Source organism: Culex pipiens, chromosome 2 (assembly GCF_016801865.2).
Source record: "Culex pipiens pallens isolate TS chromosome 2, TS_CPP_V2, whole genome shotgun sequence".
In the NCBI taxonomy this organism is placed as follows: domain Eukaryota; kingdom Metazoa; phylum Arthropoda; class Insecta; order Diptera; family Culicidae; genus Culex; species Culex pipiens.
This window is the reverse complement of record NC_068938.1, coordinates 37,290,768-37,413,935: the sequence shown is the minus strand read 5'-3', so window position 1 is coordinate 37,413,935 and position 123,168 is coordinate 37,290,768. Positions and strand designations below refer to the sequence as shown.

The 123,168-nt window shown below is 37.0% G+C and overlaps 8 protein-coding genes and 1 non-coding gene across 11 annotated transcripts; 4 read left to right on the top strand and 5 right to left on the bottom strand.

Moving 5' to 3' along the window:
• Window positions 1-16,528: 16,528 nt before the first annotated feature.
• LOC120412832 (uncharacterized) lies at window positions 16,529-21,444 on the bottom strand. Of its 2 annotated transcripts, XM_039573440.2 has the most exons (6): window positions 21,008-21,444; window positions 17,827-18,159; window positions 17,457-17,772; window positions 17,323-17,387; window positions 17,171-17,244; window positions 16,529-17,105 (listed from the first exon to the last, which is right to left on the bottom strand). In XM_039573440.2, exons 1-6 carry the CDS (start codon window positions 21,176-21,178, stop codon window positions 16,898-16,900), a joined length of 1,167 nt encoding a protein of 388 aa, XP_039429374.1. In that variant the 5' UTR covers window positions 21,179-21,444; the 3' UTR covers window positions 16,529-16,897. The 2 variants fall into 2 exon arrangements, with proteins under 2 accessions (XP_039429374.1, XP_039429373.1); XM_039573439.2 differs by having other exon boundaries at window positions 17,171-17,387; window positions 21,008-21,441.
• Window positions 21,445-31,489: 10,045 nt separating this feature from the next.
• LOC120412831 (zinc finger protein 879-like) lies at window positions 31,490-33,588 on the bottom strand. The gene is made up of 3 exons (XM_039573438.2): window positions 33,367-33,588; window positions 32,970-33,158; window positions 31,490-32,880 (listed from the first exon to the last, which is right to left on the bottom strand). The coding sequence occupies exons 2-3, from the start codon at window positions 33,102-33,104 to the stop codon at window positions 31,642-31,644; spliced, it is 1,374 nt and encodes a 457-aa protein (XP_039429372.1). The 5' UTR covers window positions 33,105-33,158; window positions 33,367-33,588; the 3' UTR covers window positions 31,490-31,641.
• Window positions 33,589-33,964: 376 nt separating this feature from the next.
• Window positions 33,965-34,672, bottom strand: LOC120412840 (uncharacterized). Its single transcript, XM_039573461.2, has 2 exons — window positions 34,491-34,672; window positions 33,965-34,427 (listed from the first exon to the last, which is right to left on the bottom strand). Exons 1-2 carry the CDS (start codon window positions 34,632-34,634, stop codon window positions 34,050-34,052), a joined length of 522 nt encoding a protein of 173 aa, XP_039429395.1. The 5' UTR covers window positions 34,635-34,672; the 3' UTR covers window positions 33,965-34,049.
• Window positions 34,673-38,630: 3,958 nt separating this feature from the next.
• LOC120412849 (uncharacterized) lies at window positions 38,631-44,139 on the top strand. Its single transcript, XM_039573472.2, has 7 exons — window positions 38,631-38,955; window positions 39,024-39,165; window positions 39,233-39,716; window positions 39,775-39,926; window positions 39,995-40,160; window positions 42,838-42,938; window positions 42,999-44,139. Exons 1-7 carry the CDS (start codon window positions 38,930-38,932, stop codon window positions 43,020-43,022), a joined length of 1,095 nt encoding a protein of 364 aa, XP_039429406.1. The 5' UTR covers window positions 38,631-38,929; the 3' UTR covers window positions 43,023-44,139.
• On the bottom strand, window positions 43,807-72,060 carry LOC120412848 (dnaJ homolog subfamily C member 7). 2 transcript variants are annotated; one of them, XM_039573470.2, is made up of 4 exons: window positions 71,696-72,060; window positions 48,517-48,767; window positions 44,598-45,647; window positions 43,807-44,532 (listed from the first exon to the last, which is right to left on the bottom strand). In XM_039573470.2, exons 1-4 carry the CDS (start codon window positions 71,893-71,895, stop codon window positions 44,393-44,395), a joined length of 1,641 nt encoding a protein of 546 aa, XP_039429404.1. In that variant the 5' UTR covers window positions 71,896-72,060; the 3' UTR covers window positions 43,807-44,392. The 2 variants fall into 2 exon arrangements, with proteins under 2 accessions (XP_039429404.1, XP_039429405.1); XM_039573471.2 differs by lacking the exon at window positions 71,696-72,060 and adding an exon at window positions 49,113-49,337.
• LOC120412846 (uncharacterized) lies at window positions 60,532-67,666 on the top strand. The gene is made up of 4 exons (XM_039573469.2): window positions 60,532-60,965; window positions 63,429-64,140; window positions 64,208-65,576; window positions 65,642-67,666. Exons 2-4 carry the CDS (start codon window positions 63,447-63,449, stop codon window positions 67,329-67,331), a joined length of 3,753 nt encoding a protein of 1,250 aa, XP_039429403.1. The 5' UTR covers window positions 60,532-60,965; window positions 63,429-63,446; the 3' UTR covers window positions 67,332-67,666.
• Window positions 72,061-77,471: 5,411 nt separating the features above from the next.
• On the top strand, window positions 77,472-93,919 carry LOC120412790 (serine-rich adhesin for platelets). Its single transcript, XM_039573379.2, has 6 exons — window positions 77,472-78,031; window positions 78,689-78,862; window positions 78,944-79,041; window positions 79,234-79,508; window positions 83,231-84,763; window positions 91,714-93,919. Exons 2-6 carry the CDS (start codon window positions 78,860-78,862, stop codon window positions 93,561-93,563), a joined length of 3,759 nt encoding a protein of 1,252 aa, XP_039429313.1. The 5' UTR covers window positions 77,472-78,031; window positions 78,689-78,859; the 3' UTR covers window positions 93,564-93,919.
• A 13,540-nt stretch (window positions 93,920-107,459) lies between these two features.
• Window positions 107,460-107,667, bottom strand: LOC120412851 (small nucleolar RNA U3). The gene has a single exon (XR_005604869.1). It is a non-coding gene; the product is annotated as a small nucleolar RNA U3 (small nucleolar RNA).
• Window positions 107,668-110,629: 2,962 nt separating this feature from the next.
• LOC120412797 (cysteine sulfinic acid decarboxylase-like) lies at window positions 110,630-113,141 on the top strand. Its single transcript, XM_039573388.2, has 8 exons — window positions 110,630-110,898; window positions 110,957-111,147; window positions 111,216-111,341; window positions 111,403-111,499; window positions 111,842-112,099; window positions 112,217-112,474; window positions 112,545-112,793; window positions 112,862-113,141. Exons 1-8 carry the CDS (start codon window positions 110,773-110,775, stop codon window positions 113,042-113,044), a joined length of 1,488 nt encoding a protein of 495 aa, XP_039429322.1. The 5' UTR covers window positions 110,630-110,772; the 3' UTR covers window positions 113,045-113,141.
• The last annotated feature ends 10,027 nt before the right edge of the window (window positions 113,142-123,168 follow it).

Below are 123,168 nucleotides of genomic sequence, written 5' to 3'. Positions count from 1 at the left end.
AATTCTCAGATTTTATTCTGAGATTCTTACATGCTTTTATTCAAGATATTTAAACAAAAACTTTGGTTATTAAATTTAAAATTTATTTAAACCCTTTATTTTAAATTTCTCAAATTATCAAATCGAATGCAGAGTGTATTTGAATTTTTGAACCCACAGTTTCTAATTTAATTTTTTATACCGTCGTTTTTTTAATTTTATATTTTCAGGATTTGGGAGATTTGAAATTGTAGAATTTCAATTGGCTTTAAATTTTTAAATTTTCTTTTTTCAAGTTTTGAAAAAAAAAATATTTAAATGTATAATTTTCAAATGTTTAAATTGCTAAATTTCAAAATCTAAGATATCTTAACTTTTGAATTCTTCATTTCGTTGATCAAGCTTCCGTGTCCCGTAATCAAATAGCTCCGCACCATTGCAAATGCCTCCTGTAAAAGAAAAAAAAACACAAAATAAACTTAAGAAAGTTACCAAAGCTGACCATTGTTTTTTTGCAAGCAGTTGACTTAGTCAAACTTTTCGACACCCTCAGCAAACGTCAAATCAGTACAAACTGGTGCCGAATCTCTTCCAGAAAAGATCCGGCAATAATTTTTATGGTTTGACGTTTGCGGAAAGAATCTTGAAAATTTAAACAAATCACTTAGTGCATCAGACCATGACAAACATCTGCTGCTGCTGCAGGAGGGGTTCCGCCATCTCCAAATTTCATGAAACGCCTGATATTTACATCCCGGAGCTCTTCCGATTCGTTGACGATTGAGGATCCTGTAAAATAGAAAAAAAGGTATTTCCTAAGAGGGCTATAAAAATGGGGCTGGATACATTTCAAACGACGACGACGGAACGTGTGAGCGGCATAAACAATCGGACGCGACTGGCAACTTCTTTCAAACCGTTTCGGAAGAAATTCCAAAACATAACCACACACAAACACTACAAACGTCGGCGATGACGATGCACAAATCTTGGACGCGATTGCCAACTTCTTTGGAACCGGAAGAAGTTCAAAAACACACGCACCCACACATGACCGACGACGGAATCTGGCACACATCCTGGACGTATCTGGCAACTTTTATCCAAACCGGTCCGGAAGGACGACGACAACAGAATCTGGCACAAATCCCGGACGCATCTGGTAACTTCTTCCAAACCGGTCCGGAAGAAGTACCAAAACACACGTACCTACTTCAAACGACGACGATGGCGACGGAATCTGCCCCAAATTGCGGACGCATTAATGTTCTTCACCGGTCCAAATACTCACCAAAAGTTGCTGACACTAATCCTCTTCTCCCTCCCGGATCAGTCACCCGGCAGATTTGACGCCGGGAGTTTGGTTTTTCACAAGCACACGCGATTTCATTTCGATTAAAACTTTTGAAACTGCGGCCAAACAAAACAGGATCGAACACGCATCGCGAGTGAAAAAATTTGACAGCTTGCTCAACCCGCTCAACCATGGTGCGTTCGTTTGGGAGCGTCGTACGGTTCAGGCGACGACGTCAGGTGTCATGGTGTGTTCGTTTTGGGATCCTTATTATTTTATGCCTTTTCTATTTTTGAGTAAAAATGTTAAAATATTAAAATGTTAAAATGTTAAAATGTTGAAATGTTAAAATGTTAAAATGTTAAAATGTTAAAATGTTAAAATGTTAAAATGTTAAAATGTTGAAATGTTAAAATGTTAAAATGTTAAAATGTTAAAATGTTAAAATGTTAAAATGTTAAAATGTTAAAATGTTAAAATGTTAAAATGTTAAAATGTTAAAATGTTAAAATGTTAAAATGTTAAAATGTTAAAATGTTAAAATGTTAAAATGTTAAAATGTTAAAATGTTAAAATGTTAAAATGTTAAAATGTTAAAATGTTAAAATGTTAAAATGTTAAAATGTTAAAATGTTAAAATGTTAAAATGTTAAAATGTTAGAATGTTAAAATGTTAAAATGTTAAAATGTTAAAATGTTAAAATGTTAAAATGTTAAAATGTTAAAATGTTAAAATGTTAAAATGTTAAAATGTTAAAATGTTAAAATGTTAAAATGTTAAAATGTTAAAATGTTAAAATGTTAAAATGTTAAAATGTTAAAATGTTAAAATGTTAAAATGTTAAAATGTTAAAATGTTAAAATGTTAAAATGTTAAAATGTTAAAATGTTAAAATGTTAAATGTTAAAATGTTAAAATGTTAAAATGTTAAAATGTTAAAATGTTAAAATGTTAAAATGTTAAAATGTTAAAATGTTAAAATGTTAAAATGTTAAAATGTTAAAATGTTAAAATGTTAAAATGTTAAAATGTTAAAATGTTAAAATGTTAAAATGTTAAAATGATAAAATGTTAAAATGTTAAAATGTTAAAATGTTAAAATGTTAAAATGTTAAAATGTTAAAATGTTAAAATGTTAAAATGTTAAAATGTTAAAATGTTAAAATGTTAAAATGTTAAAATGTTAAAATGTTAAAATGTTAAAATGTTAAAATGTTAAAATGTTAAAATGGTAAAATGTTTAAATTTTTAAATGTTTAAATGTTTAAATGTTTAAATGTTTAAATGTTTAAATGTTTAAATGTTTAAATGTTTAAATGTTTAAATGTTTAAATGTTTAAATGTTTAAATGTTTAAATGTTTAAATGTTTAAATGTTGAAATGTTGAAATGTTGAAATGTTTAAATGTTTAAGTGTTTAAGTGTTTAAATGTTTAAATGTTTAAATGTTCAAATGTTCAAATGTTCAAATGTTTAAATGTTTAAATGTTTAAATGTTTAAATGTTTAAATGTTTAAATGTTTAAATGTTTAAATGTTTAAATGTTTAAATGTTTAAATGTTTAAATGTTGAAATGTTGAAATGTTGAAATGTTTAAATGTTTAAATGTTTAAATGTTTAAATGTTTAAATGTTTAAATGTTTAAATGTTTAAATGTTTAAATGTTTAAATGTTTAAATGTTTAAATGTTTAAATGTTTAAATGTTTAAATGTTTAAATGTTTAAATGTTTAAATGTTTAAATGTTTAAATGTTTAAATGTTTAAATGTTTAAATGTTTAAATGTTTAAATGTTTAAATGTTTAAATGTTTAAATGTTTAAATGTTTAAATGTTTAAATGTTTAAATGTTTAAATGTTTAAATGTTTAAATGTTTAAATGTTTAAATGTTTAAATGTTTAAATGTTTAAATGTTTAAATGTTTAAATGTTTAAATGTTTAAATGTTTAAATGTTTAAATGTTTAAATGTTTAAATGTTTAAATGTTTAAATGTTTAAATGTTTAAATGTTTAAATGTTTAAATGTTTAAATGTTTAAATGTTTAAATGTTTAAATGTTTAAATGTTTAAATGTTTAAATGTTTAAATGTATTAATATTTTAATATTTTAATATATTAATAAATTAAATATATTAATATATTAATATATCAATATATTAATAAATTAATATTTTAATAATTCAATATTTTATTATTTTAATATTTTGATATATTAATATATCAATATATTAATAAATTAATATTTTAATATTTTTTTTTGTGAGGGAACAGTTAAATAATTAATGTTTTAATGCTTAAGTTTTTAATATTATTTGATTTGATTTGAGCTTTTCACAAAATCGTTTGTGATGTTTTGTTTTTAAAATATAACTCGTTTTAAATACTTTTATTACATGATTCAAATTAAAAAAATCGTTGAAAAAAGTTCACACTACGCAACTATAACATTACAATGAACGTAATGTAACAAAAAAATTGGAAAAAATGCATTATGAGATTTCCAATACAAAAACCATAAGATTTGCTATATTCATGCATTTTACGATAGTTTTATTGTTTCCATTTATAACATTTCCAATAACAAAACCTTCCAATTAGCTGTAACCATGAATTGTATAGTAGCTTCATCGCCATTCCAGTAAAGTTCGAAAAAGTCAACAATAAACTTACCATAAATATTGTAATATGTATTGTAATTGGATGGTTTTAACAGTGCAAATCATCATACATTTTTATGCGGGGAGGGCCGAGATACCCCAACAGAATCCGGAATATCTCCAATAAAATTTACCATATTTGTTATTGTATAGACAAATCTGGATCTTTTGCAACCGGAAGCATCCAATTTTATCAATTAGCATAGCATAGCATAGCATTGGTGTCTACCCGTAGCTGCTACTTCGTTATTGACCAGGACCCCCAAACATTGCTCCGTGGACCACAGATGAAAAGTAGGAACCAATCATCACCCCTTCACAATTTTCAAAGGTCCCTATCATGCTGATCAATACCGACGCCGGCCACGACCAGAGGTAAGACACGGGGAAGTGGATGGGAATGTTAGTCCGATACTTGAGTGATGGGACCGCCAAATCGACTGCGTCTCCGACAAAGTATCACATGAGTTTTGAGGGGTTAGTAAGATGGGTATGAGGTCAGGATTCACTGTGGTAGGTGATGCGACCATAAGCAATTTGTTTATCGGTTGAAATTTTAAAAATCTTGGGCAGCCAGCTGCGGAAAGATCTAGAGGTTTTAATACAGTATTAATTCGACCGCGATTCTCCAGAAATTCTTCGTCGGCGTGCCTTCCGATCAACGGTGATGTAGGAAGGGCTTCATTAATTAAAATGATTTTATATCATAAGCCTTAAATAATATTCAACGGCGTGCCTTCCAATCATCAATGATATAGAAAGGGCTTAATCCAGCAATACGACTTGCTAGTCTCAAAAAAATAGCTACGTTTTTATAGAAAACTATAAAAAGAGAACAACACAAAAAAAACTCATCGGCCAACGAACGCGAGTGAAAAAAAAAACAATGAAAAAAGAAGAAAGTAAAAAAAAACAGAACTGCGCGTCCCGAAAAGCACCACACTAATGATGCTATTATTGAATTATAATGACCAATCACCCCATGCACTCGAACAGCGACACAAAAGAGACGGAAAATAACACGAAAAAACAGGACTGCGCGTCCACACAGGCACCGCACTACTCCGGAAGCATCCAATTTTATCAATTCTACCAAAAGTAAAAAAAGAAACAAAAATAGGGGCCAGATGACTACCCGAGCGTTTGAGTGCACAGGAAAAAAAAACATGATGGTAATATTTATCAGGGAATGGTGACAGATCATGTGTCAGAAAAAATATGCAATATTATATCAGGAACTGCTGAGTTTTCATCAGTTTCATGCAAATGCTCATCAGGTTCACATTTTTACACATTGTTTATGTAAAATTTATTCAAAAAAGAGGTGATAATCAACCAACCAAATTTTCAATCTTCCAAAATTATTTTTTTTCTGTGTTTGTGTTAGAACATTGCAAAAAACTGATTTTTTTTCGAAAAAAATTACCTCGATATGCATATAACTTGAAAATGGCGCACTGTATCAAAAAAAAAATTCGTTGTAATTTTCAATTGCAAATTTGAACTTGCATATAACAATGATTTTTGTAATTTTGTTTTGACAATATTGTTTATTTCTTCCATAAAAAATATTTTTTTTCAAAAATTAATAAATCTGGTAACAGATTATGCACCATCCTAGACTCTAGCACAAAAGATGCCTTTTTAGTCCTTCAAACACATAAAAAATCAAAAACAAAAAATATGGTTTATTCTCTACCAACTCAGACCCTCTTCGCTTTGCGTGAATTTTTGACCGTAGGGGTCATTTTAGTACCTTATTAGGAATCCCATTGGTCACTATATCGAGATAGAGACCCTTTTAATTTTTGAACACTTGATAAATGATAGACATATTTTTCACGTCGCAAACGAAATATTATGTCAAAGGGACATTTTTGTAACACTGTAAAGCTTATCACGATTTTTCAATAAAAAAATGGTCAAGGATAAAACTTTGCCGACGACACCAAATCGATCAGAAAATTTCTTCTCAAGATACAGATTTTCGAATATTCACATACCCATTTTGCATGTAAAGTAAATTTGTTCCATGACCCATGAAAATTATCGGACCGCATTTACATAGCGGACTTAGTGACTATTTGTAAACTTAATATTAACATGTTTAGGGTAATGTTAATATTCCATAGGTCGGCTTACCTAAGGTGTCATTATAAGGTCCAGCTTGTGATGATGCACTAATGATTACTAATCAATCGAACCCAGAAAGGATAAGATCACCAGTTGTGTTGGTCCAAGCCAGGCTACAAGGCTCGGTCCCATTTTGTATGACCCTATAAATTGAATGGAGCCTTGTATAGAAAATGTCAAGATGCAAAATGGCTTTTTTGTGGTTCTTTCGTGCCATCATAATTACAGTAATATCCAAAACATTTTTAAAACAAGTTCAAACAAGTTGAAATTGTTTTCAGTTAACTGCACTTGTAAAACCATTGGAATTTTGTCGTTTTTTGTAAAACATATTTTCATTTTGAAGAGGAGAGCGCGACATTGACTTTTTAAGCAAATCTAAGACCATCTTGCTGAATTTTGATTTACTAATTACACTGAGAATTTGAGAAAAATTAATTGTTTCAATTCGAGTTTAAAACTAAAAAAAAACATCAGAATTCATCAAAACACCGCGAAGCAACACATCAACCAATCCCAATCTTGACGCGCGTTTCTTATCAACCGGACAGTTATTTGTGCTTATTAGCATTTTAACTGCCTTCATCTCAATTTCGGCCACCAAAAGACCAGATGTCGTGTCTGGCGCGCGGAACTGGTTGATCAATTCATTTGGCGGTCATAAAAGTGTCGTTAAGTTGAACCAACCAAGAGTTATGTGTGACACGCTTTTCATTTTTAACCGCTTCGGTTAATCGGTTTAATTAGCCGATGAAACATATAAATTTCGACTGACTTGTTGCTTTTTGTTGGACGGTAGTCTTCTCAAAATCACCATAAATCATAATTTTAGAGCATAAAGGAGTGAACGAACTTTGTACGCGTGTGTATCTCAAAACGTTTTTTAAACTGCTGACATTTTTGACCTTGCTCTAACCGTTTTTTTTTCTGCTCATAAGGTCGAAAACTTTCCTGACGGTCGTATGCCGCCGTTTGGTAATATGGGAACATGACAAACAAACATCAGCTGATACGAAAATAACGTTCGAATATCACTAAAAATAATAACGCTCGCGTTCGATGGGGTTTTTTCGACAACAACAGGGTTTGTTTTGAGCAAAAATATGGCGAATGGCCCCCCCATGGACGGAATCACGAACTTCCATCTACATATTCAGCAAGAGCCGGTCCTGTCCGGCCACAACAAATGAGGTAAACAGAAATAACAAGACCGCAAAAAACGGCCCACGTGTCACAAGTGGCGCGTATCTTACATTGAACAGACTATGAACAACTCAACTTAATCTTAACACGTCGAAATAATTTGTTTATGTAAATAAGAACTTTCGCAGTAATAAAGAAAAAAATAATTCTAGATATCAACTAATCATTTAAATTTGATTTGACACACACACACACACACACACACACAAATATTATTTTTTCATATTCGTCATTGAGTCATTGATTAATAAAATTGTCAGAAAAAAACTGCTGCTCGAAAGGTCAAATAGATCCGTTCCTTACAATTCCACGAATTATCGGCATTGCAAATCATTCCATTACCAGCCAGGTCATCATGGACGGACTTCGTGAAGACTTGGGGCTATCGAGTTGTGTGTTCAGCATCAGTATATTTAAAGTGCCTCTTCGGGTCGAGTTGCGCACACGCATTGTCATTGGCCGGCTATAAAGGTCCTTCACAGAATAAACCAGGGTAGTCAACATTCCGGTAAAACAGGTTCTCCGACTCTCTGAACTCACAAAAAACCAAGCCCCCGAAGTTGTTTGCCGCAGACGGCTCGAAATTCGATTAATTGTGTTCAACTTATCATAATTTAACGTTTTTTTTTGCAAAACTTGAATCGATCCGGTGGTTTGACTAGCAAAACAACAATAAAAGGAGGTCTGTCTGACTGGGACCGTCTACCCATATGATGACGCGTGTCGTTTTATCTTGAAGGAGTTTGTTTTTGTTTCGATTTGGTCTCGGAGTTTAAGGAAGTAGGTAGGTGTTTCAAGATTTTGAGGTTTGTTTTGTTCAGGTCGTTCATGGTGCGACTCCATCAATCAGGGTATTACGTAAATGACGAGTTGTTTTGGCATCGGCCGTGTTTTGGGAGCGAGTTTATTTCAATCAGTAAATTTGGAATGGATAATGGGAGAGAAAATCATGCATAGTAGTTTGAGCTCGAATTAGAAAATAGAATGATAGATCATAAAAAGTTAAAACCAAGTGCTTTAATCGCTAGTACAATTGTATTACAATCATTAGTTTTCTTTAAATCTAAGCACAAAAATATATTTGCGAAGAAAAAACTTTTTTCGGTACAAAAAAAAACTGCTAAAAAATAAGACAGGACTATGCAAGGTTTTATGGGACTTAGGATAATCAAATCATGAACAAAAAAAATCTATTGTTTTTTTTATATTTTCTCGCTTTTAACATCTAATTTGAGTTCTGCGACCCAATAACAGTCAACTTTGAATGGTTGGTTGCCTATTTGATTACCACAAGCATTTTCTCAATATTTCATCTTTGTTATTTCGGCCACCATTATTCACATCAAGACATTTTATAACATGTCGTAGCTGGTTCACAAGTGTGACGAGTCCGGTGAAAAAAAAAAATGTTTGGTAAAATGTGTTCATTGTTTTTTGTATTGTTGATTAATTTGTGCTAGTCTAATAAAAAGGACATTTCAAAAATTAACATCAGAACAGTGACAAATAAAAAAAAAGTTCAACATATACGAAATAAAACTTGCAGTCATTCTAAATACTAGTTAACAGATTTTATTAAAATTGCTCGACTGAATACATTTATCATTAATCAAGAACGTTTGAACATCCTTTTTTAATAAATGAGACTAGATGTTAGTGTTCCCAATATTTCAGTACTGTGTATGTTACATAAACTCACCTCAGCTGACTACACTTTTTTACTGCAAATTCACGAAAAATGAGGCGAACAAAACGTAAAACGCAAAAATTTTCGCATGATTGACAAGTGAGTATGACTGTCTATTGGACAAGTGCGCAAATAACCACAAAACTTTAAGCAGGCACCGTTCTGAGAAGTCATTTAAGCTTGGTCAACAGAAATAACTTTTTCGTGCCCCCAGATGTTACGAGTACCGTTTTTTTATACCCGTCAAAGTCGCTTTTGGTACAAAAACTGATTATGCAAATTTGACGCGAGGCAAACAAGGATTTGACGTTGTGATATCTTATCGCTCACCGGGACAGCATTGTTCAATCGCTAATGATACTTGTGTCATTTAAGAAATTAATCCTTACGCGAATCATTTGTTGAAAATAAAAGCCCAAAAAATATTACTATCAGTCCATTGTTTGTTAGCCATTATCGTGCCACTTGCCAAGTTTTTTTTAAACTTGACAGCTATTTTGATTTTTTAATCAATTCCACTAAAAGCTGACACTTGTTACCGAGGCGGAAACCATGACTGGCAACATAGCAGTGTACCTCCTGCCAACATTGAACAGATTTGCCTGATGCGGAGTCAAATTTTTGCGCTCGCTGCTGCCTACCTCATCACCCTGCAACGTAATCAATCTTATCAATCAAGTTTCGCTCGCCGATTAGTACCCGTGATGGACATGTTTATAAACAATCGTTTACGTTCGTTTCGGAGCTGCTGCTGCTTCACCATGGCATTCCTTATCTAGACTGTGTCTCTCTGGCCGCACGAACTTTGCTAGCATTTTTTAACTTGTTTCCACGGCTAGATAGTCGCTGAAATGAATGGTATGTTGCGGTACGTGGTGAATACAAAGTTGAACAAACACTTGGAGCTGGGCAAATATTTGTAGAGTACTTTAGCCATTTATTGATTAATACATTAAAACAACACACTCAATTACAAACTTGTAACAAAAACTTAAGAAAATACTCTGAATAGCTATTATGACAAGTACTCTTGAATTAAAACCGAGAACAAAACATTATTTTTTTTCTAAAATAAAAAAAAGACTTCAGTATCCAACAAAAGTAGAATAATTTCATTCATGTATTTTTATCAACATTTTATAAGAAAAAAAAACAGACAGATATCAGCTGTTCCCTTCGTGATAGCAAAACCTGACCTTTTTCTTTTTGCCTTTCGTGCACATTTGGAACAAAGAAAAAATGCGATAATAATTGAAACAAACACAGTGTTTGTTTTCTTTATCAGCAAAACCAATTTAGCTTAGATATGGAGCAAAACAATTAGTGTAAAATGATAGGGAGCTGAGAGGATTTTTCTTAACCGAGCATATTAGAGAAACTCAGGTAACTGTACCGTTCGCAACGAAATGGCGTTGACAAAAACAAACCTTGATTCTTTTTATAGATATTTAATGCATGGTTTCGTTGTTCAGCATTTTTGGGAACGGAAAATTGGTAAATTGAGTCCATATCAACTTGAAAACCCTGTAAAATACTAGCATAAATTTGTTGGAAGTTTTTTTAAAGGATGTAGCTAGAGTTTATTTTTTAAAGGGTTATATAAGTTATGGGTTTCTCTATGTTTAGGACATTTTCAAATAAAACTCTAGATATGCAGATAAAAGAAAGAAAAATAGGAAAATTTAAGTTTTCAAAGTCTCACCAAAAACAGCCCCCCATTTTCTAATGCCAATATCTTAGCAACTTATGATCCAATTTCAAATGTTGATAAAATAAGCGTAAACGTTAATAAAGGAGGAGACTGTCTGAGTGAAATTTTGAAAACTTGTTTCCTGTTTGTTTTTTTTTTAATCCAATGTATTTCAGCAACCAGAGGTCCAATCTTCAATTTTACTGTGACAATTTTTTTTGAACATTTCAAATCTCGGTAAAGTTACGACAATTTTAGCGCAGAGAAAATATTTTAAATTTTTGTGGAATTCCAATGTACAGCACCGCAAAAAGTTTTTTTTTTCGGCGAAAAAAAATCTCTTCAATAATTGGATATCTTGGGAACTAATGATTGCAAAACAACTGGGCTGCTGTATAAATACTTTAAAACACTTTTTTCATTCAAATGTTGAGACCATAGCTTGTTATTTCAATTTATTGTAGGATATTGAAGACACGTTTAATGAACTTGAAGCTGATGTTTTGATGAAATAACAACAAAAAACATCACGGTTTCAGCAATTTATTTAATACTTTTTCATAATGTTAGCTTAAATATATTGTATAAAAACTTCAAAATAAGATAACATAAATTTTTACCGATAGAATAGTTTCCCTGACTTCCCTCAACAAGCTCCAGAAAGAATAACCGAGGTTCATTCAAGTTTTATAAAAAACAGACTTTAGACGAGCCGTGCGTACATACAAACTTTTCAAAACGTTACTTAATCCACCCTTAGGTGGTTGGTGCCTTCCTCATATTCGTTGGAAAGGTCATTTAATTACCTATCCAAAGATAGGTCGCATGATGTATTTGGACAACGTTTTCATCAAAATATCTGAGATCTGGCCTCCAAAAAGTACATAAATAACACTTAAGTGCTAATAACTTTCGATAGGGTTGTCAGATCTTCAATGTATTGGTCGCGTTGGAAAGGTCTTTTAAATACCTTTCTAAAAATGTATAACATGCCAGGTTTTCTTACAAAAACCACCCTTTTTACAATCTTCTGGACTTTTGCTAAAATCGTTTTTTAGCATAACTTTTGAAGTACTTAACTAAACCGCATAATTTTTAATAGCGACTTATGGGACCTCAAGACGGATCGAATGACGCCAAAACGGACAAAATCGGTTCAGCCAATGTTGAGATAATCGAGTGACAATTTTTTGATCAACATCCCACCACACACACAGACATTTGCTCAGAATTTGATTCTGAGTCGATAGGTATACATGAAGGTGGGTCTAGGAGGTCTAATTGAGAAGTTCAGTTTTCGAGTGATTTTCTAGCCTTTCCTCAGTAAGGTGAGGAAGGCAAAAATTGAACCATTGGAAATTTCAGGTTAAAATCAATCTTTAGGAGGCCACATCTCGAAAACGGTGCATTTTATCAAAATTTCTGAAAAGAATTTTTCGATTGCAAATTGAATTTTATATTAAAAACTGTTTCCAAAAAAAAAAAATTGGGTTAGACACAAAATCATTACAAGAAAATTGAAAAATATGGATTTTAAGATATTGATTTTTTGTAAAGAAAAATCAATATAAAAATCTGCCAAAAAATGTTTTCATTGTACATAAATAACTTTGCCGAAGACACCGAATAAATCAGAAAATTTTCAGGATTAAATTCATATGCACTACAATCCTTCAATTTGATATGGATTTGCTCAATTATACCTTGGCCATCACAACAAACCAGTTCACCCGTTTACCCGGTTGTATCCAATACATTTTGCGACTGTTGAACTCCGAACCCGACTGAAGCCAACCAAGGCGAAAAAAGAAATGAGTTCAATCTCGCGAGACTGCCTGCAACGGCACACACCGCAAGGAAAATATTTACTCTTTTCGTTTACTATACAGAGTGTACTATTATTACTTCGATTCAAGTGTGCTTACCGGGTTTACTTACTATTTACACTTGCCCCTGCTGGGAGCGCCTTCTTAATCAACAGCTGCTGATAGGATAGTGGAGGTGACAGAAGGAAGGAAGTGTTCACTTGTTATTTTTTTTTTTCAAGGACAGTTTAAGAATGTATTTGAACTCTACAATATCGAGGCGACAATTCTCAGAAAATCCCAAGAGTACGTACTTGTTCAATTAATCTATATAAAAAATGTGAAACGATAACATATCATCTCATTACTCATTATCAGTCAAAGTCTTCGCAGCAGCAAGTGTCAATGCTCGCTCTCCTATCGCGCTGTACTTTCCAGAAGAGACCTCTGTCATTACCGTAATCACTGGAAGCTTACTTAATACTTTGCAAAAACCGGCCCTAAGTTAACATGCATGATAGTGGCCGACAGTTTGCTTCCTTTAGCACAGTTTATGGGACTCGACTATGGTACCATCCATAAGTAACGTAGCTTATTAAAAAGAAGATTTATAATATTAAGACAAAAGTGTTATAAATTTTAAAGTATCAAGTCACGTAATTTACAAATGCTTCTCGCCACCACCTCAAACAAACCATTCACCAAATCCGACGTCAATGACCATACTCAAGGCACTCGATGCACTTTGGTTTCCGAAGTCCACCCAAATGAAGACAACGTCAACGACAGCTTCAGCTGCATCACGATCGTGTTCGCTGCAATTAATTTATAAAGCCATAAAGACCATCAACATCTGCGAAGTAAACGTAAATTTACGACATTTATTGGAGACACAATCCTTTGTTGGTAGAATTTGGTGTGAATGAATCAATTTTTATGAACCGGAAAAGCTTCAAGTTTGTCTGGCTGAAATGATTGAAATTATAAATGATAAACCAGCAACAAAAATATCTAGCCCTGTTTAAAATACAGTAGCTATGACAACAATGAAATTGATCTGCATCTACAAAACGGACCTCGGCAACAAATACAGTAGATAATCAAGCAGTAAACTACGAAAAAGAACTGCGATTGCAAGTTTTTACGACTGCACCGCCGACAACGGCGCTTATCAAACGAGGAAAACATGCAAATGCAACTGGTGTTGTCTAGAGAAATGCATTTGATGCACATTAGAAGTGTCGAACGACGAAAATAACTAAATTTTTTCTTCACAAAATTTTGAATAAACATTTCTGATAACGTTTTAAAAGTCAGTTTTGACATGCCATGTTTGTGGATCATTAAGCGTAAATAAACTTTATTAGTAAAATTTACTAAAATTATAACAAACACAATCCGCCTCAAACAAGCCCGAAATGTGTATCGCGCCTCAACCGTCATAATTTAAACCCATGTCTCGTCTCCCTAACCTATCTCAACCTTTACTTAAGCCACTACCAACATTCGTATCGCACTGCACCCCAATTCACGTTGTTGCTCTTGTTGTTGAGATACGACGACGAGTCTGAAAATGTTGCACGTCGCACGCCTCAGTGTGTCTTGTTGCTAAAGCATGGAAAGCTCAAACAGTAGGCTATGCCTTCTGTTGGTTGGAATGAAAATTAGCGAGCTTTGGGTTTGCAAAGCTCTGCTGAGATTACATTTTTCTTCGAGAGGTTAAGGTTTTTGCATCTCTTTAATTTCAATATCAATTTTGAAAAATTCAAGCGTAACATTCTTCTAAAACTATTCCATTTTATTTCGTTTGAGTTATAACAATTCTTGATTTTAAAAACAACAGCAAATTTAAAAAGGAAGAGGTAAAATATGTTTTATAAAGATGGGTAATTCTCCGACCCCTCTTCGATTTGCGTAAAACTTTGTAATGGAGGGGTGGTACGACCCCTTCCATTTATATAATTCGAAAAAGGCGTGTTTTTCAATAATTTGCAAATTTGGTGTCAAGTCAAGTAGACTTTTATGTATGTATGAATTTGATGACGTACTCAGAATTCTGAAATAAAAAACTAGTATTCAAAATTCAAAAATAGTTTCATAAATTCTGCATTTTTCGTACTCGACTGTAAGCAATTCTCTGAGATTTCGGTCATTCGATTTTTTTTGTATTTTTTAATCCGGCTGAAACTTTTTTGGTGCCTTCGGTATGCCCAAAGAAGCCATTTTGCATCATTAGTTCGTTCATATAATTTTCCCTACAAATTTGGCAGCTGTCCATACAAAAATGATATGTGAAAATTCAAAAATCTGTATCTTTTGAAGGATTTTTTTGATCGATTTGGTGTCTTCGGCAAAGTTGTAGGTATGGATATGGACTACACTGAAAAAAATGATATACGGTAAATTTTTTTTGGTGATTTTTAATTTTACTTTTTGTCACTAAAACTTGATTTGCAAAAAAGCACTATTTTGATTTTTTTTTTTCTGATATGTTATAGAGGACATCAAATGCCAACTTTTCAGAAATTTCCAGAATGGGCGAAAAATCTTTGACCGAGATATAATTTTTTGAATCAATACAGATTTTTTCAAAAAATCGACATATTGGTCGCAAAATTTTTCAACTTCATTTTTCGATGTAAAATCGAATTTGCAATCAAAAAGTACTTTAATGAAATTTTAATAAAGTGCACCGTTTTCAAGTTACAGCCATTTTTAGGTAACTTTTTTGAAAAAAAGTCTCAGTTATTAATTTTATAAAATTAGTGCCCATGTTGACCCACTATTGAAAAAAATATTTTTGAAGAGCTGAGAAAATTCTCCATATTTTGCTCTTTTGAAATTTGTTGATACGACCCTTAATTGCAGAGATATTGCCATGAAAAGGTTTAAAAACAGGAAAATTGATGTTTAAAAAATGAAACATTCGTGAAATTTTCCGATCTTTTCGAAAACAATATTTTCAAAATTTTTAAATCAATACTAACATTTCAAAAGGGAATATTATTGAATGTTTAGCCCTTTTGAAATGTAAGTCTTGTTTTAATTTTTTTTTTGAAAATATTGTTTTCGAAAAGATCGGAAAATTTCACGAATGTTTCATATTTTAACATTGTAAATCGGACCATTAGTTGCTAAGATATCGACATTAGAAAATGGTGGGTTGTTTGGGTGAGACTTAGAAAACATAAATTTTCCTGTTTTTAAACCTTTGCATGGCAATATCTCAGCAACTAAGGGTCTTACCAACAAAGTTCAAAAAAGCAAAATATGGAGAATTTTCTCAGCTTTTCAAAAATATTTTTTTCAAAGGTGGACAAACATGGGCACTAATTTTAAAAAAAATAATAACTGCAACTATTTTGAAAAAGTTTACCTAAAAATTTAGATAACTTGAAAACGGGGCACTTTATCAAAATTTGACTAAAGTACTTTTTGATTGCAAATTCAATTTTACATCGAAAAATGAAGTTGAAAAAAATTTGCGAACAATATTTCGATTTTTTGAAAAAAATCTGTATTGAATCAAAAAATCATAACTCAGTCAAAGATTTTTCGCCCATTCTGGAAATTTATGAAAAGTTGGCATTTGAAGTCCTCTAAAACATATCAGAAAATAGAAAAAAAATAATAGAAGTTAAAAATCACCAATTTTTTTTTACCGTGTATTTTTTTTTTCAGTGTAGTCCATATCCATACCTACAACTTTGCCGAAATTAAAATTAAAGAAAAACGATCGATTCCGTAGAGAACTGCTCCTGTTATAAATTTTGGGACCTGTAATTTTATGGGAAATTTAATGTACTTTTCGAATCTGCAATAACATAGAAGGGTAATTTTTTTCATTTTGAACTATTTTTTTCATTTTAAAATTTCGTGTTTTTTTCTAACTTTGCAGGATAATTTATTAGAGTGTAGAAATGTTCTGCAAAGTTGTAGAACAGACAATTATATTTTTTTAAATGTAATGCTTGCTTTTATATTGCTTGTGACAATCACGAGTTATCGCGATTTCACGAAAAATATAATGTTGAAGTAACGATTTTTAACGATATCCCAAACAATTAAAATTGTCAACACGCAGTGTCTTTTAATTTCAGGTATATTCTTAGCAAGGCTAGCAACAATTTTGGTTTTGAGCAGTTTTTAAAACCTCTGATAAAACACTAGGCGTGTCACAAGATTGCACACAAGTGACGATATCAAGTATTTTTTTGTTCAAAATCTTATTTATCTTATTGTGCGTAGCAAAAAAAACTAATTAGAGCCTTCATAATAGAAACACATCAGTAAAGTAATGATTTCTCGCCATAGTCATTTCAATTTACCACCAAATTTATTTACCCTACAACAATACAATATCCTTTGGTTATCTTTTTATTTGTACATCTATAACTTGGTACGCATGAATTCCACCGTGGCGTCAACCATCAACACACAAGTGACTAGATTAAACCCATCCCTTTTTCTCGTATATCTGCACCACCAGCGATAACCGCCCGAAATAGTCATCCTCGACGAGATCATCGTTACAAAACAGCTGTGCGTCCAGTTCGCTCTGTTCCGGAATTGACTCCTTCTTTGCAAGGACCACCCTCAGCATGGCCACTATGTGGTAAAACTCCCGCGGTGCAACGTGATTAATTTCATCCAGGAAGCTGGTGTTGGGATGAAGGAGGATGTATTGATGTATTCGTTTTATTTCATGAATACGATAAAGTACCTTTCGAAAGTGAATTGGTCCAAATTCGGGCATCGAAGTTTGGTCAGGTCGTTTAGTAGCGAATTGAAGTAAACCTCAAAGTAATTATCAATGGTGTTCTCTAGCTTTGAATCCGATACGCTAGTTAGAATGAAGAAGAGCACATCGCGTACCAACGAGTCCATCTGGATCAGCTGAAAGTCAACAAACTTCAAACCAGCTGGCTTCCCATTCTCATCTGCAAGATTCAAAAATAGATCACATAATTGGACATTTGCAACAGTGTGTGTGGACGACTATTCCCTACCATACTTTATCATCATGTTATTGACCCACAAATCGTTATGAAGCATTGAGCAGTACTGATTTATGTCGTCCGATATCAGATTCGCCTGTTGGTATCGGCAGTCGTCAATCAGTGCCAACAGCCGTTTGGACAAATCGTCCTGGATTCCAGCTTTGACGAAATCAGCCCGCACCACCTCCATCATGCGTTCTTTGGTTTGCTCGTTGAGGCCAGCGTCGATGTCTATTTTGACTAGGAATTTCAGAATGCTCGTATTGAACACGTCAGGTTTCAGGTAGCGAAGCGCAATAGGAATGGCGTGGAATAATGAAAGTTTCTGAAAAATAATCGCATTGGAAAAAAATGGGAAAAATGAGTCAAAACGCCATACCTTAAGAATAAACTCAGCCAAGTCACGGCTAAACCCAACGCGGCGATCCTCCGTGACATATCCGGCGGGCTTCAGGTTCTCGAACAGCATCACGCCATCAGCGTCCACCTTGCTGTTGTTCGGATCCAGCGATATCCGCGTGCTGTAGCATCGGCAAAATACGTCGATAAGTTCTTCCTCAGGGAAGGCCAACTCCTTCTGTAGACTCAACATGGCAGGAACTATTTGCGAGTAAACGGCAGCTTCCTTGACGAATGTCACGTCGATTTGGAATATCTCCAGAAACTCCTCGCTCGTAGGTCTCATCTTGCCCACCAATTGGAGCTGTTCTGGCTGTATGAAAACGAGGAACATGTTATGAGTGATGAGACAAATTGAATTAAAACTAATTAATTAGACGCAACGTGACACCACCGCCAGTGCTCCACCATTGAGGTAACAGTATCACTGTTCGATAGTTCATATGAAATATGTGCCACACTAAGCAGTGGCTCGCAATCAGCATAAATCATCGTCAAAAGAAAGCTCCATTTACAAAATGGTGCAAGGTTGCTCGAAAAATATGTTCAATAAATGGGGTCTAATTAATATCCGTTTGTATAGTGGGATAGTTCGAACAGGTGCAGCAGCTGTGTTTCAACAGGATACAAACATATAGGAGGACATTTTCTGTTTGGTTTGGATTGATTTCAAAGCAATTTGCTGATACTGTTCCGAATGTCTGAAATTGTCCTGTTGGAAGGCTCAATGTTACACCACAAAGTCAAAATACTTAAATTTTTAAATCAATTTTGTTTAAAAACATATTTTGACTATTTTTTCTCTCTTTTTTTGATTGATATGTTTAAGTAGAAATTATAAGTACAAATTTTGTGTATTGAGGCTAATAGATTTTGAGCGTTGTAATGAGTTTTTTTTTTTAAATAGTGATTTTTCAAGGTCTCAAAAATACACTCAAAATCAATGATAGGTGAAAAAAATGTCTAATCAAAAAGTAATATTATCAACTTATTTTTTTTAATTAAACAAATGTATGTTCTTTGAAAAAGTTCTTGGTAAATTTTCACCATCTTATGGGAAATCGTTTAGCTGCCCTTTAGTTTTCGATCGACGATTTCGTGGATTTTCCGAAAGCTGTGCAGTTTTTGAGCCTTGGTGTCTTGCAAACAGTTACATTGAAAATGGAAAAGGGGCAACCTTTGAACTGGTTGAATGGGTTGAAAATAGGGTGGTTCACGAAAAGCGTGTCTCTCTACTAGAAAGTTGAAAGTTAGCCTCGCCAATCCAAGCATTTTTATACATGCCATTTAAGTTTTATCTCGACTAATTTTGTCAAACGCATCAGGCCGAACCCTGAATGCGCAAAGGCGAAATTTGAATGCGCAAGTCAACTTAAATGTACCCGGTTGCGTGTCAATTTGACCGATGAATCTGAATTTCAGAATCCCTCAGAATTGATCCAAGGTGTCAAAATATCGATTTTTGGTAATATTTTGTATTTTGAGAGAAACATTTGTATGATGTAAATACAAATCAAATTGATAGTTTTTTTTTTATCATTCCACGTTTTTTGCGATTAAAGTAGTTCAATACGAAATATGATGTTCAAAACGATAGCGTTTTAACGGTTTTCGCAAAAACCACAGTTCAAAAAAATCTTTCTCTACTTTATTGAAAGTTTCGAGACCAAATAGCTCCAAGTTGTGAAATTGATCCAAATTGACAGGATTATGAGATATGATCTTTTTGGAGAAAAATTATCGGATTTCGTGGTACAGTCATGCCTCGGTTTTTCACGCCTCGGTTTTGCACTGGCCCGGTTTTGCACCGTTCAGCTGCCTCGGTTAAGCACGGCCCAGTGCTTAACTGAAGCACAGAGCTTATGGGTTTTTGGCTATATGGGAGACATTGGCTTTAATCGTATGAAAAATCATGCAAACATCAAAAAATTATAATGTTTTGGAATCGGGATGATGTCAGTAATCCACTAAAATTATTATTTCATATTTTTTTTTACAATAATACGTATTTTTCCTGTATTTCGAAAATGCATTTTTTTCTCTAAAGAATCCAAAAATATATTGTTATTGCAATATGGGTATAAAATGATCAGGTTTTTTCATACATTTCGGATGTAATAACAACATTTTTAGAAAATACTCCAAATTTTCACAAAACTACGTTTTTTCAAAGAAAAATACTCAAAATTTCAATTTTTACAATATGGGTATCAAACGATCGGGATTTGTTCATACATTTCAAATGTAATAGCAACATTTTTAGAAAATACTCAAAATTTTCACAAAACTATGTATTTTCGAAAAAAATACACAAAATTTCCATTTTTACAATGTGGGTTTCAAACGATCGGGATTTTTTCATACACTTCGAATGTTATAACAATATTTTTTGAAAATACTCAACATTTTCACAAAACTACGTATTTTCGAAAAAAAATACTCAGAATTTCCGTTTTTACAATGTATCAAACAATCGTGATTTTTTCATACATTTCGAATGTAATAACAATATTTTTTAAAGATGGAAATGTGGATAGGACCACCGTAATCGCCAATAAAAAAAATCGGCTCTAATTATTTTGAACAAATTTGTTCGCGGTTCGAATATAACGTGTGAGAAACCAAACAAAAATATCATCGACATTTTTCGCCATAGGTCATAAGATTGAATATGTAATATTCCAGAAAATAATATCCTGTTTCGTAGACACACTATGGTTTCAAGTTGTGTAATGCAAAGTTGCAATTTCTTAATATAAATAGCTCATTGTGCTGCTTCCACGTTTCTTTTGTAATATCAAAAACAGAATACTTGAAAATAATAAGAAAATTACCTCCCGCTATCATTAGCAACAGACGATTTCCGATTGCGAAACCCCCGAGTTTATAAAACAAATTTATAATCCGTCAACGCTAGACTCGCTTTCGCGATATCTTATCACAAAAACACAACAACGGCCTATGTAGCCCAGGTGATTTCCCACACGCGTTTTCTTCTCCAAACAAACTGACCAACAAATCTGCACATAAACATCGTCACGATGTGCTTTTTTTTCTAGATTTTAAGCCGATTACACCCGCACTCGCACATTTTCAAATTTATTTTCGTTTCTCCGGTTTTTTGTTTGTTTTTCCTCGCGGAAAAGCCATCGATGATGTACCTTATTGGTCGTTGCGCTAATCACGTCCACAGTTAGGGCCAGCATCGTACTGCCATAATTATCTCCTGGGGCGGTCAGGAATGTCGTTTGGTGGCCCAGGACCTGCGTACCCGGTTCCAGCGCCGGTTCTAGCAGTTCCTTCAAGTTGTTGATGACGGGAGGCTGCGTCATCTCGGGGATATATCCAACTACCGCGTCCAGGAACACTTAGAATTTTCGTGCTTTCTCCTAGTAGGTACTTCAACTTTTCACCAAGTTCACCAGGAGCAGGTCACTTCCGGCGACGCTGGAAAATGCATCCGAACCGACGGAGAGGAAAACAGCAACTGACACGCGACGTGAACGACCAAGACTGGAATGGACCGCAGCTACAGGGCGCGCGCGAATCCTCTCTGCGATGTTCTTCTAACGCGCGAAATGGGCGCGCGGTAGCAGTGAGGGTGGCTTTGGCGACGATGATACATAGCGCACACGAGACTCCGCGGCAGAGTTTATATGGGGCAAATAGGGCTGCCAGAGTATAATCGAGAGGGGCGCAGGTTAGGTTAGTCATTGGATGTGATTGTGGTCAGATGAAATTGATGGGTTCTCGTAAGTAATTGCTGCATGTTGAGCAGGTCAGGTAGTGTGGAAAACTACGAACGTGGTGACTTTTTTTTGCGTTAATTATGATCTTTCAACAGGTAGGGGAGTTTGGGGTAATATGGACAGTGGGGGTAATTTGGACACCCCTTTAAAAATCACGTTTTCTTTGGATATAAAGTGAAAACAGCAATTTAAGTGATAAGGCTTAGACTAGTAATGGCCTAGAAGTATGGACAAACCAAAAAAGTTGGAATAGGTTAAGTAGTTTTGGTATAATATGTAAAAGTTTCCAAAGGCAGGTTGGCACTGCCTTCAGTTCTAATATTTGAGGGTTAGGAAATAAGGTTTTGCAGGGGTTATATGACAAAAAAGTGGACAATTCTTGTTTAAGGGGGTTGCTTGGACGATGCCTGAGATATGTACGTATAAAAATTGCGCATTTTATCCATTTTTATCATCAAAAATGGCAATTTATGATAGAATATGCTATGGGGGTAATTTGGACATGGCTTGTGGGGTAATTTGGACATACCTGAAAGTCTACCTGTCAGGCAACAAAAAATAACTTTCATGGTTGGATGAGTTTTTAAAGGGATTTAGCTAAATTGTTTTGTGAAAGTTCTCATTGTTCACATTCCTTTTTGATTGTTTTGACATATTAAATCCCTCTATTTAATATGTCAAAACAATCAAAAAGGAATGTGAGCAATGAGAACCTTCACAAAACCCCTATTTTTTAATTTAGATAAATTTAATCCAATATTCGAATTGATGAAAATCTGATAACTGTACATTTGGCGTTCAACAAGACTCTAATGTTGATTGCTTTTAATTAATTTCTTTAATATTTTTAATTTCTCTGCTGGTTTACAATAATATTTAAATTTGAAGGGCTACAGAATGTAAAATTTAAAAAAATGATATTTCTAGGCTAATAAATTCTATAAAAAGATTGATTTATATAAACAAAAAAGATACCTTAATCACTAAAAACTATACTTGTGCCTAATCCAAAATCAATGTTTAAATCAGTTCAGTATTAAGATTAAATTATGTATACTACACTGAACTATTTGTTATCTTCCTATTGAATTATAGTTCTATCACAAAATCATTATTTAAACCTTTGATGAAATATTGTGAGCAAAACAATACTTCAAAATATAAAGCAATTACAAAACCAGGTTCCCGAGCATGGGTAAATAACAAGGGAAATGCGTAATAATACCTTTCTCTGGTATCAATACCAAATTTTGGTATTCCTGGACCCTTTAAAATTTGTCTAAAGGATTATGCAAGAGCAAAATGTGCTATCATACCAATTTATGGTATTGTTTTGATATTGCAAAATTGCAGAATTTGTCAATGGTCGAACACCACATTTTGGTATTCTTTTGGTATTACAGTATTTTATCAAATTCCTCTGAAACTATGGGAACATTTTGACCAATTTTGAAAAAATAATTATTTTTGCGCTAAAATGATTTCTCAAAGCGAATGCCTTCATTGAAAACCGGAAATTTCAAACTTGATTTTAAACATTTTTGATATACCCCCTAAGGAAATGACTTGAAATTGTGGAAAATTTTCTAAGTCAGGATGGCACATTTTGGTATTATTTTGGTATTAAAGTGTTTTATCAAATTCCTCTGAAACTATGGGAAAATTTTGACCAATTTTGACAAAATAATTAATTTTGCGCTAAAATGATGTCTCAAAGTGTATGCTTTCATTGAAAACCGGAAATTTCAAACTTGATTTCTGTTTACACACAAGACGATGATTCTAGTCAGAAACTTCTGTACTGTACTGTTTTCGTGTAGTTTTTGCCACAGTTTATGTTGTCTAGTTTTCCCACTCTACGTTACATGTAAACACACACATATTTGTAAATAACAGAACACAAACAGGACGAAGAGGTCAGTGAACTTGTCCTGACCGTACATTTTCTTGTAGGAAAACCACCTCAGAACAGTCCCATTCCCTGACAGACCTTAGAACAGGTCAAACACAGTTCGGTTCAGTTCAGACAGCTAAATACAGTTTAACAGCAAATAAACAGCTTTTGCAATAAATAGTTTTGTTTTGTACCGCGAGAACTTTTGTTTGTAATTACCGGGAAAGAAAGTGCGACAGGATCAAACAGACGCTCTTATGTGCGCAATCAATTTCAAACATTTTTGATATATGTACCCCCTAAAGAAATGACTTGAAATTGTGGAAAAATTTCTAAGTCAGGATGGTATTTGGTTTTGGTATTATTTTGGTATTGAAAGGTTTCATCAAATTCCTCTGAAACTATGGGAATATTTTTATAAAATTTGATGAGATAATCAATTTTGCGCTAAAAAGACTTGAAACCCAAAAATGTTAAAGCTGATTTTTAATTTTTTTTATATACCCACTAAGATTTTTTTTAAAAAACGTTGAAATTACTCTAAGTTGGGATAACCAAATACTTTGAAAAACGAGTTAATCGACATATTATTGAATTTTGGTGAATTTCAATCCAGTTTCATTTTAAAAACACTTATTTTTCAATCTTGTTATTTTTCAGAATCTTCAAGAACTTCAAGCACAGGCCGTTCAGCAACGACAAATGCATTCGATGTGGTGAAGAATATCACTAAGAACAACATGGAATCATAAGGTGAGTAGATTTGGCTGTTGCATATGGATCATTTCCGTTTTTTTCACTAACTGCAACTGTTGCACTAAAAATGGTATGAAAATACCAAATTTAGGTATTTCTTGTGCAAATACCAGCGACCAAAATGTGCTCTTGGTTGCCCAGTAATAGATGGTAAAATACCATGAAATCATACCAAAATCATGTATGTGAAAGACCACAGGAATACCAAAATCTGATTTTCCAAGGGCGCGGGAATACCTAAAAATTAAACCATAGCAATACCAAGTTTTGGTATTCAAGCAATGTTCAAAAATCCAGAAGACCTCAACTTGGTATTGAAATGGTTTTATTTTGAGGTATTAATTTACACTTGGAATAACATGGTTTGGTATTGTTGTGCCCTTCCACATACAAGACTATGGTATGATTTCATGGTATTTTACCATCTATTACTGGGCAACCAAGGGCACATTTTGGTCCCTGTTATTTGCCCAAGTAATACCAAAATTTGGTATTCCCGTGTTATTTACCCCTGCTCGGGTTGAAGGATAAAAAACATGCTCAAAAAATCAAATGTTAAACTTATTCCTCAACATGTGTCCAAATTACCCCACAAAAGGTGTTCATATTACCCCACAAGGTATGTCCATATTACCCCACAAGGCATGTCCAAATTACCCCATAGGGGTGTTCATATTACCCCCACACAAAAATGTGGGGGTAATTTGGACACTTTTTAATTTTTGCGATAAAAATGGGGTTTTCATCAAAATTTATCGAAATAAATGACATTTTTCCATCAAATATGGTCTCTTTTATCCTCTGGTGTCATCCACATTCGTTTAAAATATCCATACAGCCCGTGACAGAGCAATTTCCTTAGGGTGTCCAAATTACCCCACACTCCCCTAATCAATGGGAACTCGCGCAGTTTTTCGAGGGGATTCATAGATGGTTAAATGGGATGGCGCTTCTTTGTATTGTTCTCACATAGGGAACTTTTGGTTAGTTTCCCAGCGGGTAATTAGCATCAATGCGTATGGTTTAATAAACTCACCGAATGTGTCAGCAAAATAATTATAACTTAAATAGCTTTCATTTCATGCAGCAAATAGCTGCATGGCATGGTGATTGTAAGTTTAATATATTTCTAAGAAAAGCAAATCTTAAAAATCAATACCATGAAAATGTAACTAACACATCTTAAAATTATTTTACGAATTTTAAAGTTTTCGATCAATTATTACTGATGAGTTTAACCAAATCAACCTGAACCCGACTCCGTTCAGGCGACCATGTACCATAAATGAGCAATTCTCTAAAAAAAATTGTCGATTTCATTAAAAAAAAAGTTTGTTTGGCTGGAACTTTTTTGAGGGCTTTCCAATCTGGTCATTGGAAAGCATTGGTTCAATCATACAAATTTTGGATGTATCGAAAATCTTACCTCAGGAAGAGATTTTCTGATCGATCTTATGTCTTCAGCGAAGTTGTAGAATGTTTTTATATATACCAAAAAACTCAATTTATGAGCCACAGAGTAACATAGACAAAATATGTTGCGCAGAGATGTTAATGTTTGACAAAATTCATATTTTTTCTAAATAAAATGAACTCTGAAAGTTTTTCAAAAAAATGTTTTAAAACTAAAATCAACGACGCAATCAAAAAGTGAAGTCACCTTCAATAAAATTTAGCATTTTCAATTAATTTTGTTTAAATAAGTGTCAATTAGGGTGCCCAGAAAAAATGACCCCCTGCTCCACAAGCGAAAAACGGTTTTTCGGGTTGTTTTAAGCACCTGTGCAAATTTTGAGCGAAATTGGTTGAGATTAACCCATTGATACCCGAGCCTAGAGTTGGTGACAAAAAATGTTTTTCATACAAAAATTACTTTTTGAAATCGCTAATAACTTTTCAGGAAAGCTTTGTTATGTTCTACAAAGTTGTAGAACATAAAATTTCCAATGAGAATCTCACTTTTGGGAATATTTTGATGGAAGAAGCGCACCGTGCAGGCTAAACCGTAAGAAAATTGGGATTTCAATACATTTTTTCAATTTTTTCCATACAAACTTCACCTTCGAGTACCAATGGGTAAATGTTGACCGATTTTGCTCATATTTGGTCCAGAGTCCTAAAATAGCTCAAGAAACAATATTCAGCTTGTGGAGCGAGGTTTTGAAAAAAAAAGTCCCGTATTTTGGGCACCCTAGTGTCCATGCATATTTTTTAAATTTTCCTACAATTTTGAAGAAATTGAGAAAATTATTTCTGCAATTGAAGATATCTCGGATATATTTCTGATTTGAATCATAAAAAAAATATTATTTTCAAAATTTACGTAAAACTTAGTCGAGCTTGAAACCCTATTTTAAAGGAGAAAGATCTCCGAGGAATATCATCGACGTCTCAACTTTTTCCCGCATTGATACAGCCCTCTACTCCTGTTCATCCTCCATCTAAACCAAAAATGACGACCGCAGGGATGAGCAACCCCTAAAGCACCAAAATTACGTAGAATTTTAGTGAGGTAGTCTAACGATTCGAGGCAAGTTTGACGACGAGGAAGATGCTTTTTTTAATTCAAACTACATTTTTTTTAAATGGACGTTACAGCTACACGAAAAAAGTCAATTCTTGAAATCGTGAATCGTGTTCATGAATTTAAGAACCACGAAGGAATATATTCACGTTTATAGTGCAAATGCACCATACTCATGAATTAATTCCTTCGTGGTTCTCAAATTCATGAACACAATTCACGATTACGGGATTTGATTTTTGTCTGTGTAAATACTACGTTGTTTAGAGGGGCAACGAAAGAATGTGACGAAATGGTACGAGGAAACAAAGTTAAACAGAATACTACGTCATTTGTGGATGACGCTCAAGCAACTAGTAGCACCACCCCGATGGATGGTGTGAAATTTCAATTTAGAATCTTCTCATTATCACGCTTATTCCGCGTCGTCGACCAGAGAGCTCTAGTGGGTCTGGCAGTCAGTCAGTCTACATCGGATGCGACTGCATATCGGACAGCATTAGAAATGATATCATAGGTTTTTTTTTCAAATCAACAAATGATGGTGAGGCAATAAACGGCGAAGCAATTTGGGTTGTTGATTTATTTCCATTTTATTGGAGATATGAAGGTTTAATATTACGCGTATTTAATTTTAACCATAATGAAGAACAATAATTTAAACAAACTGTACTTCTGGGACGAGATAGACAGTCGAGATATAAATCACACTAACCAACCAGGACAGGACGAGTAATCACAAAGTACTTGCAATGCTCATGAATGGCTTAAGCCCGGAAGAGGTGCACCATGCGGTACATAAATTGGCACAAATATGATAAATCCCCACCCACTAGTGGGAACGCAGCAGAGTGGCTATCAGGCCATTCCGTATGGTTGATGTCAGAATATATAGTAAACGATTGCATGCGGCTGACGAGCAATTTCGGGATAATAGCTTCGTTTACGTGCTCTTCAATTTATTTATTTGTCTACATGCCCGCAAATCCACTTGCAAATTAGAGAATTCTCGTCTGGGATCGGTCCTCGGTAACACACTGCAAACTGTGAGCAAAGCAAAGCTGGCATGGAGTTTTTAGGGATTTTTGGAAAATTTATTGAATTATCAGAGCTCACATTATTAACATTTCTACATCTTGAAATAATTGAAAGCTACGTTATATTTGAAAGATTAAAAAAAATAATTGAGACCCAGATAAACAAAAAAAAAGGTACATTTTTTTACATTCAAAAGGCGCAATTGTTTCCACACAATCTAAGCTTATCTGCATTCTTCGCCACACAAAAATCAATCGCTGATATCAACTTCAATTAACCGCGTTGACTAAAACTGATTGTAATCTTATCTAAAAGTCCTACATTTGAGGCAATATTGATGAAAGATTCCAAAAGACCAACTAAAAGCAACAAACATCTCAAATTAACTTCCCCCACCTCAGACACAGAAGGACGGCGGAAAACCGCAGCGCAAAAGTGCTAACAACTTCTTCAAACGCGGCTTCTGAGGCTTCCATAAGCCGCTCTGGTGGATGGTGGAAAAAATTGCTTCTGGCTGCTGCTCATAAAGTAGCGAGGCATGAAAAACCGGGCGGAGGACGTCAACAAGAAAATTCTAATTAATGCGGCCAATGTCACTGGGACTTTATAGCGACGGGAAAAACGGCGTTTCTTATCGTCCTGCGAGCAGAGTGTATGCGTTTAAGACTAGACCGGAACAACCGCTTGACTTGCGGATGATGACGATGAAGATGGCGATGGTGTGGTGATGGCTGTGGGCGATGAGATGAGCTTTAAGCAAATAAGCGACCAACACCACCCCCCGGGATGAAACTATTCGAACCAATGTAGAGGGCAGTGCGGTTTATGGGCGGAGGATGGAGACCAACTTCAAGAGTATATTGAAAGCTCGTTGGATGGTAGATGAGGAGCAAATTAGTTTCGTTGAAGCAGTTTGGCGTTGTATGTTTAGATAACGACTTATTTTACACAATTGTTATTCATGGAAGAAAGAAATAAGAAATACAGTCCAGACCCGAATATCCGAAAGCCTTGTTGTTGGCTTATTTTTGATTATCGGATGGCAGCCAAAATAGCGATGATGAAATATTGAAAAACAATCATTTTGTTATTTAATAGGCAATCAACTCCCCGTTCACCGAATAACATGAAATATAAATCTTCATTTGATTACAAAATATGTTTACCACACATTGTCATATTAAAACCTTAGTTATTTATAGAATTCTTTAAAACACGCTTGCGGACACCGCCTGAATTTCCACTTTTCGGCCCTCTACCGTTATTTTATTTTATTATTTTTTTCATCCCAAACTGCTCATGTGAGCATCACTATCCAAAATGCATGATGTAGTCTGATTAACCCTCTAATGCCCATGGTTTTAACTTCCACATGAAATATCTCGAGGACAATGCTTTTCTTCAACCTGATCTAGCGTGCACTGCTTTATTTAGGATGTTATTTATCTGAAAGCCCTTGAAATTTATAGTTTTGGTCAGTAATCAGTTTTATGAAGAAATTCGTTAAAAATCTTGTGTTTGCTCTGCACGGCATGGGGTTAACGCTTGCAAATTGTTAGAAAAACTACGAAAAGATAATTATTTTTCTAACGAACTTTAAATACCGTCATCTGGGACGAATTGGGACACATGGGGCGAATTGGGACAACTGTTTGAGCCTTATTACTGCCTAATACATATTTTGATTTTTGATCGATTTTGAATTGAACAGACACAACCCAACACAAAAAGGACATTGATGTCCAAATTTGAAGCTTTTGAGTGGTCTAAAAACTGCTGTTCCTATTCAGACTGAAGTCCCGATTCGATAACTTGATATTTTAACTTGTTTTGGGATAGTCATAGTGCTGGGAATTCGTGAATTATTTTATATTCAATTTTTAAGGGTTAAAAAAAGGAGGCATAACAATGTTTTATTTGAAGAAAAAAAACACTTACCATGATTTGAGTATTTTTCTATACTCTTCCAAAACATGTTATATTATTCGCTACTCCATGAAAAAAATATGCACTTAAACCATACATTTTATAAAACTGTATACATTAGTGGTGGATCGAAATTTGAGTTTTCACCTTCCAATTTTTGTAAACTTTTTTGGTGCCCAAAGAAGCCATTTTGCATCATTATTTTGTCCATATAATTTTCTATACAAATTTGACAGCTGTCCATACAAAAATGATGTATGAAAATTCAAAAATCTGTATCTTTTGAAGGTATTTTTTGATCGATTTGGTGTCTTGGGCAAAGTTACAGGTATGGATAAGGACTACACTCAAAAAAAGTGATACACGGAAAAAAAATTGCTGATTTTTAATTTAATTTTTTGTCACTAAAAATTGATTTTTTTTTATTTGTTTATATGTTTTATGGGACATCAAATGCCAACTTTTCAGAAATTTCCAGGTTGTACAAAAAATCGTTGACCGAGTTATAAATTTTTGAATCAAAACTGATTTTTCCAAAAAAAAAAACGAAATATCGGTCGAAACAAATTTTCAACTTCATTTTTCGATGTAAAATCAAATTTGCAACCAAAAAGTACTTTAGTGAAATTTTGATAAAGTTCACCGTTTTCAAGTTAAAACCATTTTTAGGTAACTTTTTTGAAAATATGAGCAGTTTTTCATTTTTTTTAGGTTAGTGCACATGTTTGAATAGCTGAGAAAATTCTCCATATTTTGCTTTTTTGAACATTGTTGATACGACCCTTAGTTGCTGAGATATTGCCATGCAAATGTTTAAAAAAAAAACAGGAAAATTGATGTTTTCAAAGTCTCACCCAAACAACCCAACATTTTCTTACGCCGATATCTCAGCAACTAATGGTACAATTCACAATGTTAAAATATTGAACATTCGTGAAATTTCCCGATCTTTTCGAAAACAATATTTTCAAAAAAATTAAATCAAGACTAACATTAAAAAAGGGCGTAATTCTGAATGTTTAACCCTTTTGAAATGTTAGTCTTGATTCAAATTTTTTGAAAATATTGTTTTCGAAAAGATCGAAAATTATATGGACAAAATAATGATGCAAAATGGCTTCTTTGGGCATACCGAAGGCACCATAAAAGTTTCAGCCAGATTTAAAAATACAAAAATCAAAATACAAAAAAAAACCGATTTCGTAGAGAATTGCTCATATGAAATCGTGTGGAAAATTGTTTTTACTTGGGTCGCTCGAGTTTTCATCCAATCGAGCTCAAATTTGGGATTTTTTCAGCCCTGTAATGTAAAGCAATACCTCAAATTTGAACCACCCCCAACTATAAATCTTTTTTTTAAATGGCCCTCCACACCTCCCTACACCAAAAAGCTCATGTGAACTTCTTGATAGTGGACGCAAACTATCCTCAACTCCGTACACACATAAAAAAGAAAATTGAAAATAAAAATTGAGCCAAGGAATACATAGATGTGCAGTGAGTTAAACTACAAGGATGGTATCCCAGTGGAAGAGTCTTCCTTTTAAGGGATCCACGAAATTAAAATTTATTATTTAAAAGCTATCATTGACGAGTGATTACTTAATACTAAACTGTTTAATTAAATAGCTCGCTGAGTTTTTGATTAAAATTTTAAAATATTGTTTGATATTTGCATTAAAAGTGGAGCGGTCTAAGTAAAGGACTTTAAGTAGAAAGACAAGAATATTCGGCACAAATAAAACTCACCTTTAAGTACTCTACTGTATCTTTATTTGTAATATATATGCTTTATATACGTGCTAGATGCTATCCGTGATTAAAAACTTTTAGAAACTCAGCTAAAATGGGGATTAGTATTGTATGTTGATCATAACAAATAAAATAAATATTACGCTAAGGGGGTAGCTAGTAGTGTTGAGTTTTCTTGTGCACCGACAAATTGCTCGCATGCAGGAAGGATTTAGTACACATGTTACATTTGTACGGTCTCACCTTCTGGGTCGCATGGATTCGCATGTGGACCTTTAAATTTCCACTGGTGGCAAACGCGCTGGTACAAAACTTGCATTGGTACGGACGTTCTCCGGTGTGGACCCGGTAGTGAATCGTTAGATACGAGGGGTGGCTGAACGTTTTGTTGCAAATTTTGCACGTGCTAGAGAGCTCACTTCCGCTAGCTTCGTTCGACATGCTGCCCATCGGATAGGAGTGGGATTCGACGTGGGACCGGAGGCGGGTTTCACTATTGAAACTCTTGTGACAAAGATGACATTTAAAGGGACGATCCTGCGAGTGGACCACATTCATGTGAGTTTTCATATTGCTTGAGGTGGAAAAGGCTCTTCCACATATGTTGCAAGGATAAGGACGCTCGCCAGTGTGGCTACGACGGTGAATGATCAAGTTCCCGTACAGTTTAAATGTAGCATCGCACAAGTCGCATCTGAACCGACCGTCTGGAAGAGTATTTTTGATCTTGTGTTGATCCATGTGGTGTTTTAGGGTACGCGGGCAAGTAAAATTTTGGAGACAAAAATTGCACTTTAAGGAAGCATTGGAATGTAGCGATTCATGATATTTTAGTTCTTGCATATTGTTGAAACTCTTCTGACAAATGTAGCAATTCAAATCCGCTGAATTTGATGCCAGTGAGGTAACGTTCGACATTTGGAAGTTGAACGGATTCGGTTTCATTCGTGCTGGACAGTACTCCATGTGTTGGTTTAGTTCAAATGAGGATGAGCACTCGGTACCACAAGCAGCACATCGGGCCGAACTGGAACTCACGGCTTCTTCGGAAACCATTTGCTGTTCCGCCTCATAACCTAGACTGATCTTCAGCAGATCCTCTGGCTTTACTTCACTTCCAAATGTATCATCGAATGCGGATGGATCAATGTCCCCATCCTTTCCCTCCAACGCTCGCAGCAGCGTTTCGTCCAGTTTATCCAAGTTAATTTCATCGCTGTCGGGTACTGTGGAATTATCCTGCTCGGATTTAGCACTTTCTGCTACCGGTTGCTTCCGCTTGCAGTACAGCAAATTGTTCTTCTTACATCTAACACGAAACTGGAAGAATTCGTCTAATTTTGTAGTACAATCTTTGCAAACCTGCGAGGCTAAATCATCATCGTCGACTGGTAACTGTAAGGGAAACAGATAATTGTACCATAAATAGGTCACACTAAAAAACATCACATAGGCAGCATTCCCAAGCCACAAACGAACCCTACCTGTAACGAGGTGCATTTGAAGATTTTTATTGCCATCTGGGACTCGTAGTCAATGTCATCTTCATCGTCGTTATCCGGAAAAATTCGCTCCATCTCGGAACGCTCCTCGAAACACAGTCTGCAGCGCGCCTCCATTTTGTATCAAAAGTTCAATTAATTATAATTTATTATTATTATATTCGACGCCAACTGGAATGGCAAGAAACGTAGAAGAGAAAATGTGTATAAAAATCCGAAAGCAGCAAAGTCATTATACGAATGGAAGTTTCGCTCCCTTCTTTGTTCGAATAACATGAAAAAGTGATTAATTATCTTGTGATTATAATTCCAATGATCAAGATACAGCTTAAGCAGCATACCGAGGCAAAGTTCGGGCACTTTTTTCACTGAAACTTACCACTTTACGTAGCCAGCAATCGGATCGATGCGCCCGTAATCCCGTAGTCCCGTTACATCGGGCAGCTATTGATTTCCAGATTAATGGTAATAAATTGAATTAAATTGTAAATTATACGACCGAGGGTCTCCAACACTACGATCTTTGCTGCTGCTGGCGCTGCTGTTATATACAACCCGTACCCAGCGCTGTCCGATGACAGAATGAAGTGAAAAAAGAGAAACTTCAAACTACCATCACTGAACGCCATGAATGGAGGAAGGCGGAAAAAGGGCGAAAAAGACTATGAAGCCAGTGGGGTAGCATGAAAGTTGTGAATGGAAGGAGTAAGGGGCTTTTATTTATTACAACTAGATAGTTATATCAAGAGTTTTTTTTATTAGGGCCTATAAATATATGAAAGACAATAGTTTATTGGTCCTTTTCAAAAAAAAAAAACTCTGGGTATATTCATTTTGGATAATTTTCTTACTTCCAAATACGAAACAATGTTTTCTAATGCATAAATTAATCGTTGGATCTTTTATTACCTCCTGTTGTTTCTTCCTTGACTGGATATAAAATGTTATGCTAACAATTTAACGTGCCCAATAAAACAACAAATTACAAATTAATTTATTTCAATAAATCAAAAAATATCAAACACTAAATTTGGCATCATTTCAAATCAATTTAACCACCCCTCAACCACAAGGAACCTCCGAATACATCATCGGATCAACGGAACAACATGCCTGCCCGGCACCGCTGATGCAGGCAGCAGCATTGCCAGCACACATCATCTCCTGACAGCGACGCCTGGCCTTCAGGTCGATTCCACAGTGGTCCACCTTGGCCGGAATGCAACGGAACTGCTTCAGAATGAACCGGGGCTTGGGCGGTTGCTCCGAACATTTGCCACCACAGTAGGTGCCCCGAATTGGGCACCTTCGGTAGGGCGAGAATTTCTTCTTCGGTGGCCTAACCTGCGACGCCTTCCAGCACTGGAACCGCTGGTGTTCCTGCTGCCAAATGCGCAAATAGTCGTACCGGAGCAGACACGGCAGGTACGGAGCACCTTGCTGGAATGGGTAGTGTGGATTGTTGAGGATTTTGGGCATTTTGATTAGTGTTAATTTTTGTACCAATTCATACGAAGGTTTGAATGGTCGCTTTCGGAGCGCATCCGGGTGGGATATGATGTTGTCGATTGGGCGGAGAAGATAGGCTTTGGTCCATTTGTACTTGGGAGGGAAAAGCTGGAACGGACGTCGGTTTTTGCAGCACATTTTAATGATTTTGTTTTTTTACAAATGACATTGAGAAGTTTCAAGCTGAAATATTTTTTGAAAGGTTCCTTCGATTAGCACTTGTTTATCTCATACACCGTGTAAAAAAAATCTGAAATTCTAAACCAAAATTGTCCCTAAGAAATTTTAGTAGTTTTTGAGTTACTTTTTTAGTAAATGTTAAGTACCGTGCGTCTCCATTGAATTTCATATTTCAAATTAAAAAAAAGATTAAGAATTTATAAATTATATTTCAAATGGCACATTCTGAAGAAAAATCTAGCCTTTTATTTTTTTTGTTTTCAAGTCAAGTGAATTTGTGTTTTGATAAATTTCTAGCATAATTTTCTTGAATCCTGTCTTCCATTTCAAATTTAACATTAAAAATGTATCTTTCTAGAATCTAAAAAAATGATTTTACGTAGCATCCTTAAAATATTGAGCGAAACACGACTATAATAGCTGTCTCGAATCACCGCGTGCTTTCCGAATTGCCCCTGTTGGCGGTACATTTGTGTTTGTCACATACCTACTAATGGAGACGCATGGTTTTCCTAAAAAAAAAACTTTTTAAAATAACTTCCAATGTCACGTAATGATTATACCTTTAAAGAATTTACTTTCAACCGGTTTTTTTTATTATTCTTGTACCTTGCGTCTCCATCAGCACGACAAAAATGTAAAAACACTTCCGGAATATGAGAAAAACCCTATCATCCGACATATCAAACTTCATGAAATTGAAAGATATGTCAATCTACGGTCAAGCCGTTGTTCGTTGACCCATTCTGGCCAATCTGGAACCGGTTACCGGTGGCGCCTTGAGGACACTTCCGGAATATGAGAGAAACCCTATCATCCGACATATCAAACTTCATGAAATTGAAAGATATGTCAATCTACGGTCATGCCGTTGTTCGTTGACCCATTCTGGCCAATCTGGAACCGGTTACCGGTGGCCCCTTGGGGACACTCTCGGAATATGATATAAACCCTATCATCCGACGTATCAAACTTCATGAAATTGAATGATATGTCAATCTACGGTCATGCCGTTGTTCGTTGACCCATCTTGGCCAATTTGGAACCGGTTACCGGTGGCCCCTTGGGGACACTCTCGGAATATGAGATAAACCCTATCATCCGACGTATCAAACTTCATGAAATTGAAAGATATGTCAATCTAACGTCATGCCGTTGTTCGCTGATCCATTCTGGAACTGGTTCCCTGTGGCCCTTTGTGGACACTCCCGGAATATGAGAGAAACCCTATTATCCGACATATCAAACTTTATGAAATTGAAAGATATGTCAATCTACGGTCATGCCATTGTTCGTTGACCCATTGTGCCCAATCTGGAACCGGTTACCGAAGGCCCCTTGGCGACACTTCCGGAATATGAGATAAACCCTATCATCCGACGCATCAAACTTTATGGCATCGAAAGATATGTCAACCAACGGTCAGCGAACAACGGCATGACCGTAGATTGACATATCTTTCAATTTCATGAAGTTTGATATGTCGGATGATAGGGTTTCTCTCATATTCCGGAAGTGTCCCCAAGGGGCCACCGGTAACCGGTTCCAGATTGGCCAGAATGGGTCAGCGAACAATGGCATGACCATAAATTGACATATCTTTCAATTTCATGAAGTTTGATATGTCGGATGATAGGGATTCTCTCATATTCCGGAAGTGTCCCCAAGGCGCCACCGGTAACCGGTTCCAGATTGGCCAGGATGGCTCAGCGATTAACGGCATTATCAAAGATGGACATATCTTTCAATTTCATGAAGTTTGATATGCAACATGATGGGTTTTCAACAAAAAAAAATCAAATTGGCCGTTCATCGGGTACCCGGGAACCGGTTCCAGGTTACCCGGAAGTGGCCACTAACACTCCAGAGTGGTTCTGGCAATCGTGTATTGTGTTTTTAGTAAGTTTTATGGATCAATTTCAACTATCATGAGAGTATTGGTATCACATATACGTGAAAAACAGTAAAATATGAACTTTTCGGATGTTCCGGATTTCCGGAACCGGTAGGTCACCTGGCCCTGATATTAATATTTGTGGTCAAAGTACAGGTATATACCTGACAAATGCAAACCGGGGCATCCTGATTAGTTGAAATTTGCCGGAGATACAGGTCGTCAAAGTTGGGGTCTCAAAAAGGCCTTTTGTCGGCAGTGGTGTCACGGTTCGCTCACTCGAATCGTGGTTCATACGATACGTCATGACGCTCAAGTGTGGTTCGCTCATGATTGCGAACCAAGCACGAGCGAACCACGATCCGAACGCCTGCCGTGGTTCGCATGAACCCTTGCTCTCTCATCGCGAATGAGAGTGAGAGGGACCATCAATGAGCGGTTCGCAAGAAGAGCTAAAAAACAGCACTCAGAGAAAAACATTTCATGATTTTGACAACAGAAGGTGACTATTGAGGGCTACAGAGCATGGCTGCAACAACTCATTGGGATGTCCTGGGTCTTCCAATGACTCCCTGGATTTATAATCAATGGGTCCACCGCCGTAACAAGCAAGAGGTCTGCGGTTTATGACTGCAGATCATACCCGCATAGCTCCAGTGAGTAGTCTACCACTTTTTTTATATTATGTTGTTATGTCCTGGGTCAACAGAGGACTCCCTGGTTCCTTGGGGACCATCCACAAACGTGGACACTTTTTTGGAAATGTCCACCTCCCCCCCCCCCCACCCCCCATCGTGGACAATTTCCATTCAAATTAAATCTTTTTTCTATGGAACGTGGTTAATCGCCATAGCCCCCCCACCCCTCACCCTAAGGTGTCCACGTAGTTTATGGATGGTCCCTTGATAACTTTATCGTTAACAAATTTGAACAATTTTGTGGGAGTGAAGAATAAAAACAAATAAGTTTTCTATCAGTGCCTACATTCTCCGTTGGCGAACCGTTCGCTGAACGCTCTCTTTACTCCGTTCAGAGCGGAGCGGCAAGCGAGCAGAGAAATGATGATCGAAATTTTGGTTCGCGAACCGTTCAAACCCGCCGCTCTGAGCGTTCGATAAGCGCTCACCCGATAGGTTCGTCGATTGAGTGGCTATGATACGCTCAAAAGCGAAATCGTGACACCACTGTTTGTCGGTTGTAGCCGATTCCCGGTAGCCACAGTGACCAAATCCGGTTTTTCATGTCGGTTTCGGAAAGGGGACGTTCTATGCTTTCATTTGTGACCAAAAGAACCGGAATCGGTCAAAAACTGGATTTTTGCCGATTTTTTTAAGTTTGGGGTCGAAAAAGACCCCAATACCTTTAAAGTAACTTTTGTTATGGATGCTCCCCTAGGGATCGTCTGAGGTTTATTTGTTTTGTGAAAAAGGCTCTAGCATGTATATAGCAAAAGTTACGGCAAATTTAATTTTCAAAAAGGCCGAAAAGGACCCCAATATCGTAGGAAGGTTAATAATTTTTAGTTTTTCCTTTTCATTTAGGCCGGTAGACTATAAGGATTCTGCTTTCAAATTTCCGGAAGTTCCCCTCAAGTAGCATTTTCCTTCTACTGACTGTCTGAGTCAAATGGTTATACAATAATTATCAGAAATATAGAACTGTTGTTCAACAAGTTTGCTACCGTCCGAATTGGGACAGCAGTTTTAACCATGTTGGAACACAATATTTTGATTTTTCTGATTGGTTTCGATTAGAACAGACTCAGAGCAACAAAATGTGTACATCTGTTTCCAAATTTAAAAGCTTTAGGTGCTCTGAAAACTGCTGTCCCTATTCAGACTGTAGTCCCGATTCGCCCCAGATGACGTACCTGTGTTGATTATTTTTTTCCTGGCCATGAGACTATTTTAAGTTTCATTTGAGATTTATCAACACAGCTGTTTTAAAACGTGAATTTTATAAAAAAAATTTTAATCACAACTTGAGGTTGTTTTTTTATAAAATTATTTCGAAATAAAGAATTGAAACTCAACCTCCAACTTGAATGTGGGTACATGCTGAAATGTGCACAACCCAAAAGGACATGCGCGAATCCTGCAAAGCTGTTTTAACTAGTGTCACACGATATACACAACATACAACATATCTCCAAAAGTTAGTCAATCTGTTGGTTCTTAATAATTGTTCTTCTACACATACACTATCATCAATGGTTAGAAGAAAAGTAACGAAATTAGAGCCCGAGCATCGTAGATAACTCGTCCTCTGGACCAATTGCTGTGAAAATCTTTAGTATTTAAGTAGTTAATCGAAATATTTTGTGGATCAACACCAATAGTTTGGAATTATTTAAAAACCGATGGCTAAAATACGAAATGTGTTCAAGTTAGAGTTTTCTGCTACTGGCACTGATTGGAAGCGATTTGCATTATTCATTCGTAACTATTTTGCAGAAAGCACCTCATTCCGAATCTGGAGAGCAAATGTCGGCTGTGCCTGTCGGACAAGGCGATCGTCCAGTCCATTTTCCAGTGCGAAAGCAAGGAGACAACCGATACGTTGGTGGAGAAAATCTTCGAATGTACCGCAATCATGGTACGTCGTTCTGTCGTGTGAGTGTTAATGAGTGGTATGCTAATTAGCAAAGCTTATTCAATTGCAGCTCTCCAAGGACTTTGACTTTCCGTCTCCGATCTGCGAGGACTGCGCGATCAAGCTGGACGAGTTCTTGCTGTTTAGAGCGAAATGTCTGAGAAGCAACGAGATTTACAGGTTCAACAAGTTGCACAAATCCAGACTGTTCAGCGCGGGTCCGAAAGCTCCGCAGCAAAGTAATGGCAGTGTTGGGGGTCTCGATGGAGACGGAGAAGGTCCCAGGGAGCACAAGCCACCGGACGAATCGCCCAAGGACCAACAGAGGCAATTGTTGCCTGTGACTCCACAGCTGGTAATTCCGGAGGAGCAGCAGGTCGACAAGGAAGCCGTCGTCATCACAACAAGCAGCAGTAGCGAAGGTGCTAACGTAACCGTGATTACCGATGTGATACAGGAGGAATCGGCTGGCGAATGCAACGGAAAGGACGAAGAGACTGCCACACTCGACGGAAGAAAGTCTACCGATTTGTCCGTAATTGACGATGCGGATGGTAACACTAGACTCAAGACTACATCATTATAGCTATTTGACCAACATGGCTCTTTCAGTAACAACCGTGAGTGAACCACTGCCATCGAGAAGCACTCCGCGGCCGATTACGGATGCCGTCGCAGGATTTACGTTCCCGCTGGCATCGGTCGAGGACATGGACGCACTGGAACGTCGCGTACGCACGTGTCCCCCCAGCAGAGATCGATTTGTAAAGCCACCGCGTGACGGGATCACGCCTCAGCCCATCCGTGTACTGATACGATTCCTTTTTTCCAGATAACACTGCTCAAAACGTTGAAAACGCACGATACCTCACTGAGCGATACATATCAGCGACTCTTCACGGACGCGCTCCTGATACACTACAATTACGACGGAATTTCGCCCAAGTACAACAAGCGACCGCTCAAGAGTCTTGCCATCTTCACCGACTGCATGCTGGGTGAGTATGTTGAAGAGCCTTGAATAGATTTTTTTTGCTATATTCGATGAAAGGAGACGGATGATACTCCAATTATAATTTATAATTATATTTATCTTGAAGGAGACGCCCAGTCATCGATTAATGTTAACAATTTATTTAGCAAATCATGTCTGCAAATTTTATTTTGCTTTTCGAGTTCGACAAGCATGATTCATTTAAGTCAGAATAAACTTCAATATGAACTATTCGTAATCTGTTGCTAGATTTGGCATTTCTGTTACACAACCATATTGAACAATGGTTTTTTGATCAAAATGTGAACAATTGACCAAACCTTTACACTTGTTGAATAATTAACGCATAAAAACGCTTGTGCAACAATTGTTCAGCAAAAAAATAAAAAGCGATGTTTTACTTGCTACTTGGGTGATGATCCTTGAATTGAAAATGTAAGTTTTATTCGATTAAAGGAGACGCATGGTACTTCAAAGAATCTTGAAGGAGACGCCCAGTCCGGAATGGATTTTTTTTTTTGCATTTTTGCCTTCCACACCTTACTGACTGTAAAATCATTCGAAAATTTGACCTCCTAGACCCACCTTCACGTATACATATCGACTCAGAACCAAGTTCTTGGTGTGTGGGTGTGCGTATGTGGACAAGAAAATGTCACTCTATTTTGACCGTATTGGTCTCATTCGATCGGCCTTGGGTTTCCATAAATCTCTATACAAAATCAGCAAGTTTAGTTAAGTACTTCAAATGTTATGCTAAAAACCAATTTGACTAAGTTCCGAATTATTGCAAAAAGGGCATTTTTGTAATTTTATTGTTGTTGTTGTTTGTTTTTATTTTTCTTTTCATTTTTGGAAACCTATTGAAAAGACCTTTCCAACGCATCCAAAAGATTGAAGATTTGAAAACCCTATCAAAAGTCATGACCACTTGAGTGTACATTATACAATTTTTTGAAGCCGGATCTAGGATATTTTGTGAATATTTTTTTGTGGTTCGACATCTCTCACATCAAAGTCAAAAAGTAGCAACAAGTTGATCCAACAAAGTTTACCGAGTGGGATAAGTATGACGAGTGCTGAAAAAACAAGTTTAGCAGCAAGTTGAATTAAGTTTTTTTTTGAATTCCGAAAAAAACAACTCTTTGAGTTGGTTTTTTCTGTGAAACGTTCCTTTTCCCACTTGAATTTTATTTGCTGTCAAGATAAGTTTCGAATTCCAGACCAGTAATGAAAAGTATTACTTTTAGATATATATGCTGAAATAGTAGTTTATGCAACAAGATGCAAAAAGAGGATTTTTTCAGCACGAGTCGTACATTTATCCAACGAGGTTCACCGAGTTGGATAAATACGACGAGTGCTGAAAAAATCAAGTTTTGCAACGAGTTCCATACAATATTTTTTGCAATTCCGAAAAACACCCATTGAGTGAAATTTTAAGTCAAATTTCATGTATTTTGTCAATAAATCGTTTAAATCAAAAAAATGTTGAAAAGTGTTACTTTTCGAAACAAGTGCTGAAAAGTTTAACTTTTCAGCACCCATTTCAGTGCTGAAAAGCAGAACGTTTTAGCATTTATTTTGAAAAGTGTTTCTATTCGATTCTGTTATTTTATTCTGTTATGGTACAGAAAAGTAGGCTATTTCGTCGTTCAAGAATGACAGGAAAAGTAAGTAGTTTTACGACGGAATTGCAAAAAGTTATTTTTGCAATTCCGTCGTGAAACTACTTACTTTTCCTGTCATTCTCGAACGACGAAATAGCCTACTTTTCTGTACCAAAAATAACAGAATCGAATAGCAACACTTTTCAAAATAAATGCTGAAAAGTTCTACTTTTCAGCACTGAAATGGGTGCTGAAAAGTTGAACTTTTCAGCACTTGTTTCGAAAAGTGACACTTTTCAACATTTTTTTGATTTAAACGATTTATTGACAAAATACATGAAAATTCGACTTAAATTTCACTCAATGGGTGTTTTTCGAAATTGCAAAAAATGTTGTATGGAACTCGTTGCAAAACTTGATTTTTTCAGCACTCGTCGTATTTATCCAACTCGGTAAACCTCGTTGGATAAATGTACGACTCGTGCTGAAAAAATCCTCTTTTTGCAACTTGTTGCATAAACTACTATTTCAGCACTGAAATAAATTAATTTCAATACTTTATTCAATGAAAAGTTGGCTATTTCCTCATATACGAGAATAACAAGTGAAGCCAGTAGTTTCACGACGGAATTGCAAAAAGCTTATTATGCAACTAATTTGAGTTGCGAAACGTTCAACTCATCAAGCGCCAAAAAGACAATTGTGAAAAGTGAAACTTTTCACAACTTTACCAAGAGTCTTGAAATACATTCGTTTTACTGAAAATCACACTCGAATGGTGTTTCCGGAGTTGCAAAAAAAAAAAATATATGACTCGGCAGAGACTCGCTGTTAAAATTTATAATTCGTGCTGAAAAAAAACTTCATTTTGCAACGTTTTGCATTAACTACTAAATTATTGTTTTCAACTTATTCGTGCGACGTAGATTTTTTTTAAATCTTTTTAAATCTACTTCAAAAACATGGCTGAAACTTGACGCTCCCGATGAAAACAAACAAATTAGCTCAAAAACACCTTCAAGTGAGGTCGAATTTTTGATGACCACTGACCAAAATCAACAATCCTTTCAGCTGCTTGGGACGACCACATGGATGCTGCCATGGTACGCGAAGCAATAATCGAGGCTGTGAAAAAATCCCACAATCGGTACAACCAATGCTACCATCGCAAGGTAGGAAATTGGAAATAAATGTTAATGTGTTTCAGATATTTACAAAATCTTTCGTTTCAGCGCGCCAGGCAGGTATACCTCTGAGGGAAACAATCATTTACTGTTTAGATAACTTAATTCTTATCGAATTGCCATTATTAAACAACATAATATAGACTTCCAGCTATGAATGGTTATAGCTGGTTGATTCAATTACAAACAGTACACAAAGCATTGCTGAAAGCAATCAGATAGTGATCAGTTGGCGTGTTTAGAATTTAAAGAAAAACATTCATGCATCAGTACTATAGATTAGAACATGATACGAATAAACAGAAAAGAAAATAGATTAGAAAATGAAACCCTACTACAAATTGAACTATTGACCCAGAGTTTTAAGCAAAAGAAATAACTACCAAATAAAACGATTACAACCCAGCAATTGAAATGATAGCAAAATAAACGATACGAACCGCGAAGAACCAAAAAGTAAGTAAAATTTTGTCATCGAACAAACAAAAAAACGGAAAAAACGTAGCGTCACAAATCAAGCAACACACAGCTAGTGCACACTAGAATTACCGGCACAAGATTGTCATAGAAAACTTTTAAGAATTGTTGTGAATTGATTTTTTAAATCGTATATAAAAAGCATAAGCGAGCCGGTAGCTTCTTTCGAATTCGACTATTTCTTATCGAACGTTTTCCATCTATAAAAGCAGAGACACTGGAGAGAACTGAAACGGGCCACAGAAAACATATGAGAGAGAAAATTTGCCAGCAAACAAATCGGTTGAAACGCTTTAAAGAAACATTGAAATATATAATCACGTTTACTAAAAATAAACAAATTGGATTGCATTTCGGATCAGATGATATCACCCATCAATTTCCTGCTGCTTGTAAACTGTTTGCCCCTTTTTTTATTTTTCAAATCGACAGTAATGTTTAAGTAGTTTGAGAATGTTACTATTCTTTGACATAGGAATCTACACTTTCCATTACTATAACAATTTTGTTTATCTTTATTATGTTTATTTTGTTTTATTTTTTTGCTTATCTGATGTGACAAATACATTTTTTTAGAGGTTGATTTTATATTGAAAAAGTGTAAGCACTGTTTTTTACACAAACATCTTGATCAAGTTGAGTTTAGTTTTATCTCAGCGATTGGCATTGGGATTGTAAAAATAAAGACTCACGTAAAAAAAAACTAAAAAAATCTGAAAAATCCTGTTTCTCATTTATACCATTCCACAGGTTTTAAGTCTTGCCCGTTTCCTTACCGTCCATGTTCCAAAATAAAACATTTGATGCGCGACGACGTTTCTGTCGCCGCGACCATTTTTGTTTGCTAACGCTCAGTATGTTTTTGTTTTGTTTTGTTTTGCTTGCTGAATTATACTGCTCCATAGCTGGGGTGTGTGTGTGTGACGTGGGAGTGCCTCTCGCGCGTGTGTTCCATGCTCTCATGCTTAACCGAAGCGGAATGTAAAGTTGTTGCCGCCGCCTCCACCGCCACAGCCGCCGGCGCCTCCAAAGCCACCGCCAAAACCGCCGTCCGCGCCCTGGAACTGGAAGAACTGGCGGAACATCTGCTGCGGGTCAATGTCGCCTGAAATATGAACCAATCGTTAGAGAAAAAGTTGGTCATCTTCGTTGGTCATCAAACAATCTTACCCGACTGCTCCAGATCCTCAATGTCGCATCCGTTGTCGTAGCGTGACTTCTTGTTGGCATCCGACAGAACCGTGTACGCTTCGCCGACCTCCTTGAACTTCTTCTCCTGTTCCTTCTTTTCCGCCTCGGTGGCGTTTGCGTGACGATCGGGATGGTGGACCAGCGCTCGCTTGCGGTACGCCTTCTTGATCTCGTCCTCGGTGGCACTCTTGGGCACGCCCAGGATCTTGTAGTAATCCTTACGCTTTGACTTTTTCAACTGCAGTTTTGCGTCCTTTAGCAGGTTTTTGATCTCCATGGTTTTCTCGTACTTGAGTGCTTTTTCGTAGTCCTTGACGGACTCTTCAAAGTTCTCCAAACTGTAGTGCAACTTGGCGCGCTGCAACAGCGGCTTCATGTACTTGTCGTTAATTTCCAACGCGCACGTACAGTCGGTGATCGCATCGCGAATGTTGCCCAATCTCGAGTTGACCAGTGCGCGGTTGTAGTACAGTTTGCTGTTGATGTCCTTGTTCAGCGGATCAAGGGCAAGGGCCTCTGAGTACACTGCGTGGGCTTCCCGGAATTTGCCTCCCTTGAACATCTCGTTGCCCTTCTCTTTGCGCTCCTTCAGCTGTTTGGCCTTCACCCGCATCTCCTTGGCCTTTTTGTGGTCGGGATCCAGCTGAAGGGCTCGCTCAAAGTGAAGCAGACCCTTGTCCAGGTTATCACTGTAGTAGAGTGTCAGACCGCGCACGTAGATGGCATCCGCGTTGGTCGAATTACTCTGCATAATGCTGATCGCGATGTCGCCGGCCTCATCGAACCGTTCCAGCATGGCCAAACACTCGGCCTTCAGCAGCTTGTAGTGTATGCTGGCGGGGGCGATCTTGATGGCGTTATCACAGTGGTACAAACACGTCCGGTAGTCCTTTTTGTCGTAGCAAGAGGCTGCCTTCTCGTTCAGCTCGCGCAGCTGCTTCAGACCGAGCAGCTCCGGCCGGAGGGCCTGGTTGGCCGGGTCCAGCTCGATGAACTTCTTGATGGCCTGCTCGGTAGCGATCAGGTCGCCTGCAATCGGATTAAAACGTGGTGTTGGTTGAATTATTTAATTTTCTTTATAAATTTTAACATGGTACTGATAGATATTTAGTGAGATTTATTTTTATCGATTCGATGCTTTGCAAAAAAGTAGGAACACTTTAGAAAAAAAAAACAAAATTTCTGCAAATTGGTAAGACTCAATCTCACTCCCTGGATGCAATGCAGTGCAGTGAGTGGCCAAGAGATTGAGATTTTTGAATTCCCAGATTTTTTTAGAGTTTCTGTTGAGGCCAAAAAAAATCAGGAAAATTGTTTCTTCAAATTAAAAAGTTTTGGTTTTGCCAGTTTTGAGCAAACTAATTTTTTTTTTGCATTTTTGAAAATCTCACAAGCTCAAAGTTCGTGTTCTAGGGAACAACTTTGCCAAAGAGTGCGAAAAGATTCGTCCACTATTTAAAATGTTACAGAATTTATAATAGGGGAAATATACCCTTTCTAATCAAACACCTATCTTCGTCATATGGAGAGTTTGATGCTCGATTAAAGCTCCAAAAATACTATTTAGGCTATAAACTTACCAGCAACAGCACCGCCTCGAGTAAGCACGCAAATTTATGCCACTTACTGGCCAAAAAGATCAAATTTAATGCACTTTTGATCATAATTTCTATTTTGCGAGACCATTTCTCATCATTTTGGTGGCACACACATCCACACGCAAGATCAGAGGTTAACTGCTTAACGAAAGTCGCCATCAATATCTTTTCACTTGCGCTAACGATTTCAAAGCGCTTAAGATATAAAATTGCTTCCAACTACCGGCAACATGTTCTTTTGACCATTACTTAGTCACTCACTTGAAAAATAATCCCGAAAAATGTAAATAATTAGCAAGCACCATCAAAAAAACAAACGCGCTAAGTCTTTTGACGTTTCAATTTTGACCACCCATTCCAATCGAAGGCTGAAGAAAACCGAGCGAGGAGCGAAGGCAAATAAAGAACAAAGGGTGGCCACCAACACCACCAACATGCTGGTGCAGCGCCTGTTGGAGTGAGCAAGTGCTGCCAGAAAACTTTCGCTATAAATGCTACTTTTCGTGAGTGTTCGCTTAAAATTTCATCAATTTTGGCAGCACTAAGCAGACCCAAAAGAGCGCTGGAAGAAAAAAAGAACTAAGCTGAAAATAGAAAAATGGGCGTGGCCCAATGCACTCGACTGATTAGAATGCATTTTTGAAATATTTTTTTTTAAATGCTTGTAAAAGGAATAGCATAACTTTTAATAAAAGTGAAAATAAACAGAAATGTTCACAAAAAGTTGCTCTACTCGTTGGTGTACTTGGTTTTAGTGAATTTCAAGGAACAATCCAGATTATCCAGCATCATTCAAACACGACCGCTTATTAGGCTTAAAATGGGTATACTTCCCCTACCACCGCTGAAAACATCAACTTTTTGTTCACTCTCTTCTGGCAGCACTTGCTGCTACTGTAGAAAAGATTGAGGAGGGCGTCGCGACGCACAAGTTACCAAGCAAGCCAGAAGAACTTGAAGAAAAAGTTGAAGTTTTCAGCGGTGGAGTTACAAATTCTGTAATATTTTTAATATTTGACGAATCTTTTGGCACTCTACGGCAAAATTGTTCCCTTGAAATCGAACCTTGAGTTCGAGAGATTTTTGAAAAATGCAAAAATCATTAAGTCGCTCAAAACTGGCAAAACCCAAAACGCACCGATGTTACGGTTTAAATCCCATTTAATCTTCAAAGTCAAAGCGCCCGGTCCTGCGGCAACCAATCAAGCTCATATTTGGGATTCGGGCTCAGTACTCCTAGGGGATCATGCTCTGAAATGTCCGCAAAATTGAATCCAGACAGCACTTACAAAGGACAAACAAGTAGACTTGGGAAACCAAAGAGATATGTATAGAAACATTTTGAATGATGAGAACGCTTCAGTACCAGATGGTGTAAACAGACAAAGTTTTAAATGCCTACTTGTCTGTTTACATAATAAAATACGGTTGTGGTTAAACATCTTCTACTTGAAGCAACAACATCCTTAGTCTGCAAGGTAATATTAAAAGGCTTTTTGCGGCTAGAAATTGTTTAATAAGCTGGCATAGTTATACACAAACTTTTAGGAATGACACTTGGAAAGACAACCTAAAATTTTTTTTTCTAGATTTTTCTCAAAAAATATATAAATCCAGACCAAAGCATAGCACGTGCTTTGGCAAGCTCCAATTTCCAACAAGCATCAAATTAGCATTCTTCCCCCAATTCCTGCTAATAAGCCCACCACCATCCATATTCCACCTGCCGCTAGAAGAGCAGTAATTGGCCACATATCTTGAGACTCCCGTCCTCTCACATATGTGCGATACCCGCGCTCCAGATCAATAAACCCAACTGGGTTAAGTGACCCTCGGAGGGGTGTTCGATTAATAAGCGAGACTCTTCTTCGTACCATCATCATGCATGTGCACAGGTGTAGATGCAAGAGGAAAACTCAAACATTAATTGTGCTGGCAAAAAAAAGAAGACGAAAGCTCGTGTGTGTAGGCAAATAAAACCAACGATAGCGCAGCTACCACAACTGCTGGCGGCTGCTGTTTTGGTGGTTATTTTTAGTTCCCTTCCCAAAAAAAGCACGACTTGATGGTCGGTCGGTCACACATACAAACTCGGAAGTGCAAACAGAAAACGACGGCTTTTGATTAGGCATGAAAAGTTATCTTCGAAATAGAGATACCGAACAATCAGCAATGAATATTCTCGGTAGATTTTTTGAAATGCGCATTTTGAATTCAAAAATCTACATTTTCCAGTGGTGCATTTTCTGTTTTACATAAGAGTTGGCTTGGTTTGTGCGTGTCTTGACGATGGAACTTACCCAACAGCAGCGAGCATTTGGCGATCCGGATGTAGCCCTTCTCGAACTGTGGATCCAGCTGGATGGCCTGCTTGGCGTCGCGGATCGCGGACCGGTAGTCGCTGAGCATCATGTAGGTGGCCGCCCGGTTTCCGTAGTAGGCCGGAACGTCCGGGCAGAGGTTGATCGCTTCCGAGTACGAGTTGAGCGCCGCATCGTACCGTTTGATCTTGTACAGTTCATTGCCAGTGTTCTTCTTCTCCTCGGCGAGACTGCAAAACAAGAAAAGAAAAGACATAACAGGAATCAGAGCTATGATAAAGAGCGCGACCGCAAACAACTCGCAAACAGTTATCTTTGGCTCAACTTATGGATATTTTCGCCACCAGTCTCCGGCAAGATCCGGAGAAATTCAAGTCCAATAAAAAAAAACACGTCGGTCGCCATATCAAAGCAACCACAGCAACAACACAAAACCTGCAGTACCAGAAAAACCCAACTTTTTTCCTTCTCCTTCCTTTTTTAAATGTCGTCTCATGTCTCATGTGGTCGACTTTCTCGAATGACCCCGATCGGAACCGGGGCCCACCAACCTTATTCTTATCCAAAACACCTACCTGACGTTCTCAATCTCCATTGCGATGTGATGTGGGAAAAAATGAGATCACACTTTGCGTAGTACGGTTCTCCGGCCAAGGGCACGCACCGAATTTTAAGCAGTGGAAATGGCCACACGCAAATGGTGGGTGACGAAATTCCCCTTGCGCGAGCAGCAGCAGTAGCAGAGAAGGAAGAAAAACACAGTCTGCCTGTGGCAAATCCTAGCAACCAACAGCCGAGTGGAACTTTATGCTCTTCACCACAGAGCGCAGGGGCCACCAGGGTTACCAGGTCAAAATTTGAAAAATCTGGCAAAGTATCTTTTCAAAATCTGGAAAAATCTGGCAGACGAAAATCTAACAAATTTGAATGGTAAAGGGGAAGGAGGATATAAATTTATTCAAAAGTTTAAAGAATTCAGATGGTATAACTGATTTTATGGCCTCCAAAATGTTGAATTTGCATTTTATTTAAGAAATACACATTCTATTTTCAAATATATTCGTTCATTTTAATCAAAAAATAGATCAAAATGGGAATAAAGTAAAAAATCAGGCAAAATCTGTCAATATCTGGCACAGAGAAGGTTGAATCTTTATTCTGGCAGACACTTGAAAAATCTGGCATTCCCAGATTTATCTGGCAACCTGGCAACCCTGGGGGCCACAGTCAGCTTGGCAGCGCAGAGAGGGAGTAATTTATGCTCTCTGTTCTGGGTGTTGGCAGTGGTGCCGGTGTGGACAATAATATTGATAATACATAAATTTCGATTAAGTTCCTTCAATTTCGTAAACAAAAGCAAACATTATAAATATACAAAAAACATACCTAGAATTTTTTTGAAAAGGTCCTATAAACAAAATTTTTAATTTTTGCTTTTTGGGTGTTTTTAGAACCGCCTTGAGTCAGGAGCGAGGTCGGGAGTATTCAAAAACACCCAAAAAGCAAAAAGTGAAAATTTTCACCTTTTCAAAAAAAACTCGAGATACGATTCAAAGAATTAAAAGTGCATCCATAGCATCAAGAGGCAGCCTTTTTTTCAATTTTGAAAATTTAAAACTCGACTTTTTTTTGATTAGGTCCTATAAACATATGAAAGACAATAGCTTATAGGACCTTTTCAAAAAAAACTCTGGAAAAGTTATTTCATATTTTAAATAATAGTTTTCAAAATCAGCAACAGTGCAACTAGCAGCACTGACACGGGCTGAGAGCAGAACACGTGAGAGTGGTGAAATTGTAGACTGGTTGACGTTTAGCAAAGACACATGAAACCTACCACGACGTAGGGTCGATGTCGCTTTTTTGACAATTATTTATTGTTTCACTGAGGCTTTACAAACATTTAAAAAAAAGCTTTTTACTATTTAAAGCGGTAAACGCTCTTCGGAAGGAATCGGTCAAGAAAAATTTCAAATGGGCAGCAGCGGCAGCGAAAGCAAGCCAGATAGGGTGAAGAAAAGCCCCAAGAAATCGTTCCCTCTCCTTTGTTCTGCTGTTCGTAAAGCTGTTTCTTGACCCCTTTCCTTCCGATCTGCGTACTAGCCTTAAGTTAGGCCTACCGAATGTGTTTGGCTCAATTTCCACATTTTTTACCGTCTGAGCGAGTTGTGGAGCTATAACCACGGCAAATATTGTCCAGGGCATTTGTGGAAATATAATGTCCCATCCCTGAGGCCCAGAGCACCAAAACTTCTTAGCATGGTGGCTTCAGAATCAATCCAATTCAACGAATCATCTTTACGGTTAACTTTACGCAGTTGGCCTGGCCGCTTTAACGTTTGTGGTGATTCAAAGCAATTCATTCAGGGTGGCCACCAGTTTTGGATTTTGAATTTCCCGGTTTTTTCCCGGTTTTCTCCCGAGGCCAGAAGGAATTTTTCCATATAGTTTTAAATCAAATTACAATGTTTTTTTTATAGACTGACGGTAGCATCAAAATACTTTTTAACGCATACACAACGTATACATTTGGTTCACAAATAGTAAGAAGCCGTTTTTAACAGTTTTTAGTCCAAATCCTTAATTTCCATAATGCTTGTGATTTTTCATCTCCATGCTCCACAATTTTTTGTTAACTTATAATCAATAACAAATCGTTTTGTATGAAATTTAAGAATTACATAAATTATTACTGGAAAGCAGGAAATAGCATTTACAATGTTGGGTATGAGTATGGGTAGAAAAGATTTGCAAAAGACAACAACATTTATGCAAATACTCTTCAGTTTTCTTTGAAAAAGCTTTTGTAAATTCAAGAAGAACGATTCTTCCAGAGAAAAAGTGCCATATATTTAAACAATCGGTAACTTAAAACATTTTTTGCTGATCGATTGAGTATCTTCGGCAAGGATTGAGGTATTGATTAGATGATTTTTAGAAAAAATGTAACTGTCAAAAAAAACCCCTTTGAGTTGGCCTATACTTCAACCCCTCATCGCGACTGCCAGATCGCGCAAACATAAACATAATTCTCGATACATCCTTTGTATGAGCCGTGCCAAATTTATTGAAAAAAAAAGAAAAAAAAACATGTTTGGATGTTTTGAAATTTTTGAGTAACACAGAATGGTAAAAAATCAATTGATCGTGCTGCGATTTTCTGAACAACACAACCGAAACAGTCAAAATTCAGTTAATCTTTTTTTACGGAATTTTCAGATGAGAATTAAATAAAACCCAAAAAAACTAAATTTTTGTGTTTGAATAAAAATAAAATGTGACTGTTTGTATTGAAATTACTATTATGCAGTTGAACTCTGAAAATATTGTAATTTTAAAATATCTGAAAATTGTATTTAAAATTTAAGTTACAGTTTAAAAATAAATTTTAAAAGAAAGATATTTTTTCAAATGTTCTGAATTTGAACACAATTTGATAGGCATTTAACTGTTGAAAGATTCCCAAATAACTATATAAAAATATCTTAAATTCCAAATATTTCCGACATTTTAAAATTATACAAAAGTACTCGAATCTGATTTAAAAACACAAACACAAAGTTCATTGCAATGTGTCCTTAATAATTTGTTTGACTGAGAAAGCCAAACATCATCTTATATACACCCTTACCAAAAATCAGGATTTTCTGAGATCTATATCCCACTTTTCATACGATTTTTTGAGTTCAGGTACTACAACCATAAAAATGGTTATATTGGTTGAACTGAAAAATTCGTATGAAAAGTGGAATATTGAACTCAGAAATTCATGATTTTTGGTAAGGGTGTAAAATACTACTGAAAACAGATTTTTGAAATTCCACCAAATGTTTTACAGTAAAAATTGTAAACAGTCCGTCTCGATTATCCGAAGGTTTGAACAATAAAAAACAATTTGTAATTTTTATTTTATTTTCTTACTTTTAACATCAAATTCGAGTTCTGCGACTTAATTTAAATCGCTGTTGAGTGGTTGATTGCCCATTAATTTTTTCAAAAATTATTTTTTTCAATATTTCATTTCAGCCATTTTGGCCGCCATCTTGGATTTCATAATTCTAAACCATTTTAAGTAGTTTAGGCTGGTACAAATTTTATTTAAAGTTTTGGCCCGAAAAATCAGGGGGCAAATTTTTTTTTTCGAAGAACTTCAAAATTATAATGAAAATTTAAGTGGAATCAACTGAAATCAAACTGAACTAGTGTAAAATGCATTTTAAAACACTTTTTCCATGAAAATGTTGAAACTGCGGCTTTTTATTTCAATATTTATATTTTTTTTATTTTTTTCCGAGGCCTTCGGATAATCAAGTCTGAACTGTATTCTCTGCTAAGCTTTTTGCACCACGATTTTCGGTACGCAAATTTTAGTATCTTCGAAATTATGGGAACTATCGGTTATTTATTCCCTAAAGTTAGGCCGTTGCAAATATTTTTCAAAGTTTATGTCGCCCCCCCCTTCAAAACCGTTCTGAAAAATCATGGGGCAAAAAAAATATTTTTCCAAAAAACTTCAAAATTTCCATGAAAATAGAAGTCTAATCAACTGAAAACAATCTAAAAAGCATTTTTCTGCATTAATAATCATATTTAGCATGTTTGGGCTTGTTTAAAAATATTTTTAATTTTTATAAAATTCCAATGTACAGCACCGCAAAAAAATTATTTTTCGCAAAAAATAAAATTTTCGTCAATACTTAGATATAAATAAATAAAACTACTGGACAGGTGTAAAATGCACTTTAAAACACTTTTTTCATTAAAATGTTGAAACCATGGCTCGTTATTTCAATTTTTATACTTTTTTATTTTTTTGCCCCCCCCCCCCCCCCCCTCGACTTTGGTCAGAGTCGAGGGACATAAACTTCAAAAAATATTTGCAACGGCCTTACTGTCTACAAAAAAAAAATAATAAAGCAGATTTTGACTCTTTTTACAATCATATTGTTGAAGGGTTAAATCCGTAAGTTTGATAATTTTAGAATAAAAAGGCAACAACTTTCTTGGCTGCTGTGCACCCTCAAGTTGATATTGAAATAAATAATAAAATAAAAATAAATTGTTTATTGTGCTTATGAAATTCAATACTTATTGAAATAAGACTTCAAAAATCATAGCGCTGAGTAAATTTTCTATTGACACACGAACTTGATCGGAAAAATTGCAGCTAGAGGGTGACGATTCTCGAGATTTTGAATTTCCCGGGAATCGAGAGTTGAATTTGACCATTTCCCGTTTTTTTTAACTATGCCAATAGTGCCAATAATTTAAAAAGGAAAAGTCATTTATTTATTGCTTTTCAATGAATTCAGTTACAACTAATTCATACTTATTAAATGAAACGTTAATTTAAGTAGCCTTATTATTTCAAGGAACTATTTCAACTTTCAGATTTTTTTCTGAATCTGCAAATACAAGATCGTTTGTTGAGCTTTTTGGGACTCAAAATTGAAGTTTAAAGTGTTAACGAGTCTTAATTCGCACACAGTGATTTTCCAAAAGTTGTTGCATGCACTTGTTGTTAGATTTTTGTGAAGTAAAAAATAGCAAAAATATAATTTCTCAGTATCGGGATTTTTGCAATATGATACATAACAGCTCAAAACAACAATTTGGAATTGATTTTCTTTCTTGTTTAAGGTCAACTGAAAATATTCATTGAAGAAATATTTACATTTATCAGGAAACCCCGATTGTTCACAATTGTCGGACCTTAACAAAGATTGAGGCAAGCTTTACATATTGCCAGATTTTTTTCCAAAATATATTCTAATATTGAGGTTGATGCGAAACACAAAATGACTTATTGACATCAACAATGAAATAGCTATGCTTGAGAGAGTATATGGGAAATGAACATTTTGAAAAGGGTTTTCCCTATTACAAATGATAAAACAAAAAAAATATATATATATATATTTCATTTTTGGGATGTAACTGCTAAGTATGCTCTAAGGTAAATTTTGGGGTCCACATTTTTTGGGCTTCTCTCAAATATTATTAATTGGAACGTACGGCAAGATAACATCCAATGTTCTAAACCATTTCGAATTTTTCAAATGTTTTTCTGATTAGTTTATAACATTTTGCTTCGATTTTTATAAGTATAAAATTTCCCGGGACTCTCGACCAAATTTCCCGGGAATCGAGAGGTCCAAAAATGGTCGATTTCCCGGGAAATTTTTCCCGGGAATTCCCGCTCGTCACCCTCTAATTGCAGCTTATCAAACATTTGTTTTTAAACCGGGTCCGGTGGTGTAGTGGTAATTGTAGTTGCCCCCCTCGTCAAAGAAATATATCATGGAATACTCAACAGAAAAAAAAAACAGCCAAAGCCTAGTAGATTGAGTCTTTTACACAATTTTAAACATTATTTTCCCGAATTCTTCATTAAGAATAACTTGAATAATATTCTAATAGAGAAAAGTATACATTGATGTCATTTAAGAGGAATTTGTCGAATTTTAACTAAACTTAAAATATTTTCCCGGTTTGTCAGTCGAATTCCCGAGTTTTTCCCGGTTTTCTCCCGGTGGAATAAATTCCCGGGTTTTTCCCGGTTTTCCCGATTTTTTCCCGAGGTGGCCACCCTGAATTCATTGCATTGGGGCACTGCAAATCTAGAGTTTTTCAAAGGTCCTACACTCAAACCCCGATAGTTTGACACCAACTGTTGTCAAACGAGCGGGGTCCCTTTTTAGTTTGACACCCCTTTTACACAGAGTTCACACCCACTACCAAACGTGTGTTTTGATAGTGTGCGTGAGCACCGTGTCAAAAGTGACAGTTCGTCACTTTTTAGTTTGACTTTGACCAACCAACGGGGTACAAACTAAAAAAGTGTCAAACGAAAAAGTGACCAACCATCGGGGGTTGAGTGCATAAGCTATTGTGTTTCATATGTTCATAAGACCTTTTTATCGAAAAAAAATAATCTGAAATGTTAATAATCACAAGAGTTAGGCGGACAAGGACAAGGCGTTAATCAACCTAAGGCATTTTCCAGGATGCCCTCGAAAGACTGGCTGCGATAGGGTTAGATTAGATTTTCACATAAAATATAAATGTATAAATGACACTTAAGTGCTTATAACTTTTGATAAGGTTGTCAGATCTTCAAAGTTTTGGACTCGTTAGAAAGGTCTTTAAAATTCCTTTCTAAAAATGTATAATATGACGGGTTCTCTTACAAAAACCACCAATGTTCCGGACCTTTGTTAAATTCGTTTTTTTAGCATAACTTTTGAAGTACTTTACAAAACTTAATAGTACTAAAGGGTCTTGTCGGACCCCAAGACGGATCGAATGAGACCAGAATGTTCCAAATCGGTTCAGCCAGTCCGGAGATAATCGAGTGCATTTTTTTTTTTTCGGTGCACGGACTTACAGACATACACACGCACAGACATTTGCTTATAATTTGATTCTGAGTTGATATGTATACGTGAAGGTGAGTCTAGGAGGTCGAATTAAGAAGTTCATCTTTCGAGTGATTTTGCCTTCCTCACCTCAGTAAGGTGAGGAAGACAAAAAGTCTGGATTTTTCGCTCATTCGAATTCAGATTTGACAGTTCCATTCGATTTAACCGTCTAACCTTTAAGGCTTGTACGGAGTTCGGAAGGAACGCAAAACTCCATAAAAAAGGTTAAGAAAGTCAAGGAACGGGTCACGAAAAGGTTTTCTTAAGCAGTAAGCAGCTAAAAAGCAACAACAACGGATAGTGGCTTTTTCGCGCGGTGCTTGTTTAAAATACGTTTCAATAAAAACAATGGGGTTAGTTATTTGAATGCGACTGAAAATAACAAACGTTTAAGAGCGAGTCCACGAGCAAAGCATACCCATCTCGCATCGACCTCACCAATCTGCCTGAAATTTTCAGGGGTTGTCTGTACATATAAAACTAGCATCTGGCCAAAATATGAGCACTCTAGGTCAACGGGAAGTGGGGCAAATCGGGACACAAAGTTTGAAGGTTCAAAAACGTCAAAAATCTTAAAAATGCTATAACTTTGGCAAAATTCAATATAATTTCAAAATTCAAAATGCATCTGAAAGGGCTTAAAAATGCAACAAAATGCAGGGAGAAGCACCCCAATTGGTTAAATTTAAAGGGAGTTATTGGCATTTTGGTGAAAAAATAGCATAATTTTCAAACTCAAATAAAAAAGTGTTCCATCCAGATATCAACTCGGCTCGACCTGCAGCTTGTAGGGGACATCTGGGACTACCATTTGAGACTGAGAACGCTTTGGGTAAGGCAGTTTAACATATTAAATAGACACTTTTACTTTAAGTGAATTTTTTGGTTGTAAATTTTTGCTCGGGGGACCCCTTAGATCCCATTTTCTGGTGATAATTTTATCATATTCGTGTTCCTGAGACAATTTCACATTAGAAACATGCATAAAAATGTTTATTTTCATCCATTTTAAGGTTTTAGAAAAGAAAGCTGTTGTATTTCATATCCAGAGTTTTTTTAAAGGTCCTAGAAACATATGAAACACAATAGCTTATAGGACCTATAACGTGAAGACTTCCATCATTGCCATGATTTTTCGTTCAAAGATATAAATTTTGCGCCCCTATGAATATTTTGACAAAATTCCTACTACAAGTTGTTTAGAATACTGCCCTACACATGCTGATTGCCAACTAGGACGTCAATTACTGTACCACAAATGCTGATTGCCAACTAGGACGTCAATTACTGTACCACAAAATTATATAAATTTTGAAGCACAATTGATTTAGATCAAAAATTCCTTCAATGGCTTCAAGAAGGCAACAACCGGCACATGCTGATTCATTTTGGTGCAGAAATTCGTTAAATTTAATGAGATACAGAGCATTTTAGAGTGATGATCCATTTTCTTAGCAAATGATCAACGGCTTCACCTTTATAAAAACTCTAGATATGTTTATAGAACATTTTAAAAAAAAACTCTAGAATTCAAAAATTTAAGGGTTTAAAAAAGTTCAAATACAGTTAGTACTCGATCATCCCAAGTTCTTTTATTCATTTATTTTAGATATTTTGGTCTCTAACCGAAAATACGACTCCAAAAATGCTCCAAATATATCTGATTTTCTGTTGTCTGTTCTGTTGATAATTTCAGGATTTAAGAATTTTATAATTTTACAAAAATCAAATGCATAAATACATCCTTCAAATTTTTGAAGCTTTTTGAACAAAACAAAATAATTCAATGTTCAAACTACCACACCTTGCGTGCACCACCTTGCTCCTTTCCACACACAAGAAAAAAAAAAAGTGCGGTGAATTCACCACAGTGCTCTGCCACACTCAAAAAAATATCCACGTTGAAGTTACGTGAAAAGCTATGTGATATTTTTCCACTAGAGTTTTCACGTTACTTCTATGAGGTGACGCTAGTAGAAATGAAATTTGCTTGGCCAGATCATTTCACGTTGATTCTACGTGTTTCACACGTAAAAGCTAAATGAATCAATCGATGATTTCTATATGTTTGTTGTAGTAAAAGTTATGTTTTTTTTTAGTTTTAAGAGATTATTTCTTGATTTTTTTTTGATAAGGTCCTATAAACAAATGTAAACATTGAGTGTATCCCGCTTACTCCGATGGACTTTGACATAAGGTGTGAAAGGGATACACTCAATGTTTACATTTGTTTATAGGACCTTATCAAAAAAAAGTCAAGATTTCATTCTTTTTTTTAAATATTAATAAGTAGAAATTGAGTTCAGTTTTTATAACCTATTTTATTTATCAATCAATAATTTTCTTCTGAGCGGTCTAATCCGTTGCAACGCACAATACTTCTTGTTCTTCCCAACAATTGTTAATAATTGCCCCGATGATGAGCTTGACCGAGGATCAACGATTAGTCGAGTCCCTTGCCTTGTCCACCGACCACGATTAGCTGCTGCTCCTGTCATGGCCGGCATGAGGGTGACCGCAGAGCACCCGGTGTAGACGATTGGATCAAAGTTGGACACCAGCCCCATGATCTGGAACGGGTACTAGCACTTCTCCAGAACACACTCGGCGATGACCACGTCCGTGACATTTCTGGTGGCGTCACCACAGTTGCACCGGTCTTGATAACCATTCCGACCGAAGAAACCGGGATCGCCTTCTAGCGGTCCTTCGGGATACAGCCAATGTTGGCAGCGGCCACCATTCCAGAGGCCACAGGGAAAAGAAATGCGTCTGCCAGAGACCGGTCTCTGAAATAAAAAAAAGTCAAATAAGCAGGAAGAAACCATTAAAACTTATATTAAGTTTTAATGGTTTCTTCCTGCTTACCAACTTTTACATTTTTAAAGAAATTTTTTGAGCACAGTTCGGCAGCAGGTCTTCACTGTGCGCCGTAAATTTTCATACTAAAATAGTCACGTAGAAATTTGGCGAACTCGATCTATCGAGAAAAAAGGTGCGTTGAAGTTACATTTCAAAACACATAAAAGCTACATGAAAAAACCTAGTGGAAAAATACTATAAGATTTTTCACGTAACTTCAACGTGAAAACCTTTTTTTTTCAGAACACTTTCACATTATTTGTACGTGTGTCACGTAAAACGAGCCTAGCGAGGGGAAAATCGGGGTTACGTGATTTTTCAGGTAGCATCAACGTGTGGATTATTTTGAGTGGCACTCAAAATAATCCACACGTTGATGCTACCTGAAAAATCACGTAACCCCGATTTTCCCCTCGCTAGGCTCGTTTTACGTGACACACGTACAAATAATGTGAAAGTGTTCTGAAAAAAAAAGGTTTTCACGTTGAAGTTACGTGAAAAATCTTATAGTATTTTTCCACTAGGTTTTTTCATGTAGCTTTTATGTGTTTTGAAATGTAACTTCAACGCACCTTTTTTCTCGATAGATCGAGTTCGCCAAATTTCTACGTGACTATTTTAGTATGAAAATTTACGGCGCACAGTGAAGACCTGCTGCCGAACTGTGCTCAAAAAATTTCTTTAAAAATGTAAAAGTTGGTAAGCAGGAAGAAACCATTAAAACTTAATATAAGTTTTAATGGTTTCTTCCTGCTTATTTGACTTTTTTTTATTTCAGAGACCGGTCTCTGGCAGACGCATTTCTTTTCCCTGTGGCCTCTGGAATGGTGGCCGCTGCCAACATTGGCTGTATCCCGAAGGACCGCTAGAAGGCGATCCCGGTTTCTTCGGTCGGAATGGTTATCAAGACCGGTGCAACTGTGGTGACGCCACCAGAAATGTCACGGACGTGGTCATCGCCGAGTGTGTTCTGGAGAAGTGCTAGTACCCGTTCCAGATCATGGGGCTGGTGTCCAACTTTGATCCAATCGTCTACACCGGGTGCTCTGCGGTCACCCTCATGCCGGCCATGACAGGAGCAGCAGCTAATCGTGGTCGGTGGACAAGGCAAGGGACTCGACTAATCGTTGATCCTCGGTCAAGCTCATCATCGGGGCAATTATTAACAATTGTTGGGAAGAACAAGAAGTATTGTGCGTTGCAACGGATTAGACCGCTCAGAAGAAAATTATTGATTGATAAATAAAATAGGTTATAAAAACTGAACTCAATTTCTACTTATTAATATTTAAAAAAAAAGAATGAAATCTTGACTTTTTTTTGATAAGGTCCTATAAACAAATGTAAACATTGAGTGTATCCCTTTCACACCTTATGTCAAAGTCCATCGGAGTAAGCGGGATACACTCAATGTTTACATTTGTTTATAGGACCTTATCAAAAAAAAATCAAGAAATAATCTCTTAAAACTAAAAAAAAACATAACTTTTACTACAACAAACATATAGAAATCATCGATTGATTCATTTAGCTTTTACGTGTGAAACACGTAGAATCAACGTGAAATGATCTGGCCAAGCAAATTTCATTTCTACTAGCGTCACCTCATAGAAGTAACGTGAAAACTCTAGTGGAAAAATATCACATAGCTTTTCACGTAACTTCAACGTGGATATTTTTTTGAGTGGGCGAACCTCTCGCTCCGTCTCTTTCGCTCCCTTCCCGACGACGAGTCAAAAGCTGGCTGTCATTTCGCGCAGTGGAAAAATTTCGTGGTTATGTTCATCTAAATAAAGGAAGAAAAAAACACAACCAGTGACCGAAAGTGGCAAAAGTCGATCGCCGTACCGTGGGAGCTGGAATTTTCGCAAATGGCCGGAAGCGACTCGGCCCGGATCGTCGGAACCTGCTTCACGGCTCGAAAAACGTGGTGATGTAACGTCATTCGTGTTAGTGAGGCGCTCTCGCGAAAACAACACCAAGAAAAAGAAGTGTTCGCTCTGCTGCTCGGTTCGTTTTGTACGTTTCAGAGGGGCCTCTTTTGCCTGCTCAAGTCTGTGCGGCTCCGTTTTTTCCATCGATTCGCCGTCTTCTCTAATATGGCGCAGTAAATTCTTAGCGCGGTGATTTTGCGATTTTTCCACGGTAAGATTTTTGTTTCTTTTCCAGCGTTAAAGTTTGGCTCCCTCCAACAGCGGGTTTTGTTTACAATCAGCTGATGCGGGGCTGTTTGTTTTGATTCTGCAGTGCAACTGGCACTAACCTCATTCTTGGACCATAACCTCAGAAAATGTTCCTCCGAATCGAGAGAGTGCGAGCCCATCGGGAAGGCAGAAATGCATCGGAACGTCCACCATCACCACACCGATGCTGGTTGCTGCTGCAAGTGTGTTGAAGCATATTTACCCACACAACTTTACTGGGGAACGCGTGTACGATACGAAACAGATGGTGCACACCACTAAACCACAGCTCAGTCTCGGATGGCGTAGCGCTAGAATCAACGCAAATATAAATCTGAATCAGTAATTTTGTTTGGTGCGAATTTGGACGGAAGATGAAAATAATAAAATTGCACAAACAGCATCCGTTTTCCCCAAAATGGTTAGGATATTGTTGGGTTTGTGTATTGTTTAACTTTGATGGGAATATCTGGCTGATTGACTTGGGAGGTAAATCATCTCCGCTCAAAATTGGCAAATTTAACTTGTTCACTAATTTTATCTTATCACTTTTGGGTTTTTCTTTATTTTAAATGGACCAATAATAGTAGTTTATGCAACAAGTTGCAAAAAGAGGATTTTTTCAGCACGAGTCGTACATTTATCCAACGAGGTTCACCGAGTTGGATAAATACGAAAAGTGCTGAAAAAATCAAGTTTTGCAACGAGTTCCATACAACATTTTTTGCAATTCCGAAAAACACCCACTGAGTGAAATTTTAAGTCAAATTTTCAGTTATTGTGTCAATAAATCGTTTAAATCAAAAAATGTTGAAAAGTGTTACTTTTCGAAACAAGTGCTGAAAAGTAGAACTTTTCAGCATTTATTTTGAAAAGTGTTGCTATTCGATTCTGTTGTTTTTGGTACAGAAAAGTAGGGATTGCTTCAAAAGGCTGAAACTCAAAAGGCAGAATCTCGGAAGGCCGAAATTCAAAAGGCCGAATTTTGTCTTTTGCCCAAAAGGCAGAACGTCTCAAAAGGCCGAGTGTCTCGAAAGGCAGAACGATTATGGAATTCAGAATTTTGTTCATATTTTCACGATTTTCTTTGATTATGATATTCAAAGATACAGTAAACTTACAAACTGTGTTCTTTTTTATAATTTTAAGCGAAATAGGTACATAATGTGTACATTCTGCTTATCTTTACCGATCATATTGTTATCATGTATACAAGTGAGGAGAGTAAAATGAATTAAAGCATTTCAAAAGTATTTCAATCTTGTTGTTTATTGAATTATGGTGACGATAACCGAAATTTGATCATTCGTCACCAAGTACTTAAATTAATTCAAATAATTACAATTAATTTTTTGCGGAGATTAAATTGAAAATTTTAAAGTTTATTTAGCAGCAATGCTAGAAAGTTATGCCTTTTTTATTTCGAAACCAATGTTTATTACATAACTATGGTTTATAAAAAATAATAACAGCAAACCGCGCCCAAAAAGGCGGAAACGCATTACAAACTAAGTTTGGAATGCGTTTCCGCCTTTTTGGGCGCGGTTTGCCTTATGAGATTCGGCCTTTTGAGCATTCGGCCTTTTGGGATTCGGCCTTATGAGAATTCTGCCTTTCGAGTAATTCGGCCTTTAGAATTTCGGCCTTTCGGGATTCGGCCTTTTGAGATTCGGCCTTTCGTAGGAGACCCGAAAAGTAGGCTATTTCGTCGTTCAAGAATGACAGGAAAAGTAAGTAGTTTCACGACGGAATTGCAAAACAATATTTTGCGTTTTGGGTAATTTTGAAACCGTATTGTGGTATTCAAAAACAGTTTAGTTCAATTTAAATGAATTTCTTTTGAGAATAGCGCTTCATTGTTCTAATTTTTTTTATCGGGACCGTGGTGTAGGGGTAAGCGTGATTGCCTCTCACCCAGTCGGCCGGGGTTCGATCCCAGACGGTCCCGGTGGCATTTTTCGAGACGAGATTTGTCTCATCACGCCTTCCGTCGGACGGGAAGTAAATGTTGGCCCCGGACTAACCTAAAAAGGTTAGGTCGTTAGCTCAGTCCAGGTGTAGGAGTCGTCTCCCTGGATCCTGCCTCGGTGGAGTCGCTGGTAGGCAGTTGTACTCACAATCCAAAGGTCGTCAGTTCGAATCCCGGGGTGGATGGAAGCTAAGGTGTAAAAATAAGTTTGCAATTGCCTCAACAATCAAGCCTTCGAACACCTAGTTTCGAGTAGGAATCTCGCAATCGAGAACGCCAAGGCAACGCCAGCTGTAGAGCGAATAATTTGATTTGATTTTTTTTATATGTTCTAAATTTTTGGATCAATTTTCTAGGAGATGTGGCGACTTCTTTTTTAACTTTTTTATGTGGGGGCAATCTATAAACCGTTTGGAAAATTTTAATTAATTTATCTCTTTAAAATCAAACCCACAGCTCAAACCCTCAACCGCCATGGACCACACGACGTTCACGATATGGGATCCAACGCAGCCGAACGCCAAGATGAAGATCATCAACATTGCCGGCGAGGCGTCTCAGTCCCAGTACATAGAAACGGTCACCACGGCTTCGGCCCCAGCCGAACAGATCATCCTGCAGACGCACGACGGCCGGGGCTTTCTGATGAACGAAAACGAAATCGGTCGGATCGATCAGATCCCACCCGAAAACCTGATCTACATGGCCGCCGACGATGGGTCGCTCATCCAGGGCGAGGTGGTCCACGTCCAGCCGGAGGAACAGCACCAAACGACCGAAGAGTACATGGAGTGTGAGGTCACCGAGGAGGTCATCACGGACGACTGGGTGCAAACGGATGGCCAGGAGTGCGTCCAGGTTACGGTCGACCAGCTGGGAGCGACGACCGTCGTAGGAGCAGAGGACGACATGACGGTTCCGCTGCCCACCGACCAGGACGAATACACGGCTTCGCGGCCCTACCCATGCGACTTCTGCAGCCGACGGTTTCGCAAGAAGGTCAACCTGATGAACCACATGGTGGCCCACTCGAACGATCGGCCGCACATGTGCAACCTGTGCGGAGCCCGCTACCTGCGACGCTGTGACCTGCTCAACCATTTGAAGCTACACGCGTACGTTCCCGACGATAGCGAGGAACCGATTCGGAGCGATCCGGAGGACGATTGTGAGTTGGCTGATTTGCAACACTCTTAACTTTTACTAACTGTAACGTATTTTTTCTTTTGCTTTAGACCAGTACGACATGGTGGAACAGCAACCTGGGCCCATCAAGAGGCGGTCGCCCTCCGTGGACGACGAGCCGGGAAACCTCCTGATTCCGGCGCCAGCCCCGTACAAACCACCCAAACCGCCCCGCGCCAGAGCACGGCCGAAAGCTTCCCAAAGCAAATCCCACAAGAAATCATCTACCTCTTCAGCGGCCCGTGCCCGCCAGGCTCCACCCCAAACGGAGTCCAAGTTCAACGCGTCGATCGAACCGTTCGTCAACCTTCCGCCCCGGTACCCGGTGCTGGACGACCGCAAGCCATTCGTGTGTCAAAAGTGTGGAGTTTCGTTTGCGCGCGAAAAAGCTCTAGCGTCCCACTACCGAATACACGGCGGCGATTCGCAGTACGAGTGTGAAACGTGCGGCGATCGGTTCTGGGACCGTTCACTGCTGCAGGATCACATCCGGCAGCGTCATGCGGCCTCGTTGGTGGCAGTTGAACCACCTACGCTGGAAAATAGTGTCGTCGATGGTGGCGGTACAACGATCGTGGAGGAAGTGGCCGCGGATGTTCACGAGGGGGAATTAGTTCAGGAATCAACGGACGATGGCAAGTGGCACCCGTTTTGTGACAGCTGTGGGATGGTGTTTCAACGCCAGGAACAACTGAAGCGGCACATCAAGCAAGCCCACGCAGTTGTCGAGCAGAAGCACGAGCCAATCAGCCAGATTGTCCGTCAGCGGCAGTTGAACCAGCAGAAGCGGCTTGCCGAGCAGGACGAGGAAGACGAGAAGACGGAGGAATCCGACAGTGAAACCGACGACGGTGACGAGCAGTACGTGGACGACGCGGAAACTCAGTCGCTGTCGTGCAACGTTTGCGGCGAAAAGTTCGCGGAAGCGCTAGACTTGCTTGCGCACGCGGAAATTCACACCCGATTTGAACCGCACAAATGCAACCTGTGCAAGCGATCCTTCCTGGACGAAATCACCATCAAGGAACACGTCCAGCAGTTTCACAGTCTCGAACTCACCGAAACGTCGTGTGTCGTGTGCGGGAAGCTCTGCAAGAGCCACAACGCACTGCTCAAACACGCCTGGGAACACTCGCGGGAACGGGCCAGCTACGGAACGCACTGCTGCTCCAAGTGTGGCAAATCGTTCCACAACAAGGCACGCCTCAAGCGGCACATGGTCTCACACCGGAACAAAACCGTACGGTGCGAGGTCTGCTCGGAGGAGTTCCCCGACGGGCGCAGTCTCATGAACCACCGCCACTCGCACACCAAATCGCGCCAGTTCCCGTGCCACGAGTGCGGCAAAACGTTCGGCTCGCGCTCGTCCCAGCAGATCCATCTGAGAATTCACTCCGGCGAGCGACCTTACGGATGCAGGTTAGTACTACGGTTTCGTTGGTGGGTTATCAACACGCTTCTAATTTATCCCCTGCTTCTTGTAGATTCTGCTGGAAGGCATTCGCCGACGGGGGGACGCTGCGAAAGCACGAACGTGTCCACACGGGCGAAAAGCCGTACGGATGTTCCGTATGTCCTCGTGCCTTCAACCAGCGAGTTGTGCTGCGGGAGCACATCCGGTCGCATCACTCGGCGCCGGATCTCAAGCGGGGAACTCAGGCCGAGCCGTACTACTGTTCGGTGTGCACCGCCCTGTTCGCCACATCCATGGACCTCATCCAGCATTTGATTCAGCACAGTGACGCGAATACGGCCATGAAGCGCCAGCCGCCAACGTTCCCACGGAAGTACAAACGCCGGAAGAAGATCAAGCAGGACGAGCTGGACAAAGCGGAGCATACTGGCGACAGCAGCCGGGGCAAAAAGAAGACGTCTGCCAACGAGACGTACGCCGAAAGTGATGATGAACAAGGCGGGGAGGACGATGAAGATTTGCTGAAGAATCCGGCCGAGATTCTGCTCGAGTACGGCGCCGGCAACTCCAACAGAAAGCTGATCGCTTCACCCAAGTTTATCGACTCGTACGAACTGCTCGCCTCAGCCGCTCGCGGCAAACCACCCGGGCTGGACGACAGCGGAATCAACCTGTTGAGTAACGTGGTCCTGGTGAACAGCTCCGAGAGCAACAACGTAGAGAAAAAATATAAACCCATCAAGACGGAATCTCCGAAGCGGCGCCACGGAAAACAAACCTCACCAACGGCTGGCCCCGCCCAGTCCGGATCGCGACCACGGATGATACACACGCAGAAAACGCGCGTGGCAGCGACGGACGGGAAGCGCAAAACCAAAACCGTCATAACCAAGGACATCAAGAGTCAACCCCTCAACAGTTCCGCCGAGGCGTACCCGGCGTTGGAGTTCAAGCGATCGCGCAATCGTACGGTGCCGACGTACCGGGAAATTCCCTCGGACAAGATTTCCTCCGAAAGCTTCCCCCTGCTGGACGACGGCCAGGACGAAGACGAAGATCCGCAAGATCAGGCTGCGCTGGACGCCCTGTCGAATAGCACCACCCAACGGAACCAGCAGGAGGTTCCTTCGTACGAAGATTTACTCAACCAAAACCTGCTGATGGAGATTTCGCGCAAGGATCGCTACATGGACAAGTTCAACAGCGACATCGTCAACGACCTCGAGGAGATTCTCCGCTCGCCGGTCAAGTCCTCCAACAGCCACGTGCCACCCGCGGACATAATGGCCACACCGCGAGCCACTAGTCAATACGACGACGACACCGCCGCCGCTAGCTCCTACAGCAAATCAAGCCGCAAGTCGTCCCGCAAGCAACAGTTCAAAAAGACCATCAAAGATACCTCCCTCACGACGGAGCTGCGCAGCCAACGGCTCACCCGTCGCCAGCTGGAGCGCGAAGTCAACTTCCTGCGCGAGGCGTACAACCCGCAGGACTACACCCAGGTCACCGTCAAACAGGAGAAGGGCAGCCCGGACAAGCTGTCCGCCATGCTGCTGAACGACATTCAACCGGCGGCGGCTTCGACGTACGTGCCGCCGCTGATTAATCCCAAGCTGGAAAGGGAAACTTCACCGGAACCGGAATCCGATCCGGTGCTGTTGCTGCCACCGCCGCCGCAGCTGTTCCAGTGTGAAATGTGCTCGGCCGTGTTTCCAGACCGTTCCCAGCTGTTGCTCCACGTGCCGATACACATTTGAGAACGAAACAGAGTAGGAAAACACGTTAATTTGTTATACTTTTTTTGCAATAGACATAAAAAAAGTTTCATCTTCTAAACTGGCTAGCGATAAACCTTTGGAATAAAGTTTAGTTATGATTATTTTGTTGTATTTTGAGTGCTCCGAACAAAGGTTGTTTTGTGATTGGGAGCGCTATATTGGAGACGCATTTGTACTGAAGATTACTAGCGGACTAGCAGTGAGTAAAGCTAATAGTGAATATCGTATTGAATTGAAGAAACGTGTTTCCAGAAGAATACATTGTGTATGTATGTTACAATTGAAGAAATCAATAAAATTATTAATTTTCAAAACATTTCAGTTATTATTACTTGCGGCGAGTACTAACGGTGTTGACAGTTTGGACAAATGTTATGAAAGAGAGCAGAGGAACAGCATCTGATTCCATAGTGCCTCGAATGTTGGCATATCAGCACATTGACGTTTAATTAAAATTCAATATGAACTAGTTCAAAATCAGCAAATTGGAACGAATGCTTAACCTGCCAAACAAATGAGAATTTCTCTATATTATGCGAAAACATTTCAAAGCACGCTTCAGATAAGATTTGAGAAGTGCGGCAATTTTTGTACATGTAATTCTGTGAACTGATAAGACGTTTAGGATTTCAAGAAGGCACATTTATTGTACCAGGTAGTCAATTGTAGAAAGCTATACTTTTACATATTATACAGACAAACTTTTTGTTTGTCATGACTCGATTCTTTAGGCAAAAATAAATAGTAATAATGTTGTGCCAAATCGGTAATGGTTTATAGGGGAAATTCTCGTATGTTTGGCAGGTTAAGAACTCGCTCCTAATTCCGTTCAATTTTCAGATTTTCACTATTCAAACAACTTTTTTTTTGACAAATTATAGACAGAAACTTGCTTGCTCACTTCCTATTTCGCTATTAATCACTCGATTTTAGTTGAAAAAGCTTTTAATAAGCTGTAATTGAACGTCAATGTGCTGATATGGCAACATTAGAGGCACGCTGGAATTAGATGCTGTTCCCTTAGGTCGCTATTAGGTTTTACAGCGTGACGTCACGAGTGCACACGCACACACATTTTTGCTGAGACACACGAGCAAAAAATGTAAACAGTGCAGCGAAGCTGTCAAATTTCTAACCTAAAAACCGAGTCGGCGTAAAACCTTATTGATCTTTGAAGTTTTTATGAGAAAATTCGCAAAAATGTAGGTCTCGCCCAAAATAGTCCAAGAGTGAGATTCTCTTAGTAAATTCAATTCCCTACAATTTTGCCGAAGAGTGCAAAACGCTCCGAGTTGATCCTGATTTCTAGTGATTTTTATAGATAAAAATATTTTCTTTTGTACCGTCATCAGGGGTGACATTTGGGTCTGGGGTGAGATTGGGTCATAATATCAGCATTATTGTATGACCCAATCTCACCCCTCAGACCCAATGTCACCCCTGATGACGGTACTTCCCACGGTGGCCACTCAGGTCGGGAAAAAGTCGGAAATTCGGCAAAAATCGAGAAAAAGTCGGGAAATTGTGATTTATTTTTTTTTTTGTCAAAAAGTCGAAAATTCCAAGCATAAGGGCAGGGGGGGGGGGCAGAATGGACCACCCTTGGTTTTAGGCTTTAGAATGGATTTAGAGTAATTGTAAGGCAAGGGTTTTATAAAGGACGTCAAGTAACTTCACCATACCGAAAACGACGTTTGAATTCATTGTATTTTTCGAATTATGAGCTAAAATGTAAATTTATTAGAAAAACCACGCAAATGTTGTTTATTTCGAGGTTTTTAAATAAGCTTTTTGAAAAGTTGGATTGTTTGAAAAAGTTTGCTCAATGCTTATAACGTTACTAAATGTTACTACCAAGGTATACAAACAACAACGGAACCTTAAAATCATTTAGAGGCTTGGTGGTGGAAGTGTTAAATTAAAATCCACTTGGGGGCAGAATGGACCACCCTTATAAAAACAATCAAAAGTTATGAAATTTGGATTAAATGGATTATTTCACTCCTGGTAGCTTCACAAATAACGTTAAATGCAACATTAGTTGATTTTTTAGTTGTTTTGATGATTATTTGTAAAAATAGTGTCCTTTTTCAACATATTAACACTATTTTCAAAAATGTTTTTTTTTTTGGTAAGTGACTATTTTTATTAAAGTTGTATAACTTCATGGAAATTATGTAAGAAAGGTACCTTAAATCATTTCTTATCTCCCTTCAACGTTGTATTAGACGAAATGGCTTGTTTTCTAAGGTGGCCCATTCTGCCCCGCAGGGTGGCCCATTCTGCCCCGCACCCTGGGAAAGTAGTCGAAAAAACTTTTTTTTTTAAGTGGCTCAAAAATAGTTTTAAGCTAAAAAATTTCATCAACCAAGTATACAACATTGAAGGGAACATCCCAAAGCATAAACCTACTACACTGAATTCGCAATTTTTCATGTTTTTCTATGGTTTTTGGCGCATTTTACTTAGGCGGGCCATTCTGCCTCCCCTGCCCCTATATGTTTGAAATGTTTTTATAACTCTTGAATAATTTTGTAATATTTTGTACAATTTTCAAATCAAGTTCACTAAATGCTGCTTTAGTAACTTACTTTAAATTGAAGGTTCTTTTCACTATTTGAATACATTTGAGAAAAAAAAGGATATTTAAGACATTAAAAATCTAGATAAATATTGGATGTCTTTGACCCAAATTTTCATAATATTTTTTTAAATCTACAAATAATCTTTATTAATTTTTGTTTATCAAACGCGAAGTAACGTTAATGAAAAGCTAATAGGGCCTAACTTTAAAGATGGTCAGCGTAGACCTTTAAAATTTATTTTTTTTCCTCCTAAAACAGCGTAGAGTTATGATTCTGTTTAATTTGGCACATTGATTGATTATTTGAAAAAAAGATTCCAAATATAGATTTTCATTGATATTTTTTGGTAAATATTTTTAATTGTTTAACTAAAATAATTAGGTGATTTCAAATATTTTTTCCAAATGTTTCCCTAAAACTTTTATGTGAGTATGGGTAAATTACCTACTATAGATGAAGATTGATTTTCAGTTATCGGAAATCGTAGTTCGTTCGGAATGCAAAACTTGTTTAAGTTTTGAAAACATGAAAAAAATATAGAAATTATAAAAAAGGAAATGTTGAGTTATTGCAAAATAGTTTAAAGAATTTATCTATTCAAACATTTATTTCGCTTAAAATAAGTGGTAAAACATGGAATCTTATCAAACCGATTTTATCAAAAAATTGAATTTTAGGACTACAGATCGTAAAAAGACATAAAAGTTTGAGAAAATAGTATTTTGATTATTGTATTTTGCTAATTTTTTCGTACGTCATCTAGGGCGGAACGGGACACTGCACTGCACAGTTTTTTGATTTTTTCATTAGTTTAGGTAAGAACAGACACAAAACAAAAACAATAGTGCATAGTTTTCAAATTTCAAGCTTTTAAGTGCTCTAAAAACTGCTATCCCTAGTCGCCCCAGTTTAAGGTTGTACTATAATAACTGTAATAATGTATAAAGCCTTTAGTGATACTTTTAGCTGTGTTAAACTAACAGACTATTGTTTCCAATAAATTAAATATTAAAATTATGAAAATAATACATTTGGTCCAAGATATTCATAAGAAACCAGATCAAATATGTACCCAAGCTTAGATGATATAAAGTTGGATGCGTATCAAAAGATTTTAGCATAAAATTTGCATTTCATATCGTCAGCTTTGGAGGTCCAAGACATGAGTCATGAAACGCGACTAAACCAAGATTCTTCACGTTAAAACTCGTTTCAACATGTACCAAGTGAAGCGGGGGTCCTCCGACACATGTTTTCTGCAAAAAGGTTTAATATTTTTAGATTGAATCAAATTTAGAATTTACAATCTTTTCAAAATGTAATGCATGAATTATCCAGAAAATTAAATTCTAGTAGGAGTTTCAACCGCACCTAGTTTTCCAATTTGATTCGGCTTCTGCACAGAACAGCTGAGACTGGTGTCGAACAAAAGAAGGGGTGTGCTCGTTCATTCACTATTTAATGCCTTATATGCCAATTGGAAGGTGTAGTAGCATAATGTTGTGGGCGAACGGTGCATTGAAGCATAAGTCCGGATAAACGCAAGAGAAAACGGTGCTCGTATTAGTGTTTTATTAAGGTTAACTGTTTGTGCGGGAAGTTTTGCGTGTCTTAACCTCTTAGTCCGATGGATTGCTTCTTTTAGGTTATTTGGCCTGTACCAAAATCATCAGAAGCATTTTTACCAAATTGCGTCACAATGTTCGATCGATCGAACCGTCGCCTTTAGTACTTTTCCCCAGGATTGTGGGTACTCACGTTTGATTGCTAATCGGAATAACTTCGTCAATGTCCATGTCCACGACCAGAATCGGTGCCTCGTCCGCCGCTGCAGGCACTTCCTCCTGCTTTACGGGTGAATCTTCGGAACAACTGGTCTTGGGACTATCGTCTATGACGATAACCTCCTCCTGATCCTGGTCTCCGTCACTAATCAAATCGATCACTTCCGACGCCATTTCGTACCGCAACTGCAGAGACCTCACGGGAACCGGTAACGACACAATGCACTCGCGGCCACCTGGATTGCAGAGACGGAAAAAACTAGACGGAATTCCGATTCCAACCTCTATTTTTTTCTTCTTCAGCGCCTGCTGATCCGAGCGACACAAACAGAAAGAGTCAAGGAGAGTTTTGTGTATGTGTTTATATAGAGCTTTATGACGTTTCGCGTACGCACACTAGCGCACCATTTGATTTTGCTGGCTGACAAAATTTAACCTCACTTTTTTTGCGTGTACGTACACGCAATAGAGTTATTTACGTGCGTATGTATTGCGTGTACGTACACGAAAAAAAGTGAGGTTAAATTTTGTCCGGCCAGCAAAATCAAATGGTGCGCTAGTGTGCGTACGCGAAACGTCATAAAGCTCTATACATACGCACGTAGATTACTCTATTGCGCGGATTCACTGACAGGTCTGCGGCAGAGCTGTGCTGAGGTGAATATTGCACGAAAGCTCTAAAAGTTCTCTGATGGAAGATGTTTACAGGCGAACCCCGATACTTAAACAGTGGAATAAATCAGAATACTCTATGAATCAAACTGGGAATCAAATCAAGCAAAACAATTTTTTTTTTTTTTATAAAATTATTTTTATTAGGTCCTTTTCGGTACTGGGACCTGGTTAGGACCGAGTCGGCTTTTGTAATTACATTTGGCTTAATAATTACAGAGGATCTTGTGTGTAAATGTTAATGGGAGGGGAGCCGATTACCCGCGGCCTACTCGGGGTTAGTAGGGAAGGAATTGATGTTAAAGACAAGGCGTGGGAAGGGAAGGGGAATTGTGTAGGGGTCTTGGTTGGCTCTGCTGGCCTTTGCGTTTTGTCCTCAGCCGCAACTCGGTGTCCAGCTGCTGGGGCGTTCTTGCTTTGCTTCCGGTGCAAACCAGAAACGACGGCTTTGTGTGAAGGCGAGTTATACTAAATAGAGGAAAACTAACTGAAGAGAAACTAACTGGAAGAAAACTAAATAGATATTTTGGAATCTGAGAGGAACTGATAGATAGGATAGAGAACATCAAGGTCTAGCTGAGATAGCGCGTCTCGCATCGGGATTTCTGGTGGTCTTCCTCGGGCCCTGAGGGTATCTTTCAACTTAATTCTGTGAGCCTGGTGATCTGGACACGCCCATACGAGATGGTCGATGTCCTGATAACCCTGCCCACAGTCGCAAAGGTTCGTATCACTCATGTTGATACGGTACAGATGAGCCTTGGACGAGTAATGGTTCGACATAAGGCGGGACATCGTTCTGATGAATCCACGCGTCAAGTCCATTCCCTTGAACCAGGCTTTTCTTTGCACCTTAGGTCGTATGGAATACATCCAACGTCCCTTGGTGTCGTCGTCCCATTGATTTTGCCAATCCAGAAGCGCACGCTGCCTCGGAAAACCGTAGCATTCTTGTAGGCTAATTGGCCTTTCAAAAATGTCTCCACTCTCAGCACCCTTCTTGGCGAGCAAGTCCGCTTTCTCATTACCCGGAATCGAGCAATGAGCGCGGACCCACACCACCGTGATGCTGAAGGACTGAGCCGCCAGGTTGTTTAAAGTCTTGCGTATTTCCGTGAGGAAAAACGCAGACTCCCTGGTCGGCTTCAGAGACCGGATAGCCTCAACAGAGCTAAAGCTATCGGTGAAGATGAAGTAGTGATCAGGTGGCATGGTCTCGATGATTCGCAGTGCGCAGTAAACCGCGGCTAACTCTGCGACGTAAACCGAACTCGGGTCCTTCAGCTTAAAGAACAGCTGATAAGATTCATGATAAACACCGAAGCCCGTACAGCCGTCGAGCTTGGAGCCATCGGTGAAGAATCTGTTGTTTGGAGAAACATGGTTGTACTTTGATGCGAAGATCGACGGTACAACTCCCCGCAGAAGATGGTTTGGGATACCGCGGATATCGGCTTTCATGGACGTGTCGAAGCCAATCAGGGTGCTGCTGGTTAACGGAGGCGTGCGCTGTACCGTTGTGCTCGGGCTCCATTCCCACGATGACATAAAGTCATAATATAGAAGCATGCGCCGAGACTCAACGTGAAGGTTCAGCAACGTTTCAAAGTTGTCAATTACCAGTTTATTCCTGTAATCACACCGGATCAGGAACCGGTAAGACAGTTCGTAGTAACGAGTTCGCAGAGGCAACACTCCCGCCAAGACCTCGAGGGTCATGTTGTGAGTTGAGTGCATGCATCCCAAGACAATGCGAAGACTTCGGTACTGTATCCGCTGGAGAACCAACAAGCGTGATTTCGCAGCTGTTTGGAAGCAGAAACTGCCATATTCCAGCACCGAGAGTATCGTTGTCTTGTACAGTCGAAGCAGGTCAGAAGGATGAGCACCCCACCGGTTGCCAGAGACGCTGCGCAGAAAATTAGTTCTTTGCAGGCACTTTTGCTTCAGGTAGTTGATGTGCTTCCCCCATGTTCCCTTTTGATCAAAGATGGTACCCATGTACATGAAGTGGTCCGACTGCTCGATAGTCTTTCCTGAGAGAGAAAGATTGAGCTGTGGCGGTTCATGCTTCCCCGTAAAAACGACCAGTTCCGTCTTCTCCGGAGAGAATTCAATACCCTTTCCAACTGCCCAATGGGCCAAGTTGTTCAGGGTATCTTGCAAGGGTTCTAGCAGATCGACTTCCTTCTTGGCAGCGATTGAAACCACTGCGTCATCTGCGTACTGTATAAGGGTGCAGTCTCCGGTCAAGCAATCGTCGATGTCGCTGACGTAAAAGTTATACATAGATGGACTAAGGCGTGAGCCTTGTGCCAAACCCATGTAACTTATCCGGGTGATTGCCAGATCACCTTGCACAAAGTGCATGTGTTTTTCTGACAACAGGTTGATGAGGAAGTTGCACATCGTCGGATTGAGACCGCTCCGCCGCAGCTTTACTCCCAACACATCGATGGAGACTGAATCGAATGCACCCTTGATGTCTAGAAAGACAGAAGCCATTTGCTGTTTCTTACCACGGGCTATGTCGATCCCTGTGGCCAGCAAGGCTAGACAGTCGCTTGTTCCCTTGCCTCTCCGGAAGCCATACTGCGTGTCTGACAGCAAGTGCTCTCGTTCCATCCATGGTTCGAGGCGGTCGAGGATCATCTTCTCCAGCAACTTGCGTAGACACGACAGCAAGCTGATTGGACGATACGAGTTGTGGTCGGACGCCGGCTTACCGGGCTTTTGAATGGCAACCACCCGGACCTGTCGCCATTCGTGTGGAATTACGTTCTGCTCCACGAACGTGTTGAACAGATTCAACAGACGCTGCTTGGCGACGTCCGGAAGATTTTTCAGCAAGCTGAACTTGATCTTGTCCGGACCAGGAGCAGTGTTGTTGCCCGTCAATAGTGCTATGGAGAGCTCTACCATCGAGAAGGGAGGATTAGAATCGCTCCCATCAACAACGTCGAATGATGGTTGTGTCGGCACCGAGTCCGGGCACACCTTCTTGGCGAAATCCAATATCCACTTGTCCGATTTTTCCACACTCTCGTTCGGAACGGAACCTCTACGCATGGCCCTCGCAACGCGCCACAGAGTGCTCAAGCAAAACAATATAATACAAGATTATTTTTTTAAGATTCTATAAACTATGAGGCTTTCCAAGAGGTTTCCTATCTATAAATATCTTAAACAAAACTTAAGAATAGATCTTTTCCCGTACCTGAAGAATTGGGTCCTAAAATTGGGTACTAAAGCCCTATGTCAATTTTTATGTACAACGGTAAAAAACACGATTAAAAACCATTTCTGATCACTTTTTTTCATTTTAATGCAAACAAAAAATTTGACAAGACAACATTTTTTCAAAGATCAACTATGGTCCCCTTAGAACGAGCTGTCAAGTAGGAGCTTTTCTGTCAAGAAGGACCGCGAGGTTAACTTTTCAAAATTGATTTAAAATCAATTTTAAACTCTTTATGGTCGTACAAAGGGTCATTGTACTCAAAAAAATAAGCTTAATCGCTGTAAACAATAAAATCAGGAATCTAAGCTTCATTTAAGGACCCAATTAAGCTTAAATTTGTGATATTATTGTTTTTTTGCAAGCAGTATTTAACATAACCAAACTTTTAGGCACCCTTAGCAAACGTCAAATCCATACAATTTCATGCCGGATCTTTTTCCGAATCTCTTCCGGAAATGATCCGGCCGAGGCAAAAACGTTACTTTTATCTAACACTGAGAAGCAGCATTATACATTATTCAGTTTAGTTTTAAACATTCGCATAGGATTTTTTTGTCCCGGCCGTGTGGATCAATCGGACCGCGCATTGGACTCACAATCCAGAGATCGCCGGTTCGAATCCCGCGGCAGGCGCTCTAAAATTCTTTGTGTAAATATGGGTATTCGGAGCCGTCGCTCCGTGCCATACTTTCAAACACTTATAAGCCCAGGGCGGCGAAGTCCTTGTAGATAAAAGGAAGACACTAGTGGTTGGTACTAGCAATGGTGGCCGACAGCTATAAAGTCAACTTCGTTATAGGATTTTTCAGCTTAACTAGTGCAGTGTAGGCAGTAGCTGCTGCAAATCAATTCAACTGAGGTGACTCGTACTATTCTCCTATAGAATATCCAGTCATTCCTCCACGTACTGCCTGTTTATCTTCTTCTCTGATAAAAAAAAATCAAATATGTAGTTCCGTACTAAAATTAAACATTAATGTAAAAATTAATAATGAAAAAAAATTAAAAAAATTACAAAATAGCAAAAAAAAATACAAAAATACAAAAATACAAAAATACAAAAATACAAAAATACAAAAATACAAAAATCCAAAAATACAAAAATACAAAAATACAAAAATACAAAAATACAAAAATACAAAAATACAAAAATACACAAATACACAAATACAAAAATACAAATATATAATACAAAAATACAAAAATACTAAAAAAACAAAAGTACAAAAATACAAAAATACAAACATACAAAAAGACAAAAAGACAAATGACAAAAGACAAAAAGACAAAAATACAAAAATACAAACATCCAAAAATACAAAATACAAAAAATGTCCCTCAACCGTCAAACCAGTTGTCAAACTGATGTTTACGTTTCATCATCATTGTTCGGCACTTTCCGAACACGTGGTTTCAAACTTTTGACAGCTGTCAGTAGTTCCAATTAGCGAATTTTGATTCGCTCATTCGAATGCTGTTTTATTTGACATAGCGAATCTGCTCTGTACTAAACCCTAAAAACAAAATTTAAAAAAGTACTAAAATAAAAGAAAACAACAATACATTACCACAAAAAACGTAAAAGCCTTGTTTTTCTGCGTGTCCCAGATTTTGGAAACAACTGATCATTTTGATTCTTCTAATTTCCTTAAGCTGTTGGAAGAATTATTACTAAATCAAGATCTTGAACTAGAATGAAAAAATCTAAAAAGTGCCCAAACCAGCGAGCTTCTCCTGTACTGCTGGATACTCACCACAGCTGCCGTGCGGATACCGCCCAGCCCTGCAGCGCGAGCTTTTTTCCTGCCCGCGGTGGTTTTGCTTTGCTACCGCGAGCTCGCTTTGTTCAGAAATCTTTTAGCGCTTGGTGAGTTATGACGTGTTTTTTCTCCGCCGTGAACATTTTTCCTGCAAAACAAAAGTAGATTTTTGCACTGCGCTGACACCGTCGTCCATCTTGAAAATTGGGTTCGCTCTCAGCGACGGTTCAGCTTGCTAGGACTTTTTCCGAGGATATTTTCCTGTTCTGCCTTTTCCTGCGAGTGACCTCCAGTATTCGTGTGGTTTCTCCTGCAGATTGCGACTGCGACGACACCCGCGGGGGCACCACGATCGATTTTTCTGCTGGTTGGTCCGTCGTCACTGCAGCCGCCGCCATCTTGGAAGAGCGTGGAATTAAAAAATCGCACGATATTTGGCTGAGAGACTGTTTTTGGAAGGAAAATACGATTTGAAGCGTCGCGTGGCTGTAAAGAACAAGTTTAGAAGCTGGAAGCTGGCGGATTGTTACGTAGGGCATGTGTCCGGGGAGTAGTTGAAGGCATATTTTTCTTACCACGCCCTGGTTCGGCGCTGAATTGAGCGCGCTCCGCTGAGAAGAATTAAAAAGGATTTTGAGTGAGTTGCATTTTAATTAGTTCGTAAGGATAAGTGAATGGTTGGTTTAGTATTAAGACGATAAATCGAAGGTTTTCTGAGAGGGGGGGCTGCTGAAAAATTTCTTTTGAGAAAAACGACCTTGGGAAGGGGACCCAGGGCGTAGCGCTAGAGCATTTTTCATGAGGGCACACTTGGATCAAACGGATATGACAACCCTGCTGTAAACATTTGACAGCTGACAGTTGCGTACCTGGGGGAGGCAAAGCTGCTGCTGAAAGCTTCAGTTCACTTTCCGTTTCATTTTTAATTCAAGCGCGCTCGAGTGCAGATCGGAATCTGATGATTATTATTTTACTTTATTTTTTACCTGATAAGCGTTAAATTTAGTTTTACCAGATAAGCAAACAATCGACACAGTTGTTGTAGCATTTCGAGTAGGTAGATTAAAGTTAGTGGACGGTTCAGGCACGTTTAAGTAATTCCAACGTGGCAAATTACTACTGCGCAGTAGTCATTTGAGGTCATTTGAGCATAAAAAAGCTGAATTGCTAGAAGTTCCCGGAAGCCTTCGATTTACCGTTTTAGCTAACAAGACTAAGTGAATCAGTGAGACCGTAGCAAAATTGCGGGTGTGATAATCCTTAATTAATCATGGTTTCGTCTCTCTCTGATTAGTTAAGATGAAAATGAAAGCATTCGCTAAGAAGAAACCGTAAGGAAGAAGAAAACAAAGTCGTCACTCCGTGTGCAGAAAAAGAGAAATCGTGAGCGCAAACAGCGCGAAAGCTCTCGCGAAGAAGCGTAACAAAATCGTCGATAAAGTAGACTAGCAGTTTGACAGTCAAAATGGTGAGTTTGTTTGGCGCCGTGTGCGTGTTTCTAGGACTGTTTTCTAATCGATGTTCGTTTCTTAATTTGTTTACCAAACAGCCACGGATTGACCCATTGAAGCTGCTCACGTGCCTCAGCGTGTTGCTGGCACCGAACGGCGGAATCCGCAGTGCCAACGAGGTGAAGCGGCTTGCAAAGTAAGTAGCTAGCGATTCCTCTAGGTTTAAGTTTTGAAATAAAAAATACCAGTGGTCGTGTTTTTTTGCTCGAAAGATCCCAACTCACCACCCCCTTCATCATCAAACCACTCCATCCAACCATGCCTTCGCCAAACTCACCACAGAACGTTACAAATGTTTTTCTTTCTCTTCCTTCCCCTCCCCATACAGTCTGATGGCCAAGTTTTCCAAAAAGCTCGTGTCCAAGTGTATCTACATCCAGATACTCAAGTGCACCGAAACGGACCTGCTCGGGCAGTTTATGGCCGCGGGCGGGTGGTCGCTGGTACACATGTGGCTGGCCGACGGCATCACCACCAAGAACTGGCCCCTCATTCAGGAGCTGCTCGAACTGCTGCTGTGCTGCCCGGTGGACGTGGAGCGGCTCAAGAGCAACACCGCGCCGAAGCTGGTCAAGTCGCTGTCCAAGGACAGCAGCCACGAGGGTGAGTACAACGAGATAGAGAGTGTTGCCGGTTTCGAACAGTTTGGTTCATTCTGTGTTCACCACCCAATGGGGAGCTTTCATGGGGAAGCTTTTATGCTTTGTACCGTTAATCTCAGCTGTTATACATACTTCATTCGTGAAGGGAATCCCATGAATGGAATGAACGCGTAAAAAACTGACGATTCATTCGAGATGAACATTTAGCTGCTTTTTCGAACTCCCCCAGCTAACGTCAAACCACACAATGGCTGCCGCTGTAGCAAATTTGTACCGTCGAAACAGTTGGCGGGTCAGATGCGGCATTAAGCTTTCGTTGATAATCAAACGGAGCACGTGGTCGCATAATGGCGGCATCGTGCTAGGACCCTTTTTTCAAAATTAAAAGGGGTTTTTTTTTTCATTTGATTTTTTTCAATAACGAATTTTTCTGATCAATTGGATTCTAAACAACTATGTATATTTTTACTTACAACAGTTTCTGATATTTTTTTTTAAATTTTAATACAAAAGAGAAAACGGCAAACCCTTGGAAATAGATGTCAAGTAAGATGCTTTCTGTCATGAAAAATTTTGAAGTTAATTTTTAAAAAATCCATTTAAAACCCTTTGTGTTTGTACAAAGTGTCTTTGTAATGATAACAATGAGTTATATCTATGTAAACAATGATATCAGATTGATAGATGATCCTTTGCGGTCGTACAAAGGGTCATTGTACTTAGAAAAATAAGCTTTATCATAAAAATATCATAATATCACAAATTAAAACATAATGTTAGGACCCAATCACCCAATTGAGATTTCCTTTGCCTATTCTCAACCGTTTCCAACAACCAAGAAAATCCAACTTCCAATTATCCAAGTTTTGGTTGATGTTTCAATTCTAGATGTTCTTTTTTGTAATTTGAGCGTTTATTTATAACGATAGCCTGTTAGTTTACTTCTTTTGAATTTTGCAGTGTGCCCCACTCCGTAGAAACCCTTTTCGAGAAATTAATTAAATGCTATAAATCGCAAAGTTTCAACTTTGGATAATCGAATCATGAAACCGTGGAGTACCGAGTTTTCAAATCTGCAACGTGGAGTTAAATTTTCTGTGAAGTTTACCATGGCACATCGAAAGTTAGCTCCATTCCACTCTCACTTTTAATTTCGACACACTTAGATTTTTTAACGAATTCTGTAAAGTTGACCGAATTTTCAACTGTTCAACAGTTCTGTAAACTGAAAATCATCGAATTCGGTAAAAACTTACCCGAACTCGTTAATGAAATTCATCATTGTTCATCGTACAACCGTTATTCGGTAAAATTTTGTTCATTTTGACTGTTGGTTTAGACCGGTAATCTTAACTTCACCGATTTTTCAATTATCGAATTAGGTTAAAAAATATAAGTGATAAAGAAATAACATTGAGAAAAAGTCGGAAATGTTCAGGCTGTTTTAGAAATTATTAAGGCCGTTGTCAAGTTTTTTAAAAGTGTATGTCGCTAACTCTTTCAAGATCGAATCGAAAAAAAATCAGGGGATTTTTTTTTTCAAAATATTTTAAAGTTTTATTGAAACGAAAAGACTATTCGACTGAAATAAAAACATTATGTAATACATTTTCTTTTCCCACCCCTCTTGTCTTTGGTCAGAGTCGAGGGACATAAATATAAAATAATTGCAACGGTGTAAAAAAAAACTTTGGATAATTATTAGGTAGGTATATCGGCATGGATTTGACAAAATCTTCGCATTTTTTATGAATCGAAAGATTTAGATTAATTTTTGACTATTTTAAACAGATATGACCATCTTTCAATGGAAATCAAGAGAGCTTAATTTTCTAGTTTTTATTTAGCCTAATCTGCCGTTCTACGCATAATTGTCCCATGTCATTTTTGGACGATTTTGACTTTTTATCATTTTTAAGCTTAGTTTTACGTACACTATCCGAAAAACACATAAAATCTAGTACTTTGTTCAGAAAATCATTGAAAACAACACCAAGTCTGTTTGTCTCATCGTTGAACTTCTACGCATAATTGTCCCACCAAGTGTTTCCTATCACGAAATCATGAGTTTTACAAAGCATTCCATCTTGTCTATCTGTTTACCTGCAAGTGGATTACAAATAAGGGTGATAAAATGTTAACCGCGGTAATTAGGGGCATATAAGGCGAATAGGGACCCACGGGACAATTATGCGTAGAAACACAGAAATGGATCGAAAAATTTCAATCGCGTTTTTCTCAGTTGCCCTTTTTTGAACATGGGACAATTTTGCGTAGAACGGCAGTAATCTAATCACAAACATCTTGTTCATGCGAGAAAATCCGGAAATGTATTACAAAAATTAAAACGGCCAGCCCTACTGCGTTATGTTTACCGCAGAGAGGATTCTGCGAACGGATCATATTTCACAGAATCTATTGAGGAAGAGGGATGCGTGAACATACCGTACCAAACGCTCCGGTTTATTTTTGTTTTATTGTTGTAAAAGTTGTGTACAGTGTAATAAAATAAAATTAAATATATTATACATAACAAATGAACTTTAGTAAGAAGGCTTTCAGTCAAAAGTTTACCAATACATTCAAAGTATGTTTACATGGCAGCTGGGGGTTTGTTTGCATCAGAAATGCTATCTCTTTCTAGCAAATGTTTCTTGTCAGGTGACCTGTAGCCACACCCAAAAAAAAAATCGTGTTTCAATTATCCGAAGTGAAGTTTTCTAGGACTTCGGATATTCGATTCAGAACTTTACAAGTTTTGTTACACACAACGAATAAACTGTTTGAAATTTGAATTAAATGTTGCCTTGGCATTTTTTTTCCATATTTAAAAGTTGCTAGCCGAAAATTACATAAGGAAAATTTCCGCTCATAGGGCTACGTGTGAACAATTCACTAAAAGTGGGATTGCCTGGAATAAAGTACTAAATTTTATTAGTTTTCAGTCGTCTGTGAAGTAAAATTTTAATGATATTTTGAATAATAAAACTAATCAAAGCGTTATCAATGCGGCTGCGAGAAATATGTATTATCTCATTAACATTCTATGTATATAGTTTTTAACCCTTCAGTGCTTCGGGCAAAAAAAAATTGAAGTTACGTGCCACGGTTTTAACATTTGAATGAAAAAAGTGTTTAAAAATGCATTATCCACCTCTCCAGTTGTTTAGCAATCATAAGTTTTCATAATATCTAAGTATTGACGAAAAAATTTTTTTTTTGCCACAAAAAAAGTTTTTGCGGTGCTGTACATTGGAATTTCATAAAAATTCAAAATATTTTAAATCCAGCCAAAACATGCTAAATATGATTATCAATGCAGAAAAAATGCGTTTTAGATTGTTTTCAGTTGATTTGACTTTAAAATTTTGAAGTTTTTTGAAAAAAAAAATTTGTGTCCCCTGATTTTTTGGACCAATTTTGAAGGGGGGACATAAACTTTGAAAAATATTTGCTATGGCCTTATCAAAGTAAAAAAAAGTTGTTATTAAAGTTTTTTGTTCATTTCTCGAATATAATTTTTAGGTAATTGTAAATCTGCGAAACTGATGAGAATAAACTTAGCCTGCCAAAAATAAGTATATTGGCACCACCCAAAAAAAAACTAAAACATTTTTTAATGCAATCGCATCGCATTGAATAGTAGCAATAGTACCAAAATCACACCATAATCACTTGAAAACTTCAGCTAATAACTCCCATTCGCTTCTCATTCGTTTGCAGGTGTGCGACTGCTGGCCACCAAACTCGTCGAGCAGTGGCTGAAAATCGCCCGCAACGATATCCGTTCGGGACAGGTTACCGTGCCAGCTTCGGCCACGGCCGCACCGCCCACATCGGCGGAGGCCGAAAGTTCCAACGACGAACCGGCCGAACAGCAAGACGTCGCCGACCAAAGCCAGGAGGAGATCGTTAGCGAGACCGTGGTTGACGAGGAGGAGGAGGAGGAGGAGGGCGGAGAAACAATAGTTCCGGACGTGGTGCCCGCTGACAACGGCGGAGATGATGCGTCCGAGGAGGTTGACGAAAGCGTGCGCGAGGATGATGATCACGAGGAGGAGGAAGATGTCGAGGGTGCGAAAGATGATTTCAATAAAGCCGTTGCAGAGAGCAACGCCAAAAAGGCGCCCCTGTTGTTTAAAATAACGATGAAAAATGGAAAGCAGGTGCTGGCCAAGGTTGAGTCGCCAACCAAGAAAAGCGCGGCGGAGCTCGAGGACAGTGCCGCTAAGGGAGAGGAAGATGCGGCTGCAGACGATTTGAAAGTAGAGGATGCGAAGAAGGAGGTGGCGGACATGGATGGACAGCTGGACCAAACAGATTCGGTTGAAAGCGTAGACAGTGCTGAGGCCCAGAAGGGAAAGGACGAGAAGAGTAAGGATAAGGATCGTCGAAAGAGTGACGAAAAGGAACGAAGCCGTGATAAGGACAAGAGCTCTTCAAAGGATAAAGATAAACACCGGGACAAGGACAAAAAGTCCAGCAGCAGCAGTCACAGGTCATCGTCTAAGTCATCTTCGTCGTCATCTTCAAAGCATAACAGCAGCAGTGGCAGCAGCAGCAGTAAAACTAGCAAAAGCTCAAGCAGCAAGAGCTCAAGTAGCAGTAGCTCAAAGGACAAGGACAAAGATCGCCACAACAGTAGCATCGGCAGCAACCACAGCAGCAGTAGCAAACACAAGAGCTCGTCGTCGAAGTCATCCAGCAGCTCGAAGAGCAGCAGCAGCAGCAGTTCCAGCGACAAGCATCGAGATCACAAGGATAAAGACAAGTCGAGCAGTTCGTCGAGCAAGGACAAGGAGAAGGAAAAGGACGGTCAGTCGAAGGGTTCTTCGCCCTCGGTTAATAAACTGCCTAAAATTCCGAAAAAGCCACGAAACGATAGTGTGGATGAAAAGTCCGATTCTTCTGCCCAGAAAATGTCACCATTAGCCACCAAGAAAGCTTCCATATCCATTGAGATGCGCAACCTTGACAACAGACCGAAAACGGTGAAAACGTACAACGCGAACTTCCGATCGCACGGTTTGACTGAGGAAGCTCCTCCCCCACCCTCGCGTAAAGGTCTGAAGAAGCCATCGTTGGGGACCACGACTGCCCCAGTGCAAGCGGTGGGTTCGACCGCTACGGGCACCGTTCCGACAAAACGCTCATCGCCTACGCGTTCCTCGAAGGATGGTCCACCGGAGAAGAAAACGCGCGAAGATCCCACCGAACGGCCGGGTGCCATTAAGCTGATACCGGCTAAGCGACAACGTAAGTACCAAACACTGCACAGCGCTATTAATGGAGTTCTGCTGAGTTTCGTTTCAGATCGTTGGAATAGTGCATTTGGAGCTGCGGCTGGCTAGAACCTGTGCGTGTGTTATTTGTTTACGTAACGATTTGGTATGCAATACCTTTGTATGTTGAATTACGTCGCGCTCAGCGGGTTGAATTATATTCCCATGTTTTACGGGTCTCTCGGCGGCGGGAGCTCGTAAAATTAGGACGAAATTTTTCAACTTCATCTGACTGTCATAGGGTTTGCTGCCAGGCTTTACCGAGGACATCGTGGGATCGTGCTTCCCCTGGAGACGAAACTATCCGCGCCGATGACGAGTAAGATTGACCCATTCTTTCATTACACAAACCGAACACTGACAGTGAACCTGCGTCGTGTCATGGGGACCAACGGGCGAGAAGCCAGGAGTGCGATTCCCCTTCCCCGTGTAGCATTAAGTGCAACTGTTCAGTTTCCTTGCGTGAGTGTGTGTGTGCGTACTCGCGTCTCCATTTTTGTAACCAAATGCCCCTAAATTGACAGGTACGTGTGTGCGTGTGTAACAAAACCGGCGATTTCTTGTGCTTCTTGTACCCATTGTAACTCTTGAATTGGTGAACTTTTTTGATTAATCTGAGAAAGAAAGAAAAAAACGTTCCACCTTCGAGAGCCACAAGACACATGAATGAAAGCCGGCTAATAAATGGTTTATTGTGAAAAGAAAACAAAAAAACAATTCGAGCAATAAAAAGAAATCGAAAAACCATAAACCGCACGGAGTCCTCCAAATCCATGGCCGAACTAGCAAGCAAGGGTGCATCTTCCGGGAGAGGGTTATTCCTGTTTGGTGTACTGAGGGGAAAGTATAGCTACTAATCGGCGACACGTCTCTTTTTATTTATTGTTTATCTTGGATACTATGCATATCTTGTTCTTGTTTGACTAGCAAAATATTAAACGATATAAATATTATTACCAAGGATATAAGGTCGAACAGGCTTGAGTGCCATTGAAAATCATCCTTGTTTCTTTTGTAATTTTACACGAAATAAGATGATTTTAAAAATCTAGGAAAATGATTATTTCAGCGTTCAAAATTATTTCCATTTGCTCAACACGCATATATTATTGTCTGTACGAATTAATGACAATGATACTGAAAATGTCAAGCTTTGTTTAAATAAGTCAGCTATTTTGAAGTAAAGGTAAATTACCTTTTACAATTATGCTGAAATTGAAACATATATTTCTACCGCAGTATTTCATTGAACGTCAAATAGCTGATATGCCAACATAAGGCGCTCGATGGAATTACATGCCCATAGAACATTTTGATATATTTGGTGTCTCTATGATGTTTAAAGTCGTTTCGAAAGACGATATAATTTTTGCCCCGTTTACAAAATTTTCACAAAATTCCTTCTACAAGTCGTTTAGAACATAGCCCTGCACGTGACACTCTTTCGGCAAATGCGCGCTGTCAAATTCCATATTGATTGTCAATGCTTGCTTCAAAAAATATTATAGACTAATGTTATTTAGATCAAAAATTCCTGCAGGGAAAAGGTTACAACCAGCATATCGATGCCGCAGTGCTCTCTTATGCTAACTAGATTGGAATCTCAGCAAGCTTAGTATAAGAGAGCACATAGGCGATATGCTGATTCATGTTGGTGCAAAAATTCTTAGAATTGAACTAAACTCTATTTTAACGTATATTGAATATTATAATATTACATATAAGAAAAAAATGTTTTTAACAAATGTTTATATCTTTCTGCTTTTCTTGAGCATAAATTCACATAATACTCATGTTTCATATAGAAGGGCCTACATGGGAAAAGGTTAACCCGCCCAGTTTATTTTTTTTGTAAAATATCAAATAATACATCCGAGGCTAACAATTCGTCCGAAACTTTTTACCAAATCTATAAAACAGCTGATTAAATGTATACTAGAATTCCAGAGTTTTTTTTTTTAAAGGACCAATAAACTATTGTCATTCATATGTTTGTAAGACCTAATAAAAAAAACTCTAGAATTATTTTTCTTCAGAATAAATGATATAAAGAATATGTTTGACAATTAGCTCGTTGCTGGCAACACGGCTACGTTTTACTCCGGGATCGTTTTACATTTGCCGTTAAAAATTTAAATTTTACTATGTCATAAACAAAACTTTGCCAACACTATTTCTCTGGATTCTTTACGTTTTTGTAAAGAGAAAAGCATTTTTATTTAGTAAGCTAAGAATTTGGCCCTACATTGCTCTTCCCTTTTTTGTGTTTTGTTGCATCATGTTAAATAAGGCGCCAATCAAAATTACAGAAACAAAGCATTTTTTCGATGATTTTTGTAGTAAGCATTTACTGAACCTTTTCTATTGAAATGTAGGCCTAACTTGAGAGCACGCACCGACGTATTTTTGCTAGTCATTCGGTGCTTGGATTGACTGATTAACGCAGTCTATTTTACTATCTCGAGAGCGGTATGGGAGCGTTCTTTTATTACGTAAAGCAAAATTAGGGATGTTTGCCCCCCTCCCCCCCCATCGTAACAGATGAGTGATCCCCCCTACCCCCCTCTAACGCGTAACACAAGGTCTTTTTGCAATTTTTCATGAGCGCTTATATTAAAATTTTGCGTTACGTAACATAATTTTTCATCACACCGCCCCTCCCCCAATTTTCGTAACATATCGTAACAGAAGCTGACACCCCCCCCACCTAACTGCGTTACGTAATAAAAGAACGCTCCCTATGGTAATTTAAAGCCTTAAGAGAAAATGATAATGATTTCGTAATTGCAACCATGCAATTTTGTGGAAGCATGATACATTTTACTATATTTGCGTGTAGTTTTACCGAAAAGTCACAGTTATTTCAATAAAGCAACACTTTTAGCAAACATTTTAAAAATTACCATTTTCGGGATTTGAGTGTATTCACTAAACTATCACAGACAAACAGATGGAGATCTCGTTTTTGGTGTTTTGCAATTGTTTAGTTGCTGTGAAGTTTATCATGGCACTTCAGAAAGTTTAACTCCATGTTGCATCGACACACTTTCATTTTTAATTTCTCTATACAGACGAAACACGAAAAAGACGAGTTTTTGAATTGTATATAAGTGAATTTGCCTTTAAGCCCAGCAAAACTTGACAGTGTTGCCAAGCTTAATACATGGTTGCCAGCTGTTTCCAGCCAACTCTATTCAGTCTCTCAATTGGGTCCCTAGAGAGGAAGTTCGAGATGTTTGTTTTTGCAACAGATCTGGCTAGTTGTTGACCGAAATTGAATGCCCAATGATTGTTTTTCATAATTTGATACTAGATTTTTACCTCTGTTTGTCCAGAAAGTTACTTCATACTGTAAGAAAAAGCTTCATGTTTCATGTTAAAGTACGTTCAATACAGTTCCTCAGAAAGTTAACCCGTCAATACAGTGTGCGCAAAGTTTCTCACCATCCGCCGTGTTCTATCTCTTGACGCGCAAGCGCACTTCTTGCTGGTTCGGCCTTCGATGAGGCATTTTTTATTTTCCCTTCTCGCGCCCATCCCTGTTGGACTAGATTAATACCACGAGTATCCGAAAGGGGAGACGGGGTTGACTAGCGCGGGTTTAATCAATGAAGATGACAGTTGCATAGATAATGTTGCTCTAATTTGTAGACTCATTAATGTTAAAAGAAAGCGAATCGAATAGACGACAATGCATTCCAATTTAGAGCCGGTAGCTTTACGAACAACATAACAAAGGATAGGGAAAAATTTATTGGGGCTTTTCACCAACCTCTCTGGCTCGATTTCGCTACCGCTACTGCCCATTTGATTTTTTTCTTGACCGATTCCTTACCAAGTGCGTACACTATTTAGCTCGGTAAAGTTGAGTCATTTGTGACAAAACAACAGTTCAAAACATATTTTTTATGAGCAATTTATGAGTATGGGGTATGCGACTTACGAAGATAAAACAAGGGCTGATAGTTTCATTTACCTTAGACTGATCTTGCATTTATTGAACAAATGGTATCCCCTATTTAATCCGGAATGTAATCTAGAGAGCTTTTGCATGTTAGTCGAAACAAAAAAAAAATCATTTTATTCTAAAAGCATACAGTCTGTACTCGGTTGTCCGAAGTCGAAAATTAAATTTTGGATAATCGAGTCACGAAATTTTAATAAATATTTAATAAAAATTTGGGTCTACGAACTAGACCGACTTTTGATTTTGTTATGTATCAGGCAAGCATCAAGTAGAATTCAAATGATTTTTTTGCAATTCCACTGTGAAACTGTCAACTTTTCCTGCCCTTCTGGAGAAACGAAACGGCCTACTTTTCCCTACCAAAAATAACAGAATGCAAAATTAATACCTTTCAATAACAATGCTGAAAAGTTCTACTTTTCAGCACTGAAATGGGTGCTGAAAAGTTGAACTTTTCAGCACTAGTATCGAAAAGTAACATTTTTCAATATTGTTTTGTTTTGAACGATGAATTTACTAAACACATGAATGTTTGACATAAAATTCCATTAAATAAGCGTTTTTCGGAATTGCAAAAAATGTTGTAAGCAACTCGTTGCAAAACTTGATTTTTTCAGCACTCGTCGTATTTATCCAACTCGGTAAACCTCGTTGGATAAATGTACAACTCGTGCTGAAAAAATCTTCTTTTTGCAACTTGTTGCATAAACTACTATTATAACGCTGAATTCAAATTATAAAAAATAGATATTTTTTTTTCATGGGTCTATGTTTCGAAGTATTCACGTAATTCTAGAGTAAATGTTCAAGACAACCTATGAGTCATGGGTTTAGTATGCAGATAGGATCTATTGAAATTTTAATCTAGAATTCTTCGGATAATCTAGGTTTCGGATAATCTAGAATGGACTGTTTTCAATGTACAACCTCACGATGATTGGAAGTTACTAGTTAGTTTAAGGGATTAAGGGAACTTACGGACCCAATCCTGCAACGATCCGATTTTAAAAATAGTCTAAATCTCTTGTAAATAGTTTTGTATGCACTACTTTTGGGGATGAATCCAAAATTATATTGGTATTTCCCGTAAATTTACTGCAAATCTCGGTGCAAAATGCTCTGGTTGATGTGCACCGTTAAAATTAGTCATAATTCATTATTTGAGCTTCGATTGAGCAAAAAATAACATTTGGTTTGGATGGGAACATTAAATTCATATAGCACTAGTTTACTTTTTTCAGACGTTGAGTTGAGTTAAGTTCAAATTGCACTTGAAAGCCTAATTACAACAAATGAATACGCAATTTTAGCATGATTATTAATGTATTTTGTATTTAATAAAAACGCACTCTTAAAATTTAAAAAAAAAATCTAAAAATTCAGATTCCGAGCCATGCTTTCAACATTTGAATGAAAAAATGTTGTTAATGCATTATTCATCAATCCAGTTGTTTTGAAATCATTAGTTTTCAATATAACTAAATTTTCAGTTGATTGAACTTCTACTCCTACTGATTTTTAAACAAAAAATCTTTGAAAATATTTGAGGCGGCCTAAATAAACTAGCATTTCCAAGCGTCATATTAAAAGCTGAAATCAAAACATTAAAAAGTCCAAACCACAATTGCGTATGGTTCTCACAGTTAATACCCTGCCGTTGTTTAGAAATATAATCATTTCATTTCAAATATTCAAACAGTAAATTTCAAAAACTGAATTTATCATGGTTTCATCAATTTAATTAAGTCGCGTTCGTAATGCGGCGTCAAATATACCGATAAGACTGCTTAAGGTTCGAGATTTTAAATTTTATAAAGGATGCATCCACTTTTCATTCTAAAGCAGCGATTCTCAACCTTGAGAATCGTTGTTCTAAAGGATGCATCCACAACAGATTCATTCTAATACAGTCTAGGCTTGATAATCCGAAATTTCAATTATCTTGAAAAAGGCTTTAGATAATAAAATAAACAAAAACATATATCTAAGAATCAAATTTGGTTGATTGATTTCCTGTTAGATTATTAATATTCGTTTCCCAAATCTCAATATATCTCAAGTTGGGCATATTTTAGTTTAACGATCCAAATTAGGACAATTTAAAAATTACGATTCGGTTATTCAAAGTAAAATTTTAGAATGAGTTCTGAGAATCGAGTCCGGACTGAAACAAAAAAAAATCTTCCTATATTTATCGAACGTGCTCCGTGTAGAACTTTTGAATCAAATTATTGAATTATTAATTATAATGTGCACATTTGTTTAAATTATATTTGCTTTGCGCTGTTGCTGTTATTCTTTCTTGGTACACGTCTGAATAAGTTGTATGTGCAAATGTCAGAGAGCACTACGACGATGATTTCCCAATGTTTAATTGTTATTTTTAAAGGTTTAGTGCAAATCCTCGAAATAAAATTAATTTCAAAATAATTGTTGTATAAAAGGTTATATTTTTTTCTCTGTTAACAAAATCAAGCGAAACAATGTAAAAGGTCCTAAGGTTCCTTTGATCTTTCGAAATGGGATTATTAAAAAAAAATTGCTTAACGTCTGGGCCGTTTATAAGAAGTTTTTTGTAAGAGAAACAACAGTATGCATGTAGGTAGCGTAATGCTAGATGAATTTAAAATCTTTGAAAGGCCACGTGTTGTTTAACGGCTTTTACCATTTTTAATGCAACGAAAAAAAATTACAGTAAAGAAACTTTCGCAGTTGTCATGATCAACTTTACATCAATCAAACAGGAAGATTAACTCTGTTGTGATCCACAATTTTTGGTGTTTTTGCCCAATCATTTCGGATTTATTTTTATCTATTAACATGCTATCGTTTCAGATCACAAGCCGCACACTAGATATGCACTATTCCAGCGATCTTTCTTTTCGTTTTTTTAAATACATAAATGAAAGTTTCTATTCATCTTACTTATGATATATTTTTGTTTTCTTTCGCTTCAGCCTCCCTCGTAGAATCGGACATGTTCATGGACGCGCTGTCTGCTACACTCAAAAAGGACGTTAAAAAGCGGAAACGACGCCACAGTGGGTCCGAGGGAGGTGCCAAAGGGACTGAAAAACCTGCGCCCACCGCTACCACTCCGACAACTGAACTGGACAAGAGCATCACTGAGCCGGCGTCGCCGGAGAAAACCGAAAAGGCTACACCTCCGGCCAGTCCAACGTCCGACCGGCCCGAATCACCCGTCGTCGCTCCGGCAGTAATCGCCGCAGTAAAAGAAGAACCCACCCCGGCTGTCTCAGTTCCCGCGTCACCGGAAAAGGTCACCGTGGCGCCGATGTCTTTCTATCGGGATACCTTGGCCGATTCCGACGAGCCGTCCGAAGCGAAGAAGGAAGACGGTGAGGACGGCGATGCCAAGGTTAAGGTAGAAAAGGCTGCAGCCGATGAAACGGCGGCGTCGGAGGACGTTGAGATGAAGTCTGAAGAGATCCCGGACACTCCGGCCGAGCCGGAGGATGATGACGAAGAGGTCATCAAGAAGCCCAAACGGCTCAAGTCGGAACTGAACGATGACGAAGATGTCGAAGACAAGAGCAGTCTATTGGATGCTGTTAGTGATGATCTGTCGAAAAAGATGGCGAACATTGAGGATGGAATTGCTGACGTGCCTGAAATACCGGTCAAGAAACCTCCGGGCCCAGGCTGTGGTCCAGACGGTCCGCCAGGAGTGTTGGTGATTCACCGACGAAAGGGACCGAAGAAACAGCTCAAATGGAAGGCGCAAGATGATCTGGAGGAAGTTCGGTACTTTGAGCTGGACGTTACGGAACGATGCAACGTGACGAAAACGTTCACCGACCTGAAGCACATGGAACGCGTGGACGAGCGTAACAAGTACATGCTGTCGCGCAAGCTCCCGTCCGAGGATATCATGATGGAGAGAACACCTTGGCTGCCGCTGATCGAGGTAGACAATGTTCCGCCTCATCCCGATGGCGTCAACAGTCAGGAGAGAAACCTTCAGCGCAATCGGGAACGAAGTGTGCTGCAAGCGTTGTACTTCAACCGCCACATGATCCCGGATTCACCAGCCGAGCCAGACGTTGAAGTTTACTCCATTTCTGAACCGATTCACATTCCTATGGATGATGTTACCGGCAATCCCGACTCGGTTAACGATTTCACCAGTATGCCATGGCCGGAACCAAAGTCAACGCCACCTCACGAATCAGCTGGATTCAATTCGCCATTCTTCCCTGGTTCTGGAAATGAATTCCCACCATTCGGCAACGCTGGTAGCTGGGACATGCCTGGATCGAGCACTGGTCCGTTTACGGGAATGTTCCCCACAGGTCGGATGCCTCCTGGAGTGCCGCCACCAAATGTCGGCGGTCACGGACCACCGAACGGTAATCCCAACATGATGCGTCCGATGAACATGCCTCCCAACATGCCGCCAATGGTTCCTCCGAATATGCCCCCTCACCCCAACATGTTCCCGAACAACTTTGCTGCACGTGGACCACCACCACCGATTCAACAGCACATGAACGATCGTGATATGGACGACAACTTCCGGAACGGACCTCCACCGCCGCCAGCATGGATGAACAATAGCAACGGTGGACCAGATCGCAACCGAGGACCTCCGCCAGGCCATCAAGGCAATTTTAACAACAACAACCGGGGCAACTTCGGTGGCGGACGAGGTGCAGGTGGGGGCAACTGGAACAACAACCGAGACAACGATCGGAGCGGACCACGTGGGGGCAACTATCGTCCACCGTGGCTGCAGAACAATCGTGGAAATAACCAGAATCACGGCAGCAGGGGCCGTAAGTGGTAAATGTTGATGCGAGTTGTTTTTTTTTTCCTCCGACACAGTGACATGGCAGAGCCTAGTGATATCTAGCAATAAGTGTGGCATTAACTAAATGACTGAAGCTTGTTTCAAAGCCCACAATGTTTGAGTTTATTGTGTGCAGATCTGCATTCTTAAGCATTTTGATTCGTTTTACTTACCATTAAGAGTGAAAAGCTTAAAGCCTTGAAGGTACAAATATCTTAAAGAAACCCCTAGTTCATAGTTTTTAATTTCACATGCATAATTTTATGTTTTGCGAATTGGATTAATACTTGCTGTAAATTTGTGTAAATAGTATGAACTTACCGTGGATGACTAAAATAAAGTCGGTTATGTTATAAAAATACTTGTATTTTATATGCCTGAAAGAAACATGTCCATTGAAAATCTCTATGTAAATCACAATAAATATGCGTCGGAAGGTAAGCCTTTCTTAAAGATATCTATTGCTAAATTACTTATTCATAAAATTATGTTTGGGTCCTTTTCAGTGCTGGGACCTAGTTAGAACCTAGTCGGTTTCGAGCAACTTTTATTCTACGCAAAACTTTACTCCTTTTGTTTTATGTTTATCTTTTTTTTGTATTTTATTTTGAATTTATCTTGTTTAGTTTATGTTTGTTTTTGGTAGTATTTGGCCTATTCTACCACCTCCTATTACATTTTGCCTACCTAATTTTTTCATGTCAATTTTGATTTTTTTTTCTTGTTTTCACATTTACTGCTATAAAATGGCACTATTATCATAAAAATTATAAAAAAATACGTAGAAGCATAGTCTGGGCTGGGACACTAGAAAAATTACAGCATACTTCTTTTTACTAAAAATATAGGAAATGTTATTAAAAAAACACAGCTAAAGTTGACTCCTAAAAAATGACATTTTTAAAAACATTGGCAAAGTCATATAAAACAAGTAAAACATCCAATCAGTAAATTTTTCAACATTTTCAGAGTTCTTCTTTCCAATGCTTTTTAAAGATCAAACATTGGTTGAAAATTTGATTTTTGGCGATTTTCTAAATCGAAGCCCGTCTAAAGGCGGGGTTGGGTTGTAGAGGGTTAAGCTTAAAACTATGTTAGATGCAATTTAAAAAAATGTGTTTTCGACTCCTTTTCCAGGGTGCGGGGCAGAAAGGGAACTTAGAAAACAAGCCATTTCGTCTAATACAACGTTGAAGGGAGCTAATAAATGACTTAAGGGACCTTTCTAACATAGTTTCCATGAAGTTAGACCACTGTTATAAAAATAGTCACTAACAAAATTTTTTTTTTGAAGATGGTGTTAATGTGTTGAAATAAGATACTATTTTTACAAATAAACAACTAAAAAATCAACTAATGTTGCATTAAACGTGATTTGCAAAGCTACCAGGAGTGAAATAATACATTTAATGAAAATTTCATAACTTTTGATTGTTTTTATAAGGCAGGAAAAGTGTGATCAATTCTACCCCCAAGTGGATTTTAACACTTGCACCACCAAGAATCTTAATGATTTGAAGGTTATTTACCTTGGTAGTACCATCTAGTAACATTATAAGCATTATAAACAAACAAACAAGCATTAAACAAACTTTTTCAAACAATCTAACTTTTCAGAATGTTTGAAAGTATTTTTTTGCACCCTGATTTTTCGGGCCAACTTTGAAGGGGGGGAGGGGGGGTTACAATTCCCGAGATTTTCCGGAAATCGAATGTTGACTTCGATCTAAAAATTTCCCAAAAATCAGCATTGGTAAGAAGAACTCTTAAAAATTAACCCTCTGCTGCCCAACATTTTTTTTCGAAGATTTTTATTTTTCCCGTGTTCAGGAGGTCATTTTGAGCAACTTTTGTTCTACGAAAAACTTTACTTCTCTTGTTTTTTTTTGTTTTTCTTGTTTCATTTTTAGTATTTTAATTTGCATTTATCTTGTTTAGTTTATGTTTTTTTTTTGGTAGTATTTGGCCTACTCTACCACTTCCTATCATTACATTTTGCATATCTAATTTTTTCATGTTTTTACAGTAACTTTTTCAATTTTTTGCATGTTTTTCACATTTTCTGCTATAAAATGGAACCATTATCATTTAAATTGTAAATAAATGCGTAGAGGCATAGTCTGGGGCACTAGAAAAATTACTGCATACTTCTTTTTACTTAAAATATAGGAAATGTTCGTAAAAAACACAGCCAAAGTTGACCCCTAAAAAAATTACAATTTTAAAAACATTGGCAAAGTCCCAAAGTCACATAAAACAAGTCAAACTTCCAACCCTAAAATTTTCCAAAATTTTAAAAGTTCTTCTTTCCAATGCTTTTTGAAGATCAAAAATTGGTTGAAAAATGGATTTTTGGCGATTTTTTAAATCGAAGCCCGTCTAGAGGCGGGGTTGGGTTGTAGAGGGTTAAGAAAATTTAAGGTTTGGAAGTTTGTCTTTCCAATGTTTTTTCTAAATGTATTTTTTTAGGGATCGACTGTGGCTGTGTCTTTTACTAACATTTCGACGTCGTCGTGCTATCTTGTCGCACCCGCCATTTTGACGTTCCGAGAAAAACGCGTTTTAATGTTTGACCTTGAATAAACAAAAACGAAAGCACGCAATGTAAACAATAACAAACACGTTTTGTTTGGCTGACCATTCTGTGCATTGCCCCGAAGTTTGGTTGTATTTGGTTGCTGGAGTCCCGAGTTATAATTAAAAATGTTTAAGGTAGTCTAACTTGTACTTGCGTCAAACGCATCCTGACCTGAAATCCCTTTGCCCTTTGTCGCACTTACATCAATTTTCAGGGAGTGACAAGATAGCACGACAAGATTGAAACTTCTTTTATATGTAGAGTGGCAAAAAATTTCGGAGCTTTTTTGGTTTTCATTGAATATCTCAGGATTGAAATCGAATTTTGGGGATCTGTGAAGGTCAAAAGATGAGACATTGTGAGCTGCACAAAATGGCGTTCTTTACTCAATTTGGACCAAAATGCACGTACGACAAGTAAGCACGACGGCGACGATTTCCTATCGTTTCAGGGACCATTCACAAACTACGTGGATATTTTTTTGGAATTCTCATACCCTCCCCCTCTTCGTGGACAATTGTGAATATAAAAAAAAACTTTTCGTTTAATAATAATAATAATTACTAATTATTGTTATTAAAATGTTAAACTTACGGGGTTACATGCATGTATAAAATTACAAGATTTCGGATTACATAAAAAATAACTTTACGAAAAGATGATTTTCAATCACTCCTGAAAGTTTAACGATTAAAATGAGTTAGAGACGATTTAGGCTCAAAATTGTGCCGTGCGCAAAGCGAACTGTCAAACACCGAGTTGATTTACGGGTGCGATATCTTGACAGTGTCAGTGTCAGTAGTAGAGGGTGACGCTTCTCGAGATTTTCTATTTCCCGGGAATCGAGAGTTGAATTTTCCCGATTTTTCCAATACCCCGGGAATTCTAATAAGTTAAATTCTCACTGAATGATTTATCCTGAGTTTAATGAAACTGTCTATGTTGTGGTTGTTCGTAGTAGACATCAACTCATTTTTTTTTTCTAGAATATTAACAATAGTTAAAATATTTGTAAGATCGGTATTTTTGCCATATTACAAATAAGTATCCTTTGCAAAGTTTGAATGTTTTTTAACTTACATTCTTTTTCATATACATACATTCATGCAGGCAAGACATGTTTGAGTGTCCAATCACAATCCGTGATTTCTCAGCTCAAATTATTTGAAAAATGTTTTCTCGTTCTTAGCTGTTAATTAACAGGTGATAAATGTTTAAAATTGGTGTCCTAAAAATTTAAACGAATTCCAGAGTTTCAACTGATCCATGGTACCTTTTCGAAATTGAAAATTACTTGTATTTAAATTTCCAAACAACATTGAAGAGAAGTCTATTGTTACGCTCAATACATTTTTTTTTTAGTTTGGATGGAAATTGACCCAAGTAACATTTTAAGCTTTATCAAAGCTGTCACAACCGCTATGAAACCTATCAGCCAAAACTAAAATCAAAACCACTTAGTCTTAACAAACTCCCCAGAACCTCGATAAACCCCACTTAAAACCCAAAAGTAGGGGAAGGTGGGGCAAGACGACCATATGGGGCAAGAAGAACAATCGCTCGTACGGCCTTATTTTACAATTTTGATTATTTCCAGTATGAGGAATTGTTGCTAGCAATGCAATTAGCTGATTCTACTACCACATAACCGCCAAAACGACGTAAACGCCACGGGGCATAAGATTTAATGAAGTTTTTTTTTTTCAAAGCCTTTGTTTTCTTATAATAATTGGAAAGTACAAAAAAAGGTTTAGGGTTCGTTTTAAGGCTCATTTTATCAAAATGCTGTTTTTCCTAGATCAGAAGTGTCCATACCAATGACATGCACCTATAACAAAGTATGAATTAACTTTTGGTTATATTTGTTGAGAGCTTTTAAAAAATCTTGTTCAGGTGGGGCAAGTGTACCATATGGATTTTTAGCATGGAAAAAAATACGAATTGCTGCAACAACATATTTTATTGGGAAATAAATACATGAAAGTACTTAAAAACTGATAAACAATTGTTAAAAAAAATTGTCCATACAAAATAAAGTGATATTATGAAAATTTACTATTTATCATCTAAGTAATATTTTTTTTCGTGAAAGCGATAAATTTTTTAGTAAAATATTATTATTTAATCTTAAAATGGAAGAAACCTTTCAAATACATTCTAATCTGATGTGTCTAAGTGATGATAACAGTTCAATTTTTAGCAAATTAACATGTTTTTTCGTGCATTGTTCCTCTTGCCCCAACGGGTTGTTCGTCTTGCCCCACTAGTTGAGTAGAACGTACGGAAACCAAAAATTTTAAAATCATTTTTTTTACATTAAAAAACAGTTTTTTTTTAAGCTTGTTCTAACAAAGTCTTAGTCAAGACCTAAAATAAGATGATTGTAATAAAATCCGACAGATTTTTTATTTTTTTTTAATAGGTTATAACGAGCGTTTCCTTAGCTTGTTACACTTGCCCCACTTTCCCTTACGCACCTTTGTATCGTATTTGGGGCAAAGTGATTTTTTAGGTATTTTTGATGTTAAGGTTAGTTATTTATTTAATTTTAAATTGGATGTTGTTATTAACCCCAAATCAAGATAACTTTATGTTAAATTTACTTATTTGAACTTCGTTGTACTTATATAACAAAAGTTTAATTTTTAGGGTTAAAACCCTTTCTTTTTCGTCCGATTTTTTGGTCCGATTTTATCAGAAATACTATTTTTTGTGATTTTGAATCAATTCTTTCAGAAATGAAAGTTATCCAATGTGTTTGAATTTTTTCATACAAAAATGTATGTAAATTTTAGTGCGCACCTTTGCACCGCAAATTTATTTTTAGGACAAATTATGGTATACAATAAAGAAGTAGCCGGGAACCGTGGTGTTAGGGGTAAGCGTGATTGCCTCTCACCCAGTCGGCCTGGGTTCGATCCCAGACGGTCCCGGTGGCATTTTTGAGACGAGATTTGTCTGATCACGCCTTCCGTTAGACGGGAAGTAAATGTTGGCCCCGGACTAACCTAAAAAGGTTAGATCGATAGCTCAGTCCAGGTGTAGGAGTCGTCTCCCTGGGTCCTGTCTCGGTGGAGTCGCTGGCAGTTGGACTAACAATCCAAAGGTCGTCAGTTCGAATCCCGGGGTGGATGGAAGCTAAGGTGTATAAAGAGGTTTGCAATTGCCTCAACAATCAAGCCTTCGAACACCTAGTTTCGAGTAGGAATCTCGCAATCGAGAACGCCAAGGCAATGCCCAGATTTCTGTTACAGACATTTTAGTATCTTCAATACTACGGGAACTATCGATATATTTTTTATTCGTCCCCTAAATTACTGTCTTCGTAGTTATTCACAACAAAGTTTGACTATTTTTACACAGAGGTTCGCGAGCTGTCAAACTGGCTGGAAGCAAGAGCTTCGAGTTCCGTAAAAGTGTTGAAATTTACAGTGTTTTTTTGTAACAAGCGAATATTTTGTCGTCGGAATATGGCTTCGAACGTCGCGTGTGTGTTGCAAATAGTGAACGATTAATAAAATGAACATTTAAAGAACCTAAAAAGTGAAAAAACTGGTGACTTCGGCTGCTTTTTCGTCGAGTGTGTTGCAACAAAACACACATGCATCAGCCGCGAGCCTCCAAAACGGAAACGGTGCGGCGCTTTCCTGCAGGGATGCTGATTTTGGTGCTGCCGTTACATAGCGTTACAGACGTATCGAGGACTCAAACCGAAACCGTTTGAGATGCGGCAGCTTCCACTGAGAAATTTAACGCTTTGATCGACCTTACATCAGCCTTGTGTAATTCAGCCATCAGACTGATCGGGGTTTTACATTTTTCAGAGGGCTGGTTTAATTTGGTGAGATCAATCCGATACTATATTCTAATCAAAATAACCATTTTATATTTAATACGCACTGGGTCTTTGTGAGACGATCTTGTCAACCCATCAATTGAAATCTTGTGTTTATAAGAGTTTTAATAATGTTCATTCTGTCACCAACAGTGAGCGAGTTGTGGCGCTATAACCACGGCAAATAGTGTCCAGGGCATTTGTGGAAATACAGTGTCCCATCCATGAGGGTCCCGGAGCACCAAAACTTCTTAGCATGGTGCTCCCAACGATTAATTGCTCTAACAAACAGGAACGTGAGCGGGGGATCCCCACGTTTCTTCTTCCCCTGTAGATTCAGAACTGTATTGTTGTTTGATCATTTATGCTCAAATGCAATCCAATTCAATGAATCATCTTTGCGGTAAACTTTACGCAGTTGGCCTGGCCGCTTTAACGTTTGCGATGTTTCAATGCAATTTAATGCAATGGGGCACTGCAAATGTTAATAATGACAAGAAGATGCTAGGCGTTAATCAACCTAAGGCATTCTCCAGGATGCCCTCGAAAGACTGGCTGCGATAGGGTTAGATTAGATTAGATTAGATTAGACAAAGTTTGACTATTTTTACAATCAGATTCTTGCAGGATTGGGTCCGTAAGTTTGACAATTTTGGAATAAGAAGACAACAACTTCCTTGGTTGCTGTGCACCCTTAAGCATTATAGCAAGGTAATTGGCCAGGCTAACACAAGTTAACTTAAAATATTAGATCAAAATGGCCCAAGAGTGACTTTTCCCAATAACTTTTACAAACTTCAATTATTCACTTTATTTTTATAACTACATAAAATTGACCCTAAAACAACACAGAAAAAAAATGATGGTAATATTCATCAGGAAATGGTGACAGATTTTGTGGCAAAAAAATGATTAATTTTAGCCCAGAAATTGATGTTCACATTTTTACACATTTTTTGTCTAATCTAATCTCTAATCTAATCCTAGCGTAGCCAGTCTTTCGAGGGCATCCTGGAAAATGCCTTAGGTTGATTAACGCCTAGCATCCTCTTGTCATTATTAACAATTGCAGTGCCCCATTGCATTAGATTGCATTGAAACATCACAAACGTTAAAGCGGCCAGGCCAACTGCGTAAAGTTTACCGCAAAGATGATTCATGAAGTGAATTGAGTTTGAGCACGAATGTTCAAACAACAATACATTTCTGAATCTACAGGGGAGGAAGAAACGTGGGGATCCCCCGCTCACGTTCCTGTTTGTTTAAGCAATAAATCGTTGGAAGCCACCATGCTAAGAAGTTTTGGTGCTCCGGGTCCCTCTGGGATGGGACCAGGGATGCCAGATTTGCAGATTTCTCTGCAAATTTGAAGATTTCCGAAATTTGTTGCAGACAACTTTTTTGTTGCAGATTTTTGCAGATATTTTACCGGTGAGGTTTGCAAAAAAAAAATTTAATTCTTATGTGACAATTTCTTTGAATAAGTTGAGTACATAGCATTTTACAAATTTAGAATCAATCTTCTTAGACCTACATCAAGTTTGATTACTGTCAAAATATGCAAGTATTCCAAATTTTAGGAATTTTACCAACCATTCTTTTTAATCACTTGAGAATGGAGCACATTGTAGAAAAAGCAAAAACTGCTCGAATGGAAATGCTTCATTGTCGCAAAAAAAATACAAATCAGATTGTGCGCTCTACAACATGGCTTTGGTATACTCTACTGCAAGAATCCTGCTCAAAGCTAGGTGTTCAAAAGGTTGAAGTTGCTTGTTTTCCAAGATGTTGGCTATTGTTGAAAAAAAAAAAGCTGTCCTTTATTCCAAATATGAGCTCATTCTGACCACGGGAACCCCTCCCTCTAATCGTTTGAAATTTGTATGGGAGAAATCGTCAAAATGTATGGAAAATTGCAACTGTTACACTTTTTTACTCGTGGAGGGCGTCATAGTTATCCGATTCTAACAATTTCTCAGATGTTGAACCTTCATTAATTTTAGAAAAACTTTCCTCAAGACACCATATTTTTAGGAACCCGGTGTCAGAATGAGCTCAAATTTGGAATTTATCCTAGTGATGGGTCAATCTTTGAATTCAGGGGGTAGTTCCGAAGAAGCCCGAATACAAAAAAAAACATAAATAAATTCAATTTGAGTTTTGGCATTTTTTTATATTAATTTCTTCATGTTTTGAAATAACGGTGAATTTGATTTTCTACCTCTGTTTCCTATTTTTAAAAACAAAAAAAATATATGGAAGTGCGAATCTACATAAGATTTTCAATGTGAGTCTCAGTAGTAAAACGTTGGTCTCGGTCTTAGTTGTTGTTAGGCCGTTAAGTCACCACGTAGGAGTTGTTCTCCTGGTATATTCAATAGCAATTTCTAAATAAGACATTTAATTTTAATTAAGATTCAATGATTCAAATATGATTTTCATTCGTTTTTTATTTAATTTGCCAAAAATATTGACAAAAACACTTAACGAGTTTTTTTTCTTAAGTCACGCAAAAACTCTAATTTTAACTAATTCGTACAATGCGAAAAAGTCAAACAGGCTAAACTATAGCGATAATGTATATCGAGAAATTAAAAGTGAGAGTGTGCGCAACATGGAGTTAAACTTTCTGTGAAGTTGCTGTGAAGATTACCATAGAGTTATCTACGTGCGCATGTATTGCGTGTACGTACACGAAAAAAAGTGAGGTTAAATTTTGTACCAGCCAGCAAAACAAATGGTGCGCTAGTGTGTGTGAGATCGGGTTTAGAAAGCTCTATAGCACTTTGAAAAGTTTAACTCCATGTTGCACGCACACACTCTCACTTTTAATTTCTCGATACAGCTTCTTTTCGCGGGAAGCACAGGTACAATATTGTTCAATCTACAAGAAAATCAATAATTTTTCCGAATATGTCAAAATATACGGAGTTTCTTTTTTAATTGAACCGCTACAGCCAAATTTGATCGATGATTTGTTTCAGTGAGTTTTGTTTTTGATAACCTATTTATTTTTGTTAGTTTATGACAAACAGCTAATTTCAATTTGCCAAAAACATAAACTAACAATTTGTAACAAATTTTATCCCAATTCAATCAACAATGATGTTGCAAATGTTGTTTTAAAGTTTTTATCTCCTCTTTTAATTTTTTTTTTCTTATATGTTGAACGACAAATTGCAAAAGAATCATACATGAATACGATTCCTAATAAATAGGTCTCTAACTCTAGATGTAAAAGAAAAAAATCTTGTATAATTATGTCTGATGTACAGAGAACTTAAGGCGTTCACATATAAAGAATGATAAGTTTAGTTTTTTTAAGTGATTGAAATAAAATCATTTCAACACATATTGTTTGCCTTGTTTTTTTTTCATTTTGGGTTTGTGTTTCGAATCATTTCAAAATATTTCGAATATTTTTTTATAATTGTACAAAAAACGTTAGTTGCATACTTCTTTTCCACTCCTATTTTTTATTTCATTGGATTCATTAAAATAATTATAATTCTAAATTTCTGAAAGACTATTACAACTTTTCTTAAAAATTTGGCAGCAGTGCACAAAAATGATTTTAAAAAAATAATTAGAATTAATTGTTCATGCAATCGATATTTAAAAAGATTTTTTTTTGCTCACAGAAGAATCCAATGAAGATAAACTTAAAAACAGAAAAAAACAATAAATAAATCAAAGCGTTTCTAGTTGTCTGAAAGGGCACAAGACATGAGTTTTGCTTTTTTTTTAATATTTAACATGAAATAGCAAAATTGCTATAGAAGTAAAATAATTCCATTTATATATAACTTAAAATCTTCATTTTAAACACATTTCAATACTTAGGCAAGCATTTTTTCACCATCAAATCTTTTTAATTAATGGTCTATTAACACCTAAACTCCCAAACTCGAGAAAAAGGGGGAATCTGTATGGGGATTCCCCCTTTTTTGAGCTTGGGAGTTTAGGTGTTATTGGTACACAAACATATCAAATCTGGAGGAATTTCTTGTAATAAAGCTCAACTGTTAACAAAATAAATCCAGAATATGCCGGAAAAAAATTAAAATACAGGATAAAAAAAATACATAGAAAATAAACTGTAGGTATTGGAGGATGAATTAAACTCACAAAAAAATGGAACTGTAGGACTATAGGCTAGAGGCATACATAAGATTAATTAAAACATAAATTGCAATTTGAGTGCTTTTCAATTCGGTTTTGATTAAAATATAAAAAATATTAAAACATGAAACTTTTATTTAAAATATTGGCAATATGAAGTTTAATATCTGACATGTTTTTATTTATTTTAATATGCAACAATCGTCTCTCCATGGATTTAAATTGATGGGACCGCTTAGGGAAAGATTGAGCGAAAATACCATACAAAAGATTAATCGATTTTGCAAGAAGATTAGAGTATGGATTCATCACTGTTTATATCAAAACGACAGCATTTTTTTTTGTTTTGTTCAAGGGTCAAGTTTATCGAGGAGAAAATCGACAATAAAGTTTTGACTTTTACATGTTAACAAAAAAAAACATTTTTTTCATGATAACACATACAGCCCAGACTCGACTGATTCAAGTTTTACTTTTATGAAGTTCTACAGATTTACTTGTGATAAACAAACAAACAAACACAATATTTAAAAAAATCATTTTATCATCCAGCTCTACAAAAAAGTAAAAAATTAAAAAAGTTTAAAAATTGAATTTACGAGCCATGGTTTAAACATTTGAATAAAAAAAAGTGTTTTAAAATGCATTAAACACTTGTCCAGTTGTTTTGAAATCATTAGTTTCCAAAATATCTAAATATTTACGAAAATTTTATTTTTCGCGAAAAAAAAAGTTTTTTATGGAATTTTATAAAAATTCAAAATAATTTTAATCCAGCCCAAAAATGCTAAATATGATTATCAATGCAGAAAAATGCATTTTAGATTGTTTTCAGTTGATTTAATTTCTATTGTCATTGAAATTTTGAAGTTTTTTGAAAAAATATGTTTTTTGCCCCCTGATTTTTTGGACAAATTTTGAAGGTAAGGGCGACATAAACTTTGAAAAATATTTGCAACGGTTTTACAAGAAAATTAAAAATGTAAAACATTGATTGATTTCGTTAACCCTCTAACGCCCAGAGCTGTTTGCTTATCGTAAAAAAAATTAAATGGTTGAATTTTGGTACAATAATGCAGGAAATACTTTACTTTAACCCATAAACATCGAATTGGTGCAAAAAAGTTGAATTTGAAGTGGTGCACCCAGAGCACCATCAGGAAGATGAGCAACTTTTTTCTAAATCACAAAAACTGATTTTCTTCAAATCTATTAATTCAGTTCAGACCATATGTCTGAAGAATGAAATAAAAAATTCTAAAATCTCTGCACTTTCAGATTTCTTTGATTTGATTAAATTTGGAGAGATGTTAGCATACATTCTACAAGAACAACTGCTACTTAAAACACCATGAAAAGTTGTGTCAGTATATTTGAGTTTAAAGTTTGGTGCTCTGAAGTAACCATGGGCGCGAGATATTTAACTTCTCTAATCTAATTATTGAAATTAGTTTTAAAAATATATATTATTTTTTTTTAGTTTTTGTGATATTTTAGAACACAACACATTTTTTCTGTTGAATTTTTTTAGTTTAGCTTTTCCATTCCCATTAATTTTTTTTGTCGTGAATAGCGAACAATAAATTTTCGTATGAATGAATTATAATTCAGAGACTTAATAATATTTGAAATAAATAAGAATTTTCGTATCAATTTAGAAAATTATCGCATATGTATTTTAACTACGAGATGCAACAAAAACTCTTTTCCACTTATAATAAATAAAATAATTTTGAAGTTTATGTTAATAACTGACATGACTATACAAATAGTAAATATTTCATGTAAAGTGATGCAAGAAGAATAAGCCATTAAAATAGTTATCAAAAAAAAATTGGACTTATCTGAAAATATGCTACATGGACTTAAGAGATTGAAACAATAATTTCCTTAGATACAATACTGCACGAAATAAGACTATCGCTAATTTTATTTTAACTTTTTGTTAAGTTATCTAAAAGTATCACAAAACTAAAACCGTGCCCTAATTATTTATTGAAAATTATTTTAAATGACAGTTAATTTTTTTGTATAATTTTGGTTTTCGAAACACATTGGAAAAACCCCTAAAAAGAATTTTTATATTAGCCTTACCTTGAAATAGAAAAAACACATATAGAAATAAAATACAAAAAGTATCTTGATAAAAATGTTTTAATTTTAAAAATATTGTTTGTATAGTTTTTAAATTTTACTAAGGGTTATCCTGTCGTTTTATCGAAAGGGGAAACACAATGCAATTCGATCCAGACTTTTGATCATGCAGGTAAATAAGATTTAATTGAAACTATAGTACATTTTATTACGTTTTTCAAATTAATTGAATTTAATGCAAATAATTTTAGCTAAATAGTTTGTTTTCACACAGATTTAAGTACATAAAACATACATTAAACGTTGTTTAAGTCAAACATCATAATTTAGTTAAACAGAATTGTAGGATACGAATCCATAAACCTAGTTTTACGTGTATTTAAGTTTGCAGATTTTTGCAGATATTTGAAAAAAAAAATTGCAGATATCTAAAAATTTCATCTGGCATCCCTGGATGGGACATTGTATTTCCACAAATGCCCAGGACACTATATGCCATGGTTATAGCGCCACAACTCGCTCATTTTTACACATTTTTTGTGTAATATTACTCATAAAAAGAGGTAATATTCAACCTACCAAATTTTTAACATTCCAAAATTCAACTTTTTTTTTCTGTGAAGTCGAAACCCCGAATATGAGCTTTTTAGATTAAAATTAAGTATTAAATAGGCTGGTGCGCACTTTTGCTCCGTATTACTTTATATTTTAATGCCCTGAAAACAGATAGAAAGTTGAAGTGTCTGCTCATACCAACCTCTGACTTTTTTTGCCGATTTACATGTATGTAACCCCTTAACTTATTTGGGCAGCTTTACTTGAATTAGACCTACAAATTTGTGTGATCTAAGATGGTGACCAAATGTTCAACATGATTTTGAAAAATATTCACAAAAGGCAAAACAATAATTAGGAATGTCATTTTGCTCATTAATTTTTCATGAGCACACATCGCCGATTTGTATAAATATCAAGAGTGCTTAAAAAATCGAGCTTTGCAACGAGAACATACTTTTTGTTAAGACATCAGAGTTTTGATCTTAACATGATTCTGTAATTAATAAATGCGTTATAACAAAATATAATCTTGCAATTTTAAATACATTAATGTCATGTCAGTTTACCTAATGTCTATGTCATCTAACTAATTAATAGCAGAGTTAGTCTTGTAACTTTCTTCACTAAGTAAGTTTAGAAAAGGTTGAACTTTTATTTGTGATATGGAGTCGTAAGTTTCTTTTTCAATTTATAATTAACCAAAAACACCACTCAGAATGCGTCCAAGCCATTGCAAGAGAGCCGATCTTCAGTAGTAGAGCGGTCCGTTCATACAAACGAACCAGATCTCCACCAAGTTTCACGCTCCAGGCTAGACACTCCTTCTCATCATCGTGGGTGGGAAATCTTTTCCTTTCGGAAAAAACTTGTGGTGAAAACTTGCCTACAGAAATGATCCTGTGAAGCACAGTCTTAACTTCGGTTAGGTTTCTCCCAGCATATCAGCTCACGGCACTGTGTTCCGATAGTGATGAGTATGACTCATACAAAACGTCTCTGCTCATGAATTGAGGGAAGCTTTTTAGTCGTTTCTATGCGCGGGTACGGGTAGGACAGTTTACGAGCACGTGCTCGGCGTGAAGACGGATGAATGCAAACCGGTTCATTTAGCTGTCAGCTCGAAAGAAGTGAATATTGTTTTGAAGGAGTGAATTTTCGGTACCAGTTTTGAACAGCCACGTTTTTTTTTGTTTTGGTTGATAAAGTTAGTTATTGCTGTGTAATTAAGTTGTTATTTCATGTATTACCTAATTTAAGGATAACTTGTAATTTCAGGTAGTCATCAGTTTGCTTCATCAAGGTTTCATAAATTCCGTGTGATATCTGTCTACGACTAACCGTAAAAATAAAACTGCAGCAGGCACTTCGGCCACGACTTGCCGATTCAGGAAAACAACTTCAAATTTAAAAGACAAGTAGTTGGCATTTTTTATGACATTATTTTTTATTAGGTCCTTTTCGGTGCTGGGACCAGGTTAGGACCGAGTCGGCTTTTGTAGTTACATTTTTATTAATAGTCAGGACCCGGTGCCTGCGACTCCCGTTACAGTTTCTATGGAATTCCAATGAGAATGTAACAGAAAAATCAGACATCGGGTCCAAACTGTTAAAGTTAAAAGTTATTAAAGAGAATCTTGTGTATAAATGTAAGTGGGAAAGGAGCTGATAAAGAGGCCTTCTGGCAACATTATAAGAATTTATTAGAATAAACGCTGGATCGATTCCTGAAGTCCTGTTCCTCCTCCAGGTTTAGAAATCATTAGAGAACTCAACTTCTGATTTGGCTAGTTCATCATCTTTTAACTAGAACATTTATCACAAAGCACGTCTATTTTATAAAAAAAAAACAAGCCTAACCCGACAAACTTCGTTGTTGCGACGGAGCGCGTCCGAAGCAGCCCCCTGTTCAACGTCATTCGTCTTTGTTTGTGTTTCTTTGTGCAGGTGCCCGTGCTGTCGCTTGGCAAGAGTCAGAAGTTGAAAACAAACTGAAGCAAGCGGGAGCACGGGCGCAGCTGGGAACGAGAATCCGTTCCAGCTGTGAAAAGACACCGAAGTTGTGAGTAAATTGTATCTTGTGAACTTTATTTGTTATTAATTAAGGAAATATAGCTTTTTAGCGTACGGAAAATGGAAGGAAGTTTCATTTCGTTCAGCTTAGAAAACTGGTGCCCGTCACTCTTCAGCCGCTCGTTTCAACATTCGTCTTGTCTTTTTTTGTTTCTTGATCAAAATGTGAGTTTACGTAAATGTTCCCATACAATCTGCAGATGCTTCGGAATCGGTCCCAGAGTGGCTAAAGAGGCATTTTATATGTATGTATGTATTAGTACCCCCGTCTTGGCAGGACTTGGCTAAAGAGGCATTTTTTAGCATATAAACCTTCCTTGGGCTTACACGAACCTAACGCAACAAAAAGCGCCTCGATCCGACGTTCCGTGTTCAACTGATTCGCGAACAAAACCATCGAAATTTTTAATATATATATATATTATGTTTACAGGAAATTACAGGATTCGGCATACGACATTTGAGAAAAACTGTTGAATTATTGTTTAACTAGTTAATACAAAAGGAGCACATGTTATTCAGGGTTTTTCGAATGATGTTTTTTTTTTTTTAATAAACGTTAAATAAATAATTAGTTTTAATCTTTCTTATGTAAGGATTTATTCTTGACATTCCCTTCATATCACCATCCATGTTGTTAGCTGTGTAGTATTCCAATAAAAATATATTTTTTGCTTCAAAATTTGTTACAAACAGTACATTTACAAGCGCTTTAAAAAGATGATAAATAATGCTCATTATTTACTATGTGAGAGTAGCCAAAACACAACCAAAACGTAAAACAACTTTACGTAGGGGAGAGTGGGGAGACTTGATCCCCGGGGACACTTGTTCCCAAGCCTGTATCTCGTCAGCATGTGGGTAAAACAATTAGCTTTGTTCTAGAAAGTTGTGCGAAATTAACTAAAACTCATTGTAGAAAACAAAGAAAAAAATAAAAAAAATGTTTAGTTTGAGTTACATACATTTTTCTAAAACGAGCTGCAAAAAACTTCCAAGAGATCTTTTTTTCTTTGTTTTGATATGTATAGAAAACACTCAAAAATTATTCACAAAAATATTATTTATACATGAATTGTTTGATAAACTTATCAACTCCAAAACGTAAGCATTTGATGTTAAATTTATCGTCATACTATTTTTACAATCAATTGTTTAAAAAAGTGCGTTTAGGGAGACTTGATCCCTGCATTTTTACAGTCACTGGAATCAGCTTCAAGATTAATTAATTGGGCTGGGTTTTCATACATAGTTTCCTTTAGTATAGTTGTACATAACTTACTGCAGTTAGAACCTTTTTTCAAAAGTTTTGTAAACAAAAATTTCCAGCTTTTGTAAACATGCTTAATTTTGGTATAAAAAATAATATTTTAAGTTTTTAAATATTTTACATACTAAACTTGTTATATTTTGAACACAAACGTACAGGTTTTATGTGAAATTGCTGTAACTTATAGAAAATTAAAAGTTTGGATGAATAAGAAACATTTTACTTAAGACTTCTTCAAAATGTTGAAAGGGGGATCAAGTTACCCCTAACATTTTTAAAATGCCGGTTTAAAATATTTTTTTAAAACGCTTGATTCGAAGAGTTCATCTGATGAAATACCCTTATAAGCCAAGATGAATGTTTAAGCTTTCAATTCATGCAAAAAGTTTATAGTTTTGTGAGAAATTGACAGAGTTATGTGCGATACAAAAAAAGGGGATCAAATCTACCCTACATCTGGCACCAAACAAAGAATTTGTTATATTCTGCCTGATAAACTTGTTTGAAATGTCTGTTGCCCGTTCGAATGATCGACTGTATGTTTGGCCAACGAAAAGTTGTTTGCGTTTTTTTGTGGGGTTCATTTATTAGACCAACGTTGAGTTTTTGCCAAATTGATAATGCTATCAGTCTAGAGTAGGAAGTTGAACGATTCGTACCATACTAACTTTATAAAAAAATGGCAAATTTAGGCGAAGAACAAGATTTGCTCTCTAAAATATTCGATATTTTAAAATCAGAGCGAGTGTTCGACCCGAAAGCTGGAGATTTGGTGTTTCCTTTCAAGCATCCGCAAGAATTGAAAGTAAGAATGATTGTAATATTTGCTCTTAGCGTGCAAATTAATATTCTAGAAATTTTAGAGTTTGCTTTGTCTGGATTTATCAACCGGCGTGCCGTGTGCTGGTTCTGCGGAGCGAGAAAACGTAATTCGTATGGTGATTCAACATTCTATCAAAACTGCTCATCCGAATTACCACAATGAGATGTACGCTGCTCCGGATCTTTACGGATTAGCTGCTTCGTGGGTAACCGATGCGCTGAATGCTTGCCAGTAAGTGTTTTCGGATTTGTTTAGTATGTATCTAAAAAGCAGTAAATAAATTTAAAATTACTTCACAGATTTACATTTGAAGCCGCCCCGGTGTTTTCTCTGATTGAATCAATGGTTTTGGAATACTTTCTCAAGCTTTGCGGTTTTGAGGGTGGTGAAGGTGTTTTTACACCGGGTGGATCGATTGCTAATATGTATGAAGATTTTCTCCCCACGTCATTTTAACATATTGACCAACTTTATTTGCTGCTTTAGGTATGCGATTTCGATGGCAAGGCACAAAATGTTGCCAGATATTAAAACAGAAGGAATGTATGGACAGCAATGTTTGAAAATATATACCTCAGAAGATGTAAGTAACACATTCATATATAAAACGAGATAGTAATTAAGATTGAAATACTGTCAAGACTCGACTATCCGAAATTTTACGTTTAAAAGTTTTTTTGAACCACTAAACATTTTGATAAAAAAATCGTAATAAACATACCGAAAAGGACTGAAAATCAGGTTGTACCATGCGTTTCCATTTATTCACTCGTTTAGTTTTCGATCTTTTTTCCTTGCAGCAATAACTTTTACCTTTATATCATTATAATTATTTATTAGTTATTCAACGAGATGTCTTTTAAATCAGAGATTCATTTTCAAATTTTCCAAATAAAGATTTTTTTGGTTTTCCTTTTCCACCCAGGCTCATTACAGCGTCACCAAGAGTGCCAACTGGTTGGGGCTGGGCGAGGCAAACGTGCTGAAAATCAGCACGGACCATTTGTCCCGTATTGATCCGGGTGCGCTGGAGGCCGCACTCCAGACGGCAACGGATGGCCAGGACGGATCGAGGCCTCTCATCGTGTCGGTTACGGCCGGGACCACGGTGTTTGGAGCGTTCGACGAGCTCGGCAAGATTGCCGACATTTGCGCTCGGTTCGGCACGTGGATGCACGTCGATGTAAGAAGATATACCGCGATACGGCACGTGACTGCACGAAAACGTTGTCCATTTTGTGGCTAATCCTGGGTGGTTGGGTAATTTATGTCTTGCATTTTTTTTTTTCGTTTTCGTCAGGCCGCATGGGGTGGGGCAGCACTGTTTTCCGACCACTATAGAAAGTTGTTGCTGAACGGATTGGAACGGGCAGATTCAGTTGCTTTGTGTCCCCAAAAATTACTTGGTGCCCCTCTTCAATGTGCCATGTTTTTGTCACGGCACAAGGGTTTGCTGACTAGCTGTAATGCGGCATGTGCCGAGTATCTGTTCCAGACCGATAAGTACTACGACATTTCCTACGACACGGGTGACATGAGCGTCCAGTGTGGCAGAAAGGTGATAATTGGTAATTTAATTAATCAGATTTAATGTTGTCGTTTGTGTTTTTTTCCGTTACGCCTCATAGGTCGACTCATTTAAGCTCTGGTTCATGTTGCGTGCCCGAGGCCCCGAATGGTTCCAGCTGGCCGTCGAGAATGCCTTAAGCTGTGCACAGTATTTCCAGCGGGCAATAACCGAAAATGCCTTCTTCAAGCTCGTTCGGACAAAGTTTGAGTTTACCAATGTTTGCTTCTGGTTTGTTCCAAAAAGACTACAGCTGGCTTCCCGCAGCGGCCAGGATGAAACCGACGAGTGGTGGGCCGAGGTTCAGAAGGTGGGTGTGGGTGGGTTCGTAGGCTGGCCAATTCCGAGTTGATTAGTTTTGCTCTTTATCTGTTTCAGGTCACACTTATACTGAAGGAGCGAATGGTCAAAAAGGGCAGCCTGATGGTCAGTTATGCTTCCCATCCCTGCAAAAAATTGGGCTATTTCTTTCGGCTGGTGGTCAAGTGTGTGCCACCCCCGACTACGGAAAGGATGGATTATATCATTCAGGAAATGGTGGCAATTGGTGGCGAGCTTTGAGGGTTTGCTTGCGTCATTTGATTGTACGATTGTTTGTGCCATTTTTAAAAGCTAGAAAATACGTTATATTTTTGCATGGATAAAATATTTTACAAACTATTATTTGTTACATTATTCTTCCAAAGAATCCCTCAAATCATCACATTTTTCCATGCAAATTTGCGCTTTGAAGTGGTAGATGGTGTCTGTCACTCTTGGGGCAATGACTGTCAATGATGGTTCCGAATTCAGGGTCCAGTAATAGTAAATTGAAATAAAAAAATAATCACTATATATAAAATGCTTCTACAAACAACACAAAGAAAACCAATTTTTGATTGAAACATTCTGAACCAAGATTTGAATGTTTTTCTAAAACAAACATGGCTGCCAAATGGCCGATCGGGGATGATGCCTTCCAGAGCCTCAAGCTTGACCATTTTAAAAAGGAAGTTATATAACCCGCCCGTGTCCCGCCCGTGTGGATCAATCGGACCGCGCACTGGACTCCAATCCAGAGGTCGCCGGTTCGAATCCCGCGGCGGGCGCTCTAAAATTCTTTGTGTAAAAATGGGTATTCGGCGCCGTCGCTCCGTGCCATACTTTCATACACTTAGGAGCCCAGGGCGGCGAAGTCCTTGTAGATAAAAAGGAAGACATTAGTGGTTGGTACTAGCAATGGTGGCCGACAGCTATAAAGTCAACTTCGTCTTTTTCAAATTAACATTATTCGGTGTGCTTTAAAAAGATTTGCTGCAATAGGTCATTAACCTCATGACCTCAACCTAAATTTAGAAAAGCTTCAATAAAAAAAATCTTCAAAATCCTTTTTTCGACTTTTATGTTATCTATTATAATTTTTTATGATGATATATTAATCTTTAAATAATAAGAAGTTGTTTTAATGTATTTTATTTTACCTTCGACATTATTTTTAACATGAGTTTTCGAAAAGAGATAAATATACCGTAAACCGGGGTGACTTTGATTGGTTTTAGATTTTTCCGCATAATGAACAGTACATATTAAATACGTACTTAATGGTATGGAATAATACTAACCGCGGTAGAAAAGTGTTCAAAGTACTTGTAGAACAAGTTTTCATAAATAAATTTAAATTTTAAAAAGTTAGTTAAAAAAGTTTTCCTCTAGATGAAGGTAACATAAATTTGATAATAATAAATATTAAATATTATATGTTTTTGAAACATAATTTAAAAACTCTCCAAATTTATTGGCATTTTCAGTAGAACACATTTGATATAAAATGTGAAAACTTTTTATTCGTGTTTCGAATTCTGTTTAAAATGCAACATGAATCGACGTATAAATAAAATTTGAACGCCTTTATTCTGATTTTAACAAGAAAAACTATAACTTTCATAGTCACCCCGGAATTCGTAATAAAAATGTTCAACGCGACTGTTTTTTTAAACAACATTATTATTTTTTTAAATAGTGCATGGACCTTGTGTGGACTACCCCAGTACATGATTTAAAAATAAGAGTCTTGAAAAAAACCTTAGCAGTTGGAAAATATGCCAAAAATATCAATGTCAATGTATCAATGTCACCCCGGTTAACGGTACTCGATTTTTTTTGGTAATGTTTGCATTCATTTAAACATGGACGATTTTCTAGTTAAATTGTTTTGATTTAGTTTTTGTTGTTTCAAGTTTCTGCATTCTTTAGAACATGAGCAGTTCTCTTGTCTTGTTTTTTTTGTGAGGTTCTGCATTCATGCGCATGAACAGTTCCTTTTCACTTTTTGTTATCATTAAATCATCTTCCTTTCATTGTATTTGTGTAGTCTTTTGTGAGTGTTTACATCTATGAAACTAGAACTGCTTTCCTAATTTTATGTGATTCAATTAAATTGTTAGTTGTTATTTGAGTGTTTATATTCTATCAACATGTACTGGGGAATTCCTTGGCAAAATTATTAGGATTAAATACATAAATTTTAGAAATCTATTTAAACAAATAAATTTGAATTGATTTTTTGCTGTAAGCTTCTATTCATCATTAAACTTGAATTGAATTTAATTAAATTCGATACTCTGAGCAAGATATGAATATAATCTAATCGAAAAAACGTAAAACAATTCTGTTCTACTTTTGTCCGCATTCCTCAGAAGAGCTCCCGGGAACTCTCCCAGATGACGCCTACCTACTCTCCCTCTCTTAGAATTACCAGATGAGACTAAAAGAATATGGAACTCTGTTTTGAATGAAGGATTGGCGGTCAAGGATTTGTTTTTCAAATTTCTCTCCAGACGATTTGTTTTTTTTTTCTATCTCGCGGGGTCACAATATAACTTCATCTTGAAAAATTATATGCATGATTGAATATACGATGCATTCTCTGTTTATTATTGTTTTATGCTTAATATTTAGATTGTAACAATTGAAGCATGACCATTTCCGTAGTAAAAACGAAGACAAGTTCAACTGACAAGCATTAAGCTTTTCGGCACATCGTTTCACATCTAAGCGAATTACTCCCATCATATCTGCCCAATTCAACCCACTCACTTAGTTACAGTCTTCAAAGCGTCGTCGTCGTTGTTTTCGTTTGCCAAAATACCAAAACAGCTCGAATCGCACAACGCTGCTAATCAGCCGGCGAGTCCGGAGGGGTATCAGATTCTCACACTCTCCCCTTCTCGGTTAATATTTTTTTCGGATGTTTATTGACCAGGTTCGCAAATGAGTACAGTGTGTTATAAGTTTTGATTCACTTAAAAAATCAAAGCAACCCACTTTAACGACCCCCGGGACTTTTGTGGTCTCTGTTGCAAGTTTCTGCTTATTTCTAGGCGTCCGAAGGTTATGTTATGTTATGTCACCACTGGTGAGTCACCCAAAACCTCTTTCACTTCAATAATTCTGCATAATTTGATAAATTTTGATTTGATTTTTGATTTGATTAAACTGTTATTTATATTTATTAGCTTTCACCAATCTACTAGAAGCAATTTGTTTGTCATGTGACGATCTACTTTTTACTTTAAACATATTGTTATGCCTTAACCCTCTGCTGCCCAATTTATTTTTTTTGAGTCTCCATATTGTCCATTGTCCTATGTCCAATCCTTGTGAAGATACAGCGGTTTAGAAAATAAAAATGTTGAAAAAATTGGTTTTTTAGTGGTTTTTGGCAATTTCTATATGACAGACTTGATTTTTCAGTCTCGTGAATATTTTTATCGGAAAGCTCGTCAAATTTCCCATAAGTTTGTCTTTGACAGCATTTCAATTGAATGTATGGGCTTACAAATATAAGCTAGAGACCCTAAATAGGGAGACTGGTCTAAGCTGGCTAAATCGATCTGGCAACGTGTAACTTACGGTTGGCCGAGACCTTCCTCATTGCCGGGACTCTACAAAAACACCTCAAGGTCGGCACGCTTATCCACACTAACTTTGACGGATACAGGAAAACACTCAAGCTACTAAACGAAACACCACTTTATTTAAATTTTTCTGTGCACACTTTTATTACTTCCCACTTTTCTCCTCTAACTTTCCTCCTTCTTCTAACCTCCAACTTTCCCACTTCCTTATCATCTATCTAACCTTCTTTTTCAGCTTCTTGGGGCCCCACCAGCTCTGCGTCGTCAACTCAGCTCCATCCACCAGCGATCTGGGTTCGACCGTCGGCTTCGGCCGCGGTCTCGAATCTGCATCCTGGTGCTTGGTAGCGGTTCTCGTCGCGCGCTGCGTGGATCCATCCGGTTGTCCTGGGCTCCTCCCGATATGTTGACGGATCGGGACTTCGGCCGGTGTTGGCGATTGGCCGGAACATTGCCCGTAGTCGAGCGCCAGGACGTCGGACATTCCAGGGTGTTGTTGGGGTTCCACTGGTCATCTCCGGGGCATCCGGGATGAACCTTAAACAAAGGTTGAGGGGTCCTGCTATCCGACTGACCAAGGGCACTGTCAGTCCGTTCGGTTACGGGTCTTCCGGGCAAATAGGACGAATCCCGGTTCTGGACCTCGCAAGTCATCTCCGGTATTGCCGCCTACCAGGCACCTGTCATCCGCTGCTACCAATCGGCTACCAACGCCTGTAGTCTCGTTCTAGTGGGGTAGCAATCGTGGGGGTATGGAACTGGCTGCGTACTGCTAGGGTGTCTTGGCTTTTGTTTGCCCTAGCCAGTGGGAGTAGTGAAGCTCCGCCCAATAACTTAAGCATTTTCCTGCATTTTAGCACATATATTAAACGCGAAACAAACAGAGCCACAGTAACGATTGGGTCAGGAACTGCCATCGGTTACAAACGCATGTTTTGAGCTTGGCAACACTGATAAGTTTTGCTGGGCGTAAAGGCAAATGCTCGTTCGGATACGTCAAACTCGTGTCTGTTTGGGTACGTCAAATTCACTTCGACCAGTCTCCCTATTTAGGATCCCTAATATAAACTGAAAATATAATATTTTTTTCAGTGTGGTAGAAACCTAGATGGTAAATAAGTTTACGTAAATATTTAAACGAGTCAAATTAAAAAGCTGTCAAAGACAAACTTACGGGAAATTGGACGAGCTTTTTGATAAATATAAATAAAAAATAAATAAATATTCACGAGACTGTAAAATCAAGTCTGTCTTGTAAAAATTGCCAAAAACCACTAAAAAAACTATTTTTTCAACATTTTTATTTTTAAAACCGCTGAATCTTTACAAAAATTGGACATAGGACAATGGCCAATATGGAGACTTTTATGTAAAATTGTCTGGGGAATCGATTCCCACTATCGGTTTTTGAAAATTTTGACATTTAGACCAATTTTCAAAAAAAAAAAAACAGTTTTAGTAAATGATTTTTCAATTTTTTCAGGAGAGACATACCATCAGGGGCGCCGACTAGTCCAAAATGTTGGGGGGGCACGGTTGTTTTCCGAAATCGATAAGTGAGAGTGGCGATTAGATGTTAAAGTTTCTTGTATATCACGGATTTTAATAATTTTATTACGATTTTTTTATCATCTTGAATCCATTTTTTTTAGTAAAAGATAATTTATTAAAACGTGATTGAGAATGTTAATTGGGGGGAATTTTTTATATGTTTGGAAGGCGAATTCCTTCTCATTGACATATTCTCACTTTTTTTCTAGATGTAACAGTCAATAATAAAAATAATCAGATATTTAGAAATTCAACAATACAAATATTCTTAAAATATAAAACAAAAGTAAAAAGCAAAAATTTAGAACTCCAGAAATTTTTAAATACAAATACGCATTTAAGAAAACATCCATTTTTCAAATCTTCAATTTAGAAAAAAAAATAAACAAAATTCAATATTCCAAAAAAAAAATAAAAGTTTAAAAAAATTCTAGAGTTAAAAAAACTCATGACTTAAAAATAATAAGAAAAAAAAAATAATCAAAAACCAGAAATTAAGAAATAACAATAAAATTCAATGTTTAAAAAAAATCGAAAATTTCAAAATTATGATACATTAATCAATATTAAGGAATTTAAGAATTTTTGAAATTTTAGAATTCTAGAATTTTAGAATTGTAGAATTTTAGAATTTTAGAATTTTAGAATTTTAGAATTTTAGAATTTTAGAATTTTAGAATTTTAGAATTTTAGAATTTTAGAATTTTAGAATTTTAGAATTTTAGAATTTTAGAATTTTAGAATTTTAGAATTTTAGAATTTTAGAATTTTAGAATTTTAGAATTTTAGAATTTTAGAATTTTAGAATTTTAGAATTTTAGAATTTTAGAATTTTAGAATTTTAGAATTTTAGAATTTTAGAATTTTAGAATTTTAGAATTTTAGAATTTTAGAATTTTAGAATTTTAGAATTTTAGAATTTTAGAATTTTAGAATTTTAGAATTTAAGAATTTTAGAATTTTAGAATTTTAGAATTTTAGAATTTTAGAATTTTAGAATTTTAGAATTTTAGAATTTTAGAATTTTAGAATTTTAGAATTTTAGAATTTTAGAATTTTAGAATTTTAGAATTTTAGAATTTTAGAATTTTAGAATTTTAGAATTTTAGAATTTTAGAATTTTAGAATTTTAGAATTTTAGAATTTTAGAATTTTAGAATTTTAGAATTTTAGAATTCTAGAATTTTAGAATTTTAGAATTTTAGAATTTTAGAATTTTAGAATTTAAGAATTTTAGAATTTTAGAATTTTAGAATTTTAGAATTTTAGAATTTTAGAATTTTAGAATTTTAGAATTTTAGAATTTTAGAATTTTAGAATTTTAGAATTTTAGAATTTTAGAATTTAAGAATTTAAGAATTTAAGAGAGGGAGCGGCCGTGGCTTACTGGTTACGGTGTTCGCTTTGTAAGCAAATGGTTCTGGGTTCGATTCCCATCTGCTCCCAACGAGAAAGTTAAGAACACATAAAATTTGAAATGATGAATATGAACGAAAAATCAAAAGTCGCTCGAGGCGGGGTTCGATCCTCCGTCCTTTGGATTGGTAAGCAAAAATGCTAACCACTAGGCCATGACGACTTGGTGAGCGTGGACTGGAATTAGGAATACTGTTACAGAGAGCGAGTTGTGGCGCTATAACCACGGCAAATAGTGTCCAGGGCATTCGTGGAAATACAATGTCCCATCCCAGAGGGTCCCGGAGTACCAAACCTTCTTAGCATGGTGCTCCCAACGAATACAACCAAATCTCGGAGCGTATGGTGGTGTGTCCCCACGCTTCTTCCTCCCCTGTCGATTCAGAATTGTGTTGTTGTTCGAACACTCAAACCCAACCCAATTACGAGTCATCTCTGCGATACGGCTTTACGCAGTAGGCCTGGCCGCTTTAACGCTTGTGATGTTTCAATGCATTCCGATGCAATGGCGCACTACAAATGTTAATAAATGACAAGAAGGGTGCTAGGCGTCATCTAACCTAAGGCACTCTCCAGGATCCCTTCGAAAGATTGGCTGCGCTAGGGTCTGATTAGATTAGATTAGATTAAGAATTTAAGAATTTAAGAATTTAAGAATTTAAGAATTTAAGAATTTAAGAATTTAAGAATTTAAGAATTTAAGAATTTAAGAATTTAAGAATTTAAGAATTTAAGAATTTAAGAATTTAAGAATTTAAGAATTTAAGAATTTAAGAATTTAAGAATTTAAGAATTTAAGAATTTAAGAATTTAAGAATTTAAGAATTTAAGAATTTAAGAATTTAAGAATTTAAGAATTTAAGAATTTAAGAATTTAAGAATTTAAGAATTTAAGAATTTAAGAATTTAAGAATTTAAGAATTTAAGAATTTAAGAATTTAAGAATTTAAGAATTTAAGAATTTAAGAATTTAAGAATTTAAGAATTTAAGAATTTAAGAATTTAAGAATTTAAGAATTTAAGAATTTAAGAATTTAAGAATTTAAGAATTTAAGAATTTAAGAATTTAAGAATTTAAGAATTTAAGAATTTAAGAATTTAAGAATTTAAGAATTTAAGAATTTAAGAATTTAAGAATTTAAGAATTTAAGAATTTAAGAATTTAAGAATTTAAGAATTTAAGAATTTAAGAATTTAAGAATTTAAGAATTTAAGAATTTAAGAATTTAAGAATTTAAGAATTTAAGAATTTAAGAATTTAAGAATTTAAGAATTTAAGAATTTAAGAATTTAAGAATTTAAGAATTTAAGAATTTAAGAATTTAAGAATTTAAGAATTTAAGAATTTAAGAATTTAAGAATTTAAGAATTTAAGAATTTAAGAATTTAAGAATTTAAGAATTTAAGAATTTAAGAATTTAAGAATTTAAGAATTTAAGAATTTAAGAATTTAAGAATTTAAGAATTTAAGAATTTAAGAATTTAAGAATTTAAGAATTTAAGAATTTAAGAATTTAAGAATTTAGAATTTAAGAATTTAAGAATTTAAGAATTTAAGAATTTAAGAATTTAAGAATTTAAGAATTTAAGAATTTAAGAATTTAAGAATTTAAGAATTTAAGAATTTAAGAATTTAAGAATTTAAGAATTTAAGAATTTAAGAATTTAAGAATTTAAGAATTTAAGAATTTAAGAATTTAAGAATTTAAGAATTTAAGAATTTAAGAATTTAAGAATTTGACGTTTTAAAATGGAATCCCATTACTCAATAATGCTGATTTCCTGTTTTTTTTTCGGCATATTTTTTGAGGGTGCAGTTAAAATTTCTATAGCCTTTTTATTTTTTTTTAAATCGAACATAAATGGCAGAACGCGATACACTTGTGTTTTTTAAAGATTATAATGTCTCAGATTAGGTTTTAATTTATCTGTTTCTCAGTAAAGTGGTGCGCTAGTTTTCAAAAGTTTACTTTTTTTGAAACAATTGTATTCTTCGGCTAAAATTGGTATAGAGCGGTTAGCGGTTAACAAATGTATTTGAAATCTTTTCAAATCTTTTCTAAAAGTACCGTCAGTAGGGGTGACATTGGGTCTGGGGGGTGAGATTGGGTCAAAGTGATTTTTTACGGATTTTACCATTTTTCAGGTTATTCTCAATGAAACTGAATTCTGTTAAAGGGGTTGTGTAGGGAACATCTTAAGATGACTTCGCTGAAAAAATCTCGTTCCTAGAACAAATCCTGTTATTTTGGCAGATGTCTAATCTTGGGGTACGTTTTTGGCCAAAAATGACCTCTCGAAAAATCATTTTTCTAATATTTTTGTTAGAATTGCTCGAAAACTACCCAAATGTTTGAAAATCTCCACTTCAAACATTGTAGCGTGTCAATACGATTCCCTCGAACAAGAAACGCTGTTGGATGACTTGTTTTTACCATATCGTCGTATTTGAGCATTATTTTAGTTTCATTTGACCCAATGTCACCCCCTCTAAGGGGTGAGATTGGGTCAATTTTCAAACTATTGGCATTTAAGGTAGTGTTCATCAAAATCCACCATATTTTGGGAAAATGTTAGTAAACTATCTAAGAACAAATCTACGTTGAAAGATTTTCGATGTTATTTAAATTGTTTTTGTTATTAAAAAATTTCGAAAGGTGTATCGTTTGTTGACCCATAGTCACCCCCACTGACGGTACCCAAAAAATTATCGAATTTATCAGCATTTTTGTAAATGTAAAGCAGTCAACAAATGACCATTTTGAAAAGTGTTTCAGTTTATATTCGCTAAATCCTGATCTACAATGGCAAATCGCAGAATTTTGCGTTTGAAAACATGATGATTGTTTTCGCAAGTAGGATTGCGTAAGTTTGATTGTAGATGAAGTGCTATGGAAAAAGTACATTCGTTTTGTTTTTGAAACAACATGCACAGATAGAAATCTTATGAGCAAATCCGTTAAATCTATGTGGACGACATCTCTCAAATCATTTACCGATGACTTTGTGCTCTTGTACTAAGCTTACTGATTTTCTTAGAGAGCACAGTGGTATGTTGTCGACTTAGAATAAAAATGCATCTAAATCGAGAAAATTGTAAACGATTTTGTTCAAAAAAATTCAGCGATTTCGAAAACAACCAAATGTTTTTGAACTATTTTACGGATTCGCTTACAAGAATTCTATCCGTGTGTACAAACAATGTTCCATTTAAGTTTTAGATATTATTTTCAATTATTTCTGTGTTTTTTTTTAATAATATTTGATATAAGAATATTTTTCTTCCAAAATTTCTGGGGGGGCACAATGTATGGGCTGCCCCCCCAGCCAAATTTTAGGGGGGGCAAAAAGTACCGTGCCCCCCTAGAGTCGGCGCCCCTGCATACCATCCTGCATTTTTCGTGAGTCTTTTTGTCACATTATCACAAAAATTTTGAACGAAAAAAAATCGTGACATCATCTTAAAATTTAAATTTTAAACTTAAAAATTAAAAAATCTCATAGAATTGGCGTGTATTTTTCTTTCAGTGTATTTTTTTCAAAAAGCCCGTCAAATTTCCTACAAGTTTGTCTTTGACCACTTTTTGATACGATGTAACGGCTTAGAGATACAGCAAATTTTATTTTACAAAATACAAAAATATTTAAAACCCTTAAGCCCTTCTCAAGTGTCATTTTCGAGTGCAACTGGCTCCATATACACAAAAATGGCTTATATAGACCTAGGATAGCATGTCTAAAAAGTTTCATTGAAATCGGAGAGGGTTGGGTACAAAAGTACCAGAAAAAATCCTGATTTGAGCTGGAATTGCTCCGATACAA

What these genes read in the sequence shown, in the direction of transcription:
- LOC120412848 (XM_039573470.2), bottom strand. Translation starts at nt 71,895, where the DNA reads ATGGCGTCGGAAGTGATCGATTTGATTAGTGACGGAGACCAGGATCAG. An exon ending in ATTCCGATTAGCAATCAAAC is followed by an intron (nt 48,768 to 71,695) that starts GTGAGTACCCAC and finishes CTTGTTTTGCAG; the next exon opens with TCTCGCCGAGGAGAAGAAGA. An exon ending in CAAATGCTCGCTGCTGTTGG is followed by an intron (nt 45,648 to 48,516) that starts GTAAGTTCCATC and finishes ATCCGATTGCAG; the next exon opens with GCGACCTGATCGCTACCGAG.
- LOC120412840 (XM_039573461.2), bottom strand. Translation starts at nt 34,634, where the DNA reads ATGTGCTGCAAAAACCGACGTCCGTTCCAGCTTTTCCCTCCCAAGTAC. An exon ending in TCAAACCTTCGTATGAATTG is followed by an intron (nt 34,428 to 34,490) that starts GTACAAAAATTA and finishes TACCCATTCCAG; the next exon opens with CAAGGTGCTCCGTACCTGCC.
- LOC120412832 (XM_039573439.2), bottom strand. Translation starts at nt 21,178, where the DNA reads ATGACGCAGCCTCCCGTCATCAACAACTTGAAGGAACTGCTAGAACCG. An exon ending in TGGCTGAGTTTATTCTTAAG is followed by an intron (nt 17,773 to 17,826) that starts GTATGGCGTTTT and finishes ATTATTTTTCAG; the next exon opens with AAACTTTCATTATTCCACGC. An exon ending in TAACATGATGATAAAGTATG is followed by an intron (nt 17,388 to 17,456) that starts GTAGGGAATAGT and finishes TGAATCTTGCAG; the next exon opens with ATGAGAATGGGAAGCCAGCT.
- LOC120412790 (XM_039573379.2), top strand. An exon ending in GAGGTGAAGCGGCTTGCAAA is followed by an intron (nt 79,042 to 79,233) that starts GTAAGTAGCTAG and finishes CTCCCCATACAG; the next exon opens with TCTGATGGCCAAGTTTTCCA. An exon ending in GATACCGGCTAAGCGACAAC is followed by an intron (nt 84,764 to 91,713) that starts GTAAGTACCAAA and finishes CTTTCGCTTCAG; the next exon opens with CCTCCCTCGTAGAATCGGAC.
- LOC120412849 (XM_039573472.2), top strand. Translation starts at nt 38,930, where the DNA reads ATGGCTAAAATACGAAATGTGTTCAA. An exon ending in CGTAATTGACGATGCGGATG is followed by an intron (nt 39,717 to 39,774) that starts GTAACACTAGAC and finishes TGGCTCTTTCAG; the next exon opens with TAACAACCGTGAGTGAACCA. An exon ending in CCCCCAGCAGAGATCGATTT is followed by an intron (nt 39,927 to 39,994) that starts GTAAAGCCACCG and finishes CCTTTTTTCCAG; the next exon opens with ATAACACTGCTCAAAACGTT.
- LOC120412797 (XM_039573388.2), top strand. Translation starts at nt 110,773, where the DNA reads ATGGCAAATTTAGGCGAAGAACAAGATTTGCTCTCTAAAATATTCGAT. An exon ending in GATGCGCTGAATGCTTGCCA is followed by an intron (nt 111,148 to 111,215) that starts GTAAGTGTTTTC and finishes ATTACTTCACAG; the next exon opens with ATTTACATTTGAAGCCGCCC. An exon ending in GCGTCCAGTGTGGCAGAAAG is followed by an intron (nt 112,475 to 112,544) that starts GTGATAATTGGT and finishes TACGCCTCATAG; the next exon opens with GTCGACTCATTTAAGCTCTG.
- LOC120412831 (XM_039573438.2), bottom strand. Translation starts at nt 33,104, where the DNA reads ATGGAGGCGCGCTGCAGACTGTGTTTCGAGGAGCGTTCCGAGATGGAG. An exon ending in TCAAATGCACCTCGTTACAG is followed by an intron (nt 32,881 to 32,969) that starts GTAGGGTTCGTT and finishes TTTCCCTTACAG; the next exon opens with TTACCAGTCGACGATGATGA.
- LOC120412846 (XM_039573469.2), top strand. Translation starts at nt 63,447, where the DNA reads ATGGACCACACGACGTTCACGATATGGGATCCAACGCAGCCGAACGCC. An exon ending in GAGCGATCCGGAGGACGATT is followed by an intron (nt 64,141 to 64,207) that starts GTGAGTTGGCTG and finishes CTTTTGCTTTAG; the next exon opens with ACCAGTACGACATGGTGGAA. An exon ending in GAGCGACCTTACGGATGCAG is followed by an intron (nt 65,577 to 65,641) that starts GTTAGTACTACG and finishes TGCTTCTTGTAG; the next exon opens with ATTCTGCTGGAAGGCATTCG.